Raw genomic sequence first — 144,179 nt, 5'->3', positions numbered from 1 at the left:
TCGGCATGACCTTTGCTAAAAAAATGGACATATCGAGCGCCTGAAATTCACCGAAACGGAAATGAATCAACATTCCGGCGTAACATAGGCCACTCGGATCATTTACCAAAATTGAACCAAAACATCACATGTCCAAATGACATGTTCAAATTCCAAACATGACATGTCCAAAACATGACATATCCACATATCACATGTCCAGTTCAAATTTGCATATAAATTTAGCCTACCTAAATTTGCTTTAACAAGGGATGTTGATTTGGACAATTGTTTAAATGCTGCCTTTTCTTTTAACTACAATTGCTTAACCCTAAATTTCTGTCCTATTTTAAAAACCTAGCTAAATTCATAACTAAATAGATAACCTAATTAACCTACTGCCCTAACTAAAACCTAAGTAAATTAACCGAAGAACCCTAGCTAGCAGAGAGAGAGGGGGGTTTACAGAGGGTGCAGGGGCGAGGAGGCAGGCCCGACGACGGCCGAGATTGGGAGGGGAGGAAGCAGAGGAGGGAGGCGAGGGCCGACGGGTCGGGGCGAGCACGCCGGGGTCGGGGGCGAGCGCCGGGTCGGGGGCAAGCGCCGGGGTCAGGGGCGAGGGCCAGGTCGGGGGCGAGCGTCGGGGCCGGGTCGGGGGCGAGCGCCGGCCGGGGTCGGGGGCAAGCGTCGGGGCGCGGCGGTGCGACGGGGGAAGAGAGAGTGGGGATTTGGGGGAAAAAGAGGCGGGATGAAGCAAGGAGAGTGAGAATTTTGGGCTAAGTGGACGTAGCAATAGCGCGTTTAGACAAAACGCGCTGCTACTACCTTCACTAGCTGTAGCGGTTTAGATAAAACGCGCTGCTACTACCTTCACTAGCTGTAGCGGTTTTATAAGGAAATCGCTACTACTAGCTTGACTGTAGCTGTTTTATAAGGAAATCGCTACTGCCAGTTTTCCTTTTTCTTTTCCTTTATTTTCTCCCACTTTTATTTCCCGAGAGCAGTGAACGAAGGGAAGGCGATATATATTGCATCATTTGACGGTTAAATATGTATACAAAATAGGAACATATATATTACATCATTGGACCCATGCATAATAATGGCTAAGTGTGTATACAAAATAGGAACATATATATATATATTACATCATTTGACCGATAACATACGGTTCCTCAGCGCTGACGTTTTCGTTTTTGAGTCAGCTTCTTTCCCTTCTTGTTCGTTGAAGAATAATTGAGCCCCTCATTGTGACTTTGCCTTTTCCATGGAGTATTATTTTTCTTAGGTAATGTAGTATTGATTCTTCTTTTGATGTATACTTCATCATCATTGTCATCTTCCCTCATTGGGTTTCCGTACTGATCATAGTCTTCCTCGTTGGCGACTCCATCCATTCCAATGATGTTCCTTTTGCCTCTCCCCACGACAACACGACTGGGATTGCATGGGTCAGTTATGAAGAAGCATTATGTCACGTGCTTAGCGTGTACCCATGGCTCGTTTTTGGCGATAGCGGTCACGGTAGCGCTCTTGGCGTCGGGTATAGTCATGGTAGTGAAAATCCGGTTTTCTCTTTCAACATTCTTAGCCCATTTGACACGGAACATCGTCGTGTTGTGCAGTCCAGAGTAGTCAAGCTCCCAGATCTCCTCGACCCTTCCATAAAATCGTTCAGTTGCGCCATTGTCGCTGTCGGTCATGCATTCCATCGTCACCCCTAAGTTCTGATCATCACTGTCCATATCTTTGGCCTTCATGTAGAACGTGTATCCGTTGATATCATATGCATGATAGGTTACGAGGTTGGGCGAGGGGCCATGTGCTGAGGCGTATATGAGCAATCCGTCCTTAGAGCCCTCCTCCGGGGGATTAGCAATAATATGCTCTTTGAACCAATGCAGGAAAGTGGAGTTGTGCTCTCTAGTAACTTCGGCGTCCGTCCTGCATACCCCCCGGTCACGATACTTCTTTGCGATAATTTCTTTGTGCAGTGCCACGAAAGGATCTACCTCGTCTAGGTGTTGTAGCACTACCAAGTTTGCTCTGTCAAAGTCGCTGTGTCGATATGAGTATGCCATGTGCAGTTCCCTGCGACCGTTGCAGTGACCTTCTCCTTCGAGCCTCCCATCGTGCTTGTTAACGGGCAAACCAACACTAACACCAGGCGGCTGGTCTGCGCCATATAGAAAATTCTCACAGAAAGAGATGCACTCTTGTGTCACATAGCCCTAGACGATGCTTCCATCCGGACGGGACATGTTACGAACGAATCCTTTAATGATCCCATTCATCCTCTCAAACGGCATCATGTTGTGCAGGAATGACGGCCCCAGGTCTATTATGTCATCCACAATATGGACACACAGATGCACCATCACATCAAAGAACGTGGGCGGGAAGTACATCTCAAGCTCATTCAGTATCACAACGATCTCTTCCTGTAGCCTTCAGAGCTGCTTCACACTGATCGACTTTCGAGAGATGACGTCGAAAAAGTTGCAGAGACCAATGGGGGAGAAGTATTGAGGAATAAGAAGAGTGGGAGTGGGAGAGGTAGGGGAAAGGGAGAGGAGGAGGGGGGGGAGGAGGGGTGGGGAAAAGGTGGTGGGTGCGGATTAGCAGTAGCGCAGTACGTAAAACGCACTGCTGCTAAGAAAGTAGCAGCAGCTCTTAGCAGCAGCGCGCTTTCGGTACAAGCGCTACTGCTAACCGGGACAAAAAGTGTGCCCGATTTGAAAATTAGCAGCAGCAACCTCAGAAAAACCGTGCTACTGCTACAGCTATAGAAGTAGCGCGGCTCGCGGCACCGCACTGCTGCTAAATGGAGTTGGGTGGGCACTGTCGGTCGATATTTGTAGCAGTGCGGGTCACGCCGAGCGCGCTACTGCTAAGCACTTGTCAGTAGCGGGTTTTCCACACCCACGCTACTGCTAATTAGCAGCAGCGCTCCTTTTTGAGCCGCGCTGCTGCTAAGATTCTGTGTATAGGGTTTTCCCTAGTAGTGACGCTCCTCTCATCGGGAAGGGACCAATCTCCATCAACATCTTCACCAGCACCATCTCCTCTCAAACCCTAGTTCATCTCTTGTATCCAATTCTTATCTCTAAGTCTGGGATTGGTACCTGTAGGTTGCTAATAGTGTTGATTACTCCTCGTAGTTGATGCTAGTTGGTTTATTTGGTGGAAGATCATATGTTCAGATCCTATATGCATATTAATACCCCTCTGATTATGAACATGAATATGCTTTGTGAGTAGTTATGTTTGTTCTTGAGGACATGGGAGAAGTCTTGCTATTAGTAGTCATGTGAATTTGGTATTCGTTCGATATTTTGATGAGATGTATGTTGTCTCTCCTATAGTGGTGTTATGTGAACGTCGACTACATGACACTTCACCATTATTTGGGCCTAGAGGAAGGCATTGGGAAGTAATAAGTAGATGATGGGTTGCTAGAGTGACAGAAGCTTAAACCCTAGTTTATGCGTTGCTTCGTAAGGGGCTGATTTGGATCCATATGTTTCATGCTATGGTTAGGTTTACCTTAATACTTCTTTTGTAGTTGCGGATGCTTGCAATAGGAGTTAATCGTGAGTGGGATGCTTGTCCAAGTAAGGACAGCACCCAAGCACCGGTCCACCCACATATCAAATTATCAAAGTACCGAACGCGAATCATATGAACGTGATGAAAACTAGCTTGACGATAATTCCCATGTGTCCTCGGGAGCACTTTCTTCTATATAAGAATTTGTCCAGGCTTGACCTTTGCTACAAAAAGGATTGGGCCACCTTGCTGCACTTTATTTACTTTTGTTACTTGTTGCTCGTTACAAATTATCTTATCACAAAACTATCTGTTACCTATAATTTCAAAGCTTGCAAAGAATACCTTGCTGAAAACCGCTTATCATTTCCTTCTGCTCCTCGTTGGGTTCGACACTCTTACTTATCGAAAGGACTACGATAGATCCCCTATACTTGTGGGTCATCATAATTATGCATGTAATAGTTTACTTTGGTGTGTGCAAATGCCATGGTTGTAATAGCCACCTATGTAAGTGGATGTTTCATTTGGTTATGAAACCATGTCCTTATAAGTGTGTGTGTGTGTGTGTTGTTGTTGTTCTGTATGCAACCATGTCCTTATAATTTGGTTATGCAACTATATATGTGGTGTTGTTCTGTATGCAATCCCATCGCACAACACACACGTCTTATTAGCAGCAACCGTCTGTGTTATTATTAGTCTTCGCACACATTTATGATTACAGACCTGTTTGCCGTGTATCACACACATCTTGTTATATTGAACCGTTTATGTTCTCTTGTCTCAACACAAACAGTTCATCCGAGTGAACCGCATGACGTGTATCGCACACACCTTGATCTGGTTGACCGTTTCTTTTGTGCTGCCTAATCACAAGCAGTTCATCCGAGTGAACCGAATGTTGTATATCGCACACACCTTCATCTAGCTGCTCGTTTCTTTTGTTCCGCCTCATCGCAAACAGTTCATTGAACTGAACCGTATGCCCTGCATCGCACATGCAACTAAAATCTGAACCGTGTTTGATGTATCCTCCATTGCAAATGTTTTGCACCTTTTTTTGACGGTTCTTTTACACCACCGTTTGCGATTATTGCATCGCACACAGTTTCGTCGAAGGGTCTCTAATCGTAGTGTCGTGTTAGCGGCATCCTGCAATAGTGTAGTGTTATATGAGTTATATGTTTTGGTGACCGAATGTTGTTCAAAGTCCCGGATGAGACACGGACATGACAAGGAGTCTCGAAATGGTCAAGAGGTAAATATTTATATATAGGACGATGGTATTTGGACACCGGAAGTGTTCCAGGACGTACCGGGAAGGAATTGGGTCACCAAAAGGGGTTCCGGGCACCCCCGGCAAGTTATGGGCCTTATGGGCCAAAGAAGGGGACAGACCAGCCCACAAGGGGCCTGGTGCGCCCCCTCCCTTTTTTGACCAGCCCTAGGGAAGGAAAGGGAGCAGGGCTAGCCCCTCCTGCCTTTCCCTCTCATGGGAGAAAGGAAGGGGGCGCCACCCTCCCCTGCCTTTCCCCGCACTCCAAATAAGGAAAGGGGCGCGGCTTGGGAGGGACCCCAAGTAGGATTCCTCCTACTTGGGTGCCTCCTTTGGCTGCTCCTCCCTCCCTCCCACCTATATATATGTCGGAGGGGCGCCTAGAACAAGCACATCAATCCCTTAGCCGTGTGTAGCGCCCCCCTCCACCGTTTACACCCCCGGTCATATTTTCATAGTGCTTAGGCGAAGCCCTGCGGAGATCACTTCACCATCACCGTCACCACGCCGTCGTGCTATCCGAACTCATCTACTACCTCGCCATCTTGCTGGATCAAGAAGGCGGAGGACGTCACCGAGCTGAACATGTGTAGAATGCGGAGGTGTCGCAGTCCGGTACTTGATCGGTTTGTGACGCCCCAAGATCGACGCTGCAGATGCCTTCCATTTATTCCCGTTGTCACTGTGTGTTTTATTTGTTTGTTGCATTCATCATGTCATCATGTGCATTGCATCGGCACTCCGTTGTCGTTATGTTTTCAAAACTTGCACCCGTTCGTAGTTGCCGCGTTCCCCTGCCTTCATTGATCTCGCGGGGTATATACTTGGCTTAGGGAAGAACAGTACCAAATTCATAATATGCATATGGGGATTTTTCGGAATTGTTGTTTGTCGTTTCCGACCTCATTTAAACTTGCCTAGATAGTTAGTTTATATATGTTCACCTCTTGCCATGTTTAATAACATTTAATATTGCTGGGTACATAAACGAGAGTGAACTAAATGTTTGAATGTGGTGTTTCCTCAATATGCAACTCATTGCGTATTGAGCTCCACTTAATTTGTAGTATTGTTTGTTGCACTTTGCCGTGCCATGCCTCTTTAAAACTGGACATGCATCATACTTGATTGTGCATCATGCCATGTTTATGCTTGTTGGTTTACCATGTTGTTTGCTCCTTTCTAGTGTTGCTTCTTCTTGTTAGTTCCGGTAACGCCGCGTTTGTGAGGATCCGTTCGAGTACATCTGTTTTTCTTCTTCATGGACTCGTTCTTCTTCCTTGCGGGATTTCAGGCAAGATGACCATTACCCTCGATATCACTTCTATCTTTGCTTGCTAGTTGTTCGTTCTATCGCTATGTCGCGCTACCTACCACTTGTTTATCATGCCTCCCCTATTGCCATGTCAAGCCTCTAACCCACCTTCCAAGCAAACCGGTGTTTGGCTATGTTACCGCTTTTGCTCAGCCCATCTTATAGCATTGCTAGTTGCAGGTGTCTTGTAGGTTGTTCCATGTTGGAACATGGATATGTTTGGGATATCATATTATCTATTGTTTAATTTAACACATCTATATACTTGGTAAAGGGTGGAAGGCTCGGCCTTATGCCTGGTGTTTTGTTCCACTCTTGCCGCCCTAGTTTCCGTCATACCGGTGTTATGTTCCTTGATTTTGCGTTCCTAACGCGATTGGGGTTATGGGACCCCCTTGACAGTTCGCTTTGAATAAAACTCCTCCAGCAAGGCCCAACCTTGGTTTTAACATTTGCCACCTATACCTTTTCCCTTGGGAGTCGCGCTCTCGAGGGTCATCTTTATTTTAAACCCCCCCCCCCCCCGGGCTAGTGCTCCTCTGAGTGTTGGTCCAAAACAGAGCCACTTGCGGTGCCGCCCTAGGCAACTTGGGGTATCTTCGGTTGTCGTACTCAGTGTTCATCCGGTGTGCCCTGAGAACAAGATATGTGCAGCTCCTATTGGGATTTGTCGGCACATCGGGCGGTCTTGCTGGTCTTGTTTTACCATTGTCAAAATGTCTTGTAACCGGGATTCCGAGACTGATCGGGTCTTTTCGGGAGAAGGAATATCCTTCGTTGACCATGAGAGCTTGTGATGGGCTAAGTTGGGACACCCCTGCAGGGTTTAAACTTTTGAGAGCCGTGTCTGCTGTTATGTGACAGATGGGAATTTTCTTAATATCCGGTTGTAGAGAACTTGACACTTAACTTAATTAAAATGAATCAACCGCGTGTTTAGCCGTGATGGTATCTTTTCGACGGAGTCCGGGAAGTGAACACAGTCTTGGGTTATGTTTGAACCTAAGTAGTTTCAAGATCACTTCTTGATCACTTATAGCTTTTCGACCGTTGTGTAGCTTCTCATCTTACTCTTATTTGCGTATGTTAGCCACCATATTTTCTTAGTGCTTGTTGTAGCTCCACCTCATTACCTTATCCTACCCATAAGCTTAAATAGTCTTGATCTCGCGGGTGTGAGATTGATGAGTCCTCGTCACTCACGGATACTTCCAAACAGTTGTAGGTGCCGATGATACCAGTGCAGGTGACGCAACCGAGCTCAAGTGGGAGCTCGATGAAGATCTTGGTCGTTGTTATGTGTCTTTTCTTGTGGATCAGTAGTGGTGTCCAGTTGGGACGATCGGGGATCTACCATTTGGGGTTGTTTTCTTTTATTTTGGTTCCGTAGTCGAACCTTGATTGTACTCTGGATGATGTATGTCTAACTTGTTATTTGTGTGAAGTGGTGATTGTAAGCCAACTCTTTATCCCTTTCTTATTCAGTACATGGGATTGTGTGAAGATTACCCCTCTTGCGACAAAACCACCATGTGGTTATGCCTCTAAGTCGTGCCTCGACACGTGGGAGATATAGCCGCATCGTGGGCGTTACAAGTTGGTAATCAGAACCATCCCCGACTTAGGAGCCCCCTGCTTGACCGAATCACTGATGTTGTTGAGTCTAGAACAAAATTTTTTGAGTCTTAGGATTATACATATCAGAGAGTAGGATTCTTTTTACTCCTCGGTCCCTTCGTTGCTCTGGTGAGGTCTCCTGTCGACTTTCCTGTCCTGAAATTTCACTAAAAAATTTAGGATGACGCGGGTATCTTGGGATCGTTCCGATATTCTTGTGAAGAGAACATTGTTCTTGGTGCCTCCTGACATTTAGGGGTTGTGGCAGTGTCCCAGGGAGTTGAGCTCCAAGGTGTTGTCGTCACAATTTTATCGTTGCAGTTCTGGAATACCTGAGTTTGCCGACATCGAAAACCTTTTTTATGCGGTTAGTGGTGAGATAACCTTGATGCCACCCAGTACTGGGGCGGGAGTTCGGGAGTATTGTCGTAGCTTGTATAACGGATGCTTTTCGAAGGTTAAGGTACACAATTTCCGGAGTTTTCTTGGTTATGTGTTGACGGATGGATACAGCTGGATGTAGGGATTGTTAGTTTGGGTGAGACATTATGCTTCCCCTGTATCCCCAACACCAGATTGCATAACCAGAAAGTTTCGGGAGTTTATACGTGGGAATTCAAGTAGCTCCTAGGATATCTTTCCGACAGATGCATGATATGAGATTGGGGTTCGATGTCTAGTGGTCCGCCTATCCACGGTTGGTTTAAAGTGGTCTCATTGTGTCTTAAAGAGTCCTTGGCTATGCTAACTCGGGGATGCTTCGTATGTCATGTGCACTGCCTTGTACATGATGGTGTTGTATGATCGAGTCCGTGTGGGCCCCACCATGAAAATTTCGGACGAAATCTCTATCATATGTTTGTTCCGGCTTATTTTGCAAGCCAATCCTTTGTTTTGTTTTGAGTTGTGGTATTTGAGTTGCTTCAAAGTCAAATGTTGATTCCATGCCTCTTCTAAGCGGTGTTCTCATATTTCTATGGGAGTACTAATCCCTCTTGATCATCGAGATTGTCTTGTCAATCCTTTTCAACCGGTGTGCTTCTCTTCAAGTTAATATCCTTTCAGTTTCTGCTAGATCAATTATCAGTTTTTCTCAACGGTATCCATTCCATCCGTCCCAAGTTGACTTTGCTTTCCTGCCCTCCCACCCTTTTTCTTCAAGGACTCAGATTTCTTAATCAATTATGGATGTGAAGACTCTTCATTCCTTTCCTTCAATGTTCTTAACCGGTGATTTCTCATGGAGATGCTCACGCGCTTCAAGTTCATCATTCTTCGTTCTCTTCTTCTCCGATGGATTCAATTCAAGCTTTTGGTGTTGATCATATCCCTTTCCTCGTTTCAAATGCTTTCTCATGCCGGTGCACCACTTAATCATCCACTTCTCTCCATTCATTTGTTCTGGAGTACTAAAGATATCTCAGGAGATTCGTGTTTTCATTCCTAATCCGTTCAAGCTATCTCAAGGTTGTTATCTCATTCAATTCATTTAAGTCAACCGGTGCAATCTCCTTTTCAAGTAATCGTTCGAAGGTCTTTCTTTTGAGTGGGACCTAACCCACAGGTCTTTTCCCAGGATCTTACCTAACTCTTCTATTTTCCCGGAGCTATTCCCAAATTCGTTTCGAAGTTTGATGTAAGAATGAATTTCATCAGTCAGATGTTTTCCAAGATCGATTAAAATTTGTTTTTCATTGTTGGCTCAACCTCTTTGTTTTTCATTCTCCCGGAGTATCTCAACAATTCATGGTGGTGTTTCTCGTAGTCATTCTCAGACTTTGAAGACCGAAGAAGAGTTTCTCCTCCAAATCTTATCCATTCTTTCAAAAGATTCATGGTTCTAGCTTCATGCCGTCCTCTCATAATTGTTTTCGATCATGAGAATCCTTTTCACCCATCCGACGCATTCCAGGAGTTGCGTTCCTTTCTCGATCATCCGAAGCCCATCATCTCAGAATTATTCATTCCAGCTTGCAGCTCTTGTTCTCCAAATCTTACCGGTGCATCATTCACGTATTCTCTAATCAGCTTGCGATCTCTTCATTCACTTGCATCTAAATTGCTTCAAGTATCTTCATTCGTTCTCTAAATCTTCCCGGTGTTTATTTATCTTTTCTTCGTTCATTTTCAATTCTTACGGTGGTTCGCTCAAGAGTTCTCTTCCTTGGTTATCATATCAATTCATTCGTTCTTTCCAATCCTACCGGCTGATCGTCGAAGACTTTTCTCAAGTTTGCGCTATATATCCTCAATCCTTTTCAAGAAGAATAAGTCGCATGCCAATGCCGTTGCTTGTTACCAGTTTGAGTTGAAGAATGGTAAACATGACATAAATCTTATTCTTATTTCCCTGAGGTGATCAATTTATTCTTTCTGGAGTTGTTCATCATGTCACATTCTCGGTTTGAGATGCTTCGTCTTTTCTTTTCTGGAGTTCCAAGTTTTCCGCATTATCTCGTCGCGAAGCTCCATCTAAATCATCGCAAGGCTTCACCTTGTGTTTTCAACTTCTCTTTCTTTTTATCATCCTTTTATTACCGAGTTCTTCATGGAGGCTCTACATGGGGGTTCGTCAAGGATTCTTTTCATTCTTCAATTGTTCTTTAAGATTTCTCTCGAAGTTATGATCCGCCAAGCTATACTCAAGATTAAACAGGGTGCCCAATACATGTCTTGTTTTGAGGAGTTCAAGCATTCTTCATCTTGCATTCTGAAGTGCAATTCTTTCTCTCTTATCTTCTGAGGTGGTGTTATGTCATTTTTACAATTTCCCTTCGTGTTTCATGATTCACAAGTTATCCGGAATGACATAATTTAAACCCATCATTTTCAATTCGTTCATGAGATCCTTTGCAATCCATCAATCTTTTCGTTGGAGTTATCTTGGGTTATATTTCACCTAAAGCCCTCCCTAAGGAATGTTACTAATTATGGTGCTATTTATTGATCCAAGTTTCCTCCTACTCTCGTGGTGAAAGAAGTTTTTTCCATCTCTTCGTTCCTCTCAGCTAATCAATCTTTTGTAGTGGCTGGTTGCCACCTCATAATTTTGAGATGTCTCCATAAGCCCATGAGGATCATATCCTTTCGTTCTGATCTTCCAACAACTCCGTTCAATCCTTCTTTTTAAGGATGCTCTCTTAAATTCATTTCAGGTAGAAAATGTTGTTTTCTTCTTCGTTACTTTCAGTCTGTTCTATCTTTTGTTCCGGAGGCATTTTTGCACTCTTTGACCCATCATCCCATTTTTGCCAAAGATCATGTTCTTTCTTTTGCTTATACATTCAACCAGAGTGTCGTGTCCTCCATTTAAGTTCTCCCATCTTATCAAGTTTTGCCTCCCTTCTCAACCGGAGTGTTGTCTGAAATCTTTCTTACCCCTTGTGCCATTCTTTCAATAGTTCCGGAGGCAGTGTGTTGTTGATTTCATCAAGTATCCTCTCATCTTGTCAAGTTCATGTTCAATTCCTTCCATTTACAGTCGGAGTGCTGTCCAAATTATATCATTCTTACTCCTTCTCTATCTTGTTTTAACCAGAGTGTTGTGTCCTCTGCTCAAGTTCTTTTCATCTTATCAAGTCTTGCATCTCTTTTCAACCGGAGTGATGTCCGAATTTGTTCTTCCTTGTTCCTTGTTTATCTCGTTTCATCCAGATTGGTTTCAATTCCTTCTTGTCCATTGTACTCGTCATTCATAGCTTAGCAACCTCCAAGGTTCTAGTAATGTTCCTTGTTCCTCTTTTCTAACAGAGTGTTTTCAACTTTGTTCATCTTCGTTGCATTCTTTCTTTCAATTTTTTCAACCTCTCAAGGTTCGTGGTTTCACTCGTTTGTCCAAGAAGCAACTTAGTTTTACCTCTTCTCTTCCTCTTCCGTTTCTCTCCGGTGCCATCCTTAGATCTCGGGACAAGATCCTCTTGTAGTGGTGGAGTGTTGTGATGCCCCAAGACCGGCGCTACAGATGCCTTCCATTTATTCTCGTTGTCGCCGTGTGTTTTATTTGTTTGTTGCATTCATCATCTCGTCATGTGCATTGCATCGGCACTCCGTTGCTGTCATGTTTTCAAAACTTGCACCTGTTCGTAGTTGCCGCGTTCCCCTGCCTTCGTTGATCTCGCGGGTTATATACTTGGTTTAGGGCAGAACAACACCAAATTCATAATATGCATATAAGGATTTTCCGGAATTGTTGTTTGTTGTTTCCGGCCTCATTTAAACTTGCCTAGATAGTTAGTTTATTTTCACCTCTTGCCATGTTTAATAACACTTAGTATTATTGGGTACATAAACGAGAGTGAACTAAATGTTTGAATGTGGTGTTTCGTCAATATGCAACTCGTTGCATATTGAGCTCCACTTAATTTGTAGTATTGTTTGTTGCACTTTGCCATGCCATGCCTCTTTAAAACCGGACATGCATCATACTTGATTGTGCATCATGTCATGTTATGCTTGTTGGTTTACCATGTTGTTTGCTCCTTTCTGGTGTTGCTTCTTCTTGTTAGTTCCGGTAACGTCGGGTTTGTGAGGATCCGTTCGACTACGTCCGTTTGTCTTCTTCATGGACTCGTTCTTCTTCCTTGCGGGATTTCAGGCAACATGATCATTACCCTCGATATCACTTCTATCTTTGCTTTCTAGTTGTTCGTTCTATCGCTATGTCGTGCTACCTACCACTTGTTTATCATGCCTCCCCTATTGCCATGTCAAGCCTCTAACCCACCTTCCTAGCAAACCGGTGTTTGGCTATGTTACCGCTTTTGCTCAGCCTCTCTTATAGCGTTGCTAGTTGCAGGTGTCTTGTAGGTTGTTCCATGTTGGAACATGGATATGTTTGGGATATCATATTATCTATTGTTTAATTTAACGCATCTATATACTTGGTAAAGGGTGGAAGGCTCGGCCTTATGCCTGGTGTTTTGTTCCACTCTTGCCGCCCTAGTTTCCGTCATACCGGTGTTATGTTCCTTGATTTTGCGTTCCTAACGCGGTTGGGGTTATGGTACCCCCTTGACAGTTCACTTTGAATAAAACTCCTCCAGCAAGGCCCAACCTTGGTTTTAACATTTTCCACCTATACCTTTTCCCTTGGGAGTCGTGCTCTCGAGGGTCATCTTTATTTAACCCCCCCCCCCCCGGTCTAGTGCTCCTCTGAGTATTGGTCCAAAACAGAGCCACTTGCGGTGCCACCCCTAGGCAACTTGGGGTATCTTCGGTTGTCATACGTGGTGTTCATCTGGTGTGCCCTGAGAACGAGATATGTGCAGCTCCTATCGGGGTTTGTCGGCACACCGGGCGGTCTTGCTGGTCTTATTTTACCATTGTCGAAATGTCTTGTAACCGGGATTCCGAGACTGATCGGGTCTTTCCGGGAGAAGGAATATCCTTCGTTGACTGTGAGAGCTTGTGATGGGATAAGTTGGGACACCCCTACAGGGTTTAAACTTTCAAGAGTCGTGCCCACGCTTATGTGGCAGATGAGAATTTGTTAATATCCGGTTGTAGAGAACTTGACACTTAACTTAATTAAAATGAATCAACCGCGTGTGTAGCCGTGATGGTCTCTTTTCGGCGGAGTCCGAGAAGTGAACACGGTCTTGGGTTATGTTTGAACGTAAGTAGTTTCAGGATCACTTCTTGATCACTTATAGCTTTTCGACCGTTGCGTAGCTTCTCATCTTACTCTTATTTGCGTATGTTAGCCACCATATTTGCTTAGCGCTTGCTGCAGCTCCACCTCATTACCATATCCTACCCATAAACTTAAATAGTCTTGATCTCATGGGTGTGAGATTGCTGAGTCCTCGTGACTCACGGATACTTCCAAACAGTTGCGGGTGCCGATGATACCAGTGCAGGTGACGCAACCGAGCTCAAGTGGGAGCTCGATGAAGATCTTGGTCGTTGTTATGTGTCTTTTTCGGTGGATCAGTAGTGGTGTCCAGTTGGGACGATCGGGGATCTAGCATTTGGGGTTGTTTTCTTTTATTTTGGTTCCGTAGTCGGACCTTGATTGTACTCTGGATGATGTATGTCTAACTTGTTATTTGTGTGAAGTGGCGATTGTAAGCCAACTCTTTATCCCTTTCTTATTCAGTACATGGGATTGTGTGAAGATTATCCCTCTTGCGACAAAACCACCATGCGGTTATGCCTCTAAGTCGTGCCTCGACACGTGGGAGATATAGCCGCATCATGGGCGTTACACGATTGGAGCGCGAAGAAGTTCGACTACATCAACTATGTTGTTTAACGCTTCCGCTTATGGTCTACGAGGGTACGCAGACACACTCTCCCCCTCATTGTTATGCATCTCCATGGATAGATCATTGCGTGTGCGTAGAATTTTTTTTGTTTTCCATGCAACGATTCCCAACAGTGGCATCCTCGTGTGGCCACACATCCATCTCAACATGCGCATCCCGCCACACTTAACTGTTGAAAATGTCGCCTTTTAGTCAGCCAACACTCAACGCCATACAACATTGCGGGTCGAACCGTCATCCTGTAGAACTTATCTTTTAGATTTTGTGGCACACTCTTGTCACGGAGAATGTCAGAAGCTTGGCATCACTTCATCCATCCGGCTTTGATGCGATGGTTCACATCTTCATCAATACCCATCCTCCTACAACATTGACCCCAAATATCAAAAGGTGTCCTTCTGAGGCACCACATGCCCATCAAGGCTAACCTCCTCCTTATCATGCGTAGTAGTACTAAAACCGCACCTCATGTACTCAGTTTTAGTTCTACTAAGCCTAAAACATTTCGATTCCAAGGTTTGTCTCCATAACTCTAACTTCCTATTGACCCCTGTCTGACTATCGTCAACTAGCACCACATCATCCGCGAGGAGCATACACCATGGGATATCTCCTTGTATATCCCTTGTGACCTCATCCATCACCAAGGCAAAAGAATAAGGGCTCAAAGCTGGCCCCTGATGTGGTCCTATCTTAATCGGGAAGTCCTCGGTGTCGACATCACTTATTCGAACACTTGCCACAACATTATCTTACATGTCCTTGATGAGGGTAATGTACTTTGCTGGGATTTGTGTTTCTCTAAGGCCCACCACATGACATTCCGCGGTATCTTATCACAGGACTCCTCCAAGTCAATAAACACCATATTCAAGTCCTTCTTTTGCTCCTTGTATCTCTTCATAAGTTGTCGTACCAAGAAAATGGCTTCCATGATTGACCTCCTAGGCATGAAACCAAACTGATTTTTTGTCACGCTTGTCGTTCTTAAGCGGTGCTCAATGACTCTCTCCCATATCTTCATTGTATGGCTCATCAACATAATTCCACGGTAATTAGTACAACTCTGAACATCCCCCTTGTTCTTGAGAGATTGGCACTAATATACCCCGTCTCCATTCTTCTGGCATCTTGTTTGCCCGAAAAATGAGGTTGAAAAGCTTGATTAGCCATACTATTGCTATGTCCCCGAGGCCTTTTCACACCTCAATGAGGATACAATCAGGTCCCATCACCTTGCCTCCTTTCATATTTTTAAAGCCTCCTTGACCTCATACTCTTGGATTCGCTGCACAAAACGCCTGCTGGTCTCATCAAAGGAGTCATCCAGTTCAATGGTAGAACTCTCATTCTTCCCATTGAACAGCTTGTCGAGGTACTCCTGCCATGTATGCTTAATCTCCTTGTCCTTCACCAGGGGTTGGTCTACTCCGTCCTTCATGCATTTGACTTGGCCAACATCCCTCGTCTTCCTCTCTCGGATCTTGGCCATCTTATAGATGTCCCTTTCGCCTTCGTTTGTACCTAACCACTGGTAGAGGTCCTCATACGTCCGATCCATTACTTCACTGACAGCTCCTTTTGTGGCCTTCTTCGCTATCTTGTACTTCTCTATATTGTCTGCACTACATTCCAGGTATAGGCATCTGAAACAATCTTTCTTCTCCTTAATGGCCTTCTGGACAACATCATTTCAACACCATGTATCGTTAGCTTCGCTTCTCCTTCCATTGGAGACTCGAAACTCCTCTGAGACCACCTTATAAATGCAAGTCGTCATCTTCATCCACACATTGGCCGCATCCCCTCCTCCCTCCCAAGGGTCCTCCTTAATGATGGACACCATGGGGGGGTGATGGCCCGTCCCTTGCCCATTTGACACCACACCAGGGTTATGATGTGGCGCGTCATTGAGAGGGTTACGCCCCCAATGAAAATCTTTTGGGTTTCATCTCCATAAGAGTGGCTGGGTTTTTACGTTGTCTCGCCAAGCCTGTCACAATCCTCCTTTACCCGGGCTTGCGACCGGTTATGTTGAGACAACATAGGAGGAGTTTCAAAAAAAAAGTAGTCAAAAGTTTCAAAAGAAAATCTTAATTTTGTTGGCATCGAAAATGATCGAGCATGCAAGGAGCGTGTAATTTTCATGATGTTTCCACATTCTAGGAGCCCTAGGCAAAAAATAAATAAATGAATCAAGCCCGACGGTGTACTTTTCAAAGTTTCTTTCACAACCAATTCTTTTGTTTTTTTTTTTCACGATATCCTCAAATGTCAAAAAGTCGCAAATTTTCACAGGCACATCACGCATTCAAGCATCTGAGATGCCAAAAATAGTTCAGAAGTTTACTTTTATTTCTTTTCCTATTTTAAATGATTTTACTGTTCACGACACCGAATCGCTACTTCTGAAGAATGTCCCGTAGTTTGGCGGAGAGCTAGAGATAAAAAAGCGAGACGCGTTTTCAAATCACAGGACGATGAAGAGGACGCGTCGAGCAACTACGCGTCCGCAGCAGCACGTCAAGTGATTTGTCGTGTCTGCACAGTGCAAGCGGCCAAGTGTGAATAGTGAGGTGGCACTACGCAGAAAAACACATGATGGCTTTCTCCTAACGGGAGCCCATGATCTAGCTACATCAACGCGTTCAAAAAGCAACTCAACAGAAAAACGTGTTGAAAATGTAAAAAAGTAAACATCAACGTTTTGAAACACACGCTTGATCCCCGGGCTGCCACGCCACGCCAAATGCTTTGTGTCTTTGATTCCCCGTGTTGTGTTCTTCAGTCGGTACTGTACCTGATGGTACAGATCCTGCACCAGGCAACAAAAATACGCAATGCCAAGACTTCAGTTTCTGAAAAGCCTTAATTATGCCGAGTGCCTGGCACCAAAAATTCAATTATGCCCCCGAGCTCATAAGTATACCTAGATGAATAGTAAAATCCAAAAAAATAGCAAGCATAATAATAATAATAAACTTAATTTGGGCAACAAGCATGTTTGGGTGTTCTTTGTACGCACAAGTTTACGTGAAGAAATGGTATTCCTGGTGTTCTGGGGAAAAAATGGTGCTCCAAAATGCTTTAAAAATGACCTATTTAGCACAGATTTTTTTAGATGGGCATTTTACAGCACTGATCATGAGATTCTGCACATACGTAAAACACTCAAACATCTTGTTAAAAAAATCAGTTTTTTTCTATTTTTCTGGATTTTCTTTTTACTGTTCACAATGGTTCACGAGAAGTTGGGAGCCAAAACTCCATGCCCCTCTGGCACTTGCTATTTTTTTCTCAGTTGGTAGAGAAAACTCGTTAACCGCACATATAATGATCAATGATAGAGTGCATCATCTAGAACATAATAATAATGATACATTACACCTAGCATCATCAATCATCATCAAGAACTGAAATTAAACCGGTACCAGAAAGAAAAATGCTTATCTATTGCTACAAAAATTGTTTGTTTTCTCTCTATATTGCATGTAAACGCTTGTGTCATCATAGACCATAACTTTGTGCAAAATTTAATAATTATCTCAATGTATACAACAGTTGAATCAATATTATGTCCACATAACAGTTGGCATCTGGTAATGTTAATAACTCAATACATAATCTCGATGAGGGGGAACGGACCGCTACCAACTCAGATATTTTTTTAAGATAAAACAGTACAGATTAATACATGGTTCGGTCCAAAAAGACCATGACCATCATCAGAGCCAAGTGATCAACTAGCCTGCCAGCCAGCCCTCACACGTTACCCTGATTACTGAAGTTTGAACCCCTTCCGAATTCAGTTGATAGCCACAAAGCGTCACAGTCCATGGTCCACAATATAATAGTGCGCCAGTGGAGCAGGAGAATCGAAAGCAACAGCAAAGGTAAGCATCAGATGAAGCTCGCGTGATAAGGGTTAGTAAATCAAGAGGATGGAAGAGAGGACATATCACCCAGCAAGTCAACCATCCACCTTGTCCACCAAGCAACAAGATTGCACTCCTTCTTGCCTGGGTTTGTCCACATACGGACTGAGACACCAATGCTTGCTCTGGATCGCAAGCACCTTTCAGAACATTCTGCAAGTCGTTACCCAACTGTTTTTATTTTCCTTTCAGAAACACATCTTCTGAAAGGGGCGCAGCGGTAAAGCTGTTGCCTTGTGAGTTGTTCGAAACAGCCTCTTACAGAAATGTAGGAAAAGGCTGCGTACAATAGGCCCAAAGTTGTCGGACCCTTCCCCGAACGCTGCGCAAGAGGGAGCTACGTCCACCCAGACTGCCCTTTAAACAGATCTTCTCCTTCTCCTGTTCAAAAAAAGGCAAAAGGATACGTGAAGAAGTAATTTTTCTGTCCAAGTGCTAGTGGGAAGAAGTTGGATTTGTTTAGTGAAGCCGGTAAGAGTAGTGATGTCAGGTCTAGTAAATTAAGGCATGCTGATTGATACAATTAAGTAAGGATCCTAAAGTCATGGACGACTACACAGTCTACAAAGCAGTTTTTATTTGTACGGTCGACTATTCAGGACAATTGGGCAATTGACTTTGTCAGTAGATTACAGCAGGCAGCCAATGGCAGAACAGGGAAACGCCAGTGTGAACTAGGAAGCTGCTGGTGAGCTGGTGGCAGTTGTGTAAAATCCAATTTTTATGACCTTGATTTCTTCATGGTGACTACGACTACAAGTGGACAAAACAAAATGAGAGCAAAATCTGCTTCTCTCCTTCCCCATCACACGCTTTCATGACTAGACCACCATTGATGCATCCAGTCAGGGCACAGCTCAAGCTCTTGCTTACATGCTAGTTTCACCAGAAAACCATGCAGACACTCCATTTCTCCAGCAAGACATGCAGCAAGATACTGGGCATACCTTCCCTTGGCCTTGCCCTTGTGCTGCTGTTCTGCTTGGCCCCTCCTACCAGTTGCTGCACCGAGCAGGAGAAGGGCGCCCTTCTCCAGTTCCTCGCCGAGCTCTCACAAGATGGTGGCCTCTCTGCGTCATGGCGGAATGACACGGGTTGCTGCAAGTGGGAAGGGATCACCTGCAGTCAAGATAGGACGGTCATCAATGTCTCGCTGCCTTCGAAGGGCCTTGAGGGGCACATCTCACAATCCCTTGGAAAGCTAACCGGGCTGCAGTACCTTGATCTCTCTGACAACTCGTTGTCTGGTGGTCTGCCGCTGGGATTGGTGTCGTCCAGCAGCATTACTACACTTGATGTTAGCTTTAACCAGCTCAACGGGACACTCCAAGAGCTGCTGTCATCTTCAACCCCTGGCAGGCCTCTGCAGGTACTAAACATCTCAAGCAACTTATTTGCAGGACAGTTTCCATCCTCCACATGGAAAGCAATGGAGAATCTGATCGCACTCAATGCCAGCAATAACAGCTTTACTGGGCAGATACCAACTCAATTATGTAGCACCTTGCCATCCCTCAAGGTGCTTGATCTGTGTTTGAACAAATTCAGTGGCAGCGTACCCCCAGGACTTGGTGATTGCTCCAAGCTAAGAGAGCTCAGGGCTGGGTATAACAACCTCAGTGGAAGACTCCCAGATGAACTATTCAATGCAACCTCGTTGGAATACCTGTCTTTCGCAAACAATGGTTTATATGGAGTTCTTGATAACAAGCGCATAGTCAACCTCAGAAATCTCGTAACCCTTGATCTTGGAGGGAACCAATTCAGTGGAAAGATTCCAGATTATATAGGTCAACTCAAGAGACTGGAGGAGTTCCATTTGAACAACAACAACATGTCAGGGGAGCTGCCATATGCTCTGAGCAACTGCACAAATCTCATAACAATTGACCTCAAGAGCAACAAACTCAGTGGAGAACTTAGCAATGTCAATTTCTCCAACCTGCCCAATCTAAGAACTTTAGATCTTTGGTCCAACAACTTCACCGGTACAGTTCCAGAAAGTATGTACTCATGCACTAACCTGACTGCGCTGCGGCTAGCTAACAACAAATTATATGGGCAGCTCTCATCGAGAATAGGCAATCTGAAGCACCTGTCCTTCTTGTCACTTGGTAAAAACAATTTCACAAACATCGCAAATGCGCTTCAGATCCTTAAGAGCAGCAAGAACCTTACCATCCTGCTTATTTCGTTCAATTTCAAGGGAGAGCTCATGCCAGAGGATGATAGAATTGGTGGTTTTGAGAATCTTCAGGTGTTGGACATGGATGGTTGCCGATTAACTGGAAAAATACCTTTATGGATATCAAGATTAACACAACTGAAGATGTTAATTTTAAGAAGCAATCGACTCACTGGACCAATACCGGACTGGATCAACTCCTTAAGCCGTCTCTTCTATATAGATGTGTCAAACAACACTCTTACAGGAGAAATCCCCTTAACATTCACGGAGATGCCAATGCTAAAATCAACTGACAACACAACTCATTTGGACCCAAGGGTCTTTGAGCTGCCTGTTTATACTGGCCCATCACTTCAATACCGTGTGGTTACATCTTTCCCAACAATGTTGAATCTAAGCAACAACAAATTCACAGGTGTGATCCCCCCACAGATTGGTCAGTTGAACTTGCTTGCTGTACTTGACTTCAGCTTCAACAAGTTATCTGGACAGATCCCCCAATCGATTTGCAACCTCACGAACTTGCAGGTGCTAGAGTTGTCCAGCAACAATCTCACAGGTGCTATCCCAGCTGCATTGAACACCCTGAACTTCCTTTCAGAATTCAACATTTCAAACAATGACCTAGAAGGACCTATTCCAACTGGAGGCCAGTTTAATACATTTCAGAATTCTAGTTTCAATGGGAATCCAAAGCTGTGTGGCTCTATGCTCACTCATAAATGCGGTAAAGATTCAATATCTCCATCCTCCAGAAAAAAACGAGACAAGAAGGCTGTTTTTGCAATTGCATTTGGCGTGTTCTTTGGAGGCATTGCTATTCTTTTGTTGCTGGCACGTCTCCTTGTCTCAATCAGGCAGAAGGGTTTTACAGGAAAAAATAGAAGGGAAAGTAATGGAGATGTTGAAGAACCTTCATTCTACTCCAGTTCAGAACAAACATTAGTTGTGGTGCGTATAGCACAAGGCAAGGGAGTAGAAAACAAGCTCAAATTCGCTGACATTTTGAAAGCTACGAACAACTTTGATAAGGCGAACATCATTGGATGTGGGGGTCATGGATTAGTCTACAAGGCAGAGCTATCTGATGGCTCCAAGCTGGCAATCAAAAAGCTCAATGGTGAAATGTGTCTAATGGAAAGGGAGTTCAGTGCAGAGGTTGATGCACTCTCCAGGGCACAACATGAAAATCTTGTACCACTGTGGGGTTACTGCGTCCAGGGAAACTCAAGGTTTCTCGTATATTCCTACTTGGAGAATGGAAGCCTGGATGATTGGCTCCATAACAGGGATGATGTTAGCTCATTGCTTGACTGGCCTACTCGGCTCAAGATCGCACAAGGAGCAAGCCTGGGCCTTTCTTATATCCATGATGCCTGCAACCCTCAAATTGTCCATCGTGACATCAAATCTGGTAATATCCTACTGGACAAAGAATTTAAAGCTTATGTTGCAGACTTTGGGCTAGCCAGATTGATCCTTCCCAACAACACTCATGTCACAACGGAGCTGGTAGGTACTATGGGTTACATCCCACCCGAGTATGGGCAAGCATGGGTTGCTACGCTGAGAGGTGATATATACAGTTTCGGAGTAGTGCTGCTTGAGCTGCTCACAGGAAGGCGACCTGTTTCGGTATTTTGCACACCAAAAGAACTTGTCCCATGGGTTCTACAGATGAGGTCTGAGGGAAAGCAGATTGAGATCCTGGATCCAACACTTCGAGGAACAGGGTATGAAGAGCAAATGCTGAAGGTGCTTGAAGCCGCTTGCAAGTGTGTTGACCATAATCAATTCAGGAGGCCAACTATCATGGAAGTAGCCTCCTGCCTGTCCAGTATAAACGTTGAGCCAGAGATGCAAAGATCAGCCAACATATAGTGAACTTCAAATGATAGATAATCCTTCATTTTCGTGCACGATGTACTTGCAACTTTTTAGTTCCACTAGAACTACTGCTTCTGATAATCGTATAGTTTGTTCTGTACATAGCCTGACAGACTGCCATTCTGATCTTTGTAAAGTCTTTAAGGAAAGAGTTTTGTAAAATTCATCTTACTTTCAATGTTTGTTTAAGTACTAATATGCTTAAGTCACAAGCATAGGAAAAAGGTATAAACATGTAAAATGATTGTCCTGTTTTCTCAGGGAAGCATTGAAAATGGTTTCCATTCAGATGTTTGCTTCGTATAAGCGGATTTTAGGAGCCGCCGGAGCTGGAGGTGAGTTACCGGAGTATACTTTACAACAAGTGTTTGTTGGTTCAAGTGCCAAATGAAGTGTAATGAGAGAATCTAATGCAACTATAGGCACGCGCATCAGTATTCTAAATATGTTCAACTTTGACGAGCATGGGGCAAAGTATAAACATGTGAAATGGTTATCTTGTTTTCCTAGTGAAGGATTGAGAATGTTTCCCATTCAAGTGCAGAGACTGTGTGCTGTCACTGTTTGCTTCGTACCAGCCGGAGGTGAGTTACCGAATTACTGTGCGTCAAATTTTTGGTTGGTCCATTGTCCAAGCATTGAATGGAAATATGGAATGGAATGAGAATTTGCGAATGCAACACGACTGCCATCTTTGTACTTTGAAATGCACGTCACACAGAACGCATAACAGGCATGCAGTCACAAGCAGAACACAAGAGGGATCGCGATCAGAAGCGCATAGTACGTACCAGTACCACGTCCAAGGATTACACGCGGCCAAGAAACCACCCGCCTCGCCGCCTCGGCACATACGCCCACGCTTCAGAATGCGCCTGCTCCGCGAGTCCACCCGCAGTCCAAGAACCGGCATCCGGGTCGGCATTTCGCCAAACGCCCTGAGCGCACCGGCGCTGAGCACACGAAAGGCCGTCACATTGCGGCGGAGGGGCGAGCATGGGACGGGGCGAGCGTGTAAGCGAGGATGCGGCGCGGGTGTGGCGGCATGCGAGGAGGAGGCCGGAGGCACCTCCGGTGAGCGCGGTGGAGTGGCGACTCGCCGGCAGCCTAGAGCGAAACTGGTGCAAGGGTAGACGGCAGCGTAAATCAGCGGGAACAACGACGAACTAGGATTCTAATTCGTAAATTTATCTTATACTCCGCTGTAGAAGAAAACAGTCGCACGCGCCCTGAAAGTGGGCCTGAAACAGCGGAGAATCAGCAGCATGTGGAGCGTTTATTTTACCACATCTTTGTAAATTGAGGGTTTATTGCCTTCTACCCAAATTTAATTATATACTCTGAATGCTGAATGGTTGCGAAATAAATTCTAATATATCTAGACTTACAAAAGAAATCCACTTAGAAGTAACAGAAGAATTGAAAATGATAATAAGACTGGGCTGCAATATCAGCATCACAAGTATTACAAGACACCAGAGGATCATGAATAGATACAAGGGAACATAAAATGTCCAAATGGAATTTGAAAAAGGGGAAAGAGAAAAACTATATAATGAGAAAAATGTAATTATCATTTTAGCTTGAGACTTAAATAAAAGATATTAGACGTGAATAAATCAACAAGCTATTAATAGGCGTGATCAAAGCAAAAAGACATAAACAGTAGTACTTATGACAAAAGAAGTAGAGAGCCAACATCAATCAACATACAACAACTATTACCACTATCATCTTAAGACCACAAACTACCTATAACACAATTATATATAGATCGTTCAAGGGATATGTTAATAGAACCCAAAGAATAAGTTTATCGACATGCCAAAGCAAAACATTCTTTGTCAATGATAATAAAGTCTTAGGACGGTGCGCTGTGTTAAAAAATTGTCCTGCGTAGGTAGAGCACACTAACTTATCCAGTATAGCAAATCACTAATATAATTGTATTAGATCACTTAGGTTCAGGAGGTCATTAGACTATAAAGCCTGTTGTTAGACATTATAGTTTCACGAAGCTGGTAGTCATGAAATCCAAGCTGTATCCACTATATGATGACACGCCCACAAATTTATAGCAAATATCTTACACATATCTAAGTACAATAAAGGGGCCAAGAAAAGTTTCTTCCTACAATATATATTAGCAATCTTCATGAAATATGTACATATCAAATAAAGAGTTGTCAGTATATATCACTAATATAGCTACATACACCTGATAAATGAATACAAGGTAATATAGAGCGAAAGCAGAACACATCAACATATATTTTCAATTAAGACCGCAAAAATGTAATAATTGTATCAAAAAAATTTAATGCATAGTAGTAGGAGGGAGAAACGGGAGAGACTTATATAAAACCATGTTGTACTTGATTGCTACTCCCTAAAATGGAGACTGAACATTTCCTATCATAATACTCTAATTGGATGTTACAAAAAACATAACACTATACAAGAATCATGTCACATGTCATCCGAATACTATGTATGGTTAGAAAGATAACTAGAAAAGGCACGAATAACAGCGAAAATGAACTTACAAATAAGAATAAGACAGGTTGCACCAACCTGCCAAACCAAAACATTCTACAAAACTGCCACAATAACCAAAGACTGATAGAGCATAACGAAAACACAATTAATTGAAAGAAAGATCCGAACCATAACGCAAACAACGGGAATAATCATCAGCAGACTGGATAAAATAGGAAATAAGAAGAAGAACTGAACAAAAAACGATGAGAAACATAGAAAGAAATAGAGAAAACAAAAAACTAGTGAAAATCGATAAAAAAACAAAGAAAACAAGTGAACAAAGAAACATAAGTTATAACAAAGAAAAAAACAAAGAAATGAGCCTAAGAACAAAAAGAACCGAAAAAAAGAACAAAAGAAAGCGAAAAGAACAAGTAAAAACTGGAGCATGCCGAACATACAGCAAGTGAATCCCTACACTAGTGGCCAGCCCGCTCGCGCCTAACGCGAGAGCTCCTTTCATCTCGCTATAAGCGAGATAACGCTCTCACGGGTAAAAGACACCAGGTCCATATGTGGGGTTTTCCTTTCGTTTTTTCCTTCCTTTTCTTTTTTCATTTTTCTTTTTCTTGCTCTTTTTCTTCTTCTTTTTTCGTTTCTCTTATTTTTCTTCTTTACTTCTTCACTTTTTTGCGAATTTTCTTTTAAAATTCACGAACATATTCTTGTTCATCGAATTCAAAAAATGTTTATCAATGTCAAAAGTCTTCATTGAATTCAAATTTTGTTCATCAGATTTACAAAATGTTCATCAAATTCAAAATTTGTTGAACGAGTTATTTTTATCATCAAATTCGAAATTTGTTCATCAATTTCAAAAAAAAATATCAAATTCTAAATTTGTTCATCAAATTAATATTTATTCATCCATTTTTTGAAATGTTCTTGAAAACAAATTTCTTTCGTCAAGTTCTAAAAATGTACATCGAATTCAAAATTTGTTCAACAAATGTTTCATCATTATTAATAATGGTCATAAAAGATTTTCCATGAAAATAAAATAATGATCATTAAAATTCAAAAGGTTCATTCTTTTGTAGTCACGGTCATTTTTTGAAATCAAGAACTGTTTTTGAATTCAGTGGACATTTTTTTGAATCTGTGAACGTTTTCTGAAATCTCAAAAAAAAAAACAGGGGGCACCTCATGCCCCACATGGAGGGGGGGGGGGAGGGGTGCGCCTGGAGGTCACAGAATAGGAGCCCCTGGTATATGTTTGTTTTTTCACAGTTTTTTTCTTATGCTTTGTTTTCTTTGTTTTTTCAACGGTTTTCCTTGATTTTTCTTATTTATAATTTAGTTCTTGGGTTACTTAGGTTTTTTCTTGCTTTCTTTTACTTTGCTTTGTGTTTCTTTGTCGGTTTTCATTGGGTTTTGCTAACGCATGTCTACTTTTTCTCATGCACGTTGTACATTGTACAAACATGTTTTGAATAGTCTGGTGTCGCCACCATTTCTGTATTGCATGTGGCCAAGTGTGAAATCGTGAGGTGGCACCATGCAGAAACAATAAGACACTCCCTCCAATCCAAAATAAGTACCGTGTTGTTTAGTTCAAAGGGAGTGGTTTTCAGCCAACGAGAGGAGAGATGAGAGAGCGGGCTGTCGCACGATTGCGAAGACCCCGCGCCCATGAGCTAGTAGCTACATCAACATGGTGAAACACAAACGTGTGGCCGGCCTGTTGAGTTGTGTTGTTGCCTTTTCTGCTCCCACGGCAGTTCTTCAGAGTTCAGTCCGCACTGCACCTGAAAATAGCATGTGCGCCACCGCAGAAGAAAACAGAGAGATCAGCGATTCCATAAACACTAACAGGACATCAAGAACGATGCAACGCCACCGCTCAAGTTCGCGAGAGCCTTAATTAAGTAGAGCGGCTGGCACTTGCTATTATTTTTTTCTCAATCACAAGGGGGAAATCATTAACCACACCTATAATGAGCAATGATAGAGTGCAGCATCTAAGAAGCAATAACGACGGTACAGTGCAGCTAGCATCAGCACATCAGCATCCAAGCAATGTGATTCTTAACACCAATTATTCAGCTATAATTGATACTCCTACATGGTTCTTTCCACACGAGCATCGTCAGAGCCAGGTGATGAACCAGCCCGCCATTGCCAGAGCTCACACGCTACCCAGTTTACTTTGAATCCTTTGAATACCTTCAAATTCAGACGATAACCACAAAGCCTTACGGTCCATGGTCCGCAATAGTGAGCCGGTGGAGCCAGGAGAACGGAAAACAACAGCAGACGTATCCATCGGACGAAGCTCGCGTCATATAAGGGGGTAAGTAAAGTAAACGCCTAAAATCAAGAGGATGGAAGAGATAACAGATCACCCAGCAGGTCAACCATCCACCCCGTCCATCAAGCAACAGCATTGCACTTCTTCTTGCCCTCCACTTGGCCATGTCCACACACTGACTTTGACAACGATGATTGCTCTCGAGCACGAGCGCCTTTTCGGAAACGGTCTTTCTTTCCCCTCGTGCTCTTTCATGATTAGACCGCCATTTATGCTTTGTCCAGTCAGGCCACAACATAAGCCCTGGTTCCCATGCTAGTTCCACCACCAATAAACCATGAAGACACACCATTTCTCCAGCAGGGGACACAGCAGGATATTGCACATACCTTCCCTTGCTCTTGTGTTGTTGCTCTGCTTGGTCTCGTCTACGAGTTCCTGCACGGAGCAGGAGAAGGCCTCCCTCCTCCAGCTCCTCGCCGGGCTTTCACAAGACGGCGGCCTCGCTGTCTCCTGGCAGCATGGCACGGATTGCTGCCAGTGGGAAGGCATCACCTGCAGGCAAGATACGACGATCACCGATGTCTTGCTGGCTTCAAAGGGCCTTGAGGGGCACGTCTCAGAGTCCCTTGGGAACCTAACAGGGCTGCGGCACCTTAACCTCTCCCACAACTCACTCTCCGGTGGTCTGCCACTGGAACTGGTATCATCCAGCAGCATCCTTGTCCTTGACATCAGCTATAATCAGTTCAACGGAACACTGCCAGAGCTGTCAGCTTCGACCCCTGCCCGGCCACTCAAGGTACTCAACATCTCAAGCAACTTCTTTACAGGACAGTTCACATCCACCAAATGGAAGGGAATGGAGAATCTGGTCGCGCTCAATGCCAGCAACAACAGATTTACTGGGCAGGTACCAACTCATTTCTGTAACACCTCCCCAGACATCTCTGTGCTTGATCTGTCTTTCAACCGCTTCAGCGGCAGTCTCCCCCAAGGCCTTGGTGATTGTTCAAAGATGATAGAGCTCAGGGCAGGGTACAACGACCTCAGTGGAACTATCCCAGATGAACTCTTCAATGCTACTTCGTTGGAATACCTGTCTCTTTCTAACAATCATTTGCATGGAGTTCTTGAAGACGCACACATATTTAACCTCAGAAATCTGTCTACCCTTGATCTTGGAGGGAACAATCTCAGTGGTAAGGTTCCAGATTCCATAGGCCAGCTCAAGAAATTGCAGGAGCTCCATTTGAACAACAACAATATGTCAGGGGAGCTGCCATCGGCTGTGAGCAATTGCATAAATCTGATAATAATTGACCTCAAGAGCAACAATTTCAGTGGAGAACTTGCCAATGTGAATTTCTCCAACCTGCACAACCTAAAAACTTTAGACCTTCTGTACAACAACTTCACCGGGAAAGTTCCAGAAAGCATATACTCTTGCAGCAATATGACTGCACTGCGGTTATCTGGCAACAAATTACATGGGCAGCTTTCACCACGAATAGGTGACCTGAAGTACCTCACATTCCTGTCACTTGGTAAAAATTCTTTTAAAAACATCACAAATGCACTTCACATCCTTCAGAGCTGCAGGAACCTTACCACCCTGCTTATAGGGCAGAATTTCATAGGAGAGCACATGCCAGAGTTAGAGAAAGTTGAAGGTTTTGAGAAACTTCAGGTTTTGGACATTGGAGGATGCCCATTGTTTGGAAAAATGCCTCTTTGGATATCAAATCTAGCAAATTTAGAGGTGTTAGTCTTATCTAACAATAAACTCACTGGATCAATACCAGCATGGATCAAAGCCCTAAAGCACCTCTTCTATCTAGACGTAAGAAACAACACCCTCACAGGGGAAATTCCAACAATATTGATGGATATGCCAACGCTAATGTCAGAGAATAAAGAAGCTCATTTGGACCCCAGGCTCTTCGAGTTGCCTGTTTATAAGAGCCCATCACTCCAATACCGCATACCCATTGCTTTCCCTAAAGTGCTGGATCTAAGCAACAATAAATTCACCGGTGAGATACCTCTGGAGATTGGTCAGTTGAAAGCTGTCCTTTCACTCAATTTCAGCTTCAACTACTTGACAGGACGGATTCCACAATCAATATGCAATCTAACAAATCTGCTGGTGCTAGACTTGTCCAGCAACAATCTTACAGGTGCAATCCCAGGTGCATTGAATAGTCTGAACTTCCTTTCAGGATTCAACATTTCTAACAATGATCTAGAAGGCCCTATTCCATCCGGAGGGCAGCTTAATACATTTCCAAATTCTAGTTTTGATGGGAATCCAAAGTTGTGTGGCTCTATGCTCACCCACAAATGTGCATCAGCTTCAACACCTCTAGTCTCCCAAAATCAAAGAAATAAGAAGGTTATTTTTGCAATCACATTTAGTGTGTTCTTTGGAGGCATTGCTATTGTTTTGTTGCTGGGGTGTCTCTTTGTCTCAATCAGGATGAAGGGTGTTACAGCAACAAGTCAAAGGGGGAATAATGGAGACGTTGATGCATCTTCATTCTACTCCAGTTCAGAGAAAACATTAGTGGTGATGTGGATGCCACAAGGCAATGGAGAAGACAACAAGATCAACTTTAGTGACATTTTGAAAGCCACGAACAACTTTGACAAGGAAAACATTATTGGATGCGGAGGTTATGGCTTAGTCTACAAGGCAGAACTACCTGATGGCTCCAAGCTGGCAATTAAAAAGCTCCACGATGAAATGTGTCTGATGGAAAGGGAGTTCAGGGCAGAGGTTGATGCACTCTCCATGACACAGCATCAAAATCTCGTACCACTATGGGGTTACTGCATCCAGGGAAACTCAAGGCTGCTCATATATTCCTACATGGAGAATGGCAGCCTAGATGATTGGCTTCATAACAGGGATGATGACGTTAGCTCATGTTTTGACTGGCCAACTCGGCTCAAGATCGCACAAGGAGCAAGCCTGGGACTTTCTTATATCCATGATGTCTGCAAGCCTCAGATTGTCCACCGTGACATCAAATCCAGTAACATCCTACTGGACAAAGAATTTAAAGCTTATGTTGCTGATTTTGGGCTAGCCAGATTGATTGTTCCCAACAGAACTCATGTTACAACTGAGTTGGTCGGCCTATGGGTTACATCCCCCCTGAGTATGGGCAAGCATGGGTTGCTACCTTGAGAGGTGATATATACAGTTTTGGAGTAGTCCTGCTTGAGCTGCTCACTGGAATGCGACCTGTTTCAGTCCTATCTACATCAAAAGAACTTGTCCCATGGGTTCTACAGTTGAGGTCTGAGGGCAAGCAGATTGAGGTCTTGGATCCAACACTTCGAGGAATAGGATACGAAGAGCAAATGCTGAAGGTGGTTGAAATCGCTTGCAAGTGTGTCAATCATAATCAATTCAGGAGGCCAGCTATGATGGAAGTAGCCTCCTGCCTGGCCAGTATAGACGATGACCAACAGATGCAAAGAACAGCCAAGATAGAAGGAACAACACATGATAGATAATGTATTTTCGTGCACAATGTACATGTACTTTCTTAGTTTCATACAACTACTACTTCTGATAATCTTAGAGATTTATGTTTGTACTCTGTACAGAGCCGCGCAGGTTGCCATTTTCAGCTTTATACGTTCTTCTTTAAGGAAAGATTTTTATAAAATCCATCATCCTTTAATATTATTTTTGCGAGGACCTTTGGATGTCCCTCTATATACGTATTATACTATATGTTTTATGTTTCACAAGCATGAGACAAAGTATAAACATGTGAAATGACCATCTTGTTTTGTCACTGAAAGATTGAAAGTGGTTTCAATTCAAGTTCTTTGAGCTGTTTGCTTTGGATCAGCGGTTTTAAAAAGCACCAGAGTTGGAGGTGAACTGCCGAGCTACTAGACTAGATACAGCAAATGCTTGGTTGGTCCAAGCGTCAAACAAAAGGGGTGAGAATTTGAGAATGCAATTGCAGAAAGTAGCTACTAGCAGAACAAGAGAGGCGTGGCTAAAAAAAACACCTGCCTTGCATCGCAGCTTCAGAATGCCGGAGGATTCAGGGGCGAAGAAACCACCTGCCTTGCATCGCAGCTCGCTCCTCCGGCATATACAAATAGGCCTGGAAACGCGTCCCAGGCCTGACCTACGAGCCCGATCCAGCTTCTCGAGGGCAACCCTCGCGGCGGTTCAGAGAAACCGCCGCATCCGGGTCGGCATTCTGCCGAACGGCCTGAGCGCGCTGCTGCCGAGGCGGCCTGCGCTGGGCACGAAAGGCCGGCATTGAGTCAGAGGGGTAGATGCCAGCGTGCGCGTGGAAGCAAGGGCGCGGCGCGAGTACGGGGGCATGCGAGAGAAGGAAGGAAGGGCGAGCGATGGCGATAGAGCGGGGAAAGCGAAGCCCGTGGAGAGGTTTATACGGCCTTGGGGCTTTGCTACGTCCGTGTGTTTTCACTTTTCAGCCGCGCTATATGCCTCAACGGCTCCATAGTTATTACAGTCAATAAAGGGGAAATGGAGCACCCCGGATGCCACGCACCGCTATATGAAAAATAGCATTTGAAAAATATCAAAATATTTAAAAAATTCTGAGACTTTGGGATATCAAACCTGGGTGTTCATTGTACACCCGTATTTATTTTCGTGGGGAATGGATGCCCGTGATATTCGCGGCGCAGGAATTACGGTCCGACATATGATACAACCAATTTTTTCCTCTATACATATGATTCTTTTTCTCTTTTTTACTAACATGACCACGGGCACCAATTCCTCATGAAATTGAACACGGGTGCACAACGGACACCTAGATTTCACATCCCAAAATTCAGAAAATTTTGAAATTTTCTAATGTGTTTTCTAATGCTATATTCATATAATGGTGTGTGGCATCAGAGAGCCAGAAATCCTCTTCCTGTAATAAAGTTCTCTCTTTCTCTCTCTCTCTCTCTCTCTCTCTCTCTCCTAGAATGCATTTGTAACTTATTTAACAAAAGCAAAAATCCCATTTGGCTCCTAAGTACGGGCCAGTTCTTTTGGGCGATTCTTCCAAGCTTTTTTCAGAATCGTCACTTCATTTCAATGACTATTATAATTCAAACGGCAATTTTTTCGACAGCTACGATTTTCAAATGGTTATAATTCCAAGTATATACTTGGAATTCGACGCCTCCTTCATCCAGCAAGGACGAACTCATTCTTGCGTCATTCGCAGACCGCGAGGAGCATGAGCAGGTCAATGCTCGACTCCATGGTGGCTCCAAGCCAAGGCGTCGGACAAACAATCGCGGGAGAAATGTCGCGTATGCATGCTACACCGTGGTGGAAAGACTATTTTCTCACCTGCTCCTGTCAGCCCCAGTATCTGCATATAATAATAGTAAAACAATCCAAGCTGCGGCTTCTCAGCCTCCAGCGGTAGCGCCGGCGGCTTGCCCCGGCGGAGACCGCCCTGCAATGTCACCCATCACAACACCAGCCTCTCTGCCTCTAGCTCCAGCGCCAGCTGCTCAAGCTCGCCGTCGCCGCATCGCCATGCGCGTCGTCGCCGTTGTGCGCAAGCATCGGAACCAAGGGCCGTTGGCAAGCCTCACACGCCACCCCAGTTTACTGTCAAATTTGAACGGCTTCAGAATTCAGATAATGGCCACAGAGCGTCACAGTCCATGGTCCACAATAGTGTGCCAGTGGAGCCGGGAGGACGGAAACACAAGCAGATGTATCCATCAGACAGAGCACGTGTGATAAGGTCAAGAGGATGGAAGAGACCAAAGATCGCCCGCCCCGCCCCGCCCCGCCACAGGCTGACCGAGACGCAGATGATTCCTCTCGATCGCGCCCACCTTTCGGTATGATCTCCCCATGAACTATCTCTGCAAATCTCCACCAACCGTTTCTTTTTGAATGCGTGGCGTTTCCTGTTCACAAAAGGGTGCATGCATCAAGAAGTGATCAGAGAAATAATCTATGGCACGTGGTAAAAATTCTATAAGGATTGAGTCAGAAATAGTAGACGGCTACAAAAGAAAGATTTTGCACGGTCAGAGTCTGAACCAGCCGTTTTTCCTTTGTGCTGACTACGACTGCAAGGAGCACAACACCTTCTTCTTTCCCGTCAAGCTCTTCAATGATTAGACAGCCATTGATGCTCAGATTTCCAGGCTAGTTTCACCAGAAAACCATGCAGACGCTCCAGTTTTCAAACAAGACACAGAGCAAGAAATTGCACGTGCCTTCATTTGCCCTTGCCCTTGTGCTGCTCATCTCCTTGGCCTCTCTCACCAGCTCCTGCAGCGAGCAGGAGAGGGGCTCCCTTCTCCAGTTCCTCGCCGGGCTCTTGCAAGACGGTGGACTCGCTGCTTCATGGCAGAACGGCACGGATTGCTGCAAGTGGGAAGGGATCACCTGCAGGCAAGATAGGACGGTCACCCATGTCTTGCTGCCTTTTAAGGGTCTCGAGGGGAACATCTCACGGTCCCTTGGGATCCTCGACAGGCTGCAGCACCTTGATCTCTCTCACAACTCGCTGTCCGGTGCTCTGCCGTTGGAATTGGTGTCGTCCAGCAGCATCAAAATCCTTGATGTCAGCTTTAACCAGCTCAATGGAACACTCCACGAGTTGCCTTCTTCGGCCCCTCCCCGACCTCTCCAGGTACTGGACATCTCAAGCAACTTATTTGCAGGACACTTTCCATCCATCACGACGGAGAATCTGGTCACACTCAATGCCAGCAATAACAGCTTTACTGGGCAGATACCAACTCAACTCTGTAGTACCTCACCATCCCTCACTGTGCTTGAACTGTGTTTCAACGAATTCAGTGGCAGCATCCCCCCAAGTCTTGGTAATTGCTCCAGGCTGAGAGTGCTCGGGGCTGGATACAACAACCTCAGTGGAGTAATCCCAAATGAACTCTTCTACACAACATCATTGGAGTACCTGTCATTTCCTAACAACGATTTACATGGAGCTATCGATGGTACAAACATAACCAACCTCAGAAATCTTGTAACCCTTGATCTTGGAAGGAACAGCTTCAGCGGCAAGATTCCAGTTTCTATAGGACAGCTCAAGAAATTGGAGGAGCTCCGTTTGGACGACAACAACATGTCAGGGGAGCTGCCATCTGCTCTGAGCAACTGCACAAATCTGATAACAGTTGACCTCAAGAGCAATAATTTCAGCGGAGAACTTACAAAGGTCAATTTTTCCCACCTTCCCAATCTAAGAACATTAGATGTTTTCTTGAACAACTTCAGCGGCACAATTCCAGATAGCATATACTCTTGCAGCAATCTGACAGCACTGCGGCTAGCTGGCAACAATTTATCTGGGCAGCTTTCTCCACAAATAGCCAATCTGAAGTACCTCACCTTCATGTCACTTACTGACAATTCTTTCAAAAATATCACAAATGCACTTCACATCCTTAAGAGATGCAAGAACCTCACCACCCTGCTTATTGCACTCAACTTCAGGGGAGAGATCATGCCAAAGGATGACAAAATTGATGGTTTTGAGAATCTTCAGGTTTTGGGTATGGGAGGATGCGAATTGTCTGGCCAAATACCACACTGGATATCAAAGCTAGGAAATTTACAAATATTAGTATTGTCTGACAATCGGCTCAATGGGTCAATACCAGCCTGGATCAAAACCCTAAGCAACCTGTTCTATCTGGACATATCAAACAATAGCTTCACCGGGAGGATTCCAACAGCAATTATGGATATGCCAATGCTGAAGTCAGAGAAGAGTAAAGCCCATTTAGACCCAAGGGTATTTGAGCTACCTGTTTATAGTAGTCCATCACGACAATACCGTGTACCCACTGCTTTGCCTAAAGTCCTGGATCTAAGCAAGAACAAATTCACTGGTGTGATCCCCCTGGAGATCGGTCAGATGAAAGCCCTTCTTTCACTCAATTTCAGCTTCAACCACTTGACAGGACACATCCCACAATCAATATGCAATCTCACAAAACTGCAGGTGTTGGACTTGTCGGCCAACAATCTGACAGGTGAAATCCCAGCTGCATTAAACAGCCTGCACTTTCTTTCAGCATTCAACATTTCGAACAATGACCTCAAAGGGCCTATTCCATCTGGAGGCCAGTTTAATACATTTCAGAATTCTAGCTTCGACGGGAATCCGGAGCTCTGTGGTTCTGTACTCGCTCATAAATGTGGTTCAGCTTCAACCCCTCTAATCTCCCCAAAACAACGAAATAAGAAGGCCATTTTTGGAATTGCATTTGGTGTGTTCTTTGGAGGCATTGCTATTCTTTTGTTGCTGGGGCGTCTCTTTGTCTCAATCAGGATGAAGGGTGTTACAGCAACAAGTCAAAGGGGGAATAATGGAGACGTTGATGCATCTTCATTTTACTCCAGTTCAGAGAAAACATTAGTAGTGATGTGGATGCCACAAGGCAATGGAGAAGAAAACAAGCTCAAATTCAGTGACATTTTGAAAGCCACGAACAACTTTGATAAGGAAAACATTATTGGATGCGGAGGTTATGGATTAGTCTACAAGGCAGAACTACCTGATGGCTCCAAGGTGGCAATTAAAAAGCTCCATGATGAAATGTGTCTGATGGAAAGGGAGTTCAGGGCAGAGGTTGATGCACTCTCCACGACACAACATCAAAATCTTGTACCACTATGGGGTTACTGCATCCAGGGAAACTCAAGGCTCCTCATATATTCCTACATGGAGAATGGCAGCCTAGATGATTGGCTTCATAACAGGGATGATGATGTTAGCTCATGTTTTGACTGGCCAACTTGGCTCAAGATCGCACAAGGAGCAAGCCTGGGACTTTCTTATATCCATGAAGTCTGCAACCCTCAAATTGTCCATCGAGACATCAAATGCAGTAATATCCTACTGGACAAAGAATTTAAAGCTTATGTTGCAGATTTTGGGCTAGCCAGATTGATCCTTTCCAACAAAACTCATGTCACAACTGAGCTAGTCGGCACGATGGGTTACATTCCCCCGGAGTATGGGCAGGCATGGGTTGCTACATTGAGAGGCGACATCTACAGTTTCGGAGTAGTCTTGCTTGAGCTGCTTACTGGAATGCGGCCTCTTCCAATCCTATCCACATCAAAAGAACTTGTCCCATGGGTGCTGGAGATGAGGTCTGAGGGAAAGCAGGCTGAGGTCCTGGATCCAACCATTCGAGGCACAGGAAATGAAGAGCAAATGCTGAAGGTGCTTGAAGTCGCTTGCAAATGTGTCAACCACAATCAATTCATGAGGCCAACGATCATGGATGTAGTCTCTTGCCTGGCCAGTATAGACGCTGAGCACAGATGCAAAGATCAGTCATGATACAATGAACTACACACTATATAATCTTGTATTCTCATGCATGGTGTACTTGTAAGTTGTAACTTTATAGTTTCAGTAGGACTACTACTTCTGATAAACCTACAGTTTGTTTTTCACTTTGTACAGAGCCTAACAGATAGCCATTTGTCTTTTACTTTGTACAGAGCCTAACAGATAGCCATTTGTCTTTTACTTTGTACAGAGCCTAACAGATAGCCATTTGTCTTTTACTTTGTACAGAGCCAAACAGATTGCCATTTTGAGCTATACGTACTTCTTCAAGGAAAGATCTTTGTAAAATTCATCACCCTTTAGATGTGTTCTGTTTTCTTCTGCAAGAACCTTTAGATGTTTCTCGAACTTATTATACTCCTATGAATTTAAGTTTCACAAGCATGGACAACGTATACACATGTGAAATGACCATCTTGTTTTAGCTGTGAAAGATTGAAAATGGTTTCCATTCAAGTGCAGATGCCATGTAACGCCAGCTGTTTTTACATACCACCGGAGTTGGCGGTGAATCGCCGAATTACTAGCTACAGAAACTGTTTTTTTTTGTGGGAACCTTTAAATGTTTCTCGAAGTATTATATATGCTTAAGTTTCACAAGCATGGATACACATGTGAAATGACTATCTTTTTTTTATCCGTGGAAGGTTGAAAATGGACTCCATTCAAGTGCCTTTATCATGTGCTGTCAGCAGTAGTTTGCTTCGTATCAGCTGTTTTTACATGCCATCAGAGTTTGCGGTGAATTACCGAATTACTAGCTATGGCAATGTTTGGTTGGTCCAAGATTCAAATGAATTGACCAGGAAATTGAGGATCTAATGCAACTGCCATGGTCAAAATGTATACAAGTCGAATGGAGTGGAATGAGAAATTGAGAATCTAATAATACGGCTAGCTTCTGAAACACATATAACTCAGCAGGCACAAGCGGTATTTCGACACTGGCAGAACACGAGAGGAATGGCGGTCAGAAGCACCAACAACGTACCATGTCCAAGGACTGACGCGGCCGAAAACCCACCAGCACACACAAAGACGCGTCAGAACGCGTCCCAAGCTTGGTCTGTGAGCCCGAATCAGCTTCGCGATGGCCACCGCAACGGTTTACGAACCGCCATCCGGGTCGGCATTCCGCCGAACGGCCAGAGCGCGCTGCTGCCCCGGCGACAGGCGCTGGGCGTGGATGGCTGGCGCTGTATCGGGGGGATATAGATGGCGGCGCACGCGTGGAACAGAACCGGCGTGGTAGCGAGGATGCGTCGCGGGTACGGGAGGAGGAGAGGGCACTTCCGGTGAGAGTAGCCGACGCAACGGAGTGGCGACTCGCCGGGAGCGAAGAGCGATGGCGTCAGAGCCGCGAAAGGACAGAGAGCTTCTCCCGCTAGTCCCTTTCTTAAAATTTGGTTCCCTTTTTAGCCTCAAAAATCATTTTCTTCTTTATTTAACACTCAAACTTCATTTTATGCTTTATGTAACACTTCTATCCATTTTTCCATCCAAAGGTATTAACTAGCACATGCAAAGACAATTTTGCCCCTGATAATAGTATCTCACCAGAAAAGAATGGAGAAGGCCAGAAGGGGCATGAACGAACAAAAAAAATAAGGAGAATCCGCGCTCTTGCCTCTTTGCTTTTTTCCTTTCCTTCCTTCCTTCCAATTCAGTCCGCTCTTTCCTTCCACCATCGCCAAACCTGCCACGTATTGCAGCTCGGTCCGTGAGAGGCTGGCACGGCATGCATCAAGTTCTGTGTCCCCTACGATAGCCTCTTCCTCCTCACCGCGGGTTGGGGCGGGCGAGGGACCCGCGGTGGTGTACCACGAGCGCACGACGCTGATCCAGGTCAGAGTAGGCTGGAATTACCCGTGCCATCCCCCTGCCATCCCTCCCAAGCCATAGGTTGTATCTTCCTCCGGTGCGCCGAGGCCGCTGCCATCTCCCGTGCACAGCGGCGCCAAGGCCATCGGCCGTATCCGTCCATCCGTGCATCAAGGCCGATACGAGGTGGTCGTCAACTGGGGCTTCCCCTGCGTTGCTGGAGCTGGCCATGGGCTGTTGTACGCCGGCGCCCGTTCCGGAATGATGTACGACTATGTCAACTACAGTCACCACATCTTCCACATGTACATGCTCGTCGGGATCCTATTTTCATGCAATGACGTGCACACATCCATCCGGTGTGTGTATAGTATATAAACATGCATGCAGCCATGCAGGGACTCGACCAACTAATAAACTGGCTAACAAACATACTACATGTGTCACCATGACACGACTAATTACTAGTAGTACTAATGCATGCAGCCAAGACTAGAACCAACAGATAGAAGTTATCAGAAGCTTAATGTGTACAAATTAATATGCTACAGTAGAGGTGAATGAATTCATCACTGTTCCACTCATCATCATCATATTATTATTATTACTCATATAAGTACCTTTTTGTTTACTTATTCAAGCATGAAAAGAAAATATCACATTACCTTTGTGTTTGCATGTAAATAATCTGTTCACATACTATACTAGGGGTAAAGCAGTCTTTTTAGGTCAGACTTAACACCGTTAATAGCTAAAACTGACGGGAGTGTCACATAAAGAACAAATTGAAGTTTGAGTGTCAAAAAGGGAAGAAAATAAAATTTTGGACCAAAAAGGGAACCAAATTTTAAAAGAGGGCCAAATAAGGAATTCTCTCATGGTTGCGCCGCCGAGAGCGAAAGCAGGAGCACGCTCGCGTGGGCCAGCCCAACGCGCATTTTTGAAAGTTCATGACTTTGAAAAAAAAATCATTGATTCTGAAAAAATAATCACAAATTTGAAAAAAGATCATCGAATTTTTTCTAAATCACTGATTTTGAAAAATCTTCATAAATTCAGAAAAGGTATGTGGACTTGAAAACGTTCATTTGTTCAAAAAAGGTTCACAGATTTGCACAAAAGTTCGTGGATTTGAAAAAAGCCCAGTGGTTTTAAAAAAGGGTTCACATATTTTTTTAAAGTTCAAGAGTTTAAAAATATTTTTGAATTCAAAAAATTTCACACATTTAAAAAAATAAAAAGGACAAAAGTGAAGAAAATAAAAATAAAAAGAAACAAAACCATTGAGAAAACCAAAAAATGAACAAAAAAGGGAGGGCAGCTTCTAGAAGATTGCAAACCGGGGCAGGGACGCTTCGCGTTGGTGCTTTATACAAGACGGCCAATAAATAATCTATCGAGTGGAGGGGTGTGTGCATGTTTGTACAAATGGCTTTAAACTTCACCTGAAGCGTTAAACAGGAGTTGGTGAAAAGGAAACCTCTTTTCACTAGTAAGTGTGCACGTGTAACACATGTCTATTTAAACTAATAAATGTATATATGTAACACGCGTTTATTTAGATTAACACACTATACTAAACTTAATACAAGACAATTTATTCATAAATTTGAATTTTCCCTATAAAATACACAATCCCTTATTCCCTACTCGTACAAACAATTTAAAATATCGTTTCTCCTTAATCAACGTATCTCCTGTATTAAAAGACCACCCATTGTTCCCAATGTATAAAACTCAAAATTATTTAGAAGATTCATCATGATTCTTCATATGCACACATTTATGCAAGTATAATCACACATGAAAATGTCACTTAGGACAAGCTAAGAAACCGTTTCAGTGCCAACAAACTCCAGTCAAGAATTATTATTACAATTGAGTGTCAACCACAATAGTGGGAAGAGACCTCTATGGTTTGTTGAAAAAATGAAGCCATTGTCAGATAGAGAAGTGTAGAGATGTCTTGATTGCATAGAATCAGCTGTGAAACAAGACAAAAAAATGCTAGTTGGACCATCTGATTCTACTATTGCACACAAATATCGTAATGTCTGAAAGCAAGAAAAATGGCTTACTTTATTATGAAAATAGAACATGTAAACCAAATAAAAATTACAGTGATAAATTGCATAATTATACTTATTATTCACTGGACAAAAGCATTAATACGACAACTTGGAACAGTTACTTGAGTACTACACATTTTTTTAAGGGCTCAACATTCTAAAATTTTGACAATATAACAAATATCCTCTCAGTTTATAGTAATAATGATACGAAGATAAATAATTTGGAAATGGTCTTCAACATGCGAAGCATACCACTTGTAAGAATAACAGTGGCGAAAAAAGCCAACAAATGCCGGTTTAGAAAAAAAAACTGCAGACATGCTTCCAATTTTAGCAACTCTAGTGGATAAAACACACCTTACCTCTCAAGTCAGGAAATAGTCAAATGAAAAAATGTACTTCTTATAAGTAGTAGAGATGAACTTATAAGGATCATGATTCAAGATATTTGGAGAAACATGGTTGGTCTCTCTGTATGATGCGAACTCGTCACCTCTACTAAAGTGGTCATGCGTAGTATGTAATGTAGAGTGCAATAATGAAATAAAATAAATGATATGAGAATTTACCATGACCACAAAATATCCTACGTTCGTCATCATCATAATCAACATGCATTTTTTGCTTCTCTTGTATGTGGTTCAAGTTTTCTATCAGGAAAACATGTTAACTCAACTGTAGATAAGGACGGTATGAAATTGCTCATGTAAAATTACAATTGCCATGTATCTGCTAGACAAACAAATACACTTATGCAAACTTCAGGTTTTTTTAGTAAAACTTATGCGAACTTTATTTTTTTTCACTAAAACTTATGCAAACTTCTGGGTTTTTTTTCACGTAATTTCATGACTGCAAGTAAGGTCTTGGTTCAGCGAATTTGTCTGTGAGTTCACTATGTAGTCGTGAGTTGGTCATGTAATAACCAGTAGTCAGTACTTAAAAAAACAGGGATGTCTATTGCAGGTACGCGAAAATCAGTGAAAAAATAAAGAAAGAAAGAAGGCATTGGTTGCCTGAAACCCAACTGTGTGTGCTTCAGCGCGCCTCTGTTTCTTATTGCCTCCTGTACTTCTAGATGTGTCACCACCAGCAAGGTAGCGATGACAGTAAAAAAACAACACTCGATGCTTACCTGATTAGTGTGTGCGTGCGGCGCATTCGCGTGAAGGCGAGCGTCTCTGTCATTTAGGCCTGCGAGCGGCCGCAGCGACCGTGTCCTCTCACCAGTTGGGCGGCGTTGTCGACACAGGTGAATCAGTCGTCCAGCTTTGAGGCGGCGCCCTCCACTCAATTTTTTTGGCCCGCTTATACTGGTCCAGGATACTCAGCGTTGCCCCCACTTGAAGGGCTCGGCGATGGGTGGTTGTCGGTGTGTGTATTGTGGACGGAGCTGAAGTCGACGCGGATGCCGGTGGTTCCCGGAGAGCATGCCAGGACGTGGACGAAGTCGTTGCAGTCAGTAGAAAAGTGACCTGGCCTCCAGGCAGAAGACGAAAGCGGCGACGACACGTGTGTGTGTTCGGAGGAAGCCGCAGCTCCTCCTTGTTAGAGTTATAATATAAGTCATGTACCCCTTTGTGTTTATCCCGTTGTATAAGGGGTTTCCTGCATATGTTCCACACCTGTACATGTATATATATCGGCCTATGGCCTCATGGGAATACAAGTTGCTTATTCCTAACATGGTATTAGAGCTAGGTCAATTTTTTTACACGCCGCAACTCGTGTGATTGATCCTCCCATGGCGCTGTGGCTGCTTCTCTCTCCGCTCCCGATCGCACTCGAAGTCGGATCGAAGCCGCCTGCTCATTGTCCTCTCGGATTTGGCGTTGCTCGCACCCCCCTTTTTATCTCCCGATTGGATCGGCGGCTCTGCCCTGTCTTCCGCTTCCGAGGCTCCCGTGATCGAAGCCAGCTTCACGTGACGAGGTGGCCGACCCGTTTTTCGCCTCCTGCTTCCAGGACGAATCCTGCTGCCGAGCTGCTCCTCTTCCTGCTCGCCTCCCGATCGGATCCCGCTGCCTAGCTGCTCGATTCTGCCCTCCAGATCGGATCGGGCTTCCACGCAGTCGTTGACCAAAAAAAGAAAGAAAAAAAGAAAAAAATGTCTGCTGCATCGGGCTATGTTGTTGTCCCTCGCTGTCCGTTGATCTTTGATGGTACTAACTACACCGAGTTCACTGGCTTCACGCGCATTCACATGCGTGGCATCCGTCTCTGGGGTGTTCTTTCTGGCGAGGTCTGCTGTCCGCCACGTCCAGTTCCTCCGGTGGCCCCTACTCCGCCGACTCCACCGATTCTTCCTACGGATGCTAATCAGGCCGCCAAGGATGCGGCTAAGCTTGCTGATGAGGCTGCTGCTCGTGCTTATGATGAGAGGGTTTTGGCTTATGAGGAGGCTCTTCAGACGTATCAGGGTGCTCTGTTTGTTTACACCCAGTGGCTTGATGATGATGCTCATGCTGCAATTGTTCTCACTGCTAGTGTTCTGCCTCAGTTTGCTTCTGAGTTTCTGGGTCTTCCTACTGTCTTTGAGATGTGGACCCATCTTCGTCAGCGCTATCAGCCCTCTGGTGATGCCTTATACCTTTCTGTGGTCCGTCAGGAGTATGCTCTTCAGCAGGGTGACTCTACTGTTGATGACTTCTATGCACAGAGTTCTGCTATCTGGCGCCAACTTGATTCTCTCCGCAGTGCTGGTTGTCGTACTTGCCCCTGTTGCCAGGCTGTCCAGGCCAATTTGGAGTTTCGTCGCGTCTACGAGTTCCTGTCTCGGCTCCGTAAGGAGTTTGAGCCCCGGCGTGCTCAGTTGTTTGCTCGTGGCCATATTTCTCTCATGGAGGCGCTTTCTGAGATTCGTGCTGAGGAGACTCGCTTATGTGGTGCTGGTTTGCTGGAGGTTCCCTCTGTACTCGCTACTCGGTCTTCTTCCACGCCACCTGCTGCACCGACTCCTTCTCGCTCGAGTGCTCCGCCGCTCTTGCCCACTCCTTCTGGAGGCTCAGGTCGCCCCCGTCCACATTGTGATTACTGCAACAATGATGGTCATATTGAGTCCCAGTGCTACACGAAGAGGAAACACCTGCGCAAGGCGCGATCATCTGCTGGGTAACATAGTAATTTCAAAATTTTCCTATGCACACGCAAGATCATGATGATGCATAGCAACGAGAGGGGAGAGTGTGATCTACGTACCCTCGTAGACCGACAGCGGAAGCGTTATGACAACGCGGTTGATGTAGTCGTACGTCTTCACGGCCCGACCGATCAAGTACCGAAACTACGGCACCTCCGAGTTCTAGCACACGTTCAGCTCGATGACGATCCCCGGACTCCGATCCAGCAAAGTGTCGGGGAAAAGTTCCGTCAGCACGACGGCGTGGTGACGATCTTGATGTTCTACTGTCGCAGTGCTTCGCCTAAGCACCACTATAATATTATCGAGGACTATGGTGGAAGGGGGCACCGCACACGGCTAAGAGAACAATCTTAGAGATCAACTTGTGTGTCTAGGCATGCCCTCTGCCCCCGTATATAAAGGAGCCAAGGGGGGGTGCGGCCGGCCATAGGAGGAGGCGCGCAGGAGGAGTCCTACTCCTACCGGGAGTAGGACTCCCCCCCTTTCCCTAGTTTTCTTTTGAGAGCCCCCCTTTCCCTAGTTGGATTAGGACTTGGGGAAGAAGGAAGAGAGGGAAGAAAGGAAAGGGGGGGCGCCGCCCCCCCCTCCTTGTCCAATTCAGACTTGGGGGGGAGGGGCGCGCGGCAGCCCCTAGGCCTCCTCTCCTCTTCCTCCACTAGGCCCATTAAGGCCCATTAGGTTACCGGGGGGTTCTGGTAACCTCCCGATACTCAGGTAAAATGCCGATTTCACCCGGAACACTTCCGATGTCCAAATATAGGCTTCCAATATATCAATCTTTATGTCTCGACCATTTCGAGACTCCTCGTCATGTCCGTGATCATATCCGGGACTCCAAACTAACTTCGGTATATCAAAATATATAAACTCATAATGAAACTGTCATCGTAACGTTAAGCGTGCGGACCCTACGGGTTCGAGAACAATGTAGACATGACCGAGACATGTCTCCGGTCAATAACCAATAGCGGAACCTGGATGCTCATATTGGCTCCCACTATTCTACGAAGACCTTTTATCGGTCAGATCGCATAACAACATACTTTGTTACCTTTGTCATCGGTATGTTACTTGCCCGAGATTCGATCGTCGGTATCTCAATACCTAGTTCAATCTCGTTACCGGCAAGTCTCTTTACTCGTTTCGTAATACATCATCTCACAACTAACTTCATTAGTTGCAATGCTTGCAAGGATTATGTGATGTGCATTACCGAGAGGGCCCAGAGATACCTCTCCGACAATCGGAGTGACAAATCCTAATCTCGAAATACGCCAACCCAACATGTACCTTTGGAGACACCTGTAGAGCTCCTTTATAATCATCCAGTTACGTTGTGACATTTGGTAGCACACAAAGTGTTCCTCCGGCAAACGGGAGTTGCATAATCTCATAGTCATACGAACATGTATAAGTCATGAAGAAAGCAATAGCAACATACTAAACGATCGGGTGCTAAGCTAATGGAATGGGTCATGTCAATCACATCATTCTCCTAATAATGTGATCCCGTTAATCAAATGACAACACATGTCTATGGTTAGGAAACATAACCATCTTTGATTAACGAGCTAGTCAAGTAGAGGCATACTAGTGACGTTTAGTTTGTCTATGTATTCACACAAGTATTATGTTTCCGGATAATACAATTCTAGCATGAACAATAAACATTTATCATGATATAAGAAAATAAAATAATAACTTTATTATTGCCTCTAGGGCATATTTCCTTCAGTCTCCCACTTGCACTAGAGTCAATAATCTAGATTACACAGTAATGATTCTAACACCCATGGAGCTTTGGTGCTGATCATGTTTTGCTCGTGGAAGAGGCTTAGTCAATGGGTCTGCTACATTCAGATCCGTATGTATCTTACAAATCTCTATGTATCCGGATGGAATTGAAGCGTCTCTTGATGTGCTTGGTTCTCTTGTGAAATCTGGATTCCTTTGCCAAGGCAATTGCACCAGTATTGTCACAAAAGATTTTCATTGGACCCGATGCACTAGGTATGACACCTAGATCGGATATGAACTCCTTCATCCAGACTCCTTCGTTTGCTGCTTCTGAAGCAGCTATGTACTCCGCTTCACATGTAGATCCTGCCACAACGCTTTGTTTAGAACTGCACCAACTGACAGCTCCACCGTTTAATGTAAACACGTATCCGGTTTGCGATTTAGAATCATCCGGATCAGTGTCAAAGCTTGCATCAACATAACCATTTACGATGAGCTCTTTGTCACCTCCATATATGAGAAACATATCCTTAGTCCTTTTCAGGTATTTCAGGATGTTCTTGACCGCTGTCCAGTGATCCACTCCTGGATTACTTTGGTACCTCCCTGCTAGACTTATAGCAAGACACACATCAGGTCTGGTACACAACATTGCATACATGATAGAGCCTATGGCTGAAGCATAGGGAACATCTTTCATTTTCTCTCTATCTTCTGCATTGGTCGGGCATTGAGTCTTACTCAATTTCACACCTTGTAACACGGGCAAGAATCCTTTCTTTGCTTGATCCATTTTGAACTTCTTCAAAACTTTGTCAACGTATGTGCTTTGTGAAAGTCCAATTAAGCGTCTTGATCTATCTCTATAGATCTTAATGCCCAATATGTAAGCAGCTTCACCGAGGTCTTTCATTGAAAAACTCATATTCAAGTATCCCTTTATGCTATCCAGAAATTCTATATCATTTCCGATTAGTAATATGTCATCTACATATAATATCAGAAACGCTACAGAGCTCCCACTCACTTTCTTGTAAATACAGGCTTCTCCAAAAGTTTGTACAAAACCAAATGCTTTGATCACACTATCAAAGCGTTTATTCCAACTCCGAGAGGCTTGCACCAGTCCATAAATGGATCACTGGAGCTTGCACACTTTGTTAGCTCCCTTGGGATCGACAAAACCTTCCGGCTGCATCATATACAACTCTTCTTCCAGAAATCCATTCAGGAATGCAGTTTTGACATCCATCTGCCAAATTTCATAATCATAAAATGCGGCAATTGCTAACATGATTCGGACAGACTTAAGCATCGCTACGGGTGAGAAGGTCTCATCGTAGTCAATCCCTTGAACTTGTCGAAAACCTTTTGCGACAAGTCGAGCTTTGTAGACAGTAACATTACCGTCAGCGTCAGTCTTCTTCTTGAAGATCCATTTATTCTCAATTGCTTGCCGATCTTTGGGCAAGTCAACCAAAGTCCACACTTTGTTCTCATACATGGATCCCATCTCAGATTTCATGGCTTCAAGCCATTTTGCAGAATCTGGGCTCACCACCGCTTCTCCATAGTTCGTAGGTTCATCATGATCTAGTAGCATGACTTCCAGAACAGGATTACCGTACCACTCTGGTGCGAATCTTACTGTGGTTGATCTACGAGGTTCAGTAGTATCTTGTTCTGAAGTTTCATGATAATCATCATTAGCTTCCTCACTAATTGGTGTAGGTGTCACAGAAACCGGTTTCTGTGATGTACTACTTTCCAATAAGGGAGCAGGTACAGTTACCTCATCAAGTTCTACTTTCCTCCCACTCACTTCTTTCGAGAGAAACTCCTTCTCTAGAAAGTTTCCGAATTTAGCAACAAAAGTCTTGCCTTCGGATCTGTGATACAAGGTGTATCCAATAGTTTCCTTTGGATATCCTATGAAGACACATTTCTCCGATTTGGGTTCAAGCTTATCAGGTTGAAGCTTTTTCACATAAGCATCGCAGCCCCAAACTTTCAGAAACGACAACTTTGGTTTCTTGCCAAACCACAGTTCATAAGGCGTCGTCTCAACGGATTTTGATGGTGCCCTATTTAACGTGAATGCGGACGTCTCTAAAGCATAACCCCAAAACGATAGCGGTAAATTAGTAAGAGACATCATAGATCGCACCATATCTAGTAAAGTACGATTACGACGTTCGGACACACCATTACGCTGTGGTGTTCCGGGTGGCGTGAGTTGCGAAACTATTCCGCATTGTTTCAAATGTACACCAAACTCGTAACTCAAATATTCTCCTCCACGATCAGATCATAGGAATTTTATTTTCTTGTTACGATGATTTTCAACTTCACTCTGAAATTCTTTGAACTTTTCAAATGTTTCAGACTTATGTTTCATTAAGTAGATATACCCATATCTGCTTAAGTCATCTGTGAAGGTGAGAAAATAACGATATCCGCCACGAGCCTCAACATTCATCGGACCACATACATCTGTATGTATGATTTCCAACAAATCTGTTGCTCTCTCCATAGTACCGGAGAACGGTGTTTTTGTCATCTTACCCATAAGGCACGGTTCGCAAGTACCAAGTGATTCATAATCAAGTGGTTCCAAAAGTCCATCAGTATGGAGTTTCTTCATGCGCTTTATACCAATATGACCTAAACGGCAGTGCCATAAATAAGTTGCACCATCATTATCAACTCTGCATCTTTTGGCTTCAACGTTATGAATGTGTGTGTCACTACTATCGAGATTTAATAAGAATAGACCATTCTTCATGGGTTCATGACCATAAAAGATTTTACTCATATAAATAGAACAACCATTATTCTCTGATTTAAATGAATAACCGTCTCGCATCAAACAAGATCCAGATATAATGTTCATGCTCAACGCTGGCACCAAATAACAATTATTTAGGTCTAATACTAATCCCGAAGGTAGATGTAGAGGTAGCGTGCCGACCACGATCACATCGACTTTGGAACCATTTCCCACGCGCATCGTCACCTCGTCCTTAGCCAATCTTCGCTTAATCCGTAGTCCCTGTTTCGAGTTGCAAATGTTAGCAACAGAACCAGTATCAAATACCCAGGTGCTACTGCGAGCATTAATAAGGTACACATCAATAACATGTATATCACATATACCTTTGTTCACCTTGCCATCCTTCTTATCCGCCAAATACTTGGGGCAGTTCCGCTTCCAGTGACCAGTCTGCTTGCAGTAGAAGCACTCAGTTTCAGGCTTAGGTCCAGATTTGGGTATCTTCTCTTGAGCAGCAACTTGCTTGCTGTTCTTTTTGAAGTTCCCCTTCTTCTTCCCTTTGCCCTTTTTCTTGAAACTAGTGGTCTTGTTGACCATCAACACTTGATGCTCCTTCTTGATTTCTACCTCCGTAGCTTTCAGCATTGCGAAGAGCTCGGGAATAGTCTTATTCATCCCTTGCATATTATAGTTCATCACGAAGCTCTTGTAGCTAGGTGGCAGTGATTGGAGAATTCTGTCAATGACGCAATCATCTGGAAGATTAACTCCCAATTGAATCAAGTGATTATTATACCCAGACATTTTGAGTATATGCTCACTGACAGAACTGTTCTCCTCCATCTTGCAGCTATAGAACTTATTGGAGACTTCATATCTCTCAATCCGGGCATTTGCTTGAAATATTAACTTCAACTCCTGGAACATCTCATATGCTCCATGACGTTCAAAACGTCGTTGAAGTCCCGATTCTAAGCCGTAAAGCATGGCACACTGAACTATCGAGTAGTCATCAGCTTTGCTCTGCCAGACGTTCATAACATCTGGTGTTGCTCCAGCAGCAGGCCTGGCACCCAGCGGTGCTTCCAGGACGTAATTCTTCTGAGCAGCAATGAGGATAATCCTCAAGTTACGGACCCAGTCCGTGTAATTGCTACCATCATCTTTCAACTTTGCTTTCTCAAGGAACACATTAAAATTCAACGGAACAACAGCACGGGCCATCTATCTACAATCAAACATAAACAAGCAAGATACTATCAGGTACTAAGTTCATGATAAATTTAAGTTCAATTAATCATATTAGTAAAGAACTCCCACTTAGATAGACATCCCTCTAATCCTCTAAGTGATCACGTGATCCAAATCAACTAAACCATGTCCAATCATCACGTGAGATGGAGTAGTTTCATTGGTGAACATCACTATGTTGATCATATCTACTATATGATGCACGCTCGACCTTTCGGTCTCCGTGTTCCGAGGCCATATCTGTATATGCTTGGCTCGTCAAGTATAACCTGAGTATTCCGCGTGTGCAACTATTTTGCACCCATTGTATTTGAACGTAGAGCCTATCACACCTGATCATCACGTGGTGTCTCAGCACGAAGAACTTTCGCAACGGTTCATACTCAGGGAGAACACTTCTTGATAATTAGTGAGAGACCATCTTAAAATGCTACCGTCAATCAAAGCAAGATAAGATGTATAAAAGATAAACATCGCATGCAATCAATATAAGTGATATGATATGGCCATCATCATCTTGTGCTTGTGATTCCCATCTTTGAAGCACCGTCATGATCACCATCGTCACCGGCGCGACACCTTGATCATCATCGTAGCATCGTTGTCGTCTTGCCAATCTTATGCTTCCACGACTATCGCTACCGCTTAGTGATAAAGTAAAGCATTATAGCGCAATTGCATTGCATACAATAAAGCGACAACCATATGGCTCCTGCCAGTTGCCGATAACTTAGTTACAAAACATGATCATCTCATACAATAAAATTTAGCATCATGTCTTGACCATATCACATCACAACATGCCCTGCAAAAACAAGTTAGACGTCCTCTACTTTGTTGTTGCAAGTTTTACGTGGCTGCTACGGGCTTAGCAAGAACCGTTCTTACCTACGCATCAAAACCACAACGATAGTTTGTTAAGTTGGTGTTGTTTTAACCTTCGCAAGGACCGGGCGTAGCCACACTTGGTTCAACTAAAGTTGGAGAAACTGACACCCACTAGCCACCTTTGTGCAAAGCACGTCGGGAGAACCGGTCTCGCGTAAGCGTACGCGTAATGTCGGTCCGGGCCACTTCGTCCAACAATACCGCCGAACCAAAGTATGACATGCTGGTAAGCAGTATGACTTATATCGCCCACAACTCACTTGTGTTCTACTCGTGCATATAACATCAACGCATAAAACCTAGGCTCTGATACCACTGCTGGGTAACGTAGTAATTTCAAAATTTTCCTACGCACATGCAAGATCATGGTGATGCATAGCAACGAGAGGGGAGAATGTGATCTACGTACCCTCGTAGACCGATAGCGGAAGCGTTATTACAACACGGTTGATGTAGTCGTACGTCTTCACGGCCGGACTGATCAAGCACCGAAACTACGGCACCTCCGAGTTCTAGCACACGTTTAGCTCGATGACGATCCCCGGACTCCAATCCAGCAAAGTGTCGGGGAAGAGTTCCGTCAGCACGACGGCGTGGTGACGATCTTGATGTTCTACTGTCGCAGTGCTTCGCCTAAGCACCACTACAATATTATCGAGGACTATGGTGTAAGGGGGCACCGCACACGGCTAAGAGAACGATCTTAGAGATCAACTTATGTGTCTAGGGGTGCCCCTGCCCCCGTATATAAAGGAGCCAAGGGGGGGTGCGGCCGGCCATAGGAGGAGGCGCGCAGGAGGAGTCCTACTCCTACCGGGAGTAGGACTCCCCCCTTTCCCTAATTGGATTAGGACTTGGGGAAGAAGGAAGAGAGGGAAGAAAGGAAAGGGGGGGCGCCGCCCCCCTCCTTGTCCAATTCGTACTTGGGGGAGGGGCGCGCGGCAGCCCCTAGGCCTCCTCTCCTCTTCCTCCACTAGGCCCATTAAGGCCCATTAGGTTACCGGGGGGTTCCGGTAACCTCCCGGTACTCCGGTAAAATGCCGATTTCACCCGGAACACTTCCGATGTCCAAACATGGGCTTCCAATATATCAATCTTTATGTCTCGACCATTTCAAGACTCCTCGTCATGTCCGTGATCACATCCGGGACTCCGAACTAACTTTGGTACATCAAAATATAAAAACTCATAATGAAACTATCATCGTAACGTTAAGCGTGCGGACCCTACGGGTTTGAGAACAATGTAGACATGACTGAGACATGTCTCCGGTCAATAACCAATAGCGGAACCTGGATGCTCATATTGGCTCCCACATATTCTATGAAGATCTTTTATCGGTCAGACCGCATAACAACATACTTTGTTCGCTTTGTCATCGGTATGTTACTTGCCCGAGATTCGATCGTCGGTATCTCAATACCTAGTTCAATCTCGTTACCGGCTAGTCTCTTTACTCGTTTCGTAATACATCATCTCACAACTAACTTCATTAGTTGCAATGCTTGCAAGGCTTATGTGATGTGCATTACCGAGAGGGCCCAGAGATACCTCTCCGACAATCGGAGTGACAAATCCTAATCTCGAAATACGCCAACCCAACATGTACCTTTGGAGACACCTGTAGAGCTCCTTTATAATCACCCAGTTACGTTGTGACGTTTGGTAGCACACAAAGTGTTCCTCCGGCAAACGGGAGTTGCATAATCTCATAGTCATACGAACATGTATAAGTCATGAAGAAAGCAATAGCAACATACTAAACGATCGGGTGCTAAGCTAATGGAATGGGTCATGTCAATCACATCATTCTCCTAATAATGTGATCCCGTTAATCAAATGACAACACATGTCTATGGTTAGGAAACATAAACATCTTTGATTAACGAGCTAGTCAAGTAGAGGCATACTAGTGACGTTTAGTTTGTCTATGTATTCACACAAGTATTATGTTTCTGGATAATACAATTCTAGCATGAACAATAAACATTTATCATGATATAAGGAAATAAAATAATAACTTTATTATTGCCTCTAGGGCATATTTCCTTCATCATCCTCTTCAGGGACTTCGTCATCTACCTCGACAGCTTCAGCCATTGCTTTGACTGAGCAGGATATTCTGAGACTTAAGCGTCTGCTCGCGGCTTCAGGTTCTTCCTCGACGGGTACTGCTGGTTCTGTGGCTGATGCTTCCTGCACTGAGCAACCGCCCTCTACACAGTCAGGTACATCCCCACGGGTTCTGGACTCTGGAGCTTCTTTTCATATGTCTTCTCATTCTTCCACTTTGTCCTCTCTTCAATTGCTGGATTCTCCTGTTCATGTCTTCACTGCTGATGGTACTCCACTTTCTGTTGCTAGTAGGGGAAATCTTACCACTCGTTCTTATTCTGTTCCTGATGTTGCTCATGTTCCTCGACTTACCATGAATCTGTTTTCTGCTGGTCAACTTACCGATTCTGGTTGTCGCGTCATCATTGGCGTTGACTCTTGTTCTGTCCAAGACCATCGCACGCACACTCTGGTTGGGGCTGGCCCTCGCCGCCGTGATTCTCAGGGTCTTTGGGAGTTGGACTGGCTTCATGTTCCTTCCGCTGCCACCACCATCGCCAGTACCTCCACTTCAGTCGCCTCCGTTACTGGTTCCTTCAAGCAGTGGCATCATCGACTTGGTCATCTGTGTGGTTCTTGGTTGTCGTCTTTAGTTCGTCGAGGTCTTTTGGGGTCTGTCTCAGGAGATGTCTCTTTAGAGTGTCAGGGTTGTCATCTTGGCAAGCAGATTCAGTTACCATATTCACATAGTGAGTCAATGTCTAAGCGTCCTTTCGATTTAGTCCATTCTGATGTATGGGGTCCGGCTCCTTTCGCTTTGAAAGGTGGTCATAAACAGTATATTATTTTCATAGATGATTTCTCTCGTTACACATGGATTTATTTCATGACTTCTCGTAGTGAGGTGTTGTCTATTTATAAGCGTTTTGCTGCCATGGTTCATACTCAGTTCTCTTCACCCATTCGTGTTTTTCATGCTGACTCCGCTGGCGAGTATATTGTTGGGGATCGTAAAAGAAATTTAAAATTTTCTATGCATCACCGAGATCAATATATGGAGTAATCTAGCAACGAGGGGAAGGGGAGTGCATCTACATACCCTTGTAGATCGCTAAGCAGAAGCGTTGCAAGAACGCGGATGAAGGAGTCGTACTCGCAGCGATTCAGATCGCGGTTGATTCCGATCTAAGCGCCGAACAACGGCGTCTCCGCGTTCAACACACGTGCAGCCCGGTGACGTCTCCCACGCCTTGATCCAGCAAGGGGAGAAGGAGAGGTTGGGGAAGACTCCATCCAGCAGCAGCACGACGGCGTGGTGGTGAAGGAGGAGCGTGGCAATCCTGCAGGGCTTCGCCAAGCACCGCGGGAGAGGAGGAGGACTTGGGAGAGGGGGAGGGCTGCGCCAGAACTTGGGTGCGGCTGCCCTCCCACCCCCCACATATATATAGGGGCAAGGGAGAGGGGGGCCGGCCCCCTCAGATCCAATCTGAGGAGGGGGCGGCGGCCAGGGGGGTTGCCTTGCCCCCTAAGGCAAGGGGGCGCCCCCCTTTAGGGTTCCCCCTAAACCCTAGGCGCATGGGCCCTAGGGGGAGGCGCCCAGCCCACTAAGGGGCTGGTACATCTCCACACACAGCCCATAGGGCCCTCTGGGGGAGGTGGACCCTCCCGGTGGACCCCCGGAACCCCTTTGGTGGTCCCGGTACAATACCGGTAACCCCCCGAATTATTCCGGTGACCGTATGATGACTTCCCATATATAAATCTTTACCTCCGAACCATTCCGGAACTCCTCGTGACGTCCGAGATCTCATCCGGGACTCCGAATAACATTTGGTAACCACGTACATCTATTCCCTATAACCCTAGCGTCATCGAACCTTAAGTGTGTAGACCCTACGGGCTCGGGAGTCATGCAGACATGGCCGAGACAACTCTCCGGTCAATAACCAACAGCGGGATCTGGATACCCATGTTGGTTCCCACATGCTCCACGATGATCTCATCGGATGAACCACGATGTCAAGGATTCAATCAATCCCGTATACAATTCCCTTTGTCTATCGGTATGATACTTGCCCGAGATTCGATCGTCGGTATCCTGATACCTTGTTCAATCTCGTTACTGGCAAGTCTCTTTACTTGTTCCATAACACATCATCCCGTGATCAACTCCTTGGTCACATTGTGCACATTATGATGATGCCTTACCGAGTGGGCCCAGAGATACCTCTCCGTTACACGGAGTGACAAATCCCAGTCTCGATTCGTCCCAACCCGACAGACACTTTCGGAGATACCCGTAGTGCACCTTTATAGCCACCCAATTACGTTGTGATGTTTGGCACACCCAAAGCACTCCTACGGTATCCGGGAGTTGCACAATCTCATGGTCTAAGGAAATGATACTTGACATTAGAAAAGCTTTAGCATACGAACTACACGATCTTGTGCTAGGCTTAGGATTGGGTCTTGTCCATCACATCATTCTCATAATGATGTGATCCCGTTATCAACGACATCCAATGTCCATGGTCAGGAAACCGTAACCATCTATTGATCAACGAGCTAGTCAACTAGAGGCTTACTAGGGACATGGTATTATCTATGTATCCACACATGTATCTGAGTTTCCTATCAATACAATTCTAGCATGGATAATAAACGATTATCATGAACAAGGAAATATAATAATAACCAATTTATTATTGCCTCTAGGGCATATTTCCAACAGTCTCCCACTTGCACTAGAGTCAATAATCTAGTTCACATCGCCATGTGATTAACACTCACAGGTCACATCGCCATGTGACCAACATCCAAAGAGTTTACTAGACTCAATAATCTAGTTCACATCAGTATGTGATTAACACTCAATGAGTTCTGGGTCTGATCATGTTATGCTTGTGAGAGAGGTTGTAGTCAACGGGTCTGCAATATTCAGATCCCTATGTATTTCGCAAAACTTTGTCATATCGTAGATGCTGCTACCACGTTCCACTTGGAGCTATTCCAAATTGTTGCTCCATTATACGTATCCGGTATCTCTACTCAGAGCTATCCGGATAGGTGTTAAGCTTGCATCGACGTAACTCTTTACGTCAAACTCTTTATCACCTCCATAACCGAGAAACACTTCCTTATTCCTCTAAGGATAATTTTGACCGCTATCTGGTGATCCACTCCTAGATCACCTTTGTACCCTCTTGCCAGACATGTGGCAAGGCACACATCTGGTGCGGTACTCAGCATGGCATACCGTATAGAGCCTATGACAAAAGCATAGGGGATGACCTTCGTCCTTCCTCTTTCTTCTGCCGTGGTCAATCTTTGAGTCTTACTCAACTTCACACCTTACAACTCAGGTAAGAATCCCTTCTTTGACTGATCTATTTTGAACTCCTTCAAAAACATGTCAAGGTGTGCGTTCTTTGAAAGTATCATCAGTCGTCTTGATCTATCTCTATAGATCTTGATGCCCAATATGTAAGCAGCTTTATCCAGGTCTTCCTTTGAAAATCACTCTTTAAACAACCGTTTATGCTTTCCATAAATTCTACATTATTTCGAATCAACAATATGTCATCCACATATACTTATCAGAAATGTTGTAGTGCTCCCACTCACTTTCTTGTAAATACAAGTTTCTAGCAAACATTGTATAAACCTAAAAGCTTTGATCACTTCATCAAAGCATATATTCCGACTCCGAGATGCTTGCTCTAGTCAATAGAAGGATTCCTGGAGCCAGCATACCTTTTAGCATCCTTAGGATCGACAAAACCTTTTATTGTATCACATACAACTTTTTCTTATGAAAACTGGTAAGAAAACTTGTTTTGACATCCATCTGTCAGATTTCATAATCGAAAAATACAGCTAATGCTAACATGATTCTGACGGACTTAAACATCGCTACGGGTGAGAAAATCTCATCGTAGTCAACTCCTTGAACTTGTGAAAAGACTCTTTGCCACAAGTCGAGCTTCATAGACGGTAACATTACCGTCCACGTCTGTCTTCTTCTTAAAGATCCATTTATCTCAATGACTTGCCGATCATTGGGCAAGTCCACCAAAGTCCATGCTTTGTTCTGATACATGGATCCTATCTCGGATTTCATGGCTTCTAACCATTTGTCGGAATACGGGCCCACCATTGCTTCTCCATAGTTCGTAGGTTCATTGTTGTCCAACAACATGATATCTAAGACAGGATTACCGCACCACTCAGGAGTAGTACATATCCTTGTCGACCTATGAGGTTCGATAGCAACTTGATCCGAAGCTTCATGATCACTATCATTAACTTCCTCTTCAACAGACGTAGGTGTTGGAGAACGTTGCAGAAAACAAAAAATTTCCTACGGTTTCACCAAGATCCATCTATGAGTTCATCTAGCAACGAGTGATCGGATTGCATCTACATACCTTTGTAGATCACGCGCGGAAGCGTTCAAGGACGGGGATGAGGAAGTCGTACTCGACGTGATCCAAATCACCGGAGATCCTAGCGCCGAACGGACGGCACCTCCGTGTTCAACACACGTACGGTCAGCGTAACGTCTCCTCCTTCTTGATCCAGCAAGGGGGAGGAGAGGTTGATGAAGATCCAGCAGCACGACGGCGTGGTGGTGGATGCAGGGCGTCACTGCAGCAGGGCTTCGCCGTTACACTGCGAGAGGGAGAGGTGTAGCAGGGGAGAGGGAGGCGCCAAGACTCAAAGGTGTGGCTGCCCCTCCCTCCCCCCTTTATATAGGCTCCCCTAGGGGGGCGCCGGCCCTAGGAGATGGGATCTCCTAGGGGGGCGGCGGCCAAGGGTGGAGTAGCCCCCAAGGCAAGTGGGCCCCCCCCCCCCCACCCTAGGGTTTCCAACCCTAGGCGCAGGGGGTGGGCCAAGGGGGGTGCACCAGCCCACTATGGGCTGGTTCCCCTCCCCACTTTAGCCCATGGGGCCCTCCGGGATGGGTGGCCCCACCCGGTGGACCCCCGGGACCCTTCCGGTGGTCCCGGTACAATACCGGTGACCCCGAAACTCTCCCGATGGCCGAAACTGCACTTCCTATATATAATTCTTCACCTCCGAACCATTCCGGAACTCCTCGTGACGTCCAGGATCTCATCCGGGACTCCAAACAACTTTCGGGTTACTGCATATTCATATCTCTACAACCCTAGCGTCACCGAACCTTAAGTGTGTAGACCCTACGGGTTCGGGAGACATGTAGACATGACCGAGACGACTCTCTGGTCAATAATCAACAGCGGGATCTGGATACCCATGTTGGCTCCCACATGCTCCTCGATGATCTCATCGGATGAACCATGATGTCGAGGATTCAAGCAACCCCGTATACAATTCCCTTTGTCAATCGGTACGTTACTTGCCCGAGATTCGATCGTCGGTATCCCAATACCTCGTTCAATCTCGTTACCGGCAAGTCACTTTACTCGTACTGTAATGCATGATCCCGTGAACAGACACTTGGTCACTTTGAGCTCATTATGATGATGCATTACCGAGTGGGCCCAGAGATACCTCTCCGTCATACGGAGTGACAAATCCTAGTCTTGATCCGTGTCAACCCAACAGACACTTTCGGAGATACCCGTAGTATACCTTTATAGTCACCCAGTTACGTTGTGACGTTTGGTATACCTAGAGCACTCCTACGGTATCCGGGAGTTGCACGATCTCATGGTCTAAGGAAAAGATACTTGACATTGGAAAAACTCTAGCAAACGAACTATACGATCTTGTGCTATTTTTAGGATTGGGTCTTGTCCATCACATCATTCTCCTAATGATGTGATCCCGTTATCAATGACATCCCCACGTCCATAGCCAGGAAACCATGACTATCTGTTGATCAACGAGCTAGTCAACTAGAGGCTCACTAGGGACACATTGTGGTCTATGTATTCACACATGTATTACGATTTTCGGATAATACAATTAAAGCATGAATAATAGACAATTATCATGAACAAGGAAATATAATAATCATTTTATTATTGCCTCTAGGGCATATTTCCAACAGTCTCCCACTTGCACTAGAGTCAATCATCTAGTTACATTGTGATGAATCGAACACCCATGGAATTCTGGTGTTGATCATGTTTTGCTCTAGGGAGAGGTTTAGTCAACGGATCTGCTACATTCAGGTCCGTATGTACTTTACAAATCTCTATGTCTCCATTTTGAACACTTTCACGAATGGAGTTGAAGCGACGCTTGATATGCCTGGTATTTCTGTGAAACCTGGGCTCCTTGGCAAGGGCAATAGCTCTAGTGTTGTCACAGAAGAGAGTCATCGGGCCCGACGCATTGGGTATGACTCCTAGGTCGGTAATGAACTCCTTCACCCAGACTGCTTCGTGTGCTGCCTCCGAGGCTGCCATGTACTCCGCTTCACATGTAGATCTCGCCACAACGCTTTGCTTGCAACTGCACCAGCTTACTGCCCCACCATTCAAAATATACACGTATCCGGTTTGTGACTTAGAGTCATCCAGATCTGTGTCGAAGCTAGCGTCGACGTAACCCTTTACGACGAGCTCTTCGTCACCTCCATAAACGAGAAATATTTCCTTAGTCCTTTTCAGGTACTTCAGGATATTCTTGACCGCTGTCCAGTGTTCCTTGCCGGGATTACTTTGGTACCTACCTACCAAACTTACGACAAGGTTTACATCAGGTCTGGTACACAACATGGCATACATAATAGAACCTATGGCTGAGGCATAGGGGATGCCACTCATCTCTTCTATATCTTCTGTCGTGGTCGGACATTGAGCTGAGCTCAATTTCACACCTTGCAACACAGGCAAGAACCCCTTCTTAGACTGATCCATATCGAACTTCTTCAATATCTTATCAAGGCATGTGCTTTGTGAAAGACCTATGAGGCGTCTTGATCTATCTCTATAGATCTTGATGCCTAATATATAAGCAGCTTCTCCAAGGTCCTTCATTGAAAAACTCTTATTCAAGTAGGCCTTAATGCTATCCAAAAGCTCTATATTATTTCCCATCAAAAGTATGTCATCTACATATAATATGAGAAATGCTACAGAGCTCCCACTCACTTTCTTGTAAACGCAGGCTTCTCCATAAGTCTGCATAAACCCAAACACTTTGATCATCTCATCAAAGCGAATGTTCCAACTCCGAGACGCTTACACCAGCCCATAAATCGAGCGTTGGAGCTTGCACACCTTGTCAGCATTCTTAGGATCGACAAAACCTTCCGGCTGCATCATATAAAGTTCTTCCTTAAGATAACCGTTAAGGAATGCCGTTTTGACGTCCATCTGCCATATCTCATAATCATAGTATGCGGCAATTGCTAACATGATTCGGATGGACTTTAGCTTTGCTACGGGAGAGAATGTCTCATCGTAGTCAACCCCTTGAACTTGTCCATAACCCTTAGCGACAAGCCTAGCTTTATAGATGGTCACATTACCATTCGCGTCTGTCTTCTTCTTAAAGATCCATTTATTTTCTATGGCTCGCCGATCATCGGGCAAGTCAGTCAAAGTCCATACTTCGTTTTCATACATGGATCCTATCTCGGATTTCATGGCTTCCAGCCATTTGTCGGAATCCGGGCCCGCCATCGCTTCTTCATAGTTCGAAGGTTCACCGTTGTCTAACAACATGATTTCCAAGACAGGGTTGCTGTACCACTCTGGTGCGGAACGTGTCCTTGTGGACCTTCGAAGTTCAGTAGGAGCTTGATCAGAAGTATCTTGATCATCATCATTAACTTCCTCTCTAATTGGTGCAGGCACCACAGGAACATTTTCCTGAGTTGCGCCACTTTCCGGTTCAAGAGGTAATACTTCATCAAGTTCTACTTTCCTCCCACTTACTTCTTTCGAGAGAAACTCCTCTAGAAAGGATCCATTCTTGGCAACAAAGATCTTGCCTTCGGATCTGAGGTAGAAGGTATACCCAATAGTTTCTTTAGGGTATCCTATGAAGACGCATTTTTCCGACTTGGGTTCGAGCTTTTCAGGTTGAAGTTTCTTGACATAAGCATCGCATCCCCAAACTTTTAGAAACGACAGCTTAGGCTTCTTCCCAAACCATAATTCATACGGTGTCGTCTCAACGGATTTCGACGGAGCCCTATTTAAAGTGAATGCGGCAGTCTCTAAAGCATAGCCCCAAAATGACAACGGTAAATCGGTAAGAGACATCATAGATCGCACCATATCTAATAGAGTGCGATTACGACGTTCGGACACACCATTACGCTGAGCTGTTCCAGGCGGCGTGAGTTGTGAAACTATTCCACATTTTCTTAAGTGTGTACCAAATTCGTGACTCAAGTATTCTCCTCCACGATCTGATCGCAAAAACTTGATTTTTCTGTCACGTTGATTCTCAACCTCACTCTGAAATTCCTTGAACTTTTCAAAGGTTTCAGACTTGTGTTTCATTAAGTAGATATACCCATATCTACTCAAGTCATCAGTGAGGGTGAGAACATAACGATAGCCACCACGAGCCTCAACACTCATTGGACCGCACACATCAGTATGTATGATTTCCAATAGGTTGGTTGCTCGCTCCATTGTTCCTGAGAACGGAGTCTTGGTCATCTTACCCATGAGGCATGGTTCGCACGGGTCAAATGATTCGTAATCAAGAGACTCTAAAAGTCCATCTGCATGGAGCTTCTTCATGCGTTTGACACCTATGTGACCAAGGCGGCAGTGCCACAAGTATGTGGGACTATCATTATCAACCTTACATCTTTTGGTATTCACACTATGAATATGTGTAGTATTACGCTCGAGATTCATTAAGAATAAACCATTCACCATAGGAGCATGACCATAAAACATATCTCTCATATAAATAGAACAACCATTATTCTCAGATTTAAATGAGTAGCCATCTCGAATTAAACGAGATCCTGATACAATGTTCATGCTCAAAGCTGGTACTAAATAACAATTATTGAGGTTTAAAACTAATCCCGTGGGTAAATGTAGAGGTAGCCTGCCGACGGCGATCACATCGACCTTGGAACCATTCCCGACGCGCATCGTCACCTCGTCCTTCGCCAGTCTCCTCTTATTCCGCAGCTCCTGCTTTGAGTTACAAATGTGAGCAACCGCACCGGTATCAAATACCCAGGAGCTACTACGAGTACTGGTAAGGTACACATCAATTACATGTATATCACATATACCTTTCGTTTTGCCGGCCTTCTTGTCCGCTAAGTATTTGGGGCAGTTCCGCTTCCAGTGACCACTTCCCTTGCAATAAAAACACTCAGTCTCGGGCTTGGGTCCATACTTTGGCTTCTTCCCGGCAGCTTGCTTACCGGGCGCGGCAACTCCCTTGCCGTCCTTCTTGAAGTTCTTCTTACCCTTGCCTTTCTTGAACTTAGTGGTTTTATTCACCATCAACACTTGATGGTCCTTTTTGACTTCTACCTCTGCTGATTTCAGCATTGCAAATACTTCAGGAATGGTCTTTTCCATCCCCTGCATATTGAAGTTCATCAAAAATCTCTTGTAGCTCGGTGGAAGCGACTGAAGGATTATGTCAATGACCGCGTCATCCGGGAGATTAACTCCCAGCTGAGTTAAGCGGTTATGTAATCCAGACATAGTGAGTATGTGCTCACTGACAGAACTATTTTCCTCCATCTTACAGCTGAAGAACTTGTCGGAGACTTCATATCTCTCGACCCGGGCATGAGCTTGGAAAACCATTTTCAGCTCTTCGAACATCTCATATGCTCCGTGTCGCTCAAAAAGCTTTTGGAGCCCCGGTTCTAAGCTGTAAAGCATGCCGCACTAAATGAGGGAGTAATCATCAGCACGTGTCTGCCAAGCGTTCATAACGTCTTGGTTCTATGGGACGGGTGCGTCACCTAGCGGTGCTAGTAGGACATAATCTTTCTTGGCAGCTATGAGGATGATCCTCAGGTTCCGGACCCAGTCCGTATAGTTGCTGCCATCGTCTTTCAGCTTGGTTTTCTCTAGGAACGCGTTGAAGTTGAGGACAACATTGGCCATTTGATCTACAAGACATATTGTAAATATTTTAGACTAAGTTCATGATAATTAAGTTCATCTAATCAAATTATATAATGAACACCCACTTAGATAGACATCCCTCCAGTCATCTAAGTATAACATGATCCGAGTCAACTAGGCCGTGTCCGATCATCACGTGAGACGGACTAGTCAACATCGGTGAACATCTTCATGTTGATCGTATCTTCTATACGACTCATGCTCGACCTTTCGGTCTTCTGTGTTTCGAGGCCATGTTTGTACATGCTAGGCTCGTCAAGTCAACCTAAGTTTTTGCATGTGTAAATCTGTCTTACACCCATTGTATGTGAACGTTGGAATCTATCACACCCGATCATCACGTGGTGCTTCGAAACAACGAACTGTCGCAACGGTGCACAGTTAGGGGGAACACTTTCTTGAAATTATTAGGAGGGATCATCTTATTTACTACCGCCGTTCTAAGTAAACAAGATGCGAAAACATGATAAACAGCACATGCAATCAAATAATAATAGTGACATGATATGGCCAATATCACATAGTTCCTTTGATCTCCATCTTGGGGCTCCATGATCATCTTGTCACCGGCATGACACCATGATCTCCATCATCGTGTCTCCATGAAGTTGCTCGCCAACTATTACTTCTACTACTATGGCTAACACGTTTAGCAATAAAGTAAAGTAATTTACATGGCGTTTCTCAATGACACGCAGGTCATACAAAAAATAAAGACAACTCCTATGGCTCCTACCGGTTGTCATACTCATCGACATGCAAGTCGTGATTCCTATTACAAGAACATGATCTCATACATCACATATATATCATTCATCATTCATCACAACTTTGGCCATATCACATCACCAAGTACTTGCTGCAAAAACAAGTTAGACATCCTCTAATTGTTGTTGCAAGTTTTACGTGGCTGCAAAAGGGTTCTAGCAAGAACGTTTTCTTACCTACGTAATAGCCACAACGTGATTTGTCAACTTCTATTTACCCTTCATAAGGACCCTTTTCATCAAATCCGCTCCAAATAAAGTGGGAGAGACAGACACCCGCTAGCCACCTTATGCAACTAGTGCATGTCAGTCGGTGGAACCAGTCTCACGTAAGCGTACGTGTAAGGTCGGTCCGGGCCGCTTCATCCCACAATACCGCTGAAGCAAGATAAGACTAGTAGCGGCAAGAAAGTTGACAACATCTACGCCCACAACAAATTGTGTTCTACTCGTGCAAGGAGAACTACGCATAGACCTAGCTCATGATGCCACTGTTGGAGAACGTTGCAAAAAACAAAAAATTTCCTACGGTTTCACCAAGATCCATCTATGAGTTCATCTAGCAACGAGTGATCGGATTGCATCTACATACCTTTGTAGATCACGCGCGGAAGCGTCCAAGGACGGAGATGAGGAAGTCGTACTCGACGTGATCCAAATCACTGGAGATCCTATCGCCGAACAGACGGCACCTCCGTGTTCAACACACGTACGGTCAGCGTAACTTCTCCTCCTTGATCCAGCAAGGGGGGAGGAGAGGTTGATGAAGATCCAGCAGCACGACGGCGTGGTGGTGGATGCAGGGCGTCACCGCAGCAGGGCTTCGCCGTTATATTGCGAGAGGGAGAGGTGTAGCAGGGGAGAGGGAGGCGCCAAGACTCAAAGGTGTGGCTGCCCCTCCCTCCCCCCCTTTATATAGGCTCCCCTAGGGGGGCGCCGGCCCTAGGAGATGGGATCTCCTAGGGGGCGGCGGCCAAGGGTGGAGTAGCCCCCAAGGCAAGTGGGGTGCCCCCCACCCTAGGGTTTCCAACCCTAGGCGCAGGGGGTGGGCCAAGGGGGGTGCACCAGCCCACTATGGGCTGGTTCCCCTCCCCACTTTAGCCCATGGGGCCCTCCGGGATGGGTGGCCCCACCCGGTGGACCCCCGGGACCCTTCCGGTGGTCCCGGTACAATACTGGTGACCCTGAAACTCTCCCGATGGCCGAAGCTGCACTTCCTATATATAATTATTCACCTCCGGACCATTCCGGAACTCCTCGTGACGTCCAGGATCTCATCCGGGACTCCGAACAACTTTCGGGTTACTGCATATTCATGTCTCTACAACCCTAGCGTCACCGAACCTTAAATGTGTAGACCCTACGGGTTCGGGAGACATGTAGACATGACCGAGATGACTCTCCAGTCAATAATCAACAGCGGGATCTGGATACCCATGTTGGCTCCCACATGCTCCTCGATGATCTCATCAGATGAACCATGATGTCGAGGATTCAAGCAACCCCGTATACAATTCCCTTTGTCAATCGGTATGTTACTTGCCCGAGATTCGATCGTCGGTATCCCAATACCTCGTTCAATCTCGTTACCGGCAAGTCACTTGACTCGTACCATAATGCATGATCCCGTGACCAGACACTTGGTCACTTTGAGCTCATTATGATGATGCATTATCGAGTGGGCCCAGAGATACCTCTCCGTCATACGGAGTGACAAATCCCAGTCTTGATCCGTGTCAACCCAACAGACACTTTCAGAGATACCCGTAGTATACCTTTATAGTCACCCAGTTACGTTGTGACGTTTGGTATACTGAGAGCACACCTACGGTATCCGGGAGTTGCATGATCTCATGGTCTAAGGAAAAGATACTTGACATTGGAAAAACTCTAGCAAACGAACTATACGATCTTGTGCTATGTTTAGGATTGGGTCTTGTCCATCACATCATTCTCCTAATGATGTGATCCCGTTATCAATGACATCCCCATGTCCATAGCCAGGAAACCATGACTATCTGTTGATCAACGAGCTAGTCAACTAGAGGCTCACTAGGGACACATTGTGGTCTATGTATTCACACATGTATTACGATTTCCGGATAATACAATTAAAGCATGAATAATAGACAATTATCATGAACAAGGAAATATAATAATCATTTTATTATTGCCTCTAGGGCATATTTCCAACAGTAGGTGCCACATAAAACATCTTTCTGTGTTGCATCACTCTCTGGTTGAAGTAAAGGTTCGACAACCTCATCAAGTTCTATCTTCCTCCCACTCAATTCTTTCGAGAGAAACTCCTTCTCGAGAAAGGACCCTTTCTTAGTGACAAACAATTTGCCCTCGGATCTGAGGTAGAAGGTATACCCAACTGTTACCTTTGGGTATCCTATGAAGATGTATTTGTCCGTTTTTTTGTTCCAGCCTTTCCGGCTGAAGCCTTAAGTATCGCAGCCCCAAACATTAAGAAACGACAACTTTGGTTTCTTGCCAAACCAATGTTCATACGACGTCGTCTCAACGGACTTATATGGTGTCCTATCTAAAGTGAATGCAGTTGTCTCTTAATGCATAACCTCAAAATAATAGCGGTAGATCGGTAAGAGACATCATAGATCGCACCATATCTCATAATGTTCGATTATGATGTCCGGACACACCATTACGCTGTGGTGTTCCAGGTGGCTTCAACTGCGAAACAATTCCACAATGTCTTAAGTGATTGCCAAACTCATAACTCAGAAAATCCCCCTTTGATCAGATCATAGGAACATGATCTTCTTGTTATGATGATTCTTAACTTCACTCTGAAATCGCTTGAACTTTTCAAACGTTTCATACTTGTGCTTCATTAAGTAAATATACCTATATCTACTCAAATCGTCAGTGAAGATGAGAAAATAGCGATATCCACCGCACGCTTCAATTCTCATTGGATCACACGCATCAGCATGTATGATTTCCAACAAGTCACTTGCCCGTTTCATTGTACCTGAAAACGGGGTCTTAGTCATCCTGCCCATGAGGCATGGCTCGCATGTGTCAAGCAATTCAAAATCAAGTGACTCCAAACATCCATCGACATGGAGTTTCTTCATGCATCTTACGCCAATATGACCTAAGCGGCGGTGCCACAAGAAAGTGGTACTATCATTATTAACTCTACATCTTTTTACGTGAACATGCGTATTACCACGACCGAGATTCAATGAACCATTCACATAGGGTGCATGACCATGAAAGGTATTATTCATGTAAACAGAATAACCATTATTCTCTAACTTAAATGAATAACCGTATTGTAATGAACATAATCTAATCATATTCATGCTCAACGTAGACACCTGATAACATTTATCTAGGTTCAATACTAATCCCGAAGGCAGATGGAGCGTGCGATGGTGATATCATCAACTTTGAAAACACTTCCAACACACATCGTCACCTCGCCCTTAGCCAGTCTCCGTTTAGTCCGTAGCTTTTGCTTCAAGTCACCAATAATAGCAACTGAACCGGTATCCAATACCCAGGTGCTACTAGGAGTACTAGTGAGGTACACATTAATAACACGTATATACTTTGTTGAAGTTGCCAGCCTTCTTATCTACCATGCATTTGGGGTAATTCCGCTACCAGTGACCGTTCCCCTTACAATAGAAGCACTTAGTCTCGGGTTTGGGTTCAACCTTGGGTTCCTTCACTGGAGCGGCAACTGGTTTGCCATCCATGAAGTTTCCCTTCTAGCCCTTGCCCTTCTTGAAACCAGTGGTCTTGTTAAACCATCAACACTTGATGCTCCTTCTCGATTTCTACCTTTTGCGGTCTTAAGCACCGCGAACAGCTCCGGGATCAACTCCATCCCTCGCATGTCATAGTTCATCATGAAGATCTAGTAGCTTAGTGATAGTGGCTAGAGAACTCTATCAATCACTATCTTATCTGGAAGTTTAACTCCCACCTGATTTAAGTGATTGTAGCACCGAGACATTCTGAGCACATGCTCACTAGCTGAGCTATTCTCCTCCATCTTGTTGGAAAAAGAACTTGTCAGAGGTCTCATACCTCTCAACACGGGCATGAGCCTGAAATCCCAATTTCAGCTCTTGGAACATCTCATATGTCTTATGGCGTTCAAAACGTCATTGGAATCCCGATTCTAAGCAGTAAAGTATGGTGCACTAAACTATCAAGTAGTCATCGGGATGTGTCTGTCAGGTGTTCACAACATCCACAGACGACGTTGTAGGGGTTTGCACATCGAGGGGGTGCATCAAAAACGTAAGCCTTCTGTGCAGCAGTGAGGACACTCCTCGGACTACGGACCCAGTCCGCATCATTGCTTACAATATCTTTCAACTTAGTCTTTCTCTAGGAACGTATTGAAACAGGGAGCTACAACTTGAGCTATTTATCTACAACATATTTGCAAAGACAATTTAGACTATGTTCATGATAATTAAGTTCATCTAATCAAATTATTTAATGAACTCCCACTCAGATAGACATCCCTCTCATCTAAGTGATACATGATCCGAGTCAACTAGGCCGTGTCCGATCATCACGTGAGACGGACTAGTCATCATCGGTGAACATCTTCATGTTGATCGTATCTTCTATACGACTCATGTTCGACCTTTCGGTCTTCCGTGTTCTGAGGCTATGTCTGTACATGCTAGGCTCGTCAAGTCAACCTAAGTGTATTGCGTGTGTAAATCTGGCTTACACCCGTTGTATTCGAATGTTAGAATCTATCACACCCGATCATCATGTGGTGCTTCGAAACAACGAACCTTCGCAACGGTGCATAGTTAGGGGGAACACTTTCTTGAAATTATTGCGAGGGATTATCTTATTTAAGCTACCGTCGTTCTAAGAAAATAAGATGTAAAACATGATAAACATCACATGCAATCAAATAGTGACATGATATGGCCAATATCATTTTGCTCCTTTTGCTCTCCATCTTCGGGGCGCCATGATCATCATTGTCACCGGCATGACACCATGATCTCCATCATCGTGTCTTCATGAAGTCGTCTCGTCAACTATTACTTCTACTACTATGGCTAACGGTTTAGCAATAAAGTAAAGTAATTACATGACATTTAAGTTGACACGCAGGTCATAAATAAATTAAGACAACTCCCATGGCTCATGCCGGTTGTCATACTCATCGACATGCAAGTTGTGATTCCTATTACAAGAACATGATCAATCTCATACATCACATATATCATTCATCACATCCTTTTGGCCATATCACATCACAAGGCATATGCTACAAAAACAAGTTAGACGTCCTCTAATTGTTGTTGCAAAATTTTTACGTGGCTGCTATAGGTTTCTAGCAAGAACGTTTCTTACCTACGCCAAAACCACAACGTGATATGCCAATTTCTATTTACCCTTCATAAGGACCCTTTTCATCGAATCCGATCCGACTAAAGTGGGAGAGACAGACACCCGCTAGCCACCTTATGCAACTAGTGCATGTTAGTCGGTGGAACCTGTCTCACGTAAGAGTACGTGTAAGGTCGGTCCGGGCCGCTTCATCCCACGATGCTGCCGAATCAAGATAAGACTAGTAACGGCAAGTAAATTGACAAAATCGACGCCCACAACAACTTGTGTTCTACTCATGCATAGAAACTACGCATAGACCTAGCTCATGATGCCACTGTTGGGGATTGTAGCAGAAATTTAAAATTTTCTATGCATCACCAAGATCAATCTATGGAGTAATCTAGCAACGAGGGGAAGGGGAGTGCATCTACATACCCTTGTAGATCGCTAAGCGGAAGCGTTGCAAGACGCGGATGAAGGAATCGTACTCGCAGCGATTCAGATCGCGATTGATTCCGATCTAAGCGCCAAACAACGGCGCCTCCGCGTTCAACACGCGTGCAGCCCGGTGACGTCTCCCACGCCTTGATCCAGCAAGGGGAGAAGGAGAGGTTGGGGAAGACTCCATCCAGCAGCAGCACGACGGCGTGGTGGTGAAGGAGGAGCGTGGCAATCCTGCAGGGCTTCGCCAAGCACCGCGGGAGAGGGGGAGGGCTGCGCCAGAACTTGGGTGCGGCTGCCCTCCCACCCCCCACATATATATAGGGGCAAGGGAGAGGGGGGCCGGCCCCCTCAGATCCAATCTGAGGAGGGGGCGGCGGCCAGGGGGGTTGCCTTGCCCCCCAAGGCAAGGGGGCACCCCCCTTTAGGGTTCCCCCTAAACCCTAGGCGCATGGGCCCTAGGGGGGAGGCGCCCAGCCCACTAAGGGGCTGGTCCCTCTCCACACACAGCCCATAGGGCCCTCCGGGGCAGGTGGACCCTCCCGGTGGACCCCCGGAACCCCTTTGGTGGTCCTAGTACAATACCGGTAACCCCCCGAATTATTCCGGTGACCGTGTGATGACTTCCCATATATAAATCTTTACCTCCGGACCATTTCGGAACTCCTCGTGACGTTCGGGATCTCATACGGGACTCCGAATAACATTCGGTAACCACGTACATCTATTCCCTATAACCCTAGCGTCATCGAACCTTAAGTGTGTAGACCCTACGGGCTCGGGAGTCATGCAGACATGGCCGAGACAACTCTCCGGTCAATAACCAACAGCGGGATCTGGATACCCATGTTGGTTCCCACATGCTCCACGATGATCTCATCGGATGAACCACGATGTTAAGGATTCAATCAATCCCGTATACAATTCCCTTTGTCTATCGGTACGATACTTGCCCGAGATTCGATCGTTGGTATCCCGATACCTTGTTCAATCTCGTTACCGGCAAGTCTCTTTACTCGTTCCGTAACACAACATCCCGTGATCAACTCCTTGGTCACATTGTGCACATTATGATGATGCCTTACCGAGTGGGCCCAGAGATACCTCTCTGTTACACGGAGTGACAAATCCCAGTCTCGATTCATGCCAACCCAATAGACACTTTCAGAGATACCCGTAGTGCACCTTTATAGCCACCCAATTACGTTGTGACGTTTGGCACACCCAAAGCACTCCTACGGTATCCGGAAGTTGCACAATCTCATGGTCTAAGGAAATGATACTTGACATTAGAAAAGCTTTAGCATACGAACTGCACGATCTTGTGCTAGGCTTAGGATTGGGTCTTGTCCATCACATCATTCTCCTAATGATGTGATCCCGTTATCAACGACATCCAATGTCCATGGTCAGGAAACCGTAACCATCTATTGATCAACGAGCTAGTCAACTAGAGGCTTACTAGGGACATGGTGTTGTCTATGTATCCACACATGTATCTGAGTTTCCTATCAATACAATTCTAGCATGGATAATAAATGATTATCATGAACAAGGAAATATAATAATAACCAATTTATTATTGCCTCTAGGGCATATTTCCAACATATATCTCTAAGATGTTGCGTGGTGTTCTTGCTGAGCAAGGAACTCTCTCTCTCAATTCTCTTGTCCTGGTGCTCATGCTCAGAATGGTGTGGCTGAGCGAAAGCATCGACATCTTCTTGAGACGGCTCGTGCATTGATGATTGCTGCCTCTCTCCGGCCTCATTTTTGGGCTGAGGCCGTCTCCACCTCCACCTATCTTATCAATATACAGCCTCCCGCTGCTCTACAGGGTGGTGTTCCTTTCGAGCGTCTTTTTGATCGTTCTCCCGATTATTTGATGCTTCGCTTGTTTGGTTGTGTTTGTTATGTTCTTCTTGCCCCTCGCGAATGCACCAAACTGACCGCTCAGTCTGTTGAGTGTGTCTTCTTAGGCTACAGTGATGAGCATAAGGGCTATCGTTGTTGGAATCCTATTGATCGTCGGATGCGTATCTCTCGAGACGTGACTTTTGATGAGTCTCGTCCCTTCTACCCACGCCCATCTTCCTTGATTTTTTCAGTGGAGGATATCTCTTTCCTCACTTTTCCTGACTCACCTATCACCCCTGTCGCCCCTATGCCTATTCGTTCCACTCCCTCTGCTTCTCCACCTCTAGTCGATTTGCAGCCACCATCTTCTCCGGTCTCCTCGCCTAGCATGTCACCGGATTCTACACCTTCATCTCCGGTGACTTCTTCGTCGCCACCCCCCGATTGTACCTTGGCGATTCCTCCTTCTATTGTTCCATCTTTTCCTCAGCATTACACTCGTCGTTCACGACCTGTGGATGCCTTATTGGATGAGTCGTCATCTTCCTCTCAGCCTACTTATGGCTTGTGTTCTCGTCCTCTTCTGCCTGTTGATCGCTTTGGATTTCCCACCACTAGTGCTGCTGTTCTTGAGCCGACTTCTTATCGTCAGGCTGTTGTTCATCCTGAATGGCAGTTTGCGATGGCAGAGGAGATTGCTGCTCTTGAACGCACTGGTACCTGGGATCTTGTTTCTCTTCCTCCCGGAGTCCGTCCCATCACTTGTAAGTGGGTCTACAAGGTTAAGACTCGCTCCGATGGTTCTCTTGAGCGTCACAAAGCTCGTCTTGTGGCTCGTGGTTTTCAGCAGGAGCATGGTCGTGATTATGACGAGACTTTTGCTCCTGTGGCCCATATGACCACTGTTCATACACTTCTTGTCGTTGCCTCTGCACGCCACTGGTCTATATCTCAGCTTGATGTTAAGAATGCTTTTCTTAATGGTGAGCTGCGTGAGGAGGTGTACATGCAGCCACCACCTGGGTATTCTGTTCCTGATGGCATGGTATGTCATCTTCGTCGCTCTCTCTATGGCCTTAAGCAAGCCCCCCGCGCCTGGTTTGAGCGTTTTGCCTCTGTGGTCACTACTGCTGGTTTTTCAGCAAGTGCTCATGATCCAGCATTGTTTATTCACCTTTCTCCTCGTGGTCGGACTCTTCTTCTTCTCTATGTTGATGACATGATCATCACTGGGGATGACCCCGAGTATATTGCCTTTGTAAAGGCACATCTTAGTGAGCAGTTTCTTATGTCTGATCTTGGACCTCTTCGCTACTTTCTTGGGATTGAAGTCTCTTCTACCTCTGATGGATTTTTTATATCCCAGGAAAAGTATATCCAGGATCTTCTTGCTCGTGCTGCTCTTACTGACGAGCGCATTGTTGAGACTCCTATGGAGCTCAATGTTCACCTCCGTGCTACTGATGGTGATCCTCTCCCTGACCTGACGCGTTATCGTCATCTCGTTGGCAGTCTTGTCTATCTAGCTGTCACTCGTCCGGACATCTCTTATCCGGTTCATATTCTGAGTCAGTTTGTCTCTGCTCCCACATCGGTTCACTATAGTCATCTCCTTCGTGTTCTCCGATATCTTCGAGGCACGATCTCTCACCGTCTATTCTTTCCTAGCTCCAGTTCTTTACAGCTTCAGGCCTATTCGGATGCTACGTGGGCTAGTGATCCTTCTGATCGCCGTTCACTTTCTGCTTACTGTGTTTTTCTTGGCGGTTCTCTCATTGCCTGGAAGACGAAGAAACAGATTGCAGTTTCCCGTTCGAGTGCTGAGGCTGAGTTGCGAGCCATGGCTCTTTTGACGGTAGAGGTGACTTGGTTACGGTGGTTACTTCAGGATTTTGGTGTTTCTGTCACTACACCGACTCTGATCCTATCTGACAGTACAGGTGCTATTAGCATTGCACGCGATCCTGTGAAGCATGAGCTCACCAAGCATATTGGTGTTGATGCTTTCTATGTGCGCGCTGGTGTGCAGGATCAGGTTATTGCTCTTCAGTATGTGCCTTCCGAGTTACAGTTGGCGGATTTCCTGACGAAGGCCCAGACTAGAGCACAACATGGCTTTTATCTCTCCAAACTCAGTGTTGTTCATCCACCATGAGTTTGAGGGGTGTGTATTAGAGTTATAATATAAGTCATGTACCCCTTTATGTTTATCCCGTTGTATAAGGAGTTTCCTGCATATGTTCCACACATGTACATATATATATATATATATATGGGTCTATGGCCTCATGGGAATACAAGTTGCTTATTCCTAACACTCCTGGCATGTCTCCCACTATGGCTCGCGTGGGTGGTGGGCTGGTAACGGCAGGCGACTCGCGATCGCGATTCCCAAGATGATAGGATGCGCTCGCGATTAGTTTCCTAATAATTAGATGCGTTCATGATTAGTCATCTAATAGGATGTGTCCATGATTAGTTTCCTAATGATTAGATGCTTCCATGATTAATTTTCTAATAGGATGCGCGCGTGATTATTTTCCTAATAATAGGATGCGTCCGTGATTAGTTTTCTAATAATAAGATGCATTTGTGATTAGTTTCCTAATAATTAGATGCGTCCGTGATTAGTTTCTTAATAGGAGTGTCCGTGATTATAGTTTCCTAATTGACCGGACGTGGACTTTCATATTTTCTTCCGCGGTGGAGTACGTTCAGTCAATGTAAATTGCTAAATGCACACAGAGAACAAATTAGGTTAAGGCTAGCTGTTAGATTGAGTTTAGTGGGACTAATCATGCGGTGATAATGTATCCATGTACGTTTTGTGAGATGCACTTAGAGAAGATAATATTTGCTCTTTTATAAGTAGTATAGAGTATAGACTAAGAGCAGCTAATTAAGGGGTACCTTGCGGAGCCCACAAGGGTTATTTTAGTGACCTAAAATCGTGTTAAGTGGTGTGTCCAGTCGCCGCCATGTGTTGTATGATGGGCACTCTTTCAGAATTTTATTTTTTATTTATCTATACACGTTTTTAGATTTTAGATGGTTTTTTGGGGTATTTTTTGGCTTTTCGGTTTTGCCTAGTTTATTTTTGGTTTTGGATAGAAAATAGAATAAAAAATGCAGTTTTTTTTCACTTCAAGCCGATTTGCTTATTGTAGAGGCACATATTTGCATCCGCGAGAAGCACAGTTGTGCATCTTGGAAAGGACATAAAACTTGTTGTTTTTGTTTCCATGAGAAGCACAAATTTGTTTTTTGTGGAGTCATAGATTTGCTTTCATGAGAAGCACAACTTTGCTCTCGGCGAAAAAATGTGTATTTTTGTTTCACGAGAAACATAGATTTGTTTCTTGTGAAGGCAGATATTAGCTTCCACGAGAAGCACATGTGTGCCTCTCAAAAAAAAAATCTTTACTTCCACGTTAAGCACGGATTTGCTTCTTGTGAAGACACAGATTTGCTTCCATGAGATGCACAATTGTGCCTCTCGGAAAAGGGAAAATGTGTTTTTTACTTCCACAAGAAGCATAGATTTGATTCTCATGGAAGCACAAATTTATTGTGCGAAACACAACGGTGCCTCTTAGAAAGAAAAAAAAAACACCCTGTCGTTGAAAAGTTTGAATTTTGAAGTTTTCAAATAAAGACCTTTATGGAGCTCGGTCTCCGTTTGGCAATTTCGCTTAATATAGTTCTTAAAAAGGGTTTATCCATATAATTGGAGCTGTCGACCTATCCAAGTAAACTAATCAACACCACCTTTGTATTCAAGTAAACTAATTAACATTCCAAAACAACAGTAATAGGAGTAGAAAACTGTACTTAGCATCACCATTGCCAGCACCCCAAGTTACGGTTCAAACTTCAGATGACAGCCACAAAGCGTCACCGTCCACGGTCCGCAATTATAGTGCGCCAGTGGAGCCAGGAGAATGGCAAAAGAAGAGCAAACGTAAACATCAGACGAAGCTCGCACGCACGCACGCGTGACAAGGGCAAGTAAACGCCCCCGGGTCAAGAAGAGGATGGAGGAGACCGCACGGATCGACCACCCACCCCGTCCATTAAGCCAGGAAGCCAGGAAACTGCACTTTCTTCCTGCCCTCCACTTGGCCTTTGTCTACACACCATGATGATTGCTCTCAATCGCAGGCGCCTTTCGGTACGATCTTCCCGGCGCATTGTCTCGCCTGGTAGAATCTTCGCAAAATCTTCTTCACCTACTGTTTCTTTCTCTTATGCCCTGCTTTTCTTTCCTGCATCAAGAACCGATATTTGGTTGTCAGTATCAGTGGGAAAATGTGAGAATTGTTTGGTGAAGCCGGTAAGACAAGTCATGTCAGGTCAAGAAAATTATCGCTTGAAGTAACAATTCTAGACAGACTGGGTCAGGAATTAGTTATTAGGGTCTACAAAAGCAATATTTTGTACGGTCACTATTCAGTAAGATTTGGAAATTGACTGGTCAGTGGATTATAGCAGGCAGCCGTGAGTGAAACGTCACACAGTGTGAACCACCCATTCTTTTCTTCGTGCTGACTACGACTGCGAGGACCAACGCATAATGGGAGCAAGATCTTTCTTCCCCCCTCATGGTGTTCATGAATAGACCACCACTGATGTCTTATCCAGGCAGGGCACAACATACGCTCTGGTTTCCGTCCTAGTTTCACCAGGAAACCATGCAGACACTCCAGTGCTCAAACAAGACACAGAGCAAGAAATTGCACATACCTTGCTTTGGCCTCGCTCTCGTGCTGCTGGTCTCCTTGGCCTCTCCGGCCAGTTCCTGCACCGAGCATGAGGAGGCCTCCCTTCTCCAGTTCCATGCCGGGCTCTCGTGGGACGGCGGCCTCGCCGCGACGTGGCGTAGCAACAAGGACTGCTGCACTTGGGAAGGGGTCATCTGCAGCAGTCCTAATAGGACGGTCACTGATGTTTTGCTGGCTTCTCGAGGCCTCGAGGGGTCCGTCTCGCCGTTCCTTGGCAACCTCACCAGCCTTTTGCGCCTCAACCTCTCTCACAACTCGCTGTCCGGTGGCCTGCCGCTGGAATTGGTGTCGTCCAGCAGCATCACTACACTTGATGTTAGCTTTAACCAGCTCACTGGAAAACTCCACGAACTGGCATCTCCAACCCCTGCCCAGCCTCTCCAGGTACTGAACATCTCGAGCAACTTATTTGCAGGACAGTTTCCATCCACCACATGGGAAGCAATGAAGAATCTGAGAGCACTCAATGCCAGTAACAACAGCTTTACAGGGCACATACCAACTTATCTCTGTAACAGCTCACCGTCCTTCGCTGTGCTTGATCTGTGTTTAAACAAATTCAGTGGCAACATCCCCCAACAAATTGGTGATTGCTCCAAGCTGAGAGAGCTCAGGGTCGGGTACAACAACATCAGTGGAGAAATCCCAGACGAACTCTTCAATGCTACTTTGTTGGAATACCTGTCTTTTCGTAATAATCATTTAAATGGAGTTCTTGATGGTGTGCGCATAACCAAGCTCAGAAATCTAGTAACACTTGATCTTGGAGGGAACAACTTCAGTGGCGAGATTCCAGATTCCATAGGCCAGCTCAAGAAATTGGAGGAGTTCCATTTGGACAACAATAAATTGTCAGGGGAGCTGCCATCAGCTCTAAGCAACTGCACGAATCTCGTAGCAATTGACCTCAAGAATAACAATTTCAGTGGACAGCTCGCCAAGGTCAATTTCTCCAACCTGCCAAATCTAAAGACATTAGATGTTTACTTCAACAACTTCAACGGCACAGTTCCAGAAAGCATATACTCTTGCAGCAATCTGACTGCACTACGGGTATCCACCAACAAATTAATAGGGCAGCTTTCACCAAGAATAAGTGATCTGAAGAACCTCACCTTCCTATCACTCTCCACAAACTCTTTCAGCAATATCACAAACACACTTCACATCCTAAAGATCTGCAGGAACCTTACCACTCTGCTAATCGGCAGTAACTTCAAGGGAGAGCTCATGCCAGAGGATGACAGAATTGATGGCTTTGAGAATCTCCAGGTTTTGGACATTGAAAGTTGCCAGTTGTCTGGAAAAATACCTCTATGGATATCAAGGCTCACAAATTTGGAGATCTTACTTTTAAATAGCAATCAACTCACTGGACCGATACCAGGCTGGATCAACTCCCTAAGCCATCTCTTCTTTATGGATGTGTCAAACAACAATCTTACAGGAGAAATCCCGTTAACCTTGATGGAGATGCCAATGCTAAAATCAATTGAAAATGCAACTCAATGGGACCCAAGGGTCTTTGAGTTGCCTGTTTACAGTGGTCCATCACTTCAATACCGTGTTGTTACATCTTTTCCAACGGTGTTGAATCTAAGCAACAATCAGTTCACTGGTGTGATTCCCCCACAGATTGGTCAGTTGAAAGTGCTTGTTGTACTTGATTTAAGTTTCAACAAGTTATCCGGACAGATCCCACTGTCGATTTGCAACCTCACAAACTTGCAGGTGCTAGACTTGTCCAGCAACAGTCTAACAGGTGCTATCCCAGCTGCATTGAATAGCCTACACTTCCTTTCAGCATTCAGCATTTCGAACAATGACCTAGAAGGGCCTATTCCATCTGGAGGCCAGTTCAATACATTCCAGAATTCTAGTTTCGATGGGAATCCAAAGCTGTGTGGCTCTATTCTCACTCACAAATGTGATTCTTCAATACACCCGTCCTCCAGAAAACAACGAGATAAGAAATTTGCTTTCGCAATTGGATTTGGTGTGTTCTTTGGAGGTATTGCTATTCTGCTGTTGCTGGTGCGACTCCTTCTCTCAGTCAAGATAAAGGGTTTTACAGAGAAAAATGGAAGCAAGAATAGCGGAGATGTTGAAGCGACTTCATTCTACTCCAGTTCAGAGGAAACACTAGTAGTGATGCACATGCCACAAGGCAAGGGAGAAGGAAACAAGCTCAAATTCTCTGACATTTTGAAAGCTACGAACAACTTTGACAAGGAGAACATCATTGGGTGTGGAGGCTATGGGTTAGTCTACAAGGCAGAGCTACATGATGGCTCCAAATTGGCAATTAAAAAGCTCAACGGTGAAATGTGTCTGATGGAAAGGGAATTCAGTGCAGAGGTTGATGCTCTCTCCATGGCACAGCATGAAAATCTTGTACCACTCTGGGGTTACTGCGTCCAGGGACACTCAAGGCTCCTCATGTATTCCTACATGGAGAATGGCAGCCTAGATGATTGGCTTCATAACAGAGATGATGGCACTAGCTCATTTCTTGACTGGCCGACTCGGCTCAAGATCGCACGAGGAGCCAGCCTAGGCCTCTCCTATATCCATGATATCTGCAAGCCTCAAATTGTACACCGTGACATCAAATCCAGTAATATCCTATTGGACAAAGAATTTAAAGCTTACCTTGCAGATTTTGGGCTAGCCAGATTGATCCTTCCCAACAAAACTCATGTTACAACTGAGTTGGTCGGCACTATGGGTTACATTCCCCCTGAGTATGGGCAAGCGTGGGTTGCTACGTTGAGAGGAGATATATACAGTTTTGGGGTAGTCCTGCTTGAGCTGCTCACAGGAAGGCGACCTGTTCCAGTTTCGTCTACAACAAAAGAACTTGTCCCATGGGTTCTACAGATGAGGTCTGAGGGCAAGCAGATTGAGGTCCTGGATCCAACACTTCGAGAAACAGGGTATGAAGAGCAAATGCTGAAGGTGCTTGAAACTGCTTGCAGGTGTGTCAATCATAATCAGTTCAGGAGGCCAACTATCATGGAAGTGGTCTCCTGCTTGGGCAGTATAGACACTGATCTGCGGACATAAAAGCTAGCCAATACTTATTATTAACCTTACAGTTGGGTTTTACAGCGCCCAACAGGTTGTTATTTTGAGCTTAATTTACTTTTCTAGAAAAGCTTTTTTTTTTGTAGTTCATCTTCCTTTCGGATGTTTCTTGAAGCATTATTCATGCTCAAGCTTCCCAAGAGTGTAAAAAAAGAATAAACAAGTAAAATGATTGCCTTGTTTTCACAGTGAAAGAATAAAAGTGCTTTCCATTCAAGTGCAGATACTATACGATGCTCTATCGGCTGTTTGCTTCGGATTAACTGATTCACAAAACATCAGAGTTTGAGTTGGATTGGTTGATACTGCAGTGTACAGATGTTTGGTCCACACGTGAATTGAATGGATATAACAACACAATACAACTACGATGTTTAGAATGTCAGGAAATCACCGTGCATAACAGATTAACATTATACCACAACTAAAAGAACAGAAGCACCAACCATGTTAAAGTATTCGCGCGGTGAAGAAACGCCGGACCTTGTATTGCAGCCCGCAGAATCACTATCCCACATATATACACAGCAAAAATGCACACTCAGCATGATATACGAGCTTTCCCTAGCTCCTCCACGACCAGTAGAATCTTCCTGGCATACTGTCGCCAGTAGAATCTTTGCAAAATCTTCACAAACTGTTTCTTTCTCGAACGCGCACTTTTTCCTGTTCACAAAAGGATGCATCAAGAACTGATTATTTTTTGGTTAGTATTAGTGAGGAAAGATGAGATTTGTTCGGTGAAGCGAAGCCGGTAAGACAAGTGATGTCAGGTCAAGTAAATTATGGCATGCTGTAATAATTATATACAGATTGGGTCAAGAATGAGTGAATGCCTGCAAAAGCAATATTCTGTGTGGTCCATATTCAGTAAGATTGGGAAATTGACTTGTCAGTGGATTATAGCAGGCAGCCGTGAGTGAAACGTCATAGTGTGAACCAGCCATTTTTTCCCTTTGTGCTGACTACGACTGCAAGGACCAAAATGTTAATGGGAGCAAGATCTTTTTCCCCCCCTCATGGTATTTCATGAGTAGATCACCATTGATGTCTTATCCAGCAAGGACACAACATAAGCCCTGGTTTCCATCCTAGTTTCACCAGAAAACCATGCAGACACTCCAGTTTTCAAACCAGACACAGAGCAAGAAATTGCACATACCTTCCCTTGGTCTTGCTCTTGTGCTGCTGATCTCCTTGGCCTCTCCGACCAGTTCCTGTACACAGCACGAGGAGGCCTCCCTTCGCCAGTTCCTTGCTGAGCTCTCGCGGGACGGCGGCCTTGCTGCCGCATGGCAGGATGGCACGGATTGCTGCACTTGGAAAGGGATCACCTGCAGCAGTTATAATAGGACGGTCACTGGTGTTTCACTGGCTTCTCAAGGCCTCGAGGGGTCCATCTCACCGTTCCTTGGCAACCTCACCAGCCTCTTGCGCCTCAACCTGTCGTGCAACTTGCTGTCCGGTGGTCTGCCAGTGGAATTGGTGTCGTCCAGCAGCATCACCATACTTGATGTCAGCTTTAACCAGCTCAATGGAACACTCCACAAGCTGCCATCATCAAACCATGCCCGGCCTCTCCAGGTACTGAACATCTCAAGCAACTTATTTTCAGGACAGTTGCCATCCACCACATGGAAAGAAATGAAGAATCTGATTGTAGTCAATGCCAGTAATAACAGCTTTACAGGGGACATACCAACTCATTTCTGTAACAGCTCACCATCATTCGCTGTGCTTGATCTGTGTTTAAATAAATTCAGTGGCAACATCCCCCAACGACTTGGTGATTGCTCCAAGCTGAGAGAGCTCAGGGCCGGGTACAACAACCTCAGTGGAACACTTCCAGATGAACTCTTCAATGCTACTTCATTAGAGCACCTCTCTTTTCCTAACAATGATTTACATGGAGTACTTGATGGTGCACACATAAGCAACCTCAGAAATCTGTCTACTCTTGATCTTGGAGGGAATAGCTTCAGTGGCAATATTCCATATTCTATAGCTGAGCTAACGAAACTAGAGGAGCTCCACCTAGATCACAACAACATGTCCGGGGAGCTGCCATCAGCTCTGAGCAACTGCACAAATCTCATAACAGTTGACCTCAGGAGCAACAATTTTACTGGAGAACTTACCAAGGTCAATTTCTCCAACCTGCCCAAACTAAAAACTTTAGACCTTCTGTACAACAACTTCAGTAGCAAAATTCCCGAGAGCATATACTCTTGCAGCAATCTGATTGCACTGCGACTATCTGGCAACAAATTAAATGGGCAGCTTTCACCACGAATAGGTGATCTGAAGCACCTCACTTTCCTGTCACTTGCTAAAAATTCTTTCAAAAACATCACAGATGCACTTCGAATCCTTCAGAGCTGTACAAACCTTACAACCTTACTTATTGGGCAGAACTTCAAGGGAGAACTCATGCCAGAGGATGACTGGCTTAATGGTTTTGAGAATCTTCAGATTTTGGACATCGAAGAATGCCCATTGTTTGGGAAAATACCTCATTGGATATCAAGGCTCGCAAATTTGGAGATGTTATTTTTAACTAGCAATCAACTCACTGGACCAATACCAGGCTGGATCAACTCCCTAAGCCATCTCTTGTACATGGATGTGTCAAACAACAATCTTACAGGTGAAATCCCGTTAACCTTAATGGAAATGCCAATGCTAAAATCAATTGAAAACGCAACTCATTGGAAGGCAAGGCCAAGGGTCTTTGAGCTGCCTGTTTATGATGGTCCATCACTTCAATACCGCGTTGTTACATCTTTTCCGACAGTGTTGAATCTAAGCAACAACTACTTCACAGGTGTGATCCCCCCACGGATTGGTCAGTTGAAAGTGCTTGTTCTACTTGATTTCAGTTTCAACAAGTTATCCGGGCAGATCCCACAATCGGTTTGCAACCTCACAAACTTGCAGGTGCTAGACTTGTCCAGCAACAATCTCACAGGTGCTATCCCAGCTGCATTGAATAGCCTGCACTTCCTTTCAGCATTCAACATTTCGAACAATGACCTAGAAGGGCCTATTCCATCTGGAGGCCAGTTTAATACATTTCAAAATTCTAGTTTCGATGGGAATCCAAAGCTCTGTGGCTCTATGCTCACTCACAAATGTCGTCCAGCTTCAACACCTCTAGTTCCAAGAAAACAAGGAAATAAGGTCATTTTTGCAGTTGCATTTGGTGTGTTCTTTGGAGGTATTGCTTTTCTTTTGTTGCTGGGGCGTCTCCTTGTCTCAGTCAGGATGAAGGGTTTTACAGCAAAAAGTCGAAGGAAGAATAACGGAGGCAATGAGGCAACTTCATTCTACTCTAGTTCAGAGCAAACACTAGTGGTGATGCAGAGGCCACAAGGAAAAGGGGAAGAAAACAAGCTCAAATTCGCCAACATTGTGAAAGCTACGAACAACTTTGACAAGGAGAACATCATTGGATATGGAGGTTATGGATTAGTCTACAAGGCAGAGCTACCTGATGGATCCAAGCTGGCAATCAAAAAGCTCAATGGTGAAATGTTTCTGATGGAAAGAGAGTTTAGAGCAGAGGTTGATGCACTCTCCATGGCACAGCATGAAAATCTTGTACCATTGTGGGGTTACTGCGCATAGGGAAACTCAAGGCTGCTCATTTATTCTTACATGGAGAATGGCAGCCTGGATGATTGGCTTCATAACAGGGATGATGATGCCAATTCCTGTCTTGACTGGCCGACTCGGCTCAAGATTGCACAAGGAGCGAGCCTGGGCCTTTCTTATATCCATGATGTCTGCAAGCCTCAGATTGTCCATCGTGACATCAAATCCAGCAACATCCTACTGGACAAAGAATTTAAAGCTTATGTTGCAGACTTTGGGCTAGCCAGATTGATCCTTCCCAACCAAACACATGTCACAACTGAGTTGGTTGGCACAACGGGTTACATTCCCCCTGAGTATGGGCAAGCATGGGTTGCTACGTTAAGAGGTGATATGTACAGTTTCGGGGTAGTCCTGCTTGAGCTGCTCACAGGGAGGCGACCTATTCCAGTCCTGTCTACGTCAAAAGAACTTGTCCCGTGGGTTCTACAGATGAGGTCTGAGGATAAGCAGATTGAGGTCCTGGATCCAACACTTAAAGGAACAGGGTATGAAGAGCAAATGCTGAAGGTGCTTCAAACTGCTTGCAGGTGTGTCGATCATAATCAATTCAGGAGGCCAACTATCATGGAAGCAGTCTCCTGCCTGGCCAGTATAAATGCTGACCTGGACACATGAAAGTCAACCACGAGTGGATAAATTCCACATGGTAGCTAATATTGTACTTTACACAGAGATTCAACTTTTCCAGCTTCACTAGAAGCACTAGTTCTGATTAGCCTTACTTTATTTGTGTACAGTGCCCAACAGATTCGCATTTTGAACTTTACATATGTTTTTTAGGAAAGTTCTTCTCAGTTCATCTTCATTGTGGATGCTTCTTAAAGTATTATGTATGCTCAAGCTTTACAAGCTTGGGGAAAATAATAAACAAGTGAAATTATCGCCTTGTTTTGTCAGTGAATGTTAAACATGGTTTCCATTCAAGTGCAGACACTATTGGTTTCAGCTGTTTGCTTCAGATTAATGGATTCGCTTGTTGAAACTTGAAACCAGCAGTGTTGGAGTTGGATTGTTATATATACTACCGAATTTTGGTCCAAGCATGGAATTCAGTGGATTGAGAACGCAATACAGCTACGATATATGAACCCACGGACCTTGCGTTGCAGCATGATCGATGCGACTCACCGAGCTACCCCCGACGGCCACGGTCGCCGCCCTATAGACGATGTCCGGGTCGGCATTTCGCAGAACAGGTTGAGCGCGCCACGCTGCTGCGGTCCGCCAAGAACGCGCCGTGGCGTTCCCCACGGCGGCTCCCCAAGGACGACTCTGCGCCGGAGGGATAGTTTCATGTAGCACGCTTGGGAAGAAGAGATCCTGCGAAGCAACGGCGGTCGGCGGCGCCCGTACGGTGGCGGGAGGGGAGGAGGTAAGAGTGCTGGAGGTGCTGCTCGTCGGAAGTTTTTTTTTTTCCTTTTCTTTTGGACTGGACTCATCGGGGGAGAGGCTACAGCACAGCGATCGCCCTTGATGGGTCGGCCCAGTTAGCTGCCACTGCTACCTGAGTTTAGTGCGTCAGGTGCCAGTTTTTATTGATTTATTTTCATTTTTGGTTTTTTTAGTTTTAGCTTGGATTTCTATTTTCCTTTGGTTTCTTTATTCTTAATTTTTTCTAAAATTTATTTTAAAAAATGGAATTTAAAAACTTTCATGGAATTAAAAAAGTTCGCTTGCATTTAGAAAATGTTCGTCCTCTATTTAGAAAATGTTCATCATGTTTAATGTGTATTGGAAAAATACTCATGGTGTTTATAAAAATGACCACTGTGTATTATAAAAAGTTTCGTCATGTTTTAAAATTTTGGTCATTGTGTATTAGAAAAATGTTATCTGTAACTAAAGAAAATGTTCGCCTTGTATTTTTTAAAATGTTCATGAATTTTAAAATGTTAATGCAAAACGAAATAAGAGAGAGAGAGAGAAAAAAAGGAAAAGAACGTGTATTTTTACTAAAAAAGAAAACAAACAAATAGTAAAGGGTCAAAAATAAAAAAAAGGGAAAAGGGAAAGGAAAGAAATGAAAGAAATCACAAAAAGGTGCAGAAATGAAAAACAAAAAAATGCACGGACGTACCGTAGGGCCAACAAAAGCACATGTCAGAGTTGGACCGGCACAATGCATGCGGTTGTAGGCGTTTCGGTGCGTCAAATAGGAAATGCATATGGTTTGCTCAAATGAAAGCAAGACTGCAGTTTTTTCACCAATCTTTTGAAGAAATGGTTGGGCCAGCACTATGGTTTCTCCCCTTGTGAACGCCGGTGACACAACGGTTCATGCCCGCCTCCGTTTCGCTGCTCCAGCAGAAGAAGGAGGGGGGGGGGGGGGGGGGGGGGGGGGGGGGTGCTTCTCATATCTCTACTACTCCTTCCTTTTCAAAATATAAGGCGCTGATTGACTTTTCTGGTCTTTACAAAACTTTGACTATGATTTTCATGTATTATATGTCTATAAAATTAGTATACACACATATGAAATATTTTTTTTGCAAATACGACCGATGCCATTTGTACATGTTTAATCCATGTACTTTGGATCATGTGATGCTGGAGATCTACATCCCCTTCCAATGCTGGTGGTTGATGGTGGTTTCTGTTTTGTCTACAAAGTTTTCAGAGCACTCATCAAATTGAAATAGTTGGCCAGATTCACAGGGAACGCATTAGGCAACGAAGACTAGTGAATGAATTAGCAAAACTAACCTTATTTTGATCCACATGTTTGTCTTTTTTCTTCTACACAGCAGGCGAAAAGGATATGTTGATGAAATATGTGCGCACATTCTAAACATCTTTGAAGTACTCCCTGCGGTCCTTTTTAGTTCGCATATAAGATTTGACTGAAGTCAAGCCTCGTAAAGTTAGACCAGCTTTGTAGAAAAAAGTGTCAACATTTATAATCTGAAATCAATACCACTAGATGTGTCATGACTTAAAGTTTCATATTATATAACTTTAGCATGACAGATATTGATATTTTTTCATATAAATACGGTCAAACTTTGTGAAGTTTGATTTTAGAGAATTCTAATATGCAGAGTAAAAAGGATCGAAGGGAGTAATATGCACATTCTAAACATCTTTGAGGCAAACTTAAAAAAGAAATGCACACTTTTCAGCTATGTTTAGGCCTCAAACATTGCTTTCTATTTTTTAAAGACCGACGGAGATCCATTTTGATTTACTTCCGATTGATCGGTTTTCATGTTGTTAAATTAAACTGTTCCTCAGTGCCAAGCTAAGGGACCCACAGTACGCTTTTCTCTAAAATGAAAAGGCTGATAATAGGTGGATACATGATAACAAGGTAGCAAGAAAACTTATAAAATGCCCATTTGAGTACATAATGTTGTTTAAGTGATGCATCTTAGGTGCACATGAATGCTGAATAATAATGGGTTAATTAGATAAATGTCACTCCAATTATAGCAATCAGGCCACCTTTGAATTTAAGAAACTATTATCTCCTTTTGAGATTGTCTTCACTGCTTATGTACATCTATCCTATTGGGCAGGTCTACTGAAGGGCAAGGAACGAACGGAACTGGAGCATGGCGCGACAGGAGATGATGAGGCTCTATGCGACGGCGTACGCGGGCACCGACCTAGGGTGATTCTGGCGCTGCACTTCTTAAAAGCTCCCCCTTTTGAAGCTGTTCGGGCGCTGCACTTCTTAAAAGCTCCCCCTTTTGAAGCTGTTCGGGCGCTGCACTTCTTAAAAGCTCCCCCTTTTGAAGCTGTTCGGTCGTGCTATGCTCCTGCTGTATCGCATCTGCGTAGGCTGCGGTGTTTTGCTGAACCTTTGCTACTTTGTTGCATGGTGACAGTGCTCCAGGGTTTTTGCCTCGTAGTGGGTGTTTCGATTGCGAGCGCCTACAGCGGGTTTCCCTAGAGTGTTTGAACTTGTCGTTTCCCTTTTCTTTTTCGTTTGAACTCGGATATGGCTGTATTTCCGTTATTTCTATAATGGAAAGAGGATTAGCCCGGTTCAAAAAAAAATTATACCGATTCATAAAAATGCCACTGCAATTTTCAAACTTTAAAAAATGCCATTGCAATTTTTGCAAACTTTGAAAAACGCCACTGCAGACTTCGAAAAATGCCACTGGAAATGGCATGAAATGGCATTTTTCAAAGTTTAAAAATTGCAGTGACATTTCTCGAAAATAACCAAATTTGGAGTGGCATTAATCAAATTAAATATAATATACAGGTATGTTCATCAGTCATCACAGAAACTCTAATCACCCATGTAAATTTCTTCCCATTACATCACAAGGTGGTCACGTCCCACGTAGGCACTCCCCAAGGCCTAGGTGGCAGGCAATTTCTTTGCTTACGTGACGTCTCTTGCATCTCCATGCATGCCAAGTCTACGTTCTAATCTGAAACTGAAGACTCGACTGTGCAAAGTTGACACCTGACAGCCAACCAGCACCTAATGTCCTAATTAGATTCACAAGGAACACATTACATGAGTGAATAAAGTAGAAGTAACAAACTAAATAACGGCCAAGTAAATAAAAACACCAAAAAGAGAGAGACCAAGAACGGACACCACTGACCAGTGACCACCTGCTGCGATTAGTAGAGACTTGTTGCATAGTCAAGTTGGTAAAAATAATACTTCTCCGATGGGGCATATCATATCGTATCCATCAGATCATGTAGTTAAACAAAATGCATCATTGTACCATTACCGATTCAATAATCCGAGAATCAAAGGGTGGCTACCAAAAGCACCAATTGTTTTGTGCAACAGGGTCTGGGCTTTTTGATAGAGTATTGGCTTATTGCAAGGCGGCCTCAACCGAAACGTGATGGCGTGGGTGAGAGCCAGGAAGCTGCTGCCCGAGGCAAGTGTGAAGAGCACCAGTGTGGATGTGCGCCCGCACAGCCCCTGATCCTTGACCCAAACCTGCTCTCTTCTGTGGTCAATGTGAGAGTCCAATCCTCCCTCTCCTTCCTCCTCGCCCTCTTTCCTGACCAGGTCAGGTTCAATCATCTGGTTCTCCTGCTAAAGCTTTGATTAGGAAACCATGCAGAAGCAGCAGCTCCGTTCCTCATGCAAGGAGTGCAGCAACGGATTCTCCATGCGTCTCCTTGGCTATGCTGCTCTTGTGGTGGTGGTGGTGGTGCTGTCCATGGCCTCTACAGCCAGTTCTTGCACGGAGGGGGAGAAGGGCTCCCTCCTGCAGTTCCTGGCTGGGCTGTCGCGGGACGGCGGCCTTGCAGCGTCGTGGAAGCGGGACAGCACCGACTGCTGCGTGTGGGAAGGGATCGCCTGTGGTGCGGATGGGTCAGTGACAGACGTCTCGCTGGCTTCGAGGGGCCTTGAGGGGCGCGTATCGCCGTCGCTGGGCAACCTCACCGGGCTGCTGCGCCTCAACCTGTCCCACAACTCGCTGTCGGGTGGCCTGCCGCTGGAGCTCGTGTCGTCCAGTAGCATCATCGTCCTTGATGTCAGCTTCAACCGCCTCAGAGGAGACATGCAAGAGCTGCCATCTTCAACCCCTGCACAGCCTCTGCAGGTATTGAACATCTCGAGCAACTTGTTAACAGGAGGGTTTCCATCGACGTGGCTAGTGATGAACAACCTGGTCGCGCTCAACGCCAGCAACAACAGCTTCAGTGGGCAAATACCGAGTCATTTCTGCAGCAGCTCGTCATTGTTAGCTGTGGTTGAGCTCTGTTACAACCAATTTACAGGCAGCATCCCTCCAGGACTTGGCAACTGCTCCATGCTCAGAGTGCTCAAGGCTGGTCACAACAACCTCAGGGGGGCTCTCCCCAATGAACTCTTTGATGCTTCCCTACTGGAGTACCTCTCGCTTCCGGACAATAATTTAGATGGAAAGCTCGATGGCGCACAGATAATCAAGCTCAGAAATCTGGCTAACCTAAATCTTGGAGGAAACAATTTCAGCGGCAAGATTCCAGACTCAATAGGCCAGCTCAAGAAATTAGAAGAATTGCATCTGGACCACAACATGATGTCAGGGGAGCTGCCGTCAGCTCTGAGCAACTGCACAAATCTCATAACAGTTGACCTCAAGAGCAACCACTTCAACGGAGTACTTTCCAAGGTCAACTTCTCAAGCCTGCTCAATCTGAAGAATTTAGATCTTCTGTACAACAACTTCACCGGCACAATTCCAGAAAGCATATACTCTTGCAGCAAGCTGGCTGCACTGCGGATATCTGGCAACAACTTGCATGGGCAGCTTTCACCAAGAATAGCCAGTTTGAAATCCCTTACTTTCCTATCACTTGGTTTCAACAATTTTACAAATATCACAAACACACTCCGGATACTCAAGAATTGTAGGAACCTCACTTCCCTACTTATCGGGGGGACCAACTTCAAGAGTGAGACCATGCCAGAAGATGAAATAGTTGATGGTTTTCAGAATCTTCAGGTTCTTTCAATAGCTAGTTCCTCATTGTCTGGAAACATACCCCTTTGGCTATCAAAGCTGGCAAAGCTGGAGATGTTATTTTTGCAAGATAACCAACTCAGTGGGCCAATACCAGGCTGGATCAAAAGCCTAAAGTTACTGTTCCATCTAGATATATCAAATAATAACATTACAGGTGAAATTCCAACAGCCTTAATGGAGATGCCAATGCTAAATTCAGATAAGATTGCGCCCCGTTTGGACCCAAGAGCCTTTGAACTTCCTGTCTATGCAACTCCATCACGTCAATATCGGATAACCAGTGCTTTCCCAAAAGTATTGAATCTAGGAAATAATAAGTTCACCGGTGTGATCCCTGAGGAGATTGGTCAGTTGAACTCGCTTGTTATACTGAACTTCAGTTCAAATAGCTTATCAGGAGAGATACCACGGCAGCTCTGCAACCTGATAAATCTGCGGGTGCTGGACTTATCTAGCAATCATCTCACAGGTATAATCCCATCGGCAATGAAGAACCTGCACTTCCTTTCAGCATTCAACATTTCCCACAATGACCTCAAAGGAAAAATTCCAGATGGAGTCCAGCTAAGTACATTCTCAAATTCTAGCTTTGAGGGGAATCCAAAGTTGTGTGGCCATATTCTTCATCGCAGTTGTGATTCAACTGAAGGACCTTCGGGCTTCAGAAAACACTGGAGCAAGAAATCCATTATGGAAATTACATTCGGTGTGTTCTTTGGAGGAACTACTATTCTTTTTGTGCTTGGGGGTCTCCTTGCAACATTCAAGCATACCAGTTTCATAACCAAAAACAGGATCAGCAATAACGGAGATGTGGAAGCTATTTCAATCGAGATTGATTCAGAAGAATCATTAGTGATAGTGCCACGAGGAAAGGGAGAAGAAAGTAACCTCACATTCGCTGACATTGTGAAGGCTACAAATAACTTTCACCAGGAGAACATCATCGGGTGCGGAGGTTATGGACTGGTCTATAAGGCTGATTTACCTGATGGCCTCAAACTGGCTATCAAGAAGCTTAATGATGACATGTGTCTGATGAACAGAGAATTCACTGCAGAGGTTGATGCACTCTTAATGGCACAGCACGACAACCTTGTACCGCTCTGGGGTTATGGCATACAGGGAGATTCAAGATTCCTCATATATCCCTACATGGAGAATGGCAGCCTGGACGACTGGCTTCACAATGGGGATGGTGGTGCAAGTTCATTTCTTGACTGGCCAACACGGCTGAAGATCGCACAAGGAGCAAGCCAGGGCCTTTCTTATATCCATGGTGTCTGCAAGCCTCACATTGTCCACCGTGACATAAAGTCCAGCAACATCCTGCTTGACAAAGAATTCAAAGCTTATATTGCAGATTTTGGGCTCTCCAGGTTGATTGACAGTCAAACCCATTTCACAACTGAGCTAGTTGGCACTCCGGGCTACATCCCACCTGAGTATGGACAAGGATGGGTTGCTACACTGAGAGGTGACATGTACAGTTTTGGCATGGTCCTACTTGAGCTGCTCACTGGAAGGCGGCCTGTCCTGGTCTTGTCTTCATCAAAAGAACTAGTGAACTGGGTACAGGAGATGAAATCAGAAGGGAGGCAGCTTGAGGTCCTGGATCCTACACTCCGGGGCACAGGGTATGAAGAGCAGATGTTGAAGGTGCTCGAAGCCGCTTGCAAGTGTGTACACTATAATCCTTTCGTGAGGCCAACCATACAGGAGATAGTCTCCTTCCTTGAAAGTATAGACGCCAAGCTGCAGACACGAAATTCAGTTAAGATAGAAAGTGGTTAGACATGATTATCTTGTAGTCAATTGCACATGGCAGACGTAGCTTCCATCTAACTAGTACTGTCTAATCTTATACTCCCTCCGTCCCAAAATAAGTGTCTTGAGCTTAGTACAACTTTGTACTAAAGTTAGTACAAAGTTGAGACACTTATTTTGGGACGGAGGGAGTAATTCTTTTGCATGGCTGCTAACAGGTTAAAGTTTGTAATTCATTCATGGCCTTCCTTTTCTCAAATTATCATATACTCCATGGTAAACAAGTGCAAAATTACTCAGTTCTTATCCAGCATGCTCATTAAGAATTCCACATAAGTGGAGAGTTAGAGTGCAAAATCCCTACATGTTACTAGGGTTCAGTTAAGTGGGCAAAATGCCCTTTCACAGAAGTACCACTGACTCGATACGACACAAGGCGAGAATATACATGAACCAAACCGTTCACCAAGCTTCGCATCGGCAATGTAAAGAGCACAGCAAGCATATAATACATGTTTCTTAGAAGCACTTAAAAGGAAAATAAAAATACTGGGAAAAATTAGGAAGACACCGAAAATTTCCCCAAATGTTAGGGTTCCTAGAAGGTCTAGGTCTGTAAAACGTCAACATGAGGCCAAAAGGATGGCCATTCTACGGCATTCGGATTTCTGAATTGAAGCCTACATGGGAGTTTGCTTCGATTCGCTTTGGTCTGCAAATTCCAGAGCTCAGTCTGGGCCAATCCTTGAGCGGTTGGGAAATCTGCGATGAGTAATCATGGAGGGCAGCATCCCGATTCCCCAACCACGAATAGCACGCACCACACGGCCACACCGCGCAATCAGCCTGTGCAGGGAAGCGGGACGAATAGGAGGGGCGAAAGAAGGTGATCACTGACCTTTTCTCACTGCGCGGCTGGTCCGGGAAGAGGTGACGGTGGCCGCCGTTCGCCGGTTCCCTGTTTTTTTTTTTAGAGAGTAGCCGGTTCTTCGGTTTATCTCGCGGCGAGAGGGAGGGAGAAGGCTGGCCCAGTGGCGAGGCTCACAGGCCACAGCCGCACAGCCCAACAGCTGGAAATTGTGATCTGCCAAGCGTGCTCTGCTTCGGGAAATAAAAAAAATACACACACAAACACAAACTCATTGTTTTGAAAAGTAGACACAAAAACACCTAAAGTGCGCACAGAAACACCAAAAGTATACATGTGAACACCAACAGACACACAAAACATGCCAGACTCACATGCACTAAGGGCCCATTTGGATCCTCTCCGGCTTCCTGAAATAGCCAGCTTCTCGTGAAGCCAGTCGCAACTAGCTTCAAACGGAAGTAGCAATTCGTTCGGGAGCAGAGAGAAGCTCCAAACACTGTACAAACTCGAAATAGCCAATAAGGAAGCCGACGTGGGGAAGAGAGCTAGGAGGGGCTCTCTGCCTTGGATCCGGCAGCAAGCTTGACTGGGTACCAGCGACGAGCAACGGAGGGAGTTGAAGCAGGCTCAGGCGTCCGAGAGTGTTAATGATGGGCGGTGGTAAGGAGGAGATTGGGCAGCGACTGCAGTGGGTATGGGATGGGAAACCTGCAGGGGTGCGGCGGAGAATCAGCGCCGCGTCGGATGGGTGGCGGCGGTTTGGTGGCGCCCTCCTAGGGTTACCGTCTAGGGAGAAAGGGGACAAGAGGACGAGAGAAACTAGATGACGAGGGGAAAGACGTCGCGCGAATTGGTACAGGATTGACTTCGATGGCATTCTCATGTAAATTAGAGCAACTCCACCTTCCTCTTTTTTTAGGAGCTCCACTTTTGTTGCTCCATGGAATTTCACTGCGGCAGGACGGGTCTCCGCGAAGCAGGCTTCCAGGAGCTGATGTGTTCGAGCTGGCTCCCACGCGGAGACAGAGAAGCTGGCTCGTGAAGAACTTCCGAAGGCATGCTAAATAGAAGAAGTACAATAGTACACACACATACATATTGGGCGTGTTTGGTTGTCGTCGGCTGCAGTACCTGTATTGCATACCCTTCTCCAATCAGCCTGGCTCTCGAAAAACAGCCTCATATGCGACATCTACAAGTTGTTTGGTTGCCTGCATATGGACTGCCTGCATTAGGGGATAAACTTTGGCATGTTGTTTAGTTGCCTGCATTGTCTCGGCGCATAAAACTACATGATGTTTGTTTGCCCTCATGAGGTATGATTAAGAGCTAGCACTTGTACTTAGCACACAGAAATGCAGTGTGCGCTGGACCATGGCGACTGCGGTGGATAGTGGCCATGGCGCCGTCTCCGACATGACAAGCATGGTGTCGTGGATGAGTGACCCCGTCGGCGGCACGGCGAGCGACACCATCGGTGAACTAGTTGCGGTGCTCGCGCAAAGACAGTCGACAGAGGAGGTGAATGCAATGCCCGCGCCATAGTATCGTCAGTGTAGTGGACGAGAGAGGAGGCTGAGATGATCGACACCGGAAATGACTCCAGTGTAGTAGGGCGAGAGAGAGGAGGCCAAGATGATCGACCCCGTTGGCGGTGCGGCGAACTGCAGTGTGCATGGAGGCAGAGGACACAAGAAAGCAGTGTATGCGCCATTGCAACATCAGTGCAGTAGGAGAACGATAGAGAGTAGGCCGAGATGAGCGACGCCGGAAACGACTCTAGTGTAGTAGGACGTGGGCAAGGAGATCAAGGGGAAGGGCTTCGGCGTCGAGAGGGACGAATAGGAGGGCTCTGAGTAGAGGACAGAGGAGCTCGACATGGCGGCGTCAGTGCAGTAGATTGCTGCTCAAAGAGAGATGAAGCTACGATCGTCGAAACCAAAAACTTACAACACGAATGTTGTGAGGAACTGCGAGATTAGACTGTTGGTCAAAGGAAATTTCAAATGATCGATCGTGCATGACGAATCTAACAAAATTCATTCAGAATAGCTCCAAACGGGAACACAATATTAAGAACTTACAGTCGACAAAACTATGAACCGATCGCCTGAACGGAACCGTAGCATTGAGGTGCATCTTTTTCGTGTAGAGCTTACCTCGAACCGAAGCACCGTTGTATAGATCTGAGGGAGGAGATTAGGTAGGAGCTTACTGGAGGTTGAAGAAGACCTCACGTAATCACCTCGCATCCCTCCCATCTCCACTCGTGCAAGGGCCCGCTCCCTTGCGCTCGGCTCGGCCTAGCTTGCGAGAAACTGCTGATTCTAGCGTTTCCGGCGAGCCAGGCTCTGGGCTGCTTTAAGAAGCGTGTGATGCAGGCCCGATAGTGAAACCAGGCAACCAAACAGGCCTCTTGCTTCCCGCACGTGCCTGGTTGGGCTCTATGCGGGCAACCAAACACGCTCATTGTGAGAAAACTTTCAATCTATTCATCAACTGTCAAGATAGTACAAAGAACACCGGAAGAAGAATTGCATCCAGGTCCGTACATCACCTGGCGACCGATACGTCTCCTTCGTATCTATAATTTTTGATTGTTCCATGCCAATATTCTACAACTTTCATATACTTTTGGCAACTTTTTATAGTATTTTTGGGACTAACATATTGATCCAGTGCCCAGTGCCAGTTTCTGTTTGTTGCATGTTTTTTATTTCGCAGAAAATCCATATCAAACGGAGTCCAAACGGGATAAAAACGAATGGAGAATTTTTTGGAATATATGTGATTTTTGGGAAGTGAAATCAACGCGAGACGATGCTCGAGGGGCCCACGAGGCAGGGGACGCGCCCCAGGGGGGCAGGCGTGCCCCTGACCCTCGTGGCCACCCCGTAAGGCAGTTGTAGCCCTTCTTTCGCCGCAAGAAAGCTAATTTCCGGATCGAGTTCGTGTTAAAATTTCAGCCCAATCGGACTTACGGATCTCCGGGAATATAAGAAACGATGAAAGGGTAGAATCTGAGAACGCAGAAACAGAGAGAGATAAAGAGACAGATCCAATCTCGGAGGGGCTCTCGCCCCTCCCATGCCATGGAGGCCATGGACCAGAGGGGAAACCCTTCTCCCATCTAGGGAGGAGGTCAAGGAAGAAGAAGAAGGAGGGGGGCTCTCTCCCCCTCGCTTCCGGTGGCGCCGGAGTGCCACCGAGGGCCATCATCATCACCGCAATCTTCACCAACAACTTCACCACCATCATCACCAACTCTTCCCCCCTCTATGCAGTGGTGTAACCTCTCTCTTACCCGCTGTAATCTTTACTTAAACATGGTGCTCAACGCTATATATTATTTCCCAATGATGTATGACTATTCTATGATGTTTGGTAGATCCGTTTTGTCCTATGGGCTATTTGATGATCAAGATTGATTTGAGTTGCATGTTTTATTATTGGTGCTGTCCTATGGTGCTCTCCGTGTCACGCAAGCGTGAGGGATCCCCGTTGTAGGGTGTTGCAATATGTTCATGATTCGCTTATAGTGGGTTGCGTGAGTGACTGAAACACAAACCCGAGTAAGGGGGTTGTTGCGTATGAGATAAAGAGGACTTGATGCTTTAATGCTATGGTTGGGTTTTACCTTAATGATCTTTAGTAGTTGTGGATGCTTGCTAGAGTTCCAATCATAAGTGCATATGATCCAAGTAGAGAAAGTATGTTAGCTTATGCCTCTCCCTCATATAAAATTGCAATAATGATTACCGGTCTAGTTATCGATTGCCTAGGGACAAATAACTTTCTCGTAACAAAAACCTCTTTACTAAAACTAACTTAGTTGTGTCCTTATTTAAACAGCCCCTACTTTTTATTTACGCGCTCTTTATTATCTTGCAAACCTATCCAACAACACCTACAAAGTACTTCTAGTTTCATACTTGTTCTAGGTAAAGCGAACGTTAAGCGTGCGTAGAGTTGTATCGGTGGTCGATAGAACTTGAGGGAATATTTGTTCTACTACCTTTAGCTCCTCGTTGAGTTCGACACTCTTACTTATCAAAAGAGGCTATAATTGATCCCCTATACTTGTGGGTTATCAAGACCTTTTTCTGGAGCCGTTACCGGGGAGCAATAGTGTGGGGTGAATATTCTCGTGTGTGCTTGTTTGCTTTATCACTAAGTAATTTTTATTTGTTGTTCTTAATTGTTTTCTATCTTTAGTTATGGGTAGGAAACACAAAATAACAAAAAAATTAGTTATACCTACTGAACCAATGGTTGAAGAACCACTCAAAATCTACCACACTCCTGAAGCTTATTACTTCGATCATCTTCGATCCCTATGTGCTCGTGCTGAAACCCCACTAGCTTAGTTGAGGGCAAATCTTTAGATGAGCATGCTTGTTATGCGCGACACCGAATATCTGAAAAAGGAAAACTTTTACTAGGTCAAATTCATCGTTTGCAATGCTATGCTTGGAATTCATGTGAAATATATGATTTTACTTGTTGTTCTGAAAACCCTAAGAAACACCTTCCCTATCAATGTGAGTTTAGTGATAATGGAATTGTATCTTCGTATGCTAAGGGTGTCTATAATTACTATGATGTTCAACAAATTGAAGAATTTGTTTCTTCTAAGGGTGCTTATGAAATTGCCTCTTTGATTGAAAAGTATGATGCTACTCTTTACAAATCTGAAAATTTTGCCATACTTAAATATTGCTATGATAATTATGCTTCTAATACCTATGTTGAACCATATATTGAGGACTACTCTGTTGTCCCAGAAGAGACTAATATTTTGTAGGAATCTATGGAAGAAGAAATTGATGAAACTATGAGCTCATTGGATGAAAAAGATGATGAGGAGAGCGAAGAACAAAATGAGGAATAACGGATTAGCTACCCGTGCCCACCTTCTAATGAGAGTAACTCTTCAACTCATACATTGTTTAATTTCCCTTCGTGCTTACCGAAGGATGATTGCTATGATGACTATTATGATCCCGTTGATTCTCTTGAAATATCCCTTTTTGATGATGCTTGCTATGCTTGTGGCCAAGATGCCAATATGAATTATGCTTATGGAGATGAACTTGCTATAGTTCCTTATGTTAAACATGAAATTGCTGCTATTACACCCACACATGATAGTCCTATTATCTTTTTGAATTCTCCCGACTACACTATATTGGAGAAGTTTGCACTTATTAAGGATTATATTGATGGGTTGCGTTTTACTAGGACTGAGATCCGGTGCCTTGGCACACACAAGGCACGGATGAACAGTATCGTGCCTTGAGGGCATCTCCTGGCCGTTGGATCTACAAGCGACGGTCCGATGAACATCAAGAGTCACCGCTACAGTGCATCGCTACAGGAAGTCTGCTACAGGATAATCACTACAGGACCAACACACTGTAGCGCGGGGTACTGTTCACTGAAATCTGGAACCTTGATTTCCGATCTAACGGCTGAAAGCTCAAGGCACGATACTGTTCATCCGTGCCTTGTGTGTGCCAAGGCACTGGATCTCAGTCCGTTTTACTATTACACATGATAATTTTGATGAATATAATATGCATGTGCTTGCTGCTCCTACTTGCAATTATTATAAGAGAGGAACTATATCTCCACCTCTCTATGTTTCCAACATGGTAAAATTGCAAGAAACTGTTTATACTATGCATTGGCCTTTACTTTGTATGCATGAATTGTTCTTTTATGACATGCCGATGCATAGGAAGAGAGTTAGACTTCGTCATTACATGATATATGTTACTTTGTGCTCACTTCTAAATTACAAATCATTGTTAATTAAAATTGGCTTTGATATACCTTGGGATCCGGAGCACTATATGCCTAGCTTAATGGCTTTAAAGAAAGCGCTGCCAGGGAGACAACCCGAAAGTTTTAGAGAGTCATTTATTTCTGTTGAGTACTTTCATATAGTTTAAAAACAACAAAAATAAATAGGGAAACCCAAAACTTTTTAAAAAAGGAAAGTGAAAGTGAGAAAGACAAGCACTGTTGAAGTGGGAGAGCTCTTTGAACTTTGTTCATGCTCACGGCAACTTTGTGAATCTTGATTACAGAAACTTTTCAAAAAAAATAATTATCCCCTTGTACAATTCCATTGTATTATAAAAATAATGTGCCAATGTTTGCCTTTAGGATGTTTACATTTGCTTGATGGTTTGTACGGTGCAGGACATAAATTTTGGCTGAAGTGCGCGATTTTACATTTTTAGTTGGAATGTAAAACGATTCTGATTCTTTTTGCACTGTCTTCCTATAAATTTTTTTTATTTTTCCTAATTTTGGTAGAATTTTTCAAGTATCAGAAGTATGGTGAATGTTCAGATTATTACAGACTGTTCTGTTTTAGACAGACTCTGTTTTTGATGCATAGTTTGCTTGTTTTGATGAGACTATCGATTTATATCAGTGGATTAAGCCATGAAAAAGTTATATTATAGTAGACACAATGCAAAAACAAAATATGAATTGGTTTGCCAGTACTTAGAGTAGTGATTTGCTTTATTATACTAACGGATCTTACCGAGTTTTCTATTGAAGTTTTGTGTGGATGAAGTGTTCGATGATCGAGAAGGTCTCGATGTGAGAAGAAGGAAGAGAGGCAAGAGCTCAAGCTTGGGGATGCCCGAGGCACCCCAAGTAAATATTCAAGGAGACTCAAGCGTCTAAGCTTGGGGATGCCCTGGAAGGCATCCCCTCTTTCTTCCACAAGTATCGGTATGTTTTCGGATTCGTTTCGTTCATGCGATATGTGCAATCTTAGAGCGTCTTTTGCATTTAGTTTTCATTTTTCTTTTATGCACCATGCTGGTATGAGATAGTCCTTGGTTTATTTATAGAATGCTCTATGCACTTCACTTATATCTTTTGAGTATGGCTTTATAGAATGCTTCATGTACTTCACTTATATCATTTGAAGTTTGGATTGCCTGTTTCTCTTTACATAGAAAACCGCCATTTGTAGAATGCTCTTTTACTTCACTTATATTTGTTAGAGCGTGGGCATATCTTTTGTATAAAGAATTAAACTCTCTTGCTTCACTTATATCTATTTAGAGAGATGATAGGAACTGGTCATTCACATGATTAGTCATAAAATCCTACATAAAACTTGTAGATCACTGAATATAATATGTTTGATTCCTTGCAATAGTTTTGCGATATAAAGATGGTGATATTAGAGTCATGCTAGTGGGTAGTTGTGGATTAGTAGACATACTTGTGTTGAGGTTTGTGATTCCTGTAGCATGCACGTATGGTGAACCGTTATGTAACGAAGTCGAAGCATGAGGTATTTATTGATTGTCTTCCTTATGAGTGGCGGTCAGGGATGAGCGATGGTCTTTTCCTACCAATCTATCCCCCTAGGAGCATGCGTAGTAGTACTTTGCTTCGAGGGCTAATCAACTTTTGCAATAAGTATGTGAGTTCTTTATGACTAATGTTGAGTCCATGGATTATACGCACTCTCACCCTTCCATCATTGCTAGCCTCTTCGGTACCATGCATTGCCCTTTCTCACCTCGAGAGTTGGTGCAAACTTCGCCAGTACCATAAACCCACCATATACCTTCCTCAAAACAGCCACCATACCTACCTATCATGGCATTTCCATAGCCATTCCGAGATATATTGCCATGCAACTTCCATCATCATCATATACATGACTTGAGCATTCATTGTCATATTGCTTTGCATGATCGCAAGATAGCTATCATGATGTTTTCATGGCTTGTCCATTTTTTGATGTCATTGCTACGCTAGATCATTGCACATCCTGATACACCGCCGGAGGCATTCATATAGAGCCATATCTTTGTTCTAGTATCAAGTTGTAATATTGAGTTGTAAGTAAATAAAAGTATGATGATCATCATTATTAGAGCATTGCCCCCCCCCCCAAAAAAAAAGAGGCCAAAGAAGCCTAAATAAAAAAAGGGGGGCAAATAAGCTCAAAAAAAAGAAAAAAAGAAAAGAAAAGGGGGCAATGTTACTATCCTTTTAACATACTTGTACTTCAAAGTAGCACCATGTTCTTCTTATAGAGAGTCTCTTGAGTTATCACTTTCATATACTAGTGGGAATTTTCATTATAGAACTTGGCTTGTATATTTCAATGATGGGCTTCCTCAAATGCCCTAGGTCTTCATGAGGAAGCAAGTTGGATGCACACCCACTAAAACTGAGCTTTCATATACTTATAGCTTTAGTGCATCCGTTGCATGGCAATCCCAACTCACTCACATTGATATCTATTGATGGGCATCTCCATAGCCCGTTGATACGCCTAGTTGATGTGAGATTATCATCTCCTTTTTGTCTTCTCCACAACCACCATTCTATTCCACCTATAGTGCTATATCCATGGCTCACGCTCATGTATTGCGTGATGGTTGAAAATGCTGAAGCGCGTTAAAAAGTATGAACCAATTGCTCGGCTTGTCATCGGGGTTTTGCATGATGTGAATATTTTGTGTGATGAAGATGGAGCATAGCCAGACTATATGATTTTGTAGGGATAACTTTCTTTGGCAGTGTTATTTTGAAAAAACATGATTGATTTATTAGTGGGCTTGAAATATTATTGTTTTTATGTCAAATGATAGACTATTGCTTTGAATCACTCGTATCTTAATATCCATGCCATGATTAGATATGTGATCAAGATTATGCTAGGTAGCATTCCACATCAAAAATTATCTTTTTTATCATTTACCTACTCGAGGACGAGCAGGAATTAAGCTTGGGGATGCTGATACGTCTCCGTCGTATCTATAATTTTTGATTGTTCCATACCAATATTCTACAACTTTTATATACTTTTGGCAACTTTTTATACTATTTTAGGATTAACATATTGATCCAGTGCCCAGTGCCAGTTTCTGTTTGTTGCATGTTTTTTGTTTCACAGAAAATCCATATCAAACGGAGTCCTAACAGGATAAAAACGGACGGAGATTTTTTTTTGAAATATATGTGATTTTTGGGAAGTGAAATCAACGTGAGACGATGCTCGAGGGGCCCACGAGGCAGGGGGCGCGCCCCTGACCCTCGTGGCCACCCTGTAAGGCGGTTGGAGCCCTTCTTTCGCCGCAAGAAAGCTAATTTCCGGATCGAGATCGTGTCAAAATGTCATCCCAATCGGAGTTACGGATCTCCGGGAATATAAGAAACGCTGAAAGGGTAGAATCTGAGAACGCAGAAACAGGGAGAGACAGAGAGACAGATCCAATCTCGGAGGGGCTCTCGCCCCTCCCATGCCATGGAGGCCATGGACCAGAGGGGAAATCCTTCTCCCATCTAAGGAGGAGGTCAAGGAAGAAGAAGAAGGAGGGGGGCTCTCTCCCCCTTGCTTCCGGTGGCGCCGGAGTGCCACCGGGGGCCATCATCATCACCGCAATCTTCACCAACAACTTCACCACCATCATCACCAACTCTTCCCCCCCTCTATGCAGTGGTGTAACCTCTCTCTTACCCGCTGTAATCTTTACTTAAACAAGGTGCTCAACGCTATATATTTTTTCCCAATGATGTATGGCTATCCTATGATGTTTGAGTAGATCCGTTTTGTCCTATGGGCTATTTGATGATCAAGATTGATTTGAGTTGCATGTTTTATTATTGGTGCTGTCCTATGGTGCTCTCCGTGTCGCACAAGCGTGAGGGATCCCCGCTGTAGGGTGTTGCAATACGTTCATGATTCGCTTATAGTGGGTTGCGTGAGTGACTGAAACACAAATCCGAGTAAGGGGGTTGTTGCGTATGGGATAAAGAGGACTTGATGCTTTAATGCTATGGTTGGGTTTTACCTTAATGATCTTTAGTAATTGCGGATGCTTGCTAGAGTTCCAATCATAAGTGCATATGATCCAAGTAGAGAAAGTATGTTAGCTTATGCCTCTCCCTCATATAAAATTGCAATAATGATTACCGGTCTAGTTATCGATTGCCTAGGGACAAATAACTTTCTCGTAACAAAAACCTCTTTACTAAAACTAACTTAGTTGTGTCCTTATCTAAACAGCCTCAACTTTTTATTTACGTGCTCTTTTTATCTTGCAAACCTATCCAACAACACCTACAAAGTACTTCTAGTTTCATACTTGTTCTAGGTAAAGTGAACGTTAAGCGTGCGTAGAGTTGTATCGGTGGTTGATAGAACTTGAGGGAATATTTGTTCTACTACCTTTAGCTCCTCGTTGGGTTCGACACTCTTACTTATCGAAAGAGGCTACAATTGATCCCCTATACTTATGGGTTATCAGCGACGACTACAAGCACTGGAGTGTGCCAAAATCGCGCCGCCGTCATCGTCCCTCCCTCATCGAAATCGGACAATATATTGTCACGGGAAGTATAGCTTGCATAAAACAAAACATTTAAACCTCTCAATATGAGACTTCTTTTTGACCTAGTTTTGAGGATATCAACATGAGAACCACAACGTCTATAACACCATACTAGTTTTATTAGATTCTTCATAATAACATTTTCATACTGTATATATGTATTTATATACAGGTTCAAACTTAAAGAAGTTTTTTTTTGCGAGAGGGATAAACTTAACGTCAAGTATTTTGGAATAGAGGGAGTACAGAAGTAGTACGGTTCTGATTTTGAAATTTCGTGTGTTCTCCTTTAGCATGGCCAGCTCTGCAAGTTTTGTATAGATCCACCACTTTTTGAAAGTTTTATTTTATAAATATAATTAAAAATGTCAGAATTCTCCTATTGGATGTTTGAAATTTTCATTGGAGTTGAAGATTCTTAATTTTCCTCGGGAGCACCTATTCATCAGGTCCAGAAAAGAACATTTGCATCAGTCGCTTTGTTTCCTGTCCATTTGAATGAAATCCAACAGTTCATGTCCCTTCTTTCTCCTCAAGTGTGCCATGTTCATATTCTTCCTGTGGCATGCGGCTATCGCCGCCCGTCCGTCCCCTCAACCTTCCCTCACAGTTGTGCTGGACGCTGCTCTGGCCATCCCTCTAAACCCAGCCAATCTGCAAGAACCCCGGCGACCCCTGCACCCCTCCCCTTAAGTTTCTTCCTCACCTCCACCTGGGACGCTGATGCTCGTTGTGTTGCCCCTGGCTTTAGTGAGGTCCTGGCTCGCCCTTAGAGTGGTCGACCCTCGCCATCGTCGCTCCTTACGTCATCCCCACCTTTGGCCTCGTGCAAAGTGAAAATTGACTGGCGTGGGAAAAACACTAGGCACATGCCCATTAGCAAAATGAATTTCTTTTCTAATGACGTGAACGATGGTGATGATACTAACAACTATCAAAGGTACCATCGTTTTTGTGAACCAAGAGGACGGTGGTATTCCCAGCCCATCAGAGTTTAAGTTCTAAACTTGACATTGACATTGGTGCTCGCATTTTTCTGTATTTATTTCAGACTTTTTAGTGATGTGCGTTCAGTGAAAGGAGACGTTTTCATCGACTATAAAGGTGTCTGTAGTGACTTCGTCAATCTCAAGATAGTTGTCGTCTCAGTCTCTCAAAAATGCTCATAGGGATAGGGTATGCGTGTGTGCGTTCATATGAGTGAATGTATGTGTGTATGTATGAGTGTTTGCATCTATATTGTGTCAACAAAAAAGAAAAGGTCCCTCACAAAAAAAAACCAAAAAAAAAGGTACCAAAGTTTGAAAAACTATCAAGGTACCATCGCATATCGCACACTCGTTCACTCGTACACAACGCTGCCCCCATTACCTACCTAGTAGCCACGGACGATGAGCTCCTGGCGCCCGACCGGCTCGCACGGCTCCCCACCTCGCCGTGGTCGACCCCACGATGAGCGCCCCGGAACCCTTCCCGCTCCGCCGCACTTCGCCGGTAGCCAGGCTCCCCAGATGTTCCCTGCGGCCGCCGTCGCGAGACATCTCGCCTCGTTCCAGACTGCTGCCACCTCCAACACGCGCCAACAACCAACCGATAACACCGAAGCCTGCCACCCTCCTCACCATCACCGCCCCGCCGACGCCGCCAGCAGGTTCACCGCGCCCTGGCCGCCCACGTTTGCTCCGCCGCGTCCTAGCTTCCCGTCCTGGGCCGCGGCCGTGCGCCCCACCGCGATGATCCCACGTGAGACCGGAAGAACCCATGGCGTCTACTCCGGCTGCACGGCAGGGGCGGGCGTCGGGAACACGGTGACTAATGCAGGCTGCCTGCGCATGGCAGCGAGCGTCGGGAGCACGGCGGCCGGCGGGGGGCGCAACTTCATCGTCTCGCCGCTGTCGCTCCACGCGGCGCTCGCGCTGGTGGCCGCTGGCGCCAAGGGCGAGACGCAGCGGGAGCTGCTGGATTTCCTGGTGGGGCCAGCTGGGTCGTCGCTCGCCGCGCTGCACGGCGACCCGGCGATCAGACTGGTGGGCATGCTCCGTGGTCTCGAGCAGACGTCCTTCGCGTGCGGCGTCTGGGTCGCCCGTGGGCGGGCACTCAGGCCGGAGTTCGTGGAGGTCGCCGGCGCTGTCTACGCCGCCGTCGCGGAATCCGTTGACTTCCGGTCAGAGGTAACTTGCTGTGTACGCCTACCGAACAGCTCAAAGCGGAGTATAATATTTTAATAAAAATATTAGTATTAAATTGATATCAAATGGGCCAAGCCTGTGTAGAAGAATCAAGTCAAAGCCCATCCATATATTAAGAAAGCAACAACTAAACTATTACACATATAGAGAAAGAAAAAGAAAAGACATTGCACCAAATGTCATAGCAAAGGATCCCTTAGATAACAAACATAAACATTAACCACCTTTCTTTGACCGCGAGAAAGCCCTCCAACAGTGATGTCCCAAGGAATGACTCGTAAGCGTCATTGCCGTTAGGTCCAACCACTAACGTTTAGATTAGATCATAGGTTCACCCTTCGGAGTAAGGAGTACATTGTGTAAAACATATACAACTAGTGATGCGCATCTATGCTTCTCGAAAAGTCTTTTTTGCACGAATCCCTAAGCATCACAATTACGTAACCATAATGGCAAGTCAGACTAATCAACCATCTCTAATATGAGTTGACCAGTTCAGCCCATATCCAAAGACTAACCCGCCCCGGGCCGATCACAATCCCCACACGACACGACGATCTGATTCAACTTCCTCGAATGCGATTGTGTGTTCCTACTGGTGCATGTCGTCGGGGATCTCGCATAGGACCCGGAGAGGAGCGTTGGTTGATGTTGATGGAGTCAAGGAGCATGTACTCGTCCTCCACATGATCATCCCCTTAGAGAGTTGGAATGTGTGAACACCATGAACTGCCAGTGCCTCCACGCCATCCTAGTCAGTGTTGTCTCCGACAGCCGTATGTGTCCATGAGTCCATCTACAGCAGTTTGTAGTTGTTGACGCGGTAGAGATCGAGGTAATCACTGGCTTTTAGAGCCTTGACTGCAGTGGCATGACTTCTCTAATAATCCCATAAGCCAAGCATTTGTTATACTTTTTTGGTGAAAAGCAAGTTTCTATTGTATGATTGCAACATACCTACAAAACTGCTTTTGTTCAAATTTTAGAACATGCACGTGTATTTCTTAAAGGAAATTAATTTGCCAAAAGGTCAATTTGAAATACTAAGTTTCTTATGATGATTAGCACTATTGTTTGAAATTTAAAAAAAATGCAGCAGAAAGCAGGTTTGTGTGTGCGGGGGGGGGGGGGGGGGGGGGGGGGGGGGGGGCAAGTGAGTGAGTGAGTGAGACAGTAATAGGAGTAGTGAAATTACAATTGTCTCTTTCAAAATTAGATCCATACTAGCACAATAGTGGCGGGCAAGCAAAAACGTCCACGAAAGTCCGCTGGTGATGGATATTTTCAAAATTTACGTAATTAACGGACGCAAATCACTGACACTCTACCATCATAGACATGCCTTTTTTATAGCCCGCCGGAGATAAGATGAAATCACAAGTGACAATTTTAAATCAAACTTCCTGTGATAACAATGGCTCATGAGGCTAAAGCTCCTAATGCCCACTAGCCTCTCTTAACCCCTGCAACCATTAAAAACCAAAGCATTCATGTGCCCTCTATTAAGGGTGAGTGGTGATGATAAACTACAACAAAAATCATTTTCGAAGGGGGGGGGGTTATAGGATATGGAAAGATCTTTGTGACATATGGCATTGGTAATACATAATGATATATGATAATATGTGGATTGAAACTTCTAAATATGGGTATCTAATTTCTTAGTAATTTTTTGTTTAAACTAGCAGTACAGTAATGCCATATTTCTCTATGAGATGAGACATATGATTTTACTGGTTTATTTTGATTACTTTACTAGTACCTTGTAGTGTTTTATGTGCGTTTAAAGTGTATATGTATTCTCATTGTTATATATGTGTAATTTTAGCTTGGAACATGAATACTTCTTGAAAGGATCAATATGGTTGACTAGAGGGGGGGTGAATAGGCAACTAACAATTTTTACCTTTTCTTTAACAATTTAAATTTTGCATCAAAGTAGGTTGTCTAGATATGCAACTAGGTGAGCAACCTATATGATGCAAAAAAGATAGGAACACAAGCAAGCAAGAGATATAACACAAATAAGCTTGCACAAGTAAAGGCACGAGATAACCAAGAGTGGAGCCGGTGGAGACGAGGATGTGTTACCGAAGTTCCTTCCCTTTGAGGGGAAGTACGTATCTGTTGGAGCGGTGTGGAGGCACAATGCTCCCCAAGAAGCCACTAGGGCCACCGTATTCTCCTCACGCCCTCACACAATGCGAGATGTCGTGATTCCACTATTGGTGCCCTTGGAGGCGGCGACCGAACCTTTATAAACAAGGTTGGGGCAATCTCCACAACTCAATTGGAGGCTCCCAAAGACACCACGAAGCTTCACCACAATGGACTATGTCTCCGCGGTGACCTCAACCGTCTAGGGTGCTCAAACACCCAAGAGTAACAAGATCCGCAAGGGATTAGTGGGGGGAATCGAATTTATCTTGGTGGAAGTGTAGATCGGGGCCTTCTCAACCACTCCCAAGCAAATCAACAAGTTTGATTGGCTAGGGAGTGAGATCAGGCGAAAATGGAGCTTAGAGCAACAATGGAGCTTAGGGTTGGAAGAGGTAGTCAACACGAGGAAGAAGACACCCCTTATATAACTAAGGAAGAAAATCCAACCGTTATCCACCTACCAGCCCGCGACCAGCGGTACTACCGTCCCAGGACAGCGGTACTACCGCTGGGCCACGCGGTACTACCGTGAGGAGCCGCGGTACTACCGCAGCAGCAACAGTAGCTAGGGTAGACCTTAAGCACATGGGCTGAGGACGGTACTTCCGCAGACGCGGTACTACCGCTCCCCCTTGCGGTACTACCGCAAGGCAGGGAACCCCAAGCCTGGGAAGAGCGAGGATAACAGAACATCCGTGCCTACTTCCGCTGGAAAACGGACGTAGCAGAAATCCGACACAGTACTACCGCAGAGGAGCGGTACTACCGCCTGGCAGCTGAGCCAGACCGCGCACGGTACTACCGCGCAAGGGATGCTGTACTACCGTGGTAGCGCGGATGTAAAAAATTACATGCGCCCCTACTACCACGAGGGAGCGGTACTTGGCCTGGGGGTCACGGCACTATGGCTCCAAAGGAGCGGTACTACCGTGGGCACCTGCGGTACTACCGCGCCACAGCACGGTACTACCGCTGGTGCCTACGGTACTACCGCTCACCAGGGAGCAGTACTACCGCAAGCCAACACAGCAGCTAGAACAAGGTGAAGAGATATAAACGGAGGATGCTCCAAGGTGTAGGGGAAAGGAGGGGACAAAGAAGAAACGTGTACGTGATGATTCCACCCAAACCTTTCCGACGCGGACCCCCTCTTAATAGTACGACTTTCCTACGACTCAAATCCACCAAAAAGAAACATAGAAAAACGCCGTCTTCAATAGTCTTTGAGGGACACCAAACCGTCTTGTGCATAGCAAAGAAACGTCTGGGAAACTCAAGACACACGATTAGTCCGCAAACACATTGTCATCAATCACCAAAACACCTTAGGGATAAAGATGTCCTTACAATCTCCCCCTTTTTGGTGGATTGATGACAATACGAGATTTGCACAAGGGAAATAATATTAAGCAAACGCAAACCCCTTCTCTCTAGAATATAGACGGGCTCCCCCTAGATGTGTGCCAACTAGATGGGTGCTTTGGACTGCATGACACACATACTAGTATCAAAGCTCCCCCTATATTATAAAGACAAGGCATATCTTGCAATAGTAAGGCTAACACTAGACAAGATAGCACAAACATAAGTTCACTAAGAGAGAATAGAGTGCATATGTCTTACACCATATGAAGGATAAGCCTCAAAGACACAAACCAAACAAAGGCAAACGAGGTCCAAACGACAAAGCAAACACACCGAACACGACACACAACTCGCAAACACGCAAATCCCTACACTCTCTCCCCCTTTGGCATCGAGACGCCAAAAAGGCAGAGAGGACACCTACACACAAGGGGTGGCTCAGGCAGAGAAATCATCCCACTGCTCCTCGTGCTCCTCGTCAGACTCGGCGGCGGGGACAGTCTCCTCGATGTCCTCCTTAGAGCTAGTCCACTTGAAACCTTGCTTCGCCATCCATGCAGCCTCTAGCGTGATGGCATCCTCAGAACCGCCAGAGACATCCTCTCCAAAGAGCCTCATGACCTTCTTGTCACGGCGGCGACTCTCCTTGGATGCCACGTGAGTCCTGTACTGCCCCTTCGCCTGCATGCAGAAGAGAGTCTTTATCTTGTCCTTCAACTTCTTGGCCCACGACGGCTTAGAGGAAGGCGGGGAAGACCTAGCAGCACGGTCCTCAACAACATCCTCTGCACCAGCCTCCTCCTCACCAACAGCCCTCCTAGCAGCAGACGCCTCAACACGAGTAGTAGTGTTGGCCCAGTTGGGCTTGACGCGGAGACTGATGGACTCATGCCAAATCCAGTCTGGAGCAAGGAACTCATCACCAGGGTAAATCTTCTCCCAAGTCGTGGAGATCAACAGAAACAGGTACGGTCCATAGATAGGTACCTTGCGGGTGTACATCGCAAACCGAAGCTCACACCACATGATGTGTGAGACATCAAGTGGCTGAGTCTGAGACAAACGTGCTTCCGTGCACAGGAGCATCATGTCCACCAGATAGGAATGAACCTTGTCCTTGTCGCCAATGCGAGGGAACAGAGTGTTGCGGAAGATGCGATGCATGATATCCAGAAAAGAGTTCAGCACCCAAGTCGACTTGCCACTGGGAAGCACCTTCTCAACATAGTACGGCTGAAGCAAGTTCTTGTTAGCAGACTCAAAGTTGGCATGGGGGCGAACACCAACGGGTGTGTGAAGCCCGTCATCAGGAACGTGGAGCAGACCCATGAACTCCTTCCAGATAGCAGACAACTGACGGCCATTGGTCATCCAGGTCATCCTCCGCTCATCCCCGGGGTGAAAGTAAACTGAGGCAAAGAACTGACAGATAATCTCAGGGTCATAGTCAAGGTGGAAGGAGATCACAGGCTCAATAGCGAACTGCTCCACCAAATCCAGAGCTTCTCCAAAATACTCCCGAAACTTGTCCTTCCTCATGTGATTCATGTCTATCCACTTGACATCCACGAAGGTATTCTGCTTGTTCTTGATCACATCCAGATAAATGAGAGCCTGCTGCTTGGTCCAAAACAACTCAGTGCCTCTAAGGATAGCACGAGGATTCACATAAGGGTTGATCTTCCGGCGTTCGACGTACTCATTGAGGGGAATCTCGTCCATGCCCTTAGCAGGTTCCTTTTGCTTGCTGGCGGTGGTCTTGACATTGCGCTTGGGAGCACTGGAGCCCTCTGGTGCTTCATCTTGAGGATTGCGCAGTCGCTTGGAGCCAGTGTCACGACTGGGATTGGAACGGCGAGAGCCACCACCTAAGACACAAGAGAAAGCACACACAAAGAGCGAGAAGAATCAATGCAAAGACCACGACAAAGCAAGGGAAACAAGTAGAAATTATACGGGATAAATGCCACAAGGAAATGAGACAACAACGGTAGTGCTGCCTGGTCATGCGGTACTAAAATTTTAGTACCGCTCCTAGTCGCGGTAGTACTGTGTCCTCATGCGGTACTACCGCGGCTTGGAGCGGTAGTAAGACCTTAGTGCCGCAGAATGTGCGGTAGTACCGCACCAAACGAGCGATAGTACCGGATGAGCGGTAGTGTCGCGTCACATGCACGGTAGTACCGCACCGCGTCAGATCCGAGCCTACTTTTGAATCTGAGAAGACGCGCGAAACCACGGCGGAACTACGGTTGATCACATCTACCATGAGACACTATATCAAGTAAAACATCTATGCAAGACTACTCTCCTACAACCTTCTCTTGCAAAGATTTGGCCTAAAATCTTAAGAACACAAGCATCTCCCCAAAAACCTAGAGACAAAAGAACCAACAAGAAAGAGAGGGATTTGGGGAAAAACCTTGGTCCATGGCAAGAGGAAGTGGTGGGGAACGATCCCACCGGTCGGAATCCAAAGAGAGCAGCCGGAGACGGAGATCCGGCGAGGGACTCCGGCCCCGTTCTTGAGTGAGTGAGAGAGACGAAGTGGGGGGAAACTGATGAATGGGTATGGGGAAGTTAGAACCCCCCGTTCCCGTTCTTATCCCCACGCGCCTCCGACAGTGCGATAGTACCGCGTATCATCGCGGTAGTACCGCTTGGGCGGAAGGACCACACCAAAGCGGTAGTACCGCACTGGGCCGGTAGTACCGTACACTCCACGCACGGTAGTACCGTGGCAGGCAGCGGTAGTACCGTGAGCTCAAGAAGAAGCACATTTCCAACACAAGAGAAAGAGAGGTCTTCGCACGGAAACTTCAAACGAACACCAAACCACCCAACAAGCTCAAACACGAGGAGGAGAAGGGGCAAAAATACAACAAGAGACGACCACGAGACACAACCTCTCCAAAGAGAGGGCGGTGCCCGGAGCCACCTATGTTTGAGTCAATTGGTATGGCACCGCGAAGAATTATCCTTGGGCCCATGACCAAAACTCGTCTTTGAAGCACAAGTACCATCAAACATGGCTAATGTGAAAGACTTGATCAATTTATGCATAATGGGGGGAGGGAGAGTTCATTGAGAGAACAACACTCCCCCTATGTCCATGCCTACATCTAAACAAGACAACAAGTTGAGTATGGTGGGGTGTGCAAGGGTTCAAGCAACATTGCTCGAATCAATGATATTTAGCTCATGTCTTAACTCGCGAAATCTTGCTTCATCCAACGGCTTCGTGAAAGTATTTTCACGGTTATCATGAGTGTTGACGTAGTTGAGCTCGATCTCCCCTCACCTAATGTGATCCCAGATGAAGTGATACCAAATCTCAATATGCTTCGTCTTGAAGTGTTGCACCGGGTTGAGAGAAATCTTGATGGCATTTTCATTGTCACACCAAAGAGGCACTTTGTCACAAATGACACCGTAATCCTTTAAAGTTTGCCTCATCCATAAGAGTTGTGCACAACAACTACCGGCCGCTACATACTCCGCTTCGGTGGACGAGAGAGACACACAACTTTGCTTTTTGGAAGACCAACTTACCAAAGAGCAACCAAGGAATTGGCACCCTCCGGAAGTGGACTTCCTATCCACTTTGTCTCCCGCCCAATCGGAATCCGAATACCCTACAAGCTTGAAGTTTGCTCCTCTTGGGTACCATAAGCCAAAGTTTGGGGTATGAGCCAAATATCGAAAGATTCGCTTGACCGCCACAAAGTGGCTTTCCTTAGGTGCGGCTTGAAACCATGCACAAATTCCCACACTCAACATGATATCCGGTCTAGATGCACAAAGGTAAAGCAAGGAGCCAATCATGGAGCGATATACCTTTTGATCCACCGCTTTACCACTGGGATCTATGTCAAGTTGGCACTTGGTGGGCATTGGAGTGGAAGTTGGCTTGACATCACTTAGCTTGAATCTCTTGAGCATGTCTTGAGTGTATTTGGCTTGGTTGATGAAGATTCCTTCTCTTCTTTGCTTCACTTCGAACCCTAGAAAGAACTTCAACTCTCCCATGGAAGACATCTCGAACTTTGAGGTCATGAGAGCGGAAAATTCCTCATTGAAAGCTTTGTTAGGGGAGCCAAAGATAATATCATCAACATATAATTGGCACACAAACAACTCTCCTTTGACCTTCTTAGTAAAAAGAGTGGGGTCGATTAGCCCAACTTCAAAACCACGGTCTTGTAACAACTCGGTAAGGTGGTCATACCAAGCACGTGGGGCTTGTTTAAGGCCATAGAGTGCCTTATCGAGTTGATACACATGATCGGGAAAGTAGAGATCCTTGAACCCGGGGGGTTGCTTGACATAAACCAATTCATTAATAGGACCATTAAGAAAAGCACTCTTCACATCCATTTGTTGTAACTTAAAGTTATGATGAGAAGCATATGAAATCAACATGCGAATGGATTCAAGACGAGCAACGGGAGCAAAGGTTTCAGCGTAGTCGATACCCTCGACTTGGGAGTAGCCTTGTGCTACCAAGCGAGCCTTGTTGCGAATGATAATACCATGCGCATCTTGCTTGTTCTTAAATATCCACTTGGTTCCAATGACATTGTGGTTCACCGTCGGCCCTGGCACCAATCTCCACACGTTGTTGCACTCGAAGTTGTTGATTTCTTCGTGCATGGATTGAGCCAATCCGGATCTTCAAGCGCCTCATAGACCTTTTGAGGCTCAACACAAGAGACAAACGCGTGATGTTCACAATAGTTTGCTAATTGTCTACGAGTGCTTACCCCCTTTCTTAAGCTTCCAAGCACATTTGTCATGAGATGATCCTTGGTGGAGAGCTTGGAAGCAACCTTGGCGGCACGACGCTCCAATTCCTCCTCGGTGGTGAGTTGAGGAGCGGTCACTTGATCATCTTGAGCGACGTCTTGAGCTTGTTCTTGATCTTGAACTCGCTCGGAGGAGAGAACTTGACCTTGGGCATCACTTGGTGTGTCAACACCGTCTTGAGCATAATCTTGCCCTTGGTCTTGTTCTTGAGGATGAGGGCCTTCACGTTGTTCTTCGGAAGCGTGTGGGCCTTGGGTTGGTGATGGCTCCACTTGAGTGGAGCATTGTCCTTCTCCTTCGGCCACAAGGGGTTCCTCAATGGGTAGGATGAAACCAACACCCATTCTTCTTATGGCTTGAGGAGGAATTTCATCACCTACATCACAAGTGCCACTGCTCCACTTGGGAGCCGTTATTCTCATCAAACTCCACATTACACGTCTCCTGAATAAGTCCCGTGGATTTGTTGAGGACGCGGTAAGCATGAGAGTTTGTAGCATAACCAACAAATATGCCCTCATAAGCTCTAGCCTCAAATTTAGATAACCGAACACCTTCTTGAGAATGAAACACTTACACCCGAACACCCGAAAGTACTTAAGGTTGGGCTTGTTACCGGTGAGTATATCATATGGAGTCTTGTTCAAGCCCTTGCGGAGGTAGAGCCGATTGGATGCATGACACGCGATGTTGATGGCTTCGGCCCAAAAGTTGTATGGAGACTTGAACTCCGCCATCATGGTCCTTGCCGCATCCATCAACGTCCGGTTCTTCCTCTCCGCAACACCGTTTTGTTGAGGGGTGTAAGGTGCGGAATATTGATGCTTGATCCCCTCATCACTAAGAAACTCATCCAAGGTGTAGTTCTTGAACTCGGTGCCGTTGTCACTTCTTATTGTCAAGATCTTTGCATTGTGTTGACGTTGTGCTTCATTTGCAAAGTCAATGACGGTTTGTTGGGTCTCGCTCTTCCTCTTGAAGAAATACACCCAAGTATATCTTGAGTAGTCATCGACAATCACCAAGCAATACTTCCTACCCCCAAGACTATCAAAGGATGGAGGCCCAAAGAGATCCAAGTGAAGGAGCTCCAAAGGCCTCTTTGATTAAATGATAGTCGTGGGAGGGTGAGCCTTCTCATGTAGCTTTGCTTCGATACAAGCACTGCAAGCACGATCTTTAGCAAAACTAACATTCGTTAGTCCACGGACATGATCCCCCTTGAGAAGACTTTGCAAAGATCTCATATTGACATGGGCTAAACGGCGATGCCAAAGCCATCCCACATCAACTTTAGCCATTAGGCATGTCGCTGTCTTAGTGGGTCGCTCTGAAAAGTTAATCACATATAGACCGTTCTTGACATGCCCAACAAAGGCTACTTTAAGAGTCTTGCTCCACAATAGGGCCACGGAATCAATATCAAAAAAAGTGGCAAAGCCCATGAGTGCTAGTTGACGAACGAAAAGTAAATTGTATGCAAGGGACTCAACAAGCATGACCTTCTCGATCGTAAGATCATGAGAAATGACAACTTTGCCGAGTCCCAATACCTTAGAAGACGAGGCATCACCCCACTCAAAATTGGTGGGCATGGATGGAATCTTTTGCACGTCCACCACCAAGTCCTTGCTTCCGGTCATATGCTTAGTAGCTCCACGATCGAGCAACCATGACCCCCCACCGGAAGCAAACACCTACAAGAGATCAATGCTTGGTTTTAGGTACCCATTTTGTAATGGGTCCTTTGATGTTAGTAACAAGGGTCTTAGGAACCCAAATATACCATTCAATGTACTCATAAGGAGAACCAACAAATTTGGCATAAACATGCCCATCACTAGCGCGGCACAACACGTAAGAAGGGTTAAAGTCCCCGACTTTGTTGAGAAGGGGAGCGTTTCCCTTCTTGGCACCAATACCCCTCATGGAGTTTTTCTCCTTCTCCTTAGTAGCACCCTCACCCTCCTTCACAAAGGTTTGCATGAGAGGAGGAGGTCGTTTGGCCTTTTCATTCTTCTTCTTGTTCTTGGACTTGGGCATGTACCCAATCCCTTCCTTGGCCACAACTCCCTTTTGGTTGGTCAAGAGGTTGTTGAGGTTCTTCTCGCCTTGTATGCAAGACGCAAGACCTTTCTCAAGTTGCACCTTTAGCTTAGCGTTCTCCTCAACAAGATGCACATGCTCACAACACGGGTTAGTAGCATTTGCATTATCAATTAACATCATACAAGGAAAAGTGGCTTTTTCCTTGGTTAGCTTTACTTGAAGTTGATCATGAGACTCTTTGAGGCTAGCATGAGCACCCTCCAAGACCTTGTGAGCCTTCTCAAGTAGATCAAACTCCTCTTTGAGTCTAGCAAGATCAACCTCAAGTTCGGCCTTCTCGGAGTTTAGGACACGAGAAACAATGAGAACATGATCAAAATCTTTCTTTAACTTAGCATGATCAACGTTGTGTGACTCCTCAAGAGCCAAATGAAGACCACGCTCTTCCTCAAGAGCATTGGAAAGATCTGAGATCTCATCGTCATAGTCACGAATATGTCCTTCCATCTTAGAGATGGTATCTTCGTGAGCCTCGATCATGTCATTGGCTTCACCAAGTTGTTCCAAGAGAGCAAAAAAGTGCTTCTTGGATTTACCCTTGAGTTTGCCCATAAAGGCCTCAAACTCATTCACCTCCACATTAGCTCCCTCATGTTCATCAATGCTATCCGTCGAAGAAGGATGATTAATGATGGTAGTTTTGATGTTGGGGGTTACCTTGTTGGTGGATTTAGCCATGAGGCACTTGGCGGTGATGCTCTCATTGGGTGAGTCGAAGAGAGACACCCGTGGAGTCGTTGCAATGGCAACTGAGGCCATGGCAACCGACTCACCATCTTCTTCATCATCATCATCCTCATTATACTCTTCTTGTACCACCAATGCCTTGGGAGGAGTCTTCTTGGTGAAAGTGCTCTTGTTGGGGAACGACTTGGCCTTGTCCTTTCGGATGAGCTTGCCACCATTGTATTCCCTCTTCTCATACGGGCACTCCGCAACAAAATTCACATTGCCACAATTGTAGCAAGTCCTTGCAGGTTGCTTGCTCTTCGTGCCACTTGAGTTGTTTTTGTTAAAGTTTGGCCTTGAGTTTTTCTTGCTCCAAAATTTCCTTGAAGCAAGTGCCATGTGTTCATGATATGCATACTTTGTATCTTCGGGGTTGCTTTCCTCTTCTTCCTCTTCTTCTTCTTCAACGCAAACCTTGGCCTTCAATGCAAGGTTGGGCTTCTTTGCCCTTTGAGAACGAAGCACCGCATTGTCGGCGGTCTTGTACAAGATGTTCATGGCCACAAACTCATCCAACACTTCGCTTGAGGTCAAAGTGTGGAAGTCCGGCCTTTGACGAATGACGGAGGACATGGCCTTGTGGTAAGGCATCATTGCCTTGAGGAATTTGCGCTTGATCCAATTGTCATCCGTGTCCTTGCTCCCGTAATCTCGGAGTGAGACCGCGAGTTTGGTTACTCCCCGATAAAGCTCACGAGGTTCTTCATCTTATTTCATTGCAAACTCATCGGCTTCATCTTGTACCACTTCATAGTTGGAGCGTTGAATGCTTGCGCTTCCCCGGTAGAGTGAGACAACACAAAGCCATGCATCTTTGGCCAAGGCAAAGGGCCGAAGATGAGGTAGATCTTCGGGTGGAATTGCATCTTGAATGATGAAGAGAGCATTCTCATTGAATTGATTATCCGCGGCTTCTCGGGGAGTGAAGTTGCTTGGATCATGTGGATGGAAACCTTCTTCAATGATTCTCCAAAGATTAGTGTTCACATGATTTAAATGACGCTTAAAGCGGTAAACCCAAGAATCAAAGTCCTCATATTTCACAATCTTAGGGGGAGGACCGGCATGATTCAAATGAGTGGAAGGAACCGGTCCACCATAAACAAGTGGTGGTTCCACATGCGCAAAGATGCCGGTGCCATTTTTACCACTAGAAGAAGGATCCTTTTCACTACTAGCTTCCCCCTTGTCGGAGATAGCATCGTCACCTTGTCGGTGGGATCACCCACTTTCAACGGTGCGGTGGATAGTTTAAGCCCTTCAAGGAATTTAGTAAACATGCTTTCAACCTCGGTCGTCATGGAGGTTTTCAATGTCTCCAAGGCCACATTGAACTCCTCATGAGAGACCGAGGTTCCCCCATCGCCCGTAGACGAGATCGGATTAACACCGGAGTGTTCCTCCACACCGTCTACGGTATCAACCATACTCTTCGGACGGTAAAGTCCTTAATAAAGAAACGAGGCTCTGATACCAATTGGAAGGATCGATATGGTTGACTAAAGGGGGGAGGGTGAATAGGCAACTAACAATTTTTAGCTTTTCTTTAACAATTTAAACTTTGCATCAAAGTAGGTTGTCTAGATATGCAACTAGGTGAGCAACCTATATGATGCAACAAAGATAGGAACACAAGCAAGCAAGAGATATAACACAAATAAGCTTGCACAAGTAAAGGCACGAGATAACCAAGAGTGGAGCCGGTGGAGACGAGGATGTGTTACCGAAGTTCCTTCCCTTTGAGGGGAAGTATGTATCCGTTGGAGCGGTGTGGAGGCACAATGCTCCCCAAGAAGCCACTAGGGCCACCGTATTCTCCTCACGCCCTCACACAATGCGAGATGCCGTGATTCCACTATTGGTGCCCTTGGAGGCGGCGACCGAACCTTTACAAACAAGGTTGGGGCAATCTCCACAACTCAATTAGAGGCTCCCAACGACACCACGAAGCTTCACCACAACGGAAGGCTTCGCGGTGACCTCAACCGTCTAGGGTGCTCAAACACCCAAGAGTAACAAGATCCGCAAGGGATTAGTGGGGGGAATCGAATTTATCTTGGTGGAAGTGTAGATCAGGGCCTTCTCAACCACTCCCAAGCAAATCAACAAGTTTGATTGGCTAGGGAGTGAGATCGGGCGAAAATGGAGCTTAGAGCAACAATGGAGCTTAGGGTTGGAAGAGGTAGTCAACACGAGGAAGAAGGCACCCCTTATATAGCTAAGGAAGAAAATCCAACCATTATCCACCTACCAGCCCGCGACCAGTGGTACTACCGTCCCAGGACAGCGGCACTACCGCTGGGCCACGCGGTACTACCGTGAGGAGCCGCGGTACTACCACAGTAGCAGTAGCAAGGGCAGACCTTAAGCACATGGGCTGAGGACAGTACTTCTGCAGACGCGGTACTACCGCTCCCCCTTGCGGTACTACCGCAAGGCAGGGAACCCCAAGCCTGGGAAGAGCGAGGATAACAGAACATCTGTGCCTACTTCCACCGGAAAACAGACGTAGCAGAAATCCGACACAGTACTACCGCAGAGGGGAGGTACTACCGCCTGGCAGCTGAGCCAGACCGCGCACGGTACTACCGCGCAAGGGATGCGGTACTACCGTGGTAGCACGGATGTAAAAAATTACATCCGCCCCTACTACCGCGAGGGAGCGGTACTTGGCCTGGGGGTCACAGCACTATGGCTCCAGAGGAGCGGTACTACCATGGGCACCTGCGGTACTACCACGCCACAGCACGGTACTACCGCTGGTGCCTACGGTACTACCACTCACCAGGGAGCAGTACTACCGCAAGCCAATACAGCAGCCAGAACAAGGTGAAGAGATATAAACGGAGGATGCTCCAAGGTACAGGGGAAAGGAGGGGACAAGGAAGAAACGTGTACGTGATGATTCCACCCGAACCTTTCCGACGCAGACCCCCTCTTAATAGTACGGCTTTCCTACGACTCAAATCCACCAAAAAGAAACGTAGAAAAACACCGTCTTCAATAGTCTTCAAGGGACACCAAACCGTCTTGTGCCTAGCGAAGAAACGTCTGGGAAACTCAAGACACACGATTAGTCCGCAAACGCATTGTCATCAATCACCAAAACACCTTAGGGATAAATATGTCATTACACTTCTGATCTATGCATGTGGTGTATGTCCATTTCATGTCTATATTCCTGATATATGAAGTTGGTGTATATCTGCTTTTTTATTCTGGCCCAATCCATTACCATACCATGACTGAATTCATATAATCCAATATTTGAATCTGCAACCATCTCGCTTTGCAACGAAAAATATACTTGAAAACTGGATTACTTTTTATCATTATCCGACCGAACCCTCTCCAGTTTCATTCATATCTCTATTCCCTCCCCCTATCTCACATAATTTCACCCTAAACCCTTCCCTCTCCATCTCTTTCCCATCTCGCCACCTCCCTCACCCCCTCATCTTTCTTTGACCCCTGCTTCCCCCTCTCCCCCCCTCATCTTTGTTTGACCCCTGCTTCCCTCTCTCCCACCCAGTCGATGCATCCTCTTCCACGTCTCTCTATTGTCCAGGTGACAGTGGTGCACGAATCCTAGCAGGATACATTAGCGTCGGGGAAGGAGGCGATCTCCCCGTCCTTGACGTTGTGGCAGCTTCCTTGGTCATCCTCCACGCGACAGTGATGGTTCCCCCAACCATCCTATATGCCGGGTCGGCGGATTTGCACCAATGTCGATGTGGACTCCTCGAGTCGTAGGGGATTTGCAATACAAGTAAAACTAGGGGCAAAGTAGTCTTTTACTTATAAAAGGATGTTTTTTAAGGGCACTTAACAAAGATATTTGGAGGGAATTTAAATGACAACAATTTATGCTGTGAAAAAGTTCATCATAAGTACAAATCATTTCAAATATAATAAAAATTACATCGAGGTCACTAGACCGTTGAGCGACCACTACCGTCGTCAGAACAAGCCGCCAACGCGCCGTTGTTGCCGCTTCCTTACTGGAGCCGGCTTAACCTTATCGTTGACAACCGAAAAGTCTTCATGCACGTGACCCTACGCTCTAAGGACCAGTGCCCTGCAGCTGCAGCCATGTCCAACCACTTTCCAAATATATTCACACTACCAGTCGTAGGTGAAGGTTAAAGGGTATAAACACCCCCCCCCACACACACACACACCTCCCACACACACACACTTTCTGCGTGTCAAGACTCTTCGCACACCTGAGCATATTTTGTTGGAGTTTGCGTTCTCCTTGGTGGAGCTGGGCATTCAGTTTCCTTGTGAGATGTATTTTGTACCTTTGGCCCGGTGCCCGTCTGCATGTAACGTACTTTATTTCGGTCTTGTGTGGGTATGTTGTTATCGAACCTTATGTTGGACGCTGTCTTTGGTGGGCTTATTAATTTAAAGTCAGACGCATCTCGCGTCTTGGTTCTAAAAAAGAAGAAAAACATCACCCCCCACATTAGACATGCAAAAGGAAATCATGTTATCATGACATCGATTTGGGATTTTCGTTATATCATTCAATGGAGCTATCTAATTTCCCACTGAGTTTTCAATAAATTCTTTGCGAGTTTCATTGAAGAAATCATCAAAACTTGAACTCTAATGGCACTGTGTAATCAAAGAATTCGGTTTCTTTTTGGATGTTATATAAATTCTGTCAAACAATTGATGTGTTGATTGAGCATATTTTTATATTTTCCTTGTACCTCAACTATAACCTTTTCTCAGTTATGTTAACCCGATGTGCTTTTGCAAGTGTGCTAAAACTTTTGCGTAGAACGCATGCCCATTAATCAAAGAACCCGTGCTGACTGCTGACTAACGTTTTTGAACACTCTCTTGCAGCCGGAAAAGGCGAGGCAGCAGGTGAACACCTTCGTGAAACACGAAACCAAAGAGCTCATCGACGAGGTCCTCCCCGCCGGCTCCGTCGACTCATCCACGGTGGTCGTTCTCGCCAACGCGCTCTACTTCAAAGGGACGTGGGCTCAGCCGTTCGACCCGTCGGCGACCTTCGCCGCGCCGTTCCATCTCGCCGACGGCACCACCGTGCGCGCACCGTTCATGACGACGAGCCTGTTTCAGCAGCACGTCGCCGCCTTTCCCGGCTTCAAGGCCCTCAAGCTTCCCTACAAGAACGGCGGCGGCTTCCACCACGTCCACCAAGCCGCGTCATTCTACATGCTCCTCCTCGTCCCGGATCATAGCGCCGCCCTCGGGCTCGCCGGACTCTACGGCAAGGCCGTCTCGACGCCGGACTTTATCAGGAGGCACACGCCGGCGGACCAGGTTCCGGTCGGGCGGTTCATGGTCCCGAAGTTCAGGTTCGAGTTCAAGTTCGAGGCGTCGCGGGAGATGCAGGAGCTCGGGGTGGCCAGGGCTTTCGGAGGCGGCGACTTCTCCGGCATGGTGACAGGCGGAAATGGGCTGCGCATCTCCGGGGTGTATCACAATGCCACCGTCGAGGTGGACGAGCTGGGCACCGTGGCCGCGGCCGCCACCGCCGTGTGCTTGTCGCAGTGCGCAAGCGCGCGGCCTCCCGTGGATTTCGTGGCGGACCGGCCGTTCCTGTTCGCCATCGTCGAGGAGAGGACCGGCGTGGCTCTCTTTCTTGGGCACGTGGTGAATCCTCTGGACGGGTGAATCGTGTGGAATCCTTTCGGGCGGCTTGATACGTCCTGGCTTTTTCATTGTACCTTGATGATTGAGATAATATCACTAGTAGTCATATAACTTGCACTGGATGTTTAGTTTGGTGCTAAAACTTATAAAATATGGATTTGCGGTCACCTAACTTGTTGATTGGTGCAAATACGGTGCATTCTACTGTATCCAGGTGTAGACCCTACCTACATGGCATGCCAGCGGCCCACATGTCAGTGTGTAGGGGGTAAATATTTCCAGATAACTCCCTATATTTTTTTGGTTACGCAAAAAAAGTCGAACAGTGTTATAAGAGAAAGGAAATAAACATCATTTGGAGCAGCAGGTTTCGAAACTACATATCTTCAGAAGGCGAACACACCAGGTAAACCAGCAGACCAAGCGCAGTTTGATGTTGCAGGAGAATAACTAGTTTCTATTAACTTCTCCCAGCGCACCTGGGCCTGCCAGCTCAAATGGGCTATGATCAGTAGAGCCCATTTTCCACCTTTTTTTTAGAAAATTGTATGTAAATTATGATCTCAGTAATGATAGTATATTGCTGGACTAAAAAAATGTTTCTATAATTTAAATTAATCCAAATATTTGTAAAATTACAATTCAAAAATATGATGCAAAACTTTAATGCTCATAGATGAGTGCATTTTTAACATAAAAATAAGGGAGCCACTAGGTCTCGAACCCACGAGGCCGCAACCAAAAACACTCTATTGTCTATACATACAAAAGATGATTTGTAAATCAAAACTTTTAATATAAGCTTGAGTTTAGTAAAACATAAGTAATAAAGTTACGTTCAAATATCTGTGTGTTAAAAATATTATACATACCAAAAATAAAATATTTAAATATAAACCCATGTATTATATTAGACATGACTGAATATTCATATCAACAATTTAAATGTTAAATTATGGACATGGAAATTGAACTATACAAATGTTCATATAATTATTGAAAGATTTGTAAAACTAAAATAATAATTTGGAATTTTAATTTTACAAACATTTGTATTATTTGAAATTATACACAAATTTTCGTTATACATAAATATTTTTTAATATATAATATTTGCAAAATAATACATGAACAGTTTGAGAGTAAGTTATTTTGTTTGTATAATAATATTTATAACACAAATATTTAAAAATTATTTTTCTGACCGAGATCATAATTTACATTTTTTTGAGACAAATATCATAATTTACGTACTATCTACAAATTTCTACCAAAATCAAAGATGCAAAATGGGGTACACAGATCATAGGCCATTTGAGCTAACAGGCCCACGTATTTTAAGATGAGGATATAAAACGTAGTTATCCTTATTATGCATCTTGTGTCACCGGCTGCGCTGGTTGACCACGTGTGCCTACCTTCTCTTCTGAATGTCGCGAGTTTGAATACCGGTCCCTCTATATGACGACTTATCATTTTTTGCTTACATTATTCAATGACAGGTGGGCCTCACCTGTGCTTTTTTGCGCAATTAAAAAATTCAGGGAGTTATCTAGAAAAAGTTATTCCAAGCCTCTATGGTAGAACACACCGTATTTGCACCACGCAATAAGTTAGGTGAACACAAATCCGTATTTTACAAGTTTTAGCACCAACAACATGCAACGCAAGTTCTATGACTTTCGGTGATATTATCTCTTGATGATTTGTCGTGTGTTATGTCAGCTGGAAGGTGAACCCGGAGCCCACATGGAAGTTTCACTGGGGAGTAAATGAATAAAGTGTGAGAAATGTTCAAATTATTCCTGTTTGGGTGGAAAGAAATTGATATCTGTTCGTCAATAATTGTTTCATGTTTCGTGAAATGGCGGTTCCAAATTTAGATTTCAGTTTACTTTTTTTGTGTCAATTGTGTTGAGTACTATCAAATAAGTTGTTTGTCAATAACCAAAGAAGATGGACTTTTTATCTATGATTGTCGTGAATATCTTGACTCTCAATAGTTACACCATGTGAATCACTATAAAAATGTGAAGAAAGTCATTCTGAATTTAGTTAACTAATTGAATTTTCCTTTCCATCTTTGGGCTCGAGAATTTCAAGGGATAATTGCAAAGTTGTGTGTATGAGATTAGAATAACTTCAAATAACCGGCCTCTTTTTTTGCCACTTATACTACGCGCTTTGCCGCGCCGTCCTTAGACATGAGTTAAGCCTTTCTATTTATTTGACATGATATTATGGTTGATGGCTTTGTTGTGTGTTTCACATGAGTTAAGCTGACTTTTAATTGCACTGACGATTTCCCCTTTTCGTTGGCTTCGCCCTTGCTCGATAGAGACAATATCTATCTACAAGGTGAACTAAATTGTTTTATGGGTGGTTGTGGTATTTTTATGTACAAGAAAACAATCAATATATGCGTGTCACGTTCGCCTGGGAGTGGACCCAAGCAAATAACGCAAGAGCGAACAACTCTCTTATAGGTGGGTCCGACAGCTCCCCAAAGCCCTAATGGACCAGGAACCAACATTCCTAGAGAGTTTAGAACCTTAAAAGATATGACTAGAAGAAGTAAAAAAATCAGCAACAATATATGCAAAAATATAATGTTTGAATTCGCCATTCAACATTCGGCAAAACTTCTGAACAAATAAAGAAATTGGACCAGCACTGCTCATCAACAAACATGCAAGCCAGCTAGGAAAAGGTTTAAGCCCTAGACCATGCAAACTAATAAAACTTACCAAAATAATCCAAATTTATACAAACCAAACTCTCCGACCGAAACCAACAAAAACCATTTTAAAATTTGGGTCAAACTCATTTGCTCCAACAGAATCAGGCCATCAATTTGAAGTAGACATCAACACGTGAATCAAGCCATCAATTTGAAGTAGACATCAACACATGAGCAAGCAGCAAAGAGCTCTTGACATCAATTAGTCCCTTGCAACAAGCAGTTGTTGACATAGATTAGAGAAACTCCAACTATGTCGACCTAAATTGTTCATGTGTGTCTGTTTGCATCCAAACGGATGAAAATACGTACCCTATGCGATGAACCAAACCCAAAAGCTGCCCGCTCACTGCTCGTCTGGACGCGTTTGCGGCCCAAATTTATGTCAGGTTTGTGTCCATGCTGACATGAGACGGACGCACCGCGTGTCCGCTCGATGTCCGCCTCGGACTCGCGCGTCGACAACACAACTACTCCATGCGGTCGTAGTTATTGCATCCACCTAACCTCAGCCCACATGGCAGCGTCTAGAAGCGCTCGGCGTGCTCGTCCTTCTTAATGCAAGTGTGTGTGTGTGGGGGGGGGGGTCATCCACATTTGGCCACGCTCGCTCCCCTCACCGCTGACAACGCAAGCGCTAGCCATGGTTATCTTCAGCAAGAGCAATGGCAAACTCGACGTCGGCGCCAGCTCGTCCCGCACGCCGCCTCCACCTGCGTCACGGCCACTGCCGCCGCCCTCGTCAGCCTACGCGATGAATCCCCATGTGGCTAGTGGTCGCCGGCCATAGGACTGTTATACATCTAGGTGCACGAAGCACGTTGGCACTGGCATTGCCGCCAACCGCTGTCGTGGCCAGATGTCGACTTCTTGCACGGCTAGCACCTTGACCCTCACCGCATCCCGATGTCAGAGGTGGCGCGGTCGGCGCAGGCGCACACGGAGAAGGTGCGCAAGAGCCGCGCCCTCCTGACGCCAGAGCATTGGCGCAACCCTGCGTACGCTCAAGACTCTCCCAACTGGGAGGTCTGGTTCGCCACGGAGCATGATGTGACCCGCCGCGGCGGCATGTAACTTAACCTTGGGTTCGTGTCGCTGTCCCCGGAGGTAGCGTCGGAGGAGGAGGCAACCCACCAGCCCACATTGGAGGTGGCGCTCCAGCGCGCCCTGGAGGAGAGCCAGCGCGAAGAGGACACACGCTGTCGGTGGTGAGGGACCACGCCTACGCCCCGCCGCTGCCCGAGCTCAAGGCCGAGCCTGAGCACACATGGGCGCTCACGCTCACGCCCGCGCCGCTCACGGAGCCGAAGTCGGACATGTACGCGTGGACCGGCATCCTTCGCGAGTGGGTGAGCACGCCGTCCATCGCCCTGGGCGCCACGAGGAAGCAAGAGGAGGCCTAATTAGCGCACTGGGGACAACTCCACATGTCTAAGGAGCGTGTTGACAGCGAGCGTCAGATGCAAGCCGAGCTTGAGGAGGAGGAGCGATGTGCCTGCTTGGCACGGGAGGTGGAGGAAGAGCACCAGGTGCAGGAGAAGGTGGACTGTGCGCCGCGTAGCAATGTCGCCAGTGGGGCAGATGCTGTAGGAGTCGGCGCGGGTGGCGTAGGAGACCGCATTCCCATGGGCTGGGCCGCTGCCAGCCTTTGTCAACCTCACCGGCAATGACAGCAACGATGGCGACGCCTAGGGCAGCATGCTAAGTTGTTGGGAGGCGCGTTTATTTAGTTTTTTTTATGTTTTATTAATGTTAAAGTGAACTTTTGTCGGCGGTTGACCGGTCATTTAATGTTTACTTATATTTAATTCAAATGCATGTTTTCAAAATTGTTTTTGTAAGTGGACGCGGAAAAAATGCGTCAGGCACCGTTGGACGATGCAGTCGACCAAACGAAAAAGCAAATAATCGAGTCAAGAAAATCACTTTTACTTTCGTTTCTACTAAATACGTTGTCACGTAGTAATCATTGATTTGAAAGCCAGTTTTGATGGGGTCCACCATTTAATCAAAGTTCACCATTTGACCAAAATCCACGATGAACCAGAGGGCTTCATTTCGTGGGAGCTTAATAATTATAGAGATATTCTGATCAGGCTGAATGGCAAAGATGATTACCCAACAAGTAAGAAGAGTTTTTGTTTCCTCCCATCAAGATAGAGGTAGGCAAAATAGGGATTTTCCTTGTTTGTGGATCACTCGATAAACATGGATAGAAAATCATGTACGAAAATTCATGGCAACGTACATGCGAACCCACCTAAGAGCAAGGCTAATAAGAAAGCCTGCTAGTGGTTACTGCCATGTCACTTATAGCCTTTATAAAAATACACTCTTTTAAAAGCATGGTTAATAATAGAGCCAACAATCAGCTACAAGAAGTTGTCATGTCATCTACAGCTAACTTAATAGCGAGCGTGTACTACTATTTTATAAATAGTTGGTCAACCTTACAACCTCACAAATTGTCCAGAGGCTCGTGCAACAGCTGACTACTCCCTCCATTCCAAAATATAGTGCGCCCGCGCTTCTCGAGGTCCAACTTTGACCATAAATTTAATCAACGAGACCAATTGCGGCGGGAGAAAAAAATATATAATTGAAAACTTCTTTGGAATACGAATTCACTGATATAATTTTTGCTCCCGCCGCAATCGGTCTTAATAGTTAAATTTACGGTCAAAGTTGAAGCACGGAGATAGAGGAAGCACTACATTGTGGAATGGAGGGAGTACTAACTAAGAGTCTGTTTCTCTTCTCTCTCCTCCAACTAAGCACATTTATAATATCTTAGGCCTTATAGTCTACTTATGTCTCTTTATTGTACTTGCTCTAATAAGCTTCCCCACATATATTTTTTTCTCCCCACATGCATGCATTATGTACAATAATCATAAATAGGACAAGGAAGAGGAAATTGGAAAAAAAATAGTGAAACTCAAGGAGTTGAGTAAAGCACCATGGGATGAAGAGAAGTGTATGATTGTTCTTGATCATGAGCATTACGCAAATCATGTTAAATGTGTCTATTTTACTGCCCGTTAGTACTTTTCATGGATAATTTGTAACGCCCGGATATTTATGCTACAGTAATCCCATGCTAATGATGCCATGTCATCGTGTTTACTATTGTTAACCTTGCGATGATTCAAACACGTTCGAATTCTAGGTTCGAAGTTAAGTCGAATGGTAAAAATAGATAAAAGAAAGGAGAAAGCAAACTAACAAAAAAAACAAAAGAAGACCCCCTGGCCCAACTGGGCCAATCAGCCCAGCTGGCTGGCCCACACCCGCTGCCCCCTGGCATATTAGGCCACTCCCTCCCATGACCTAATCCACCCCACTCGTCCTCGTCCTCGCTGTTGTTTCCCTCACGTTAGGGTTTTATCCTCCCGGGGCGACTCCCTCGCCGCCGTCGAGATCATCGTCCCCAACCTCTGATTCTCTCCCCACCAGCCGATCTCCAGGACGGGGGAGCGTCTTGCGGCGCCCATCGCCTCCTCGGAGTGTGGCGGGGCGGGGCAGGGGGGTAGGGTTCCGTCAAAAAAGCCCGATCAGATCTAATCGGGTTAGGGTTTCGAGGATGGCGTCGAACGAGGCTTCAGGATCGGCTACGGCCGGAGCAGCTGAGATCGACGACGTGAATCTGTTGATGAAAGAGCTAGGTCTGCGCGAGGAAGACCTAGATGATGTGGTCTTTGATGAGGATGAAGCACCAGAGGGGGCGGCAAGGTGGATAGCTCTTGCAAAAGTACACTCTGCCAAAACCTACTCCCAATACTGGTTCTTTCGGAACATGAGATCAGCTTGGGACCTTGCTCAGGAGGTGATTTTCAAGCCACTCGAGGACAATTTGTACACGGTGCAATTCTCCTGCCTAGGAGATTGGGAGAGGGTGATGCAAGAAGGACCATGGCACTTCGAGGGGACGCTGTCATACTTAAGCCATATGACGGCCTGGCAAAACCCTCGACTGTCCAACTGGATACTATCGAAATTTGGGCTCAGATTCATGATGTGCCCCCCTTATACGCCCATCTAATACCCTCTCTTGCTGCTAAGGTGGGCGAGGTGCTTTTCACAGAGCCTCAGTCTCAGGATTTTGCTGGAAACTTCCATCGAGTTTGGGTCCGGATAAACGTCATGAAGCCCCTGAAGAACGCAGTCTCTCTTATTCGGGAAGGCAAGCGCCAGATTTACAGGGTCAGATACGAGAAACTCCCGGACTGGTGTGCCGTGTGCGGAATGCCGGGTCACCTGTTCAAAGAGCATGGTAATGGAATCCATCCTCCGACATCCCTGGTTTTCAAAAACCTTAGGGCCTCATGGGCTATGCGCACTGGACAGGGCCCAGGAGGAGGAAGAGGCAGAAGAGGCGGTCGCCAGGGTGGCCGAACGGGACGTGGAAGAGGATCAGAATCTGACCGTGGGGGCGACCAGTCACACTATGGCAGCAAAGAGGTGCGTATGGCTGAGCAGTTTGAAGGGGATGAGACCGAAGATGTCTAGGAGGATATGGTGACTGATGATGCAAGCAGGAAGAGGGGAGTCGGTGTTGAGGGACAACAAAACAACCAACTGGCTATAATTGCTGCTAATGGAGGTGTGGTTAGCCCTCCACCCAAGAGAGATCCAAAATGGACCAAGGTTGATGTCAAGGAAAACGAAGTGGCGGAAAGTGTCGTGAAGAAATTGGCGGGCTCCATTGAGGGGCGCCGCCAGGATCAATGAGTACCCTATGCTGGAACTACCGCGGGGCGAGCAAACCCGCGATAGTTCGTGAGCTTCGCGATCTCGCGAAGCAATTTGCCCCCTCCATTTTATGTATTCTTGAAACTCAAGTAGAGAGGACTAGAGTGGAGAGTTTAGCAGGTAGCATAGGTTTTACCAATAGTTTTGCTGTAAGCAGCTCCGGAAGGAGCGGTGGGCTTGGAATCTTCTGGAATGATGAAACAAAAGTAGAAGTTAATGGCTACTCGGAGTATCACATTGATGTCTTGGTCGATGATCTTATGGACACACGTATATGGTTGACATTTGTTTACGGTGAAGCTCAAGTATCGGAAAGATACAAAACTTGGGACATGTTGCAAGGGATAGCTGGAACTGGAGGACTGCCGTGGGCTGTAATGGGAGATTTTAACGAAGTGCTTCATGCGTCCGAGCATGATGGCGTGGGAAACCGTACTCGAGCACAGATGGAAGCTTTTAAAGATGCTCTGGACACCTGTGGGCTTATGGACATTGGGTACTCGGGCTTGACATGGACTTTTGAGAAGAAAGTGGCAGGGGGCTCCTTCACCAGGGTGCGTTTGGATCGCTGTGTGGTAAACCATGAGTGGTCTCTAGCTTTCCCAAACTCTGAACTGAAACATAGAATAGCAGCAGGCTCGGATCATGTGCCGATAGAGCTGATAATCAACGACGTGCATGGCGCATGCAGAAGAGGGCCCCGTGGTTTTAAAGATGAGCTTATGTGGGAGCGTGACCAATCACTTTTCGACCTGGTGGGGACCTCTTGGGCGGCGTCCGAAGGAGACACAATACAGGCCATGCAAGATAAACTGCATCGAGTGGCTGGCGACCTGGGGAATTGGGATCGACAGTATTTTGGCAGTGTACGGTCAGAGATACAAAGATTAAAGAAGGAATTGGAAACCCTTCGGCTGCTCCCTAGCAGAACAGGACCGTCTCACTTGGAGACCAAGATTTTGGATCGTCTTGTGGAGCTCTATCATCATGAAGAAATCTTATGGCGACAGAGGGCACGACTAGAGTGGCTTGCGCATGGAGATAAGAATACATACTTTTTCCACCTACGTGCAAGCCGTCGTCGTCGAAAGAACCAAGTTAAATCCTTGCAAAGACCGGATGGGCATGCAACCACAGATCAAACTGAGATGGAGGAGATGACTAACGAGTTCTATAAGACTCTGTATACATCTGAAGGAGTACAAGGCATGAACTTGGTACTAGATATAGTTCCGGTCAAGGTAACACAAGCTATGAACGATCTTCTGAATGCGCCATATAGACAGGAAGAAATCAAGACAGCTCTTTATCAAATGTTCCCCACAAAAGCACCGGGCCCCGATGGCTTCCCAGCACACTTCTTCCAGCGTCATTGGGATGTATGCGGCGAGGAGATTACTAAGGTGGTGTTAAGGATAGTGGATGGGACAGAATCAGCCGAGTGCATAAACAAAACAATCTTGGTGCTTATCCCGAAGGTAAAAAATCCCACCCTTTTAACTCAATTCCGGCTGATAAGTCTGTGTAATGTTCTCTACAAGATAGCATCTAAGGTGATTTCTAACCGTTTGAAACAAGTGCTGCCAGAAATTGTGTCAGAGGAGCAATCTGCTTTTGTTCCTGGCAGGTTGATCACTGACAACATTATCAAAGCTTATGAACGTTTGCATTTTATGAAACGCAACAAGGCAAAGAAGCACCAATATTGTGCCCTGAAACTTGGTATGATGAAGGCATACGATCGAGTTGAGTGGTCCTACCTCAGAGCCATTATGCTAAAACTAGGTTTCAATGAAAGATGGGTGGACATTGTGATGAATCTGGTATGCTCGGTACAGTTTTCAGTAATGTTTAATGGGAAGAAATTACAGGAGTTTCAGCCTTCTCGTGGAATCTGCCAGGGGACCCAATTTCCCCATACTTGTTCTTGTTAGCAGCAGAGGGCCTTTCGTGCCTCCTAAAATCTAGAAGAGAGTCATCCAACTTGAGTGGGTTACAAGTGGCACCCTCGGCGCCACCAGTAAACCATCTTTTATTCGCTGATGATGGCCTGCTGTTTTTCAAGGCCAATAGTGTGGGAGCAAATGAGGTAAACCAGGTTCTGGATATATATTGCCAAGCCACAGGTCAACGGATAAATTATGCAAAGTCATCTATATTCTTTAGCAAAGGGGTTCCTGATTTGGTAAGGCAAGAAATAAAAGGAATACTTGCAGTTCCCAATGAGACCTTGAATGAAAAGTATTTGGGAATGCCATATGATATTGGATCATCAAAAAATGGAGCATTTAAATACTTGAAGGATCGACTTTGGAGCAAGATCCAAGGATGGATTGAGATGACTTTGTCCACGGCAGGGAAAGAAGTGCTTGTCAAAGCAGTGGCTCAGGCCGTGCCAGTGTATTCCACGTCATGCTTTCGGCTACCACGGGGGCTTTGTGAACACCTCAACATGCTGATTAGGAAATTTTGGTGGGGCAGCAAGGATGGTAAGAGGAAACACCATTGGGTGTCATGGAAAGAGATGACAAAACCAAAAGGCATGGGAGGATTAGGTTTCAAAGACTTTGAACTTTTTAATCTGTCACTTCTTGCCCGGCAAGCATGGCGTTTGCTGCAGCACCCGGAGTCGCTGAGTGCCCGAATATTGAGGGGGTATATTACCCGGGGCAAACAATTCTAGAAGCAAATTTGGGCTCCCATCCCAGCCAGATTTGGAGAGAAATAGTCGATGGAAGATACATTCTTTCTCAGGGCCTGATAAAGAGAATTGGTAATGGGGAAGACACAATGATATGGTCAGAAAATTGGTTGCCAAGGGATGAGATGTTGAGACCATATGGGTGCTTGGCACAGGACCCGCCTCAACGAGTCACTGAGCTGATAGATCACACCACGGCATCATGGGACATGCAGAAGGTCCGCCAAGTGTTTTTCCCTTTCGACGCAACGTTGATAGCAGGAATACCCCTGTGCACAAGCAATGTCCCGGACTTTTGGTGCTGGCACTTTGAGAAGAAGGGTCATTTCACGGTAAAATCTGTGTATAATATGTTGGTGGCGACAAAGCAAAGAAGGGAGGCATGGCTAGAGGGGTCAGCGAGTACCTCAAGTGAGAGGTGAGAGGAGAAGCAATGGAAATCTTTATGGAACATTAAAGTACCAGCAAAAGTAAAGATGTTCCTGTAGAGGTTATCAAAACAATCGCTGCCCACGGAAGATGTACGTTCCAAACGACATATGTCAACTACATCAGCTTGTGGTATATGTGGGGCCCTAGATTCATGGAGGCACTCGTTGATTGAATGTACCATGTCTAGGTGCACTTGGGCCTTGTCAGAGGAGGAGGTTGTGCAAGCAGTGGCACCTGACACGGAGCGTCATGCAAAGCTGTGGCTTTTCTCACAGATTGAAACATTATCACATGACCATTTTGTGAAACTTGCAGTGACGATGTGGGCTATATGGACAGCAAGGAGGAAAGCCATTCATGAAGGAGTTTTCCAGAGTCCACAGACTATATTCTCCTTCATATCAAGATACCTGGCTGATCTTGAAATTGTTAATGGGAAGGACAAGAAGATGGCACCAGCACCAGCAGCGAGGAACACATCCCACGCAGGTAGACGTCCTCAACCACCACCTTTGAATCATGCAAAAATCAATGTAGACGCTGCAGTGAGAGTAGGGAGAGGTGGCTCCGCTACAGTGGTATGCCGTGACTCGAATGGAACTTATCTGGGGAGCTCAGCAATCGTGGTGCAAGGCGTGGATGACCCAACTAGTTTGGAAGCTATGGCGTGTAGAGAGGCACTATGCACTGCTGAGGACCTTCTTCTCCAACAGTTTGTGGTGTCTTCAGATGCGAAGCAGGTGGTTGCTGACATCCAGCAAGGTAGCAGGGGCAAACATGCGGCAATCATCAAAGAAATTGTAGCTAGAAGTACCTCCTTTTCTTGTAATTTTGTTTATGAAAGTAGGAACAATAATGTAGAGGCACATAAGTTAGCAAGATTTGCTTTAAATTTAGCTCCGGGGCGTCATGTGTGGTTTGGCCAACCTCATGACGTACATGTGATTCCACTTTCTGTGGACTTTGATCAATAAAGAGTGGGCCGTTACTCAAAAAAAAACCACTCATCCTCCATGACCCTCCTCGTTTCCCCACTCCCTCCCCATGTTCTGGAGCGAGGCGCGGCGCCCCGACCCCGACGCCCAATCCCGCGACCCCGACGCCGCTGCCCCGGCCCCGTCGATCGTCGACGCCGCCCGGAGGTCTCCTCTCCCTCGCCGAAATTCCTCATCATCTTCCTCGCCGGACCATCCCAAGCCCCAACGTCCCTCTTCCCGGCAACGTGGTTGAGGACCTTGTCCTCCTCCCCTGTCCCCCCCTGCCCCGTTCGCGCTCCTGACCCGCGGCTGCCTCGCGCCCGCTCGCACCCACGCGCCGTGGCACTCCGCCCGCGCCCGCCTGACCGCGCCAAGGCGTGCGCCCGCGTGCTCGAAGCCTCGCCTCCTGCCGTTGCTATGCGGCTGCTGCTGGAGGCCCTAGCCGCGAACCGCGCCCCGCCGCTCCTGCCTCCCCTCGCGCGCGCGCCCCGCACCCGTGTACTGCCGCGCCGCCGCTGCTTCCCGCGGCCTTGGCCACTGCGCCGCCGCATCCCCCCACGCGCGGTCGCTCCCGCTCGCCGCCGGCCTCACACGTCCGGCCCGCACCGGCGCCGCCCTCCGCCGTCGCCGCTGGCCCTGGCCGACGCCACCGTGCGCCGTGCGTGTGTGTGGGTTGCGTGCGTGCGTGTGTTCTGTGTGTGAGGTGCCCCTGTCAAGTAGGGTCCGCCCCCTGTTAAAAAAATAAAATAAAATAATAAATATAAAAGAATTAATAAATTAGTTAACTAATTAACTTAAATTAACCTTGCTTAATTAACCTAACCACATAATTAGTTTTAACTAAACTGTTAGGTTAGCTGTGGTGTCAATGACAGATGGGCCCCACATCCCATTTTGACCAGCAATCCAGTCAGAGTTGACTATTGATCCTGCTGACATTAGCATGATGTCATGCTGGCATAATAAGTCCTTTTTAAATTAGAGATAATTTTAGAAATGTTTAAAACCTTCAGAAATTCGTAGAAAATAATTCATAACTCGGATGAAAATATTTTGTACATGAAAGTTGCTCAGAACGACGAGACGAATCCGAATACATAGTCCGTTCATCTGTCACACACCCCTAGCATAGCGAACATGCAACTTTCCCACTTCTTTTCATCTGTTCGAAAATGCCAAACTTTGGGAAAACTTTCCCGAATGTTATCCCCCTTCACCGGTATCCTATAGCACCGCATTAGAACACGCCTAGCGCTGCTTATTGCCTGTCATGCACTTGTTTGCTATGTATTTACTGTTTCTTCCCCCTCTTCTCTCCGGTAGACCTCGGGACTAACGCAGCCGCCGAGTACGACTACGCCCTGTCGATCAGTACTTTTCAGCAAAGCTTCCAGGCAAGCCCCCCTTTGATCATCCCGATATCGCTCATTCCATTCTCTCATGCTTGCATTAGATTTTGCTACTGTTATTGTTTGCTCCTATTCTGATGCATAGCCTGCTTTTGTACCTGCTTTTGTACCTTACCTGCTTATCCTAAACTGCTTAGTATAAGTTGGTTAGTGATCCATCAGTGACCCCCACCTTGTCCTTGTTACCCTTGCTTCATCATCGAGGACTCGATCAACGTGATTGACGACCAGAGCCCGACACCTCACATCACATCATGCCCCTTTTGTTGCTCGACTCTGCAGAGCTACTATCGAGTGCCGAGGATGAGACCTCACAACGCACTCCCGATGACAACTCTGTAGTGTAGCTATTCGGTCATGGTCAACGAGGGTGGTTCCTCCTTCACCATTCGCAATACGGCTCTGTCTGCAACCCCTCAAGTGTGAACCTCGAGGGTGGTTCCTCTTACGTTCACCTTGATGATTACATCGAGTGGAATTCACCAGGGGTGATTCCTCGGGTTTCCCCCTTGATGTTTGGACACACGGTTACCTTGACTTTACTTGAGACCATTGTTGAAGTTGGGTCGGCCCTGAGGGGTACCTGCGAGTTGAAGTGAAAGTCGGGCGGGCCCGGAGAGCACCCGCGAGTTTTCTACATGGCACGGCTGGGCAGTCTGGGCCCTTGCCGTAAGTCCATGAGACGGGACGACGGGGTCACATTATCATGAGTCTCTGCTCGTCTCCGCGAGCCCCCAATGCACTAACAAGTTTGGGTATTTGTTTTGAGTTGACCCCTGGCCTTTATGCACTAATCACCACACGAGAATAGATATGGGCCTCGACGTTGCAGTATTAGCCGAAGCTTTGTTAGACGTCCAGTTCAGCATTGCGGCACGACTGGGCCGGCACCATCCTGTAGTGGTGGAGCCTGGTCCGCCCTGCTCGCAACGACCCGGACTGCAACGGGCGATGGGCCCAGACCCTAGAGTGCTTAGAATGTAGACCGGCGGGGACCTCTCTGCTGAGCCTAGGTAGGGCTATGACGTGTTGATTTTCCGAGGCCGGGCATTGACCTAGAAAAGTGTGTCCGGCCAGAGTAATCAAGCGTGTTGGAAAATGTGGTGCACCCCTGCAGGGAAGACATATATTCGAATACCGTGTCCATGGTAATGGACGTTCAGACTTGTATCCCGATCTATTACCACTAGAAATGGATAGTTGAGATATGTGGCCCCGAGATTGCTTTCTCGCAGGGAGTCGAGGAAGGATCTCTGGGCATTAATGCTACAACATGTTTGTTAAATATAAACTGCTATTCTTTACTCTTCTATATGCTGCAAGATGCTTGGAGATGCTTGAAGATGCTAGTCTTCAATAGGCTAGGCCTTCTCCTCTATTCTGGCATTCTGCAGTTCAGTCCATAGATACAACATTTCAATTTGATACCAATGCATACATATGCAAACAATGCAAATATATGCAAACAATGCAAACATAACAACAATCTGCCTAAACAGGACAGTCTGTAAAGAATGCAGCAACATCCATACTTCCCTAGCTCCAAAATTTATGAAAGAAAATTCCCATTGTAGTAAATTTATCAGATCTTAATATGCAAAAGGTTTCAACATTTTATCACATTCTGACTTTTCTAGGGAATTATTGCAACAGCGGTAAACTTTCTGTTTTCAAACAGCAATATGTGGACTTCTAACATAGGCATAGTAAAGGCTATCAATGCCACTTTTATTGAAATAAAAGATGCAAAACATTGTTCTAAATAACAGCAAAATAAATTGACGCTCCAAGAAAAACACATATCATGTGGCGAATAAAAATATAGCTCCAAGTAAAGTTACCGATGAACGAAGACGAAAGAGGGGATGCCTTCCGGGGCATCCCCAAGCTTAGGCTCTTGGCTATCCTTGAATATTACCTTGGGGTGACTTGGGCATCCCCAAGCTTAGGCTCTTGCCACTCCTTATTCCATTGTCCATCGAATCTTTACCCAAAACTTGAAAACTTCACAACACAAAACTTAACAGAAAACTCGTAACAGGGCTTCGTATTCGGCTGCATTGTTGGAGTTTGTATACAGTATCTGCAGTACGTATTGAACTGTATCTCTGGTTGGGGACGTCAGGACAACGCCAGCCCCCAGTCCAGCCAGCATTTTGGAGCCGTCGAAGTGCATAATCCAATTGGAGTATGCGTCGTATTCTTTAGGGAGTTCGGCTTCCGTCCATTCGGCGACAAAGTCGGCCAATACTTGCGATTTAATGGCTCGCCGAGGTTTGTATGTTATGTCGAACGGGAGGATCTCAATGGCCCATTTGGCAATCCGGCCCGTGGCATCGCAGTTGTTTATAATATCATTGAGTGGCACCTCCGAGGCTACTGTAATCGAACACTCTTGAAAGTAGTGTCGCAGTTTCTGGGATGCCATGAATACCGCATAGGCTATCTTTTGATAATGTGGGTACCGTGATTTGCATGGAGTGAGGACAGTGGATACATAATATGCCGGCTTTTGTAGAGGGAATTTATGTCCGTTCGCTTCTCGTTCGACGACGAGCACTGCGCTTACAACTTGATGAGTTGCCGCAATGTATAATAGCATTGGTTCGCCGATGTTTGGCGCGGCCAGGATTGGGTTGGTCGCCAGTATGGCCTTTATTTCTTCCAATCCGGCTGTGGCGGCGTCCGTCCACTCGAAGTGTTCGGTGCGCCGAAGGAGGCGATAAAGGGGTAATGCCTTTTCTCCTAAACGGGAGATAAAGCGGCTTAGAGCCGCCACACATCTAGTTAACTTCTGGATTTGTTTGAGGTCTGTTGGGGTAGCCAACTGTGACAAAGCTCGGATTTTGGCCGGATTAGCTTCAATACCTCTACTGGAGACAATGAAACCCAGGAGCTTTCCGGCTGGTACGCCGAAAACACATTTTTCCGGATTGAGCTTGATGTCGTATGTTCGGAGGTTGTCGAATGTGAGCCTCAAGTCGTCTATCAGAGAGTCGACGTGTTTGGTTTTGACGACCACATCGTCTACGTATGCCTCTACTGTTTTTCCGATTTGTTTCTCCAGACATGTCTGAATCATGCGCTGATATGTTGCGCCGGCGTTTTTGAGCCCAAAAGGCATTGTGTTGAAACAGAAGGGACCGTATGGTGTGATGAATGCTGTTGCGGCTTGGTCGGACTCCGTCATTTTGATTTGGTGGTAAGCAGAGTATGCGTAGAGGAAACACAATGACTCGTTCCTGTGGTAGCATCAATAATTTGATCGATGCGGGGGAGGGGGAAGGGATCCTTTGGGCAAGCTTTATTGAGGTCCTTGAAATCGACACAAAGGCGCCAGGATTTATCCTTCTCTGGTACCATCACCAGGTTTGCTAGCCAGTCCGGGTGTTTTATTTCTCTGATGAATCCGGCCTCCAATAACTTGGCTAGTTCCTCTCCCATGGCCTGTCTCTTAGGTTCGGAGAAGCGCCGAAGAGCTTGCTTGACCGGTTTGAATCCCTTTAGGATATTGAGGCTATGCTCGGCCAGCCTGCGTGGGATTCCTAGCATGTCTGAGGGATGCCAGGCGAATATGTCCCAATTCTCGCGCAGGAAATCTCGTAGTGCAGCGTCTACGGCAGGGTTTAACTATGTCCCGATGGAGGCTGTTTTTGTAGGGTCCGTTGGGTGGACTTGGAATTTGACTATTTCATCCGCTGGTTTAAAAGAGGTGGACTTGGATCTCTTGTCGAGTATCACTTCGTCCCTATCCACTGTGGAGCGTAGCGTGGTTAATTCCTCGGCCGAGAGGGCTTCGGATAATGCCTCGAGGGCCAGTGCGGCTGTCTTGTTTTCGGCGCAGAGTGCTGTGTCCGGATCACTGGCAAGAGTGATGATTCCTTTGGGCCCGGGCATTTTGAGCTTCATGCACTACAAAAAAATACACTTCCGTGATGATACGTGTTTGTCACAGTAAGTCGCTTTTTTGTCATGCATGTACATCCATGACAAATTTATGATAGAATCAAGATAGTCATACCTGTGCTGTCGTAGAAGTGTTCCATGACATTACCAAAATTATCATCACGGAAGTGTCCACTTCCATGACGATAAATCGCGCGTCACAAAAGTGCTTTCGTCAAGGGTGACCGACACGTGGCATCCACCGTAACGGAACGCCGTTAAGCTATCGGGTCGGGTTTTGGATCCGATAACCCGTTAACAGCCCCGACCAATGGGGATTTTCCACGTGTAAAATCATCATTGGCTAGAGGAAACACGTGTCGGCTCATCGTCGGGACAGATGTCATCCACTCACTGGACAGAAGGCGCCTATGATACGTCGACACATGGCACGACCCAACAAGTTTAAATGGCCCGGCCCAACTAGAGGCCCACAAGATTTTTCGAACCATAATGGGCCGGCCCAGCTAAAGGCCCATGAAATTTTGCAGACCATAATGGGCTGGCCCAGCTAAAGGCCCACAAGATTTTGCGGGCCATAATGGGCCGGCCCAGGTAAAGGCCCACGAGATTTTTTTGTGACATAATGGGCCGGCCCAGGTAAAGGCCCGCGAGATTTTTTTGTGCCATAATGGGCCGGTCCAGGTAAAGGCCCACAAGATTCTTGCGGGTCATAATGGGCCGGCCCAGCTAAAGGCCCACGAGATTTCGCCGACATTAATGTGCCGGCCCAGCTGTAGGCCCACAAGATTTTGAGGACCCTAGTAGGCCGGCCCATTAACTGGCTGCCATGTTTTGGGTCAAATGCCGGCCCATATTTGATCCGGTCCATTAATGGCCTACCACGCTCCGGGCCTAATAGTGGCCCATATGAGATCCGGCCCGTTAAAAGCCTACCACATTCTGGGCCAAATTACGGCCCAAATCAGGTCCGGCCCTTTAAGAGGCTTTGGGCTCAATTATGGCCCATATCAGATTCGACCCGTCAACTGGACACTATGCTTTTGGGCCCACTTGCTAAAGGCCCACTTAGTAATTCGGCCTGATATTAGTTTTGGCCTGTTAAGGGCCCATTTAATATTTCGGCCCTATATTAAATTCGGCCTGTTAAAAGCCCGTCATATAGTTGGGCCTAACTACGGCCCGGTTTGCATCCGGCCTGCTCGCAGCCGATATCTGATTGGGCCAAACAAGGACCTAGACAATTTTGGCCTGTTAAAAGCCCGTGATTTGATTCGCACAATCATGGGCTGGGGTTCATTTCGGGCTGCAGCGTAACTAGTAGGAATTAAGAACAAACCTACTCTATACAATAAAGAAATTACAGCATAGTAACTAAGAATAAACCTACACTACACAATAAAGGATTTAAGGTATATTACATCCACTGGGCATCAAAGTTCGCCACCAGTGATCATAAAGCGCAACGAAGAAGCAGATTACAAAAACTGGGCACCATTGCAGCGTAAAAAAAATAATACTGAACCGAGACCACTTCCAAGACAGTTCAAGAAAGGTTAGCCTTGCGGGGGAACTGCTGCTCAAGCTACTGAGCAAGGCTGTGAGACCGGCCTAGCATGTCGGTCATAGCTTCCAGGTGTAGCTATTTAGCGATGAGGTTCTCATTGGTGTTCTCCGCAATCTTTCTTAGAGATAGGACTTCAAGTCGAAGTTGAGTTGCAGAATGCCTTTCTGCTAGAACTTGGGACTGAAGAAGTCGAACTGATTCAGACAACGAATTCTGTGAGCTTGTCTGACTGTTAGTCTCAAGTAACTTGAACACTGCATTAAGACAAGACTTTGGGGTTGTCTCGCTATCTTTAAGATGTTTTGCCTTCTTTGCTGCAATATATGTTGGGTTTGTCTCACAGCCTTCAGCAGACTTGTGTATGCCATCAGGCATATCACCCTGAAACAAAGCAGAGAGATGACAGGTTTTGCACGTGTATAAACAAAGATGATAATTGTTCTGTCAATTCTATCCAATTTCAAATTAGAAAATAAAGAGTATGTTCAAAATATCAATAGCATAATTTGGCATTGTTCATAATGCGGGGAGCTTCACCACACTACTGGATTACCATGTCAACATAACAAGCATAGATGAAGGGCAAAGAAAATCATTGTATCTATTTTGGATAATGTGCATGGCATGTTGTTCATATCATCAGCCACATCAGTAAGATAAAATAGGAGATGACAAGGTGCAAATGTGGGCTGCTTCACCACACACTGGATTATAGATCCACAAAAACAAGCATACATATAGGGAGTATTAAGTAATGTGCATGGTATGAATAAGGAATTTGGTTTTACAAGTAAAACTTAGAACTTACGGTTCTTACGAACATGCATTTTGGTAGAAACAGCAAACTAAAGAGCAGTAAACGATAGGGAGTATGAGCAAATTAAACAACAGTTGAGGATAAAGGCTTTAGAAGGACTGACTTACATTAACAGTTAACACCGGCTTTATAATGCCCTTCTCCATGGCAAGGGAAGGATAACTCAAGAATTTCAGCACAGAATCTTCTTCATAAGCATTGCCTGTACTCTACATTTTGTAGAGAGTAATTATAGATATGATAATACTGGAAGGGATAGAGGATAATGAAGATAAGATGCAGATTGATGCTACATAATCAACTACCAATCCCTGGAAGTACAAGCGTTACAGGACAAAATGTACTAACAAGAGCAATGGGCTACACTTCTGCACTGGCATTGTCTGTGTATTCTACTTGTTGGTAAGATTAAATATAGATCTAATCTTTTTTAGTAAATGGTGGGCGAGGGAGATAAGATGCAGAATGCTACAAAATGAACCAATCCCTCTTCCCATAATACAAGAGTGTTTTGAACACTGGTGTACTGTACAAAACGTTCTTATATTATGGGACGGAGGGAGTAGCTGTTAATGTAAGTACAGTGATAGACCATGTTCAGTCCTTACAAGAGGACTGCAGAGCTAAACCTCTTCAAAAGCATTGGGTTGATTCTAAATTTATGTAAGAGTCCATACGGATTTTATAATGTCCACCAAATGGATGATTACGAGGCTAACATGTGCAGTGATGCTACATAATCAAACAGCTATGAAAGTAAGTATGGTCATACAGGGCAAGAGGTACTCACAAGAGCAATGCAGTGTGCAGTATAGTTGCGAGATTCTGTGGTCCCTTGAGAATGAATGTTCTTCTGCTAACAGTTTTCATACAAGCGAGACATTAAGGCAAATGCAGAAATGTAGTTCAAATTGTGATGTGATATCATAGACAGTACCTTACGCTGCAGCCCAGACCAATGTGTAACAAGATTATTCCAGTCACCGTCGGATAAATGTAGCACCGGAGACTTTACAGAAATTTCGTTCAGAGGCTTGCCATCGAAGTGCGCTTGCCTCAGGTAGGAACGATACTTCATCAACGAGTGCTTGAAAAGTGCAACCAACCCTTGCTCGTCATCACAATCTAGTTTGTGCCTCGCCTATTTAAAAGAATGAAATCTTGTGTCTTCTGTCAGCAGAAACATATGCAGTAATGACCATGAATAACATTAGAACATTACTTACGCGTAAGTTGCGGAGGAAGACTGGAAATTATTCTGTGTCTGCGGTATAATCTTTCCATGAAGGAAAGATGCACACAAAGTTCCTGACAACAACATAAGCTTCGTCTTCTAAACTGGGAAGAAATGGAACAGGGGTCCTATTTGCTGCAATTGGGGCTCTCTCTGGTTCGAAAAGGGATTTGGCAACTGGATTTGGTGTACTCTTTGCTGGAATGGGGGTTTTGCATCGTACAGCTGGTGCTATGTCAACTGGCATAATCATACTGTTTGCTGCAGTTGGGGTCTGCTGAGTTGGGGCATCAGAAATGACCAGTGTAGTAGGGCTAGAGTCTGCTAGAGTTGGGGTATTTTGTGGGTCAGGTGATATTGCAACTACACCTAATGGGCTATTTGATTTATCAGGTGCCACTACCTTTTCCAAATACTTTGCTTGTGCTCCTCCACGACCAGCAATCGCCCTCTTCCTTTTGAACGTCTGATACACAAGAACAACATTTGAATGGATAAATATGGTATGATGACAGATGGAATATGTACTAAAAATGGATAGGCAGGGCGTATTCACATACACGATGTGTAAACTAAGCTAATGACAGTTCAACAAAGTAGAAGCAATGCAAAGCATCAGTTGCAAGATATGTGCGAGCAATGTAACCTTGGAAAGTTAGAGCAAGTACCTTGATGGGTGAATAAGATAGGGCATCTTCCTCTGACTCCTCCACTAGGGAGCTACATTGACTTAGGTCTCCCTCTAGCTCAGAATCACTGTTAGGATCATATTCTGAGCATGAATCTGTAGGTGGAGAGTGTTTGCATTGCATTGCATCCAGACTTGATTTCAGTCCCTTAATGCCAAGTTTGACAGCCATGACATTGTTCTGCTTTATTCTTTTCATGCACGCAAGCTCATAATCATTATGATGCTGTTCAGAATCTGAGATTCATGAAAACATAAAAAGTAGTCAGATTATCTATGGAATGCATTGCGGTTTCAACTCGGAGAGTGTCTCCCTATAAACCCCTGCATATGCAAAGTTCACCTCCCCAACCGTGCTGACCAGACCACACACAGAGATACACACCCGAGCGGCGAACATGCATTTTTGAAACTAATTTAGGAACATTTAGCTGACCAATTAAACAACTCTGTTTTAATAATATCAGATTCGTATTTGAACAACTAAGCTTGTTTAGCTTGATGGGTGGAGCAGTGTTATTATGACACGAAGCATGTATTCTGATCGTATAGTGATCATAAAAGGGGGAAACTCTAAGCATATATTTTTTTAGCAAAAGAGGGTTTCCCCTCTGATTTCTATTAAAGAAACCACCACGGAACCAACATGATCAATTAAACCCTAAGCATGATCAATTAAACCGTATTATGGCTGTGCCATGGCAGATTTGAAGCTGCAAACCGGAGAAATGATATTTAGCATCCATTGTTTGCTTCGAACTAAGAACTAAATTCTAAGAGCTGAAAAGAAAGTAGAGTAACCAAGTTAAGATATATTTTCTGGTTGAGATCAAAAAGTTGAGGAGATATGAAGTACCACCTCTCTTAAGGCGCCGTGTAGGCATCGGGGGTGCGATGGCTGTCGGTGGCGTTGAAGCAGATCTGCGACGGTAGACGGGTGCATCGGGGGATAAGTCCCGTTGCGGTGGAAGAGAAGGTCGTGTGAGCGGCCCCGGCAAAGAGGACGATGGCGCCGATGAAGCGAGAGGACGCGATGCAAGGCTATTGGTTCGTCACCGTGGATGAGAAACGTCCATCTCTAGCAGTGGACGACGCGGTCTTGGTAGGCGCTCCGGCATGGTGGAGGACAGTGGCGATGGATGTGGTGGAGGACGGCGGCGATGGATGGGGGGGCGGACGGAGGCTGGTGTGGGAATGGGGTGTTCTAGCGCGGACGGTGTATGAATGGGAAAATGGAGGGAGAGGTACGGGGAACCATGTTTTTGGGACGCGCCTGTCTGAAATATGGGAAAGTTACGAACTTATCCCCCGTTTCAAATTTGGACGTCTCGTCGGTTGGGGATAGGACGGTAATCTCGCATCTCCCAAATATTTGCCGGTAACTATTTCTTGCGAGGAGAGGGTGTTTTGCCGCCCACGGTTGGCGCCCACGGTGTATGAACGGGGCTGACAGGTAGGGCGGTTGTGTCACGTCTGATGGAAGTTACACATCTGCCCCTATTTAAAATATTAGCCTACATCTATTTCAGACGAGGAGAGGGTGTTTTTCCGCCCATCGTGTATGAATGGGGAATGGAGGGAGAAACAGAGGTCTTTTGGACGAGCTTGAATCAAATGAGTTTTGCCGCCCATGTTTGACACGCACCGTGCCGGAATGGGCTCAGAGGCGGTCGTGTCACGTCTAATTGAAGTTACTAACCTACCCCTATTTAGAGCAGTGGAAATCGGGCCGATGGATTGTCCGTGTAATGGGTAGACAGTAATTTCCATCTCCCAAACACTTGGCTTCGGGCAGCCGATGTGGGAGTGGACATTTTGCTGTTTCTTTCGAATTTTGGGACAATAAGCATACACGTTTACCCTGGCAACTAAATTCGAATCCATTTTGTATTCCTATATGAATCTTTATAAATCATTCTATGTGTTTTTATATATCTTCAAAAGGACGACAAAGATGTATTCCACTGTCATATATGAATATGGTTTACAAATGCCGATACTCAAATTCAGAAACTAGAATCCAGTTTAAGGTGAATTCGAATATTTGGAACACTTCATGTCCAACTCAAATGTCACACGCAGCATAATGTGTACTCCCATTTAGATATGTACACAAGCGATGTTGAAAGTGCGTTATATCGACTAGAGGGGGGGGTGAATAGGCGATTTTTATGAAAGTCTTCAAAACTTGGAAGTTATGAAGACAAACGATAGAAATAAACCTATTACCATGCGGCGGAAGGTAGACTACACTAAGCAAACCATAGTCAAGTATTCAATGGAGTGAAAGCACAATGACTAATAGCAGCAATGTAGTAAGGATCAGGTAGGAAGATATTATGAAGCCAAACAGAACACGCAGTCACTCAGTGAAGACAAAAGATAGTGCAATCATACAATGACTTCATAAGGACCAATAGTAAGTAAAGGGAAGGGAAGGATGAAACCAGTGACTCGTTGAAGACAATGATTTGTTGGACCAGTTCCAGTTGCTGTGACAACTGTATGTCTGGTTAGGGCGGCTAGGTATTTAAACCTGAGGACACACAGTCCCGGACACCCAGTCCTGAACACGCAGCTCAGG

At 45.3% G+C, this 144,179-nt stretch overlaps 7 protein-coding genes, 1 long non-coding RNA gene and 1 pseudogene across 9 annotated transcripts; 7 read left to right on the top strand and 2 right to left on the bottom strand.

The window, feature by feature from the left end:
- Positions 1-18,097: 18,097 nt before the first annotated feature.
- Positions 18,098-23,125, bottom strand: LOC125515719. The gene is made up of 2 exons (XR_007287101.1): positions 22,807-23,125; positions 18,098-18,321 (listed from the first exon to the last, which is right to left on the bottom strand). It is a non-coding gene; the product is annotated as an uncharacterized LOC125515719 (long non-coding RNA).
- Positions 18,389-22,177, top strand: LOC125515715 (tyrosine-sulfated glycopeptide receptor 1-like). The gene has a single exon (XM_048681225.1). The coding sequence runs from the start codon at positions 18,836-18,838 to the stop codon at positions 22,007-22,009; it is 3,174 nt and encodes a 1,057-aa protein (XP_048537182.1). The 5' UTR covers positions 18,389-18,835; the 3' UTR covers positions 22,010-22,177.
- Positions 23,126-25,967: 2,842 nt separating the features above from the next.
- LOC125515713 (tyrosine-sulfated glycopeptide receptor 1-like) lies at positions 25,968-36,292 on the top strand. The gene is given in 2 exon segments (XM_048681224.1): positions 25,968-28,571; positions 33,103-36,292. Coding segments are annotated over 2 exon segments (4,746 nt in total). The 5' UTR covers positions 25,968-26,880; the 3' UTR covers positions 36,158-36,292.
- Positions 36,293-42,265: 5,973 nt separating this feature from the next.
- Positions 42,266-72,544, top strand: LOC125516604. The gene is made up of 5 exons (XM_048681984.1): positions 42,266-43,166; positions 51,914-52,269; positions 71,079-71,153; positions 71,345-71,434; positions 72,278-72,544. Exons 1-5 carry the CDS (start codon positions 42,266-42,268, stop codon positions 72,542-72,544), a joined length of 1,689 nt encoding a protein of 562 aa, XP_048537941.1.
- Positions 72,545-74,136: 1,592 nt separating this feature from the next.
- On the bottom strand, positions 74,137-83,358 carry LOC125515709 (E3 ubiquitin-protein ligase MARCHF11-like). 2 transcript variants are annotated; one of them, XM_048681222.1, is made up of 3 exons: positions 83,043-83,358; positions 78,741-78,923; positions 74,137-74,654 (listed from the first exon to the last, which is right to left on the bottom strand). In XM_048681222.1, the coding sequence occupies exons 1-3, from the start codon at positions 83,351-83,353 to the stop codon at positions 74,615-74,617; spliced, it is 534 nt and encodes a 177-aa protein (XP_048537179.1). In that variant the 5' UTR covers positions 83,354-83,358; the 3' UTR covers positions 74,137-74,614. The 2 variants fall into 2 exon arrangements, with proteins under 2 accessions (XP_048537179.1, XP_048537178.1); XM_048681221.1 differs by having other exon boundaries at positions 78,704-78,923; positions 83,043-83,347.
- On the top strand, positions 74,664-78,479 carry LOC125515707 (tyrosine-sulfated glycopeptide receptor 1-like). The gene has a single exon (XM_048681219.1). The coding sequence runs from the start codon at positions 75,081-75,083 to the stop codon at positions 78,234-78,236; it is 3,156 nt and encodes a 1,051-aa protein (XP_048537176.1). The 5' UTR covers positions 74,664-75,080; the 3' UTR covers positions 78,237-78,479.
- LOC125515710 lies at positions 78,940-90,199 on the top strand (annotated as a pseudogene).
- On the top strand, positions 80,797-82,796 carry LOC125515708 (tyrosine-sulfated glycopeptide receptor 1-like). The gene has a single exon (XM_048681220.1). The coding sequence runs from the start codon at positions 81,915-81,917 to the stop codon at positions 82,527-82,529; it is 615 nt and encodes a 204-aa protein (XP_048537177.1). The 5' UTR covers positions 80,797-81,914; the 3' UTR covers positions 82,530-82,796.
- A 12,545-nt stretch (positions 90,200-102,744) lies between the features above and the next one.
- LOC125515836 (putative serpin-Z12) lies at positions 102,745-120,539 on the top strand. Its single transcript, XM_048681336.1, has 2 exons — positions 102,745-103,548; positions 119,596-120,539. The coding sequence occupies exons 1-2, from the start codon at positions 102,769-102,771 to the stop codon at positions 120,391-120,393; spliced, it is 1,578 nt and encodes a 525-aa protein (XP_048537293.1). The 5' UTR covers positions 102,745-102,768; the 3' UTR covers positions 120,394-120,539.
- Positions 120,540-144,179: the final 23,640 nt, after the last annotated feature.

The sequence above is a fragment of the Triticum urartu genome, chromosome 6 (genome assembly GCF_003073215.2).
Source record: "Triticum urartu cultivar G1812 chromosome 6, Tu2.1, whole genome shotgun sequence".
NCBI lineage: Eukaryota > Viridiplantae > Streptophyta > Magnoliopsida > Poales > Poaceae > Triticum > Triticum urartu.
This window is presented reverse-complemented; position numbering and strand designations above follow the sequence as displayed.

Bases quoted from the DNA above. Each gene is read 5' to 3' on its own strand.
- LOC125515715 (XM_048681225.1), top strand. From the start codon at position 18,836: ATGCAGACACTCCATTTCTCCAGCAAGACATGCAGCAAGATACTGGGC.
- LOC125516604 (XM_048681984.1), top strand. From the start codon at position 42,266: ATGCGTGGCATCCGTCTCTGGGGTGTTCTTTCTGGCGAGGTCTGCTGT. The intron at 52,270-71,078 runs GTTCCTCGACTT...TTGCGATGGCAG, and splicing joins CTGTTCCTGATGTTGCTCAT to AGGAGATTGCTGCTCTTGAA. The intron at 71,154-71,344 runs GTAAGTGGGTCT...TCTATATCTCAG, and splicing joins CGGAGTCCGTCCCATCACTT to CTTGATGTTAAGAATGCTTT.
- LOC125515707 (XM_048681219.1), top strand. From the start codon at position 75,081: ATGCAGACACTCCAGTGCTCAAACAAGACACAGAGCAAGAAATTGCAC.
- LOC125515708 (XM_048681220.1), top strand. From the start codon at position 81,915: ATGGAGAATGGCAGCCTGGATGATTGGCTTCATAACAGGGATGATGAT.
- LOC125515709 (XM_048681222.1), bottom strand. From the start codon at position 83,353: ATGAGTCCAGTCCAAAAGAAAAGGAAAAAAAAAAACTTCCGACGAGCA. The intron at 78,924-83,042 runs GTGAGTCGCATC...TTTTGTGAACAG, and splicing joins TGGCCGTCGGGGGTAGCTCG to GAAAAAGTGCGCGTTCGAGA. The intron at 74,655-78,740 runs GTCCGGCGTTTC...TTCTTGATGCAG, and splicing joins TCTGCGGGCTGCAATACAAG to GAAAGAAAAGCAGGGCATAA.
- LOC125515836 (XM_048681336.1), top strand. From the start codon at position 102,769: ATGAGCTCCTGGCGCCCGACCGGCTCGCACGGCTCCCCACCTCGCCGT. The intron at 103,549-119,595 runs GTAACTTGCTGT...ACTCTCTTGCAG, and splicing joins CCGTTGACTTCCGGTCAGAG to CCGGAAAAGGCGAGGCAGCA.